This window comes from Dendropsophus ebraccatus, chromosome 1, assembly GCF_027789765.1.
Source record: "Dendropsophus ebraccatus isolate aDenEbr1 chromosome 1, aDenEbr1.pat, whole genome shotgun sequence".
Classification (NCBI taxonomy): domain Eukaryota; kingdom Metazoa; phylum Chordata; class Amphibia; order Anura; family Hylidae; genus Dendropsophus; species Dendropsophus ebraccatus.
Window position 1 is genome coordinate 222,968,590 of NC_091454.1, and position 130,404 is coordinate 223,098,993.

The following is a 130,404-nucleotide window of genomic DNA, read 5'->3' on the forward strand; positions in this document are numbered from 1 at the left end:
AATGAGGAATCTAAGGACTGAGGACCCCCCCCCCCCCCTCTATAATAAGGGTAGGTTCACACTAAGGAATTCCGTCGCCTGTACGCGTGCACGTGAATTCTTTCAGCGGAATCAGCCGGCCCATAGAATGGTGTCTATGGAGCAGGCGGAAAGGCGCGCAGCCGTGCGTACAGGCAGGCGACGGAATTCTGCGAGACTTCCTCAGTGTGAACCCACCCTTACTCAGAATTCACTAACAGAATGTAAGGAAATTAATTTTCTGGACAGTCCCTTTAAGCAGGAGAAGCGGTTATGACAGCAGAACCAAATCTGCCACAGAGGGGTAAACTGGGACCATAGATACCCCCAGAGCTAAATCTCCCTTCTTAACGGGAGACGAGGCCTACTTATACAACTGCCTATACGATAAACCCTTTGTTGCCCATAGCAACCAATCACAGCCCAGCTTTCATTTTGCCAGCGTAGTTTAAGAAACAAGAGATGAGCTCTCATTGGTTGCCAAGGGCAAAGGGTTAAAATTATTTTTGTTGCCATAGCAACCAATCACAGCTCCGCTTTCATTTCTCATATTGTTCTGGTAAAGTGAAAGCCGGGCTGTGATTGGTTCCCATAGACAACAAAAAGGTTTTAGCCAACACCTATGCGATTTTAGCATGAAGTTAAAATGGAGGAGTGTGTTGATCCAGAAGAAGACAACTAAACAAACCTCTGTGAGGTAGCAATGACCACCACCACCAAGTTAGTGGACCCCCCCATTGTTGGCGTATTGGTAACATCCACTCCAAGTTTTGTTTTTGTCTATTTAAAGGGGTACTCTGGCGAAAATATTTTTTTTTAAATCAACTGGTGTAAAAAAAAAAAAATCTTCAGTCTTCCAGTATTTATCAGCTGCTGTATGTCCTGCAGGAAGTGTTGTATTCTTTCCAGTCTGACATAGTGTTCTCTGCTGCCACCTCTGTCCATGTCAGGAACTGTCTAGAGCAGAAGCAAATCCCTATAGAAAACCTCTCCTGCGTAATAAATATATTGAAACAGAAAACCTCTCCTGCTCTGAACAGTTCCTGACATGGCCAGAGGTGGCAGCAGAGAGTACTGTCACACTGGAGAGAATACATCACATATCTGTATAACTTTCTGACACCAGTTGATTTAAAAGAAAAAATAGATTCACAGGAGGACTCTTCCTCAACATAGGAAGTAGACAAACGGATCCATGTGGAAAAGTTTTTGTCCATCGGGTTACAACGTTCCGGCTTGGTCCAAAGGACTAGAGTTCCAAAGCGTGACAGCTCTAACAACGAAAGCCTCCGACTACCAAAGTGAGCATGAAGCCCTAGAAGAAACCTGTCAGCTGAGGTTGGTTCCAGTCAGAGCCCCTCTTTAATCTCTTCTATATCCCCCTACACAAACGTACTAGTGCTGTCTTTAGTACCTGAATATACTATGAAAGAGATTGTAAGGGAATCTTCATAAAGGGTGTACCTCTTTTCCCCCAGCTTATATTTGTAACCCCCCCCGACACACACACACCTCTCATTGTCTTGGCTATCATCAAAGCAAAAAAATTGTAAATCTGATGTCCTACTGAATTTATTTACCCCTTAAACAGTCTGTCATTTCAGCAAACTTTGCATAGATCAATAGTAGGAGGGAATATATCTTATCAGACAAAAATGCAGTGCAATGTAATATATCTTATCAGACAAAAATGCTTTCTTCACTCATCTCTATGTCAGCCTCTATGAAAAATCAGCTAAGTAATGACTTTTGTTTACTGATTACCACTTGTGGCGGCTCAGGGATCAGATTACAAGCAGGAAAATGGGAGGGAGAGCGTCTGGGAAGACACACATTGCAGAGAGACGGCGAAAATAACAAACTTCAGAGCTGAAATCTGCTCAAATCCACTATATAAATAACGTCCAGGTATACTGCTGCTCCTCATTCTCACACGCAGAGTCACTTGAAATGACAGCTCCACTGTTAAGGTATCTGCTTATACTGATACATGGTGTCGCCCCTCCTCAGCAGATCATCACCCAGTCTCTTTTAGCACATACAGTACCATCAGTGACCAGCAGAGGGTGCTACACTACAACGTTCCTAAGTGCCCCCTTCTTGAACCCTTCAGATGCCAGGGTCCAGGTGTGACTACCACCTCCACACCCTCCTTACTTTTTGTTGTTGTTTGTAAGCAGTAAAGCAGAATTATAACTGCTGTAAAAATGTGATTGTCAACATTTTTAATTCCATATAAAGTGTCGGCAGAGACCTTGATTACCGCTGTTGCCGGTGCGGAGTGCAGGTGCTTGTAGAATAGAGAGCGCTTCTTTTGTGATATAACTACCGGCAATCTGCTGTGCACTCGGGGAGCTTAGTTGTCAGGACTCGTCCGGCGCTCGCTCTCACTGGGGTTGCTGCAAGAAGAGGCTGGGGAATAAGTGGAAGTAAAGACCCTCTAAGTACTCCACTTTTCTCTCAATTCTTCGTGTACTTGGTAACTGGGATAATGGATGGAAAGAGTGGAGGTTTTCTTCGGTGCACAGTGTGTCCTATGTGTGATGGAGGAGGAGAACCGCTGCGGCAGGTGTGGGGAGGAGCGTAACTGTCATTTCAGGGTCATTTTTCTGAAAACATTAAATATCAACAGTACAAGCGATTTTAAGAAACTTTGTAATAGGTTTTATAAACCAAAAGAGTTTCCTTCTGTACTGGAAAAGCAATCTCCCAGCCTCCCCCCTCACTGCAGAAGAAGCAGGATTTCTGTCTCCATTATGTGGCTATGGAGAGGGGAGGGGCTGTTAGGAGTGACTGAGCACGGAGCAGTCCTGCACAGCACAACACCCTGCAATCTTCTCTCAGTAAGTTCATAGATAAGCACTGACCTTTCTGACCCCAGAATCCTGCGTTTTAGGTGCTCAGAGAGTCTACAAACAGCTGACCTTCATGTCACCTCTTCCTGCTCCCTCATCTCCCTCGGCCCCTCCCCCCTCCATAAGGATAGAATGGGAGAGCAGAACATGTCTTCACTGGCTTCTCTGTAATGAAGACGTGTTTGCCTGATAATGCACAGATAAGAAGTCGGGGGGGAGGCTGGGAGATTGCTTCTTGAGTACAGAAGGAGGCTTTTTTGGCTGATAAAACCTATTACAGAGTTTCTTAAAATCGCTTATACTACTGATTTCTGCAATAAAAAAAAAAAATGACAGTTACGCTTTAAGTGTAAGGGTACTATTACACGGAATGATAATCGGCCCTATCCGGCCAATTATAGTTCCGTGTAATAAAGACCGATAAGCCGATGATCGATGTCAACGGCTGATCGTTGATATAGATTCTGACCTATAATCGTTGGGCGCCGATCGCACATCGCTACGTGTGATAGTGGTGCGCGGCCGACGCTGACGATATGCAAAGAGGAATACATACCTATCCAGGGTGCTGCAGCTTCAGGGCGGCCTGTCTCAGCTGACAGGCCACTCAGCCAATCACAGGCTGGGACCGCTGCGGCCAGTGATTGGCTGAGCAGCCTGTCAGTTGAAACAGGCCGCTCTAAAGCTGGAGCGAGCAGACCTGGGGAGAAACACAGAGGAAGAGGAGCCCTGCAACCTGGATAGGTATGTATTCCTCTTTGCATATCGTCAGCGATGAACGATTATCGGGCCGTGTAATAGGCCTAGTAAACGAGCACAATCTAACCGATCGACTCTCGTTTACAGTTATTATCGGGCCCCCATCGGCCGTGTAATACCACCCTAAGTCCGGGTTCAGTAACTTCTCAGAAACCAAACACTCATTTAACTCCCAGTTGGTTGCCGCCCTAGAGAGCCGTAGGTTATATCCATGTTTTCCTGGAAGCCCTAGGACAGCAACCAACTTTAAATGTCAAATGTTCAGGTTCTGAGAAGTTGCCGAACCTGGTCTTAGGGTCCTATTCCACAGAGCGATAATCGTCCGAATCGGCCCAATTTGGCCGATTATCGCTCCGTGGCATAGAGACAACGTGTCATCGGTGATCATGTCATCGACTGATCGTTTATTTAGGTTCAAACTTAAAATCATCGGGCACCGACTGTGCATCACTGCGTGGAATAGCGATGCGCGCTGGGCGACCAACGATTTCACAAGCACCATGCTTTACCTTAGCATGTTGCAGGTCTTCTCCTGCGCTACTTCTTCCTCCCGGTCCCATGCGCAGCAGCAGCTTTGGTGTGGCCTGTCTTAGCTGATAGGCCACTCAGCCAATCACTGGCCAGGACTGCCGCGACCCGTGATTGGCTGAGCGGTCTGTCAGCTCACACAGGCCGCACTGAAGCTGCTGCTGCGTGCGGGATTAGGAGGAAGACTGAGCACAGGAGAAGACCTGCAACATGTTTAGGTAAAGTACGGTGTTTAAACAAGGGCTGCAAGGACATCGGTAACAATGTCCCAGCAGACCTCGCTAAACGATTATCGGGCTGTGTAATAGGCCCAGTAAACGAGCACCAATCTGGCAGATCGGCGCTCATTTACATTATTGATCGGGCCCGTAGAATAGGACCCTTAGACTTGAAGTTCGCTTATCTCTAATGACTACAAATCCAGGAAACTGTGGATTGTTCAGACCATGACTGATCGCAAGAACAAGTGAGGAGAGAGATCCCCACCGATCGTTGGATATATTCGGATCGCTTCCTGGCTCGCCACTTGATCTGCCTGAGACGAACTTCATAGACTTTGATTATGAGCCAAGAAGGTGAACATGGTCCTGTGTAATAGGATCAGCGACCGGCTTGATCCTCGGATTATTGGACCTATGTAATCGGGGACGTGGAAATGGAAGCAAAGAGCTATGTCAACTAAATACTGCCCCCCCAACATCAGGGGCATAGGCTGCATAGACACACAGGTCTTGGATTGGGATCCTTGTTCTGCTTCGATGGTGAGGAGCAAACATTACTCCTTCTTTTAGGATCCACCAACATGTTGTTCTGCTGGGCCTGGTCATTTATATGAATGGAGAGCTTGCACGTAACCCCGTGAGCAACGCCTTTACACACTTTCTATATATGGGATTTTTCGGAGCTAATTTCGGCCATATCGACCACGCTGCAAGGTGTTGGGGAGCCTCCCTTATTTAAGAGGTGCGGGAATTTGTAGACGCTCTTCTAGAATAGCGAGATGGTAGGGTAAACAGAGAACTAACATTGAACACATTTTTATGAACTATGATTAAAAAAAAAATCAAACAGTAGAACATCTGTCACTAATAGTCCAAGATTGTCATCTGGGGATCCCAGTAATTGGTGGTTGATCCGTGTCACGTCAATATTACAGAATAGCAGATGTGTAAATAATCTCCTGTTTTCGGGTACTAGACTCTAGAACCAACATCTTGGTGACGCCTGATGAAGATTGGTCTCTGAAGTGAGATTCGATAGCTCCATTATTTACGAGTAGGATCTCTTCATCACTCATGGGTTCCCTCATACTGTATCGGATGAGACGTATTCCAGGAAGCCATCGTAGAAGGTCCTGATTACAGCAATAGATCCACAGCAAGCACCCTGTCGTGATGACCATCCAAACCAGAAGGAGGAAGATACACAAACCATAGATGATCAGGTGTAGAAGACAACAGTTCTCCAGGATAACCTTCTCCAGCCACTTCATACCAAATGCTTTTGCCCAGGATCTTCTGGCTATCAAAACCGTGTTGGGTTTATCTGTGGGACTGGTGGGCACCTTGCTTGTGATTGGCTCCACGGTGTTGGTCATCATCCATGTTGTTGGATAAGGTGTTGTGCTAGGCCATACTGTGGCTTTAATGGTTTCTTGTGCAGATGATGTTGAGGTTGGTAACATAGTGGTTGCATGTGTAGTTGGCGTTGAGGTTGGTAACATGGTGGTTGCTTGTGTAGTTGGCGTTGAGGTTGGTAACATGGTGGTTGCTTGTGTTGTTCGCATTGAGGCTCCTAACATGGTGGTTGCTTTTGTAGTTGGCATTGAGGTTGGTAATATGGTGGTTGCCGGTGTAGTTGGCGTTGAAGTTGGTAACATGGTGGTTGCTTGTTTAGTTGGCGTTGAGCTTTGTAACATTGTGGTTGCCTGTGTAGTTGGCGTTGAAGTTGGTAACATGGTGGTTGCTTGTGTAGTTTGTGTTGAGGTTCGTAACATGGTGATTGCCTGTGTAGTTGGCATTGAGGTTGGTAACATGGTGGTTGCCCGTGTAGTTGGCAGTAAGGTTGGTAACATGGTGGTTGCCTGTGTAGCTGGAATTAAGGTTCCAATTATCGAGACAGTGGTCGGAGGCCACTGTGTCAATACTGTGGTGGTGATCATCTCAGTATGTGCAGGCACCTTAGTATATACAGGAATGGCGTCTCCATCCCCTTTCCTCCGATCACAATAGTCCATGCTAAAATCGATCAGTGGGGTCCTATCACGGCAGATCACACTTCTCTGATTTTTGGTTGGACCTTCTTTAGAGATTTCATAGACTCTGTCCTCATCCTCCTCCAACCAATTCTTAAAGTACTTAAGAGCGCAGTTACAGTTCCAGGAATTGTTCTCCAGATAGACGTAAGTCAATTCCAGCTCACCAAAGAAGTTATCCGGAATCTCTGTGAGCCAATTTCCCGATAGGTAAAGTATTTCTAGGTCACCAGTTTGACTAAGAAGATGATCAGGAAGAGACCGCAACTCATTATACGACAAATCCAGATGTTTCAGCGAATGTAAATCCTCAAATACCTGAGAAAAAGAAGAAACGTAAAAAACATGGTTATAGTCTTGCATATAGAAGGCAGTTATATTCCTGTATATAGGAGCAGTATTATAGTAGTTGTATTCTTGTATATAGGAGCAGTATTATAGTAGTTATATTCCTGTATATAGGGGGCAGTATTATAGTAGTTATGTTCTTGTATATAGGAGCAGTATTATAGTAGTTATATTCCTGTATATAGGAGCAGTATTATAGTAGTTATATTCCTGTATATAGGAGCAGTATTATCTTAGTTATATTCTTGTATATAGGAGCAGTATTATAGTAGTTATATTCTTGTATATAGGAGCAGTATTATAGTAGTTATATTTCTGTATATAGGGGGCAGTATTATAGTAGTTATATTCTTGTATATAGGAGCAGTATTATAGTAGTTATATTCTTGTATATAGGAGCAGTATTATAGTAGTTATATTCTTGTATATAGGAGCAGTATTATAGTAGTTATATTCTTGTATATAGGAGCAGTATTATAGTATATTTCTGTATATAGGAGCAGTATTATAGTAGTTATATTTCTGTATATAGGGGGCAGTATTATAGTAGTTATATTCCTGTATATAGGGGGCAGTATTATAGTAGTTATATTCTTGTATATAGGAGCAGTATTATAGTAGTTATATTCTTGTATATAGGAGCAGTATTATAGTATATTTCTGTATATAGGAACAGTATTATAGTAGCTATATTCTTGCACATAGTGGACAGTGGAGAAATATGTGTGATGTTACCTCGTCATCCAGTATGGCAATAGAGTTGTGTTGGAGCTCCAGCCTGGTCAGTTTCTTCAGTCCCTTGAAGGCGTCTTGTGGTATGGTGGTGATTTGGTTATGGGAGAGTTGCAGTATAATGAGTCCCGATAGCTGTGAGACCTGTGGTAGTTTCTGCAGCGTATTATTGGCCAGGTTGAGTTCTTCTATCATTAGGGGTATGTCAATGTCAAAACTGCTCATCCCATTGTTTGTGGCTTCCAGCTCTGTCAACTGTTTGAACGCCTTGAAGGAGGAGGCAGAGAGCGACTTGAAGTTGTTGAAGGAGAGGATGAGGATGGCAGTGCTGACAGGAATGTCTGCTAGCGGGAGGGTGGACAGGCCAAGATTTATACAGGACGTTTCTTCCTTCCCTTTTATAAGATTCTTCTCTGTGGAACAAGAAGATTGAGAGAAGACCCTGCTGACCACCATGAGACTGATGAGGCCGCAGTGAAGGAGGAAGCTCCTCATCATGAACCTTGGGGAAGAGGAAGATAAACGGAGAAGAACACGTCGTCAATCAGACCTGATTGTGTTATATTATACAGCAGTTACATCACAGGTCTCCAGATATATCGTATAATACAGACGACAATGACATCACCGCTCTCCAGATATACAGATGACACGTGTGACATCATCAGTTTCCAGATATGTTATATCCAGAGATGAGCGAGTACTAAAATACTTAAATGTTCATTACACGAGTCAAGTATTTTCTGATGCTCAAATGCTCAATTCCATTCAAGTCAATGGGAGTCTCGAGCATTTCAGGGGCCTCCTATTCGGCAGAGGGGATGGTGTCTGGTGCACCTGAGGACCTCAGAAAGTGATGGAAACAGCATGGAAATGGAACTAGCACAGCAGGGGGAGCAGCATGGATGCATTAACCCCTTCCCCTCCGGGCTAATTTCATTTTTGTATTTTCTTTATATTCCTCCACGTGTTTAAAAGGCCATAGCAGTTGCATTTTTTCACCTACAGACCCACGAGTCCTTATTTTTTGCATCACTAATTGTACTTTGCAATGGCAGACTTAATTTTTACATAGAGTACACTGCGTAACTAGAAAAATATTATATGCGCAGTAAAAGTTAAAAATAAAACGCAATATTTTTTATTTGGGGGGGGGGTGTAGTGTTTACGCCATTCGCCCTATGGTAAAACTAACTTGTTATCTATGTTTGTCAAGTCGGTATGATTACAATGATAGGCAATTTGTATGACTTTTATTTTATTTGACGGTTTTTAAAAAATTAAAACCTTTTAAAAATAAATAAATGTTTCTTAAAATCGCTCTATTCCCATTCTTATAATACTTTTATTTTTTGGTCTATGGGGCTGTGTGAGGTGTCAATTATTGCGAGATCTATACTTTCTATACTTTATTTTACTTGCGTATATGCGACTTTTATATGCAATCACTTTTTTTTTTACAATTTTTCTGGATTTGATGCAACGATTTTTTATGCCGTTTTTCTGTGCGAGATCAGAAATGGTATCATTTAATAGTTCGGGCGATTACTCACGCTGTGATACCAATATGTTTATTGTTTTTATTTATTTTTATTTATGAAATGGGATTCAAACTTTTATTAGGGAAGGGGATTGTTTATTAATAAAAACCTTAGTTTTTTTTTGTTTTTTTACATACACATTAATTAGAAGCCCCCCTGGGGGACTTCTAATACAAGTAAACTGATATCTCATATAGATCATTGAGTATATTTAGTAGAGCACTGATCTATTAGATCAGTGCGCTATTATTCTGGTCTGCAGCTGCCCAGATCTACAGGTTGCCGAGTCGATATCAGCGTCATTTGGCCAGTGCAATGTCTCCCCTCTCCTCGATCGCATCACAGGGGCGGTAAGGGGGGGGGGTATGGCTATAAAGGACATTTAAATGTAGCTGTCATGTTTGACTGGTGCATTTAACTGTTGTAATTAGCGGGTGTGGCGATCGGGTGTACCCGCTAATAGACGCAGTCCCGGGCTGCAACCCCTCTATGAACCTCCCCACCCGCCATAGCACGTACCGGTACTTCCTTCTGCAGGAAGGGGTTAAAGGACAACTCCGCTGTTTTTTTTTTCTCCAGGCAATTAAAACACATTACAAAGTTATATAACTTTATAATGTGCTTTAATTACCCTTCCGCCCCCGTTCCCTATCAACTTCCTTACAAGGACTGTTGGGTGTTTGGAAGCTAATCGCCTACCTAACTATATAATTTACCCTCCGCCTGCTGTGTCCCTGCTCCAGCAGCTCTACCTGTTACCTACCTAACTATATAATGTACCCTCCATCTGCTCTGTCCCTGCTCCAGCAGCTCTCTCTGTCACCTACCTAACTATATAATGTACCCTCCACCTGCTCTGTCCCTGCTCCAGCATCTCTCCCTGTCACCCACCTAACTATATAATGTATCCTCCACCTGCTGTGTCCCTGCTCCAGCAGCTCTCTCTGTCACCTAACTATATAATGTACCCTCCACCTGCTCTGTCCCTGCTCCAGCAGCTCCCCCTGCCATCTATCTAACTATATAATGTACCCTCCACCTGCTCTGTCCCTGCTCCAGCAGCTCCCCCTGCCATCTAACTATATAATGTACCCTCCACCTGCTCTGTCCCTGCTCCAGCAGCTCTCCCTGTCACCTAACTATATAATGTACCCTCCACCTGCTCTGTCCCTGCTCCAGCAGCTCTCTCTGTCACCTACCTAACTATATAATGTACCCTCCACCTTCTCTGTCCCTGCTCCAGCATCTCTCCCTGTCACCCACCTAACGATATAATGTATCCTCCACCTGCTGTGTCCCTGCTCCAGCAGCTCTCCCTGTCACCTACCTAACTATATTATGTACCCTCCACCTGCTGTGTCCCTGCTCCAGAAGCTCTCTGTCGCCTACCTAACTATATAATGTACCCTCCACCTGCTCTGTCCCTGCTCCAGCATCTCTCCCTGTCACCCACCTAACTATATAATGTATCCTCCGCCTGCTGTGTCCCTGCTCCAGCAGCTCTCCCTGTCACCTACCTAACTATATTATGTACCCTCTACCTGCTGTATCCCTGCTCCAGCAGCTCTCTGTCACCTACCTAACGATATAATGTACCCTTCACCTGCTCTGTCCCTGCTCCAGCAGCTCTCCCTGTCACCTACCTAACTATATAATGTAACCCTCTACCTGCTCTGGCCCTGCTCCAGCAGCTTTCGTTGTCACCTACCTAACTATATAATGTAACCCTCCACCTGGTCTGTACCTGCTTCAGTATCTCTCCCTGTCACCTACCTAACTATATAATGTAACCCTCCACCTGCTCTGTCCCTGCTCCAGCATCTCTCCCTGTCACCTACCTAACTATATAATGTACCCTCCACCTGCAGCTCTCCCTGTCACCTACCTAACTATATAATGTACCCTCCACCTGCTCTGTCCCTGCTCCTGCATCTCTCCCTGTCACCTACCTAACTATATAATGTACCCTCCACCTGCTCTGTCCCTGATCCTGCAGCTCTCCCTGTCACCTACCTAACTATATAATGTACCCTCCACCTGCTCTGTCCCTGCTCCTGCAGCTCTCCCTGTCCGCTAACAGACTGCAAGGGAGCCGAGCATCAGGTGACCTGGCTCTGTATACACCCAGGTCACCTGATGCAGCCGTCCAATCACTGCTCAGCCAGCAACCAACACAGCTCCTACATAACAGGACCTCCCAGCACCTTCCTGTATGTTTATTCGCTGATTTAAAGCCGCCAGACATGCAGGGAGGAGACAATCAATTTCATTCAAGCTCCATGTGGTACTCGCTCGAGTATCAAGTATTTTTAAGTACCATGATACTTGAGTGAATAGTGAGCTGAAACGAGTATACTGGCTCATCTCTAGTTATATTATACAACGCTCTGTATATACATTCTATATCTACAACAATGAAGTCAGCACTCTCTGGATATATTACAGGAGCAACGTCACTGCCTTCTAGATATAATCCCTGGTATACCATAGTGACATCACTGCTAGATAGAACCCCTGGTATACCATAGTGACATCGCCACTCTAGATATATTACACCAGCAGTGACATCACCACTCTAGATATATTACACCAGCAGTGACATCACCACTCTATAGATGTTATATTACACCAGCTGTGACATCACCACCCTCTAGATATGTTATATTACGACAGCAGTGACATCACCACTCTCTAGATATGTTATCTTTCACCAGCAGTGACATCACCACTCTCTAGATGTTATATTACACCAGAAGCCGCTATATGACCACTGATACACACGCTCTCTATATAATAATAAGTTACGGTATCTGGTGGGTCCTCACCTCGCTCAGGCACCGCTCTCCTCTTCGTCCACCGTCCTCCTCCTCTTCTCCTTCTGTCGTCTTCTCACGTCTCTTGGGCTTATCATAAGGAGCTGGTGTTTCCTGGAGTTATATTAGTGTCTGCAGGAAACTCATGTAATGTTCTTGTGGTTTCTCCCTGTGTTACACACTACTCACAATATGTTAGGGATATTTGGCTTTCGGTGAAAATTATGGAAAACGTAAGACGTTCCAGCTCCAGTGATATTATATCATGGGGTGTATCTCAAACAATTTATTGAAATAAAATCTGTCCCCAGTGGTGTGTGTACCCCTACAACAGGTCAGTCTCTATAAATTGTCATGTGTCCTTGAGCATCAATTACAGTTGATAACGACGCCCCCTGCTGGTCACAAGTCTCCTTATTGTCTGCTAAGGAATGGCAGCTCACTCTTCTTGAAGGGCGGTCCCTTAGGTCATTAAGGTTCTGGGGTACAGCGTTACGAGACTGAGCTCATCCTACAGATTTTCTATAGGATTCAGGTCTGAAGAAAGTGCAGGACCCTTTATGTGAGGTCCCCAGTCTCCAGCAGCCGCTCCATGTGAGGTCCCCCAGTCTCCAGCAGCCCCTCCATGTGAGGTCCCTCAGTCTCCAGCAGCCCCATGTGAGGTCCCCCAGTCTCCAGCAGCAGCCGCTCCATGTGAGGTCCCCCAGTCTCCAGCAGCAGCTCCATGTGAGGTCCCCCAGTCTCCAGCAGTGGCCGCTCCATGTGAGGTCCCCCAGTACCAGCAGTGGCCGCTCCATGTGAGGTCCCCCAGTCTCCAGCAGCCGCTCCATGTGAGGTCCCCCAGTCTCCAGCAGCCGCTCCATGTGAGGTCCCCCAGTCTCCAGCAGCCGCTCCATGTGAGGTCCCCCAGTCTCCAGCAGCCGCTCCATGTGAGGTCCCCCAGTCTCCAGCAGTCGCTCCATGTGAGGACCCCCAGTCTCCAGCAGCCGCTCCATGTGGGGTCCCGCAGTCTCCAGCAGCCGTTCCATGTGAGGTCCCCCAGTCTCCAGCAGCCGTTCCATGTGATGTCCCCCCAGTCTCCAGCAGCTGCTCCATGTGATGTCTCCCCAGTCTCCAACAGCCGCTCCATGTGAGGTCCCCCATTCTTCAGCAGCCGCTCCATGTGAGGTCCCCCAGTCTCCAGCAGCCGCTCCGTGTGAGGTCTCCCAGTCTCCAGCAGCCGCTCCATGTGATGTCCCCCCAGTCTCCAGCAGCCGCTCCATGTGAGGTCTCCCATTCTCCAGCAGCCGCTCCATGTGAGGTCCCCCGGTCTCCAGCAGCCGCTCCAGGTGAGGTCCCCCAGTCTCCAGCAGCCGCTCCATGTGAGGTCCCCCAGTCTCCAGCAGCCGCTCCATGTAAGGTCCCCCAGTCTCCAGCAGCCGCTCCATGTGAGGTCCCCCCAGTCTCCAGCAGTTGCTACATTTGAGGTTCCCCCAGTCTCCAGCAGCTGCTCCATGTGAGGTCCCCGAGTCCCCAGCAGCCACTCCATGTGAGGTCCCCCAGTCTCCAGCAGCCACTCCATGTGAGGTCCCCCAGTCTCCAGCAGCCGCTCCATGTAAAGTCCCCCAGTCTCCAGCAGCCACTCCATGTAAGGTCCCCCAGTCTTCAGCAGCCGCTCCATGTGAGGTCCCCCATTCTTCAGCAGCCACTCCATGTGAGGTCCCCCAGTCTCCAGCAGCCGCTCCATGTGAGGTCCCCCAGTCTCCAGCAGCCGCTCCATGTGAGGTCCCCCCAGTCTCCAGCAGCCGCTCCATGTGAGGTCTCCCATTCTCCAGCAGCCGCTCCATGTGAGGTCCCCCGGTCTCCAGCAGCCGCTCCATGTGAGGTCCCCCCGTCTCCAGCAGCCGCTCCATGTGAGGTCCCCCAGTCTCCAGCAGCCGCTCCATGTGAGGTCCCCCAGTCTCCAGCAGCCGCTCCATGTAAGGTCCCCCAGTCTCCAGCAGCCGCTCCATCTGAGGTCCCCCGAGTCTCCAGCAGTTGCTACATGTGAGGTCCCCCAGTCTCCAGCAGCCGCTCCATGTAAAGTCCCCCAGTCTCCAGCAGCCACTCCATGTAAGGTCCCCCATTCTCCAGCAGCCGCTCCATGTGAGGTCCCCCGGTCTCCAGCAGCCGCTCCATGTGAGGTCCCCCGGTCTCCAGCAGCCGCTCCATGTGAGGTCCCTGAGTCCCCAGCAGCCGCTCCATGTGAGGTCCCCCAGTCTCCAGCAGCCGCTCCATGTAAAGTCCCCCAGTCTCCAGCAGCCACTCCATGTAAGGTCCCCCAGTCTCCAGCAGCCGCTCCATGTGAGGTCCCCCAGTCTCCAGAAGCCGCTCCATGTGAGGTCCCCCAGTCTACAGCAGCCGCTCCATGTGAGGTCCCCCAGTCTCCAGCAGCCGCTCCATGTGAGGTCCCCCAGTCTCCATCAGCCCCTCCATGTGAGGTCCCTCAGTCTCCAGCAGCCGCTCCATGTGAGGTCCCCCAGTCTCCAGCAGCCGCTCCATGTAAGGTCCCCCAGTCTCCAGCAGCTGCTCCATGTGAGGTCCCCCCAGTCTCCAGCAGTTGCTCCATGTGAGGTTCCCCCAGTCTCCAGCAGCTGCTCCATGTGAGGTCCCCGAGTCCCCAGCAGCCGCTCCATGTGAGGTCCCCCAGTCTCCAGCAGCCACTCCATGTGAGGTCCCCCAATCTCCAGCAGCCGCTCCATGTGAGGTCCCCAGTCTCCAGCAGCCGCTCCATGTGAGGTCCTCCATTCTTCAGCAGCCACTCCATGTGAGGTCCCCCAGTCTCCAGCAGCCGCTCCATGTGAGGTCCCCCAGTCTCCAGCAGCCGCTCCATGTGAGGTCCCCCCAGTCTCCAGCAGCCGCTCCATGTGAGGTCTCCCATTCTCCAGCAGCCGCTCCATGTGAGGTCCCCCGGTCTCCAGCAGCCGCTCCATGTGAGGTCCCCCGTCTCCAGCAGCCGCTCCATGTGAGGTCCCCCAGTCTCCAGCAGCCGCTCCATGTAAGGTCCCCCAGTCTCCAGCAGCCGCTCCATCTGAGGTCCCCCGAGTCTCCAGCAGTTGCTACATGTGAGGTCCCCCAGTCTCCAGCAGCCGCTCCATGTAAAGTCCCCCAGTCTCCAGCAGCCACTCCATGTAAGGTCCCCCAGTCTCCAGCAGCCGCTCCATGTGAGGTCCCCCGGTCTCCAGCAGCCGCTCCATGTAAAGTCCCCCAGTCTCCAGCAGCCACTCCATGTAAGGTCCCCCAGTCTCCAGCAGCCGCTCCATGTGAGGTCCCCCGGTCTCCAGCAGCCGCTCCATGTGAGGTCCCCCGGTCTCCAGCAGCCGCTCCATGTGAGGTCCCCGAGTCCCCAGCAGCCGCTCCATGTGAGGTCCCCCAGTCTCCAGCAGCCGCTCCATGTAAAGTCCCCCAGTCTCCAGCAGCCACTCCATGTAAGGTCCCCCAGTCTCCAGCAGCCGCTCCATGTGAGGTCCCCCAGTCTCCAGAAGCCGCTCCATGTGAGGTCCCCCAGTCTACAGCAGCCGCTCCATGTGAGGTCCCCCAGTCTCCAGCAGCCGCTCCATGTGAGGTCCCCCAGTCTACATCAGCCCCTCCATGTGAGGTCCCTCAGTCTCCAGCAGCCGCTCCATGTGAGGTCCCCCAGTCTCCATCAGCCGCTCCATGTAAGGTCCCCCAGTCTCCAGCAGCCGCTCCATGTGAGGTCCCCCCAGTCTCCAGCAGTTGCTCCATGTGAGGTTCCCCCAGTCTCCAGCAGCTGCTCCATGTGAGGTCCCCGAGTCCCCAGCAGCCGCTCCATGTGAGGTCCCCCAGTCTCCAGCAGCCACTCCATGTGAGGTCCCCCAATCTCCAGCAGCCGCTCCATGTGAGGTCCCCAGTCTCCAGCAGCCGCTCCATGTGAGGTCCTCCAGTCTCCAGCAGCCGCTCCATGTAAAGTCCCCCAGTCTCCAGCAGCCGCTCCATGTAAGGTCCCCCAGTCTCCAGCAGCCGCTCCATATAAGGTCCCCCAGTCTCCAGCAGCTGCTCCATGTGAGGTCCCCCAGTCTCCAGCAGCCATTCCATGGGAGGTCTCCCAGTCTCAAGCAGCCGCTCCATGTGAGGTGCCCCAGTCTCCAGCAGCCGCTTCATGTGAGGTCTCCCAGTCTCCAGCAGCAGCCGCTCCATGTGAGGTCTCCCAGTCTCCAGCAGCCGCTCCATGTGAGGTCCCCCAGTCTCCAGCAGCCACTCCATGTGAGGTCCCCCAGTCTCCAGCAGCCGCTCCATGTGAGGTCCCCTAGTCTCCAGCAGCCGCTCCATGTGAGGTCCCCCAGTCTCCAGCAGCGGCTCCATATGAGGTCCCCCAGTCTCCAGCAGCCGCTCCATGTGAGGTCCCCCAGTCTCCAGCAGCCGCTCCATGTGAGGTCCCCCAGTCTCCAGCAGCAGCAGCTCCATATGAGGTCCCCCCAGTCTCCAGCAGCCGCTCTATGTGAGGTCCCCTGGTCTCCAGCAGCCGCTCCATGTGAGGTCCCCCAGTCTCCAGCAGCTGCAACATGTGAGGTCCCCCAGTCTCCAGCAGCTGCTCCATGTGAGGTTCCCCCAGTCTCCAGCAGCCGCTGCATGTGAGGTCCCCCAGTCTCCAGCAGCCGCTCCATGTGAGGTCCCCCAGTCTCCAGCAGCCGCTCCATGTGAGGTCCCCCCAGTCTCCAGCAGTTGCTCCATGTGAGGTTCCCCCAGTCTCCAGCAGCCGCTCCATGTGATGTCCCCGAGTCCCCAGCAGCCGCTCCATTTGAGGTCCCCCCAGTCTCCAGCAGTTGCTCCATGTGAGGTCCCCCAGTCTCCAGCAGCAGCTGCTCCATGTGAGGTCCCCCAGTCTCCAGCAGTCGCTCCATGTGAGGCCCCCCAGTCTCCAGCAGCTGCTCCATGTGAGGTCCCCCAGTCTCCAGCAGCATCTCCATGTGAGGTCCCCCAGTCTCCAGCAGCCGCTCCATGTGAGGTCCCCGAGTCCCTAGCAGCCGCTCCATGTGAGGTCCCCCAGTCTCCAGCAGCCGCTTCATGTGAGGTCCCCCAGTCTTTCGTAGCCGTTTTGTAAGCATGCTGTGACCTCAATGAGCTGGAGCATTGTCCTCCAAGAAGATGAAATTACATTGAATCAGGGACCAGTGGGCCTCAGTGATGTTCACTGTTTAAAGTCGATTCACACTGAGCCGAAATGATGGCCGCCAATGATTGTGGAGACATGAAGGATAGTGCTATGGATCAGCCACTCTCAGCATTTGGTGACACATTATTTGGTGGCAGTGGCGGTCTTTGGCACCAAGCAACTCAAGCAATCGCTTGGGGCCCCAACATCCAGGGTGGCCCCCACGCCCCGCTCTTATGCTCAAGACCGCTGGACAGGGCCGCTGCCCCGCTCGCTGCTGCCATCTGAACTGTAACTATGAGCACTCGTAATGAGCGGGAGACATTGGCTCCCTTCTGTCAGTCACTCTTGTGGCCACAGGAAGGGTTTTCCCTGCGGTCACAAGTGGCAGCTTTGTCCTTGTGGTGCCGGCGCTCCAGTGACATCACTGGAGCATCGGCGCCAGGACAAGGGGAGTGCGGCCTCTTGTGATCGCAGGGAAAACCCTTCCTGCGGCCACAAGAGTGAAGAGAAGAGGAGACGCCCGGACCCAGGTGAGTATAATTGTTTGTTTTATTGTCTTATATACTATATGAAAGGGGGAGCACACAGGTGTCTGTTTAACTGGGGGAGCGCACATCGGGGTCTATATAAATGGGGGGAGCACACAGGGGGCTATATAACAGGGGGAACACACAGGGGGGCTATAGACTACTGGGGCTTCACAGAGGGGTCTATATACTACTGGGGGCAGCACACAGGGGGGTCTATATACTACTTGGGGCAGCAGAATGGGGTCTATATACAACTTGGAGAGCATACAGGAGGTATATATCCAAGTGGGAGAGCACACAGGGGGGCTATATAGTACTGGGGGAGCACACAGGGGTCTATATACTACTGGCGGGGCACACAGGGGGTCTATATACTACTGTGGGAACATACAGGGGGTCTATATACTACTTGTGAGGCACACAGGTGGTCTATATATAACTGGGGGAGCACACAGGGGTCTGTATACAACTGGGGCAGCACACAAGGGGTCTATATAATACTGGTGGGGCACACAGGGGGTCTATATACTACTGGGGGAACCACACAGGGGGCTTATATACTACTGGAGGAGCACACAGGGGTCTATATCCAAGTGGGGGAGCACACAGGTGGTCTATATCCAAGTGGGGGAGCACACAGGGGGGCTAAATACCCCTGAGGGAGCACACAGGGGGTATATATACTAGTGGGGGAGCACACAGGGGGTATATACAACTGGGGGCAGCACACAGGGGGTCTATATATAACTGGGGCAGCACACAGGAGGTCTATATATTTCTGGGGAAGCACAAGGGGGGCTATATATAACTGGGGGAACACACAGGGGTCTATATACTACTGGGGGAAGCAAAAAAGGGGTATATACTACTGGGGGCAGGACACAAGGGGTATATACTATTGGGGGCAGCACACAAGGAGTATATATTACTGGCGGTAGCGCACAAGGGGTATATATTACTGGGGGCAACACACAGCGGTCTATTGTTGTGGATTGCGTGTCGAGGGGGGGCCCCAGACATAACTTCACTTGGGGCCCCAGGAATGCCAAGACCGCCCCTGTTTGGTGGTAGTTAAATAAATTGTTTATGATGAGGAAATCAACATTGCTATATCTGCTTAAATGCCACATAATATAATATCACTGGAGGGGGGACTTTTTACCAGCCGTATAGCCATAGGCTGTAGTCATATTTTCAAGAATGCAGGAATCAATCTCCAAGAGTTCGGGTTCATGTGGACCTGAACTTACTGTATCTTTCTAGGGCTGCATTCATCCTTCTTTTTTCAAATACAGCACGTAGAGTTAATACCAAAAAGTTCTGTTTTGGTGTCTTCTGACCACATGACCTTCTCCTTCATCTAGATGGTTATTGGTGAACTTCGAATGAATCCGCACATGTGCCGGTGTGAGCAGGGGGACCTTGTGTGCCCTGCAGGGTTATAATCCATGATGGTGTAGTGTGTTACTAAAGGTAATCTATGAGACTGTGGTCCCAGCTACCTTCAGGTCATTGACCAGGTCCTCCCGTGTAGTTCTGGCCTGTTTCCTGAACTTTTTCACAATCATCTTTACCCCACCAGGTGAGATCTTGCATGGAGCCCCAGACCGAGGGGGATTGACAGTCATCTTGTGTTTCTTCCATTTTCTAATAATTTTGCCAACAGTTGTTGCCTTCTCGCCAAGCTGCTTGCCTATTGTCCTATAGCCCCTCTCAGCCTTGTGCAGGTCTATAACTTTGTCTCCTAGACAGCTCTTTGTTCTTGGCCATGGTGGAGAGATCGGAGTATCATTTATTGAGTGTGTGTACAGGTGATTATTATACAGGCAACAAGTTCAGGTTCAGGTAATGAGAGCAGAGTAGAAGGAGCTTCTTATAAAGAGACTAACAGCTCTGTGAGAGCCAGAATTCTTGCTGATTGGTTTGTCCCTATTGATCCAGTTGTATATGTAGTGTTTCTTGTAGTGTATATGACAAATGGTCCCTGATGATCCAGAGGTGTCCATGGTTAGTGGTGATCTAGTGGCATATATGATGAGTGGTCCTTGGTGATCCAGTGGTGTACCATGTCCTGATGGGGACATGCCCATCTACCATAAACAACATCATAGTGAATAAGGAAGGCCGTCCAGTGGGCAAGTGTGGACCCAAAATCTTAGCCCACTATTACCAGTGTTTGGTGTCCCGGTCTAATATTTATCACTGATTACAAGGAATTCTGAGAACAGTTTTTATGACAGTTGTTTTATTAAAAATTTTTCAAAAAACTCTTTATGTCCCTGTGTGTTTAATATAGCTTGATTCTCAGTGAAGAAGATCTTCTGTCCAGTGCTATTTTAAGGCTTCCATAACCTTGAAGTAGTCATGGCAGAAGCTCGATAAGACTCTTATTTCCTCTCTCCCATTCATTCCTTCTGCCCCGATGGCATTCCGCAGTTCATCTGCTTCAAAGTGAAACATATGCCATGTGTGCCGGCGGCTGCACACATCCCTGTCAATCATCACCTGGAAAGCCAAGGCTGTGCAACACTCTCTGTTGTTGTAGTGAAGGAGGTGGAAGAGGAAGTGTGAATGGAGATGAGTCTATACCTAAAAAAGGAACGTGACTAATAACTGTTGTAATACTGCCCCCTATGATGTAGAATATAACTACTATAGTACTGCCCCCTATATACAAGAATATAACTACTATAATACTGCCCCCTATATACAGGAATATAACTACTATAATACTGCTCCCTATATACAGGAATATAACTACTATAATACTGCTCCTATATACAGGAATATAACTATTATAATACTGCCCCCTATATACAAGAATATAACTACTATAATACTGCTCCTATATACAGTATACAGGAATATAACTACTATAATACTGCCCCTATATACAGGAATATAACTACTATAATACTGCCCCCTATATACAAGAATATAACTACTATAATACTGCTCCTATATACAAGAATATAACTACTATAATACTGCCCCTATATACAAAAATATAACTACTATAATACTGCTCCTATATACAGGAATATAACTACTATCATACTGCTCCTATATACAGGAATATAACTACTATAATACTGCCCCCTATATACAAGAATATAACTAATATAATACTGCTCCTATATACAGGAATATTACTACTATAATACTGCTCCTATATACAGGAATATAACTACTATAATACACGAACTGGAGAGAGTGGAATGGCTGCACATCCCATCTATGGCTGATACTAATGCCGCTAGGCCTATATTAAAAATCAACACCAGAGTGTCTGTATATGAATTCATCAAGCCATATTGCCCCGTGTACCACCGCGCAGGTCCTCTGGTCCACACGGGTCCCTACGCTAACTCCACACCGTGTCGGTCAGCCACCGCCAACCAAGCTATGGAACGGCCCTGCAACCCCAATGTCACAGGACCAGACCCAAAAAGCCCCACCAAAACCCAGCCACCACCACCTCCTGTTTTTTCCCATTCTGTTTGCTGCAGCTATGGTGAGTGTAATTCCTTATTCAGACTTGTGCTGCTTGGGGGCGACCTTCTCCGCCGGCGGTGCTGGCCGGGTTCTGGTGTGGTGTTTTTGGGTCTGGTCCTGTGGCATGGGGGTCGCAGGGCTGTCCCATGGCCCCCGTTCCCTGACTGTGCACGCCTGCGGGGTTGGTGGCCACTGACTGGCACGGTGTGGACTTAGTGTAGGGACCCATGTGTATCAGATACCGGCACGAGGTACATGGGGCAGTATGGCTTGATCAATTCATACACAAAATTCTGATGTGTTTTTTATTCAGCCTAGCGGCACTAGTATCAGCCATAGGTGTGAGGTGCAACACTCAGTTTCTTCCCTGAACCGCATAACTACTATAATACTGCCCCGATATCCAAGAATATAACTACTATAATATAGAAGCTAATAGATACAGGTGCCGGCACTGCCTGATCGCCAACCAATGTGTACGAGGCTATCACAGTCCCGGGAGTGGATCTCCGTGACCACACGGATCTATGCAAGGGGTGCTCGGACGGAGCGGAGACAATATAGTGTATCAAAAAAGAATAAATCCAAGCACTCACCCCGATAGTAGATCTTCGGTGGGTTTATTTGCACATAACAGGGAGGGAGATAGTAGCGGTGCGGGAGCGCAGCAGACAACGGTTTTGCGCCTCGGCGCTTTGTCAAGTCTAGACTTGACAAAGCGCAGAGGCGCGAAACCGTTGTCTGCTGCGTTCCCGCACCGCTACTATCTCCCTCCCTGTTATGTGCAAATAAACCCACCGAAGATCTACTATCGGGGTGAGTGCTTGGATTTATTCTTTTTTGATAACTACTATAATACTGCCCCTATATACAAGAATTTAACTACTATGATACTGCCCCCTAGGACAAAAATAGAGGCACTCGAATACTACTGCTACATATACACCCATGCATGCAGTATATATGATGAGTAGTGGGTGTGGCCTGTCAGGATCAGTGACACTGGTGACAGCTGTGCATTACACGGATGGTCAGGAGGCGTCACATAGAGATGTTTTCGGGGAGAGGAGACTGTTTCCTTTCTGTTGTGGGAGACATATTATCCTGTCATTGATTCTGAATATTTTGGCCCCTCATATTGCTGGCTGTGAAGCTTACAATCTAATCATGGGTTGGGGGCCGAGAACTTTCTTCCTGCTTCCACTTCTGATCTGTGAGTCAATCTCTCTCTCTGTCTATCTATGTATAGAGCTGGCAGTGTGTTGGGCGTCTCTCGTGTCTGCTGTGTGCACTGTCTATGTGCTTGGAGATAGGGGAGGGTTTCTCCCACCATACACCAGGTTCCACCACTTTGAGAGATTACCATATACCTGAATCCATTTAATCTACCATCATCTGCCATCATTCATGATATTCTAAACATGTATTATCGGGGCAAGCTAGCTACACATTGTCTACTAAGTACAGACCGGACCTTGGTTTTTGTAAATTTGGGTCAACCTCATGACTAGGCCATCCAAGAGACACCCCAGGCAAGCTGTTATCAATGCTCCTCAGTGACTGTGGTCACAGGAACCTCAATGTCTATGTCTAAGAGACTGTGGTTTTAGGAACCTCAATGTCTATGATCAAGCGACTGTGGTTGTAGGAACCTCAATGTCTATGTCCAAGTGACTGTGGTCATAGGAACCTCAATGTCTATGTCCAAGTGACTGTGGTTATAAAAACCTTGATGTCTATGTCCAAGTATCTGTGGTTGTAGGAACCTCAATCTCCATGTCCTAGCGACTGTGGTTGTAGGAACCTCAATGTTCATGTCCTAGCGACTGTGGTTGTAGGAACCTCAATGTCCATGTCCTGGGGTAGGATGAGGAAAAAGGCCAATCTACTAAATGCTTTATGTATTGAAAATAGTATGACAGATAGCATGTAGGGATAATGAAAATTCTACATTAAAATTTACCTGATTAACCCAACCCGATGCGCGGCACCGCCCTAAAAACAATAAAATCCACAAATCACCAGGCCCAGATGGCAGACCTGAACCTTCATGACTACAAACTTCAGTAGCACGTAATAACACCAATCATATTGTCTTGTCCCAGGTACATTGGCCAGTGAGGAGGCCCGACTGATGGAAGATCTCTTCTCCAACTACGATAAGCAATCCCGTCCGGTAAAGTCCATCAACGACATCATTGAAGTAAAGCTGAAGCTCACACTGACCAACCTCATCTCCCTGGTAGGTCTTTTCCATGAGCTACTTCACATCTTGTCCCATCACACAAGGTCCTTAAATAGTTTTAATTTATTTTGTTGGCAGAAAGAACGAGAAGAGACTCTGACGACAAACGTGTGGATATTAATCGTGAGTAATATTTCTGGTTAAAGCCTATTCATCGGGTTGAGCTTTGGTCACATACCAAGTTCCATGGATGCCAGATTATAGGAATTTTACTATATAATCCCTATTCCACTATTTTCCTCCATAGACTTTTTTTTGGATAGAAATGATCAAGAAGGGCCTTCAACTGGGATTCCCACCAACCCCTAGAATGTGGTGACCCGTACCCTGTTACTGTCTTGCTCATAAGTATGAAGGAGCCATGTATAGCACTATCTTTCCTGGGAAGGGGTAAAGTAACTATAAGGGGTTTAACAATAGCACTAGTACTTAAGTCCTGTTTCCTGAGGAGGTCTAAAGGTCCCCCTGCCATATACAACAAGTCATATTTAGGGTACACCATAGGTGTTGGCCCCCTTGCAGATTTTGTAGGAGATCCAGGAGTGGTATCCACAAGGATTCCTTTAGTTATTCCCCGGCAGGTTATACTTTAAGTCCAGTTTACTTGCTTTGAGGGCATATAGAGGGTCAACCACCCAAAAGTGCATTTTCAGCCAGCTTCTGTAAAGTCCAGCCAGCTGAGATCAGGGCTTCTCAATGCAGACTCTTTGAATTCACAACCCTTGTAATTTTCAAATTAATCTTTTAAAGACGTGGGATGATTACCGACTGACGTGGAATGAAGCTGACTATGGTGGCATAGATGTTGTACGTGTTCCATATTACATGGTATGGCTTCCAGATATAGTCCTAGAGAACAAGTAAGTGCAGAGAGATCAAAGTGTCTTCCATCTTCATCAGTTTGTTTCCTTATCTACTGCTCAACCCATTACCATCTTTAAATTTTCTTCCAGTATTGATGGTCAGTTTGATGTGGCATACTATGCCAATGTGCTGGTGTACAGCTCCGGATTCATGTATTGGCTCCCACCAGCCATCTTCAGGAGTACATGCAGTGTTGATGTGACTTATTTCCCATTTGATTGGCAGAACTGCTCGCTGGTGTTCAGGTGAGGACCTGTGCAGATAGGAATAAACAGGTGTAGTACTGAGGACCTGCTAGGACTTTTAAACATAAAAGCAAGCTTAGGTCATGGTTTGAGGTGGGTGACTATTTAGAAGGTTAGCATACTCACAGATGATGAACAGTAGTGTCCTACAGCAGAATGCAGATCTAGCCAAAAAGCTCCAGTCCTGGCCAGAGGCCTATCCTAGGTGCCAAACCAGCAAAAAGCTCTTGTGCTAGCTTCTCCTCTCTGGTTACAATCAATCCTTCTTAGATACAGAAAGCATAGATCACTCATTCTTGGATGCAGACAAGTAGATCACTCCTTTTTGGAGGCAGACAAGAAGATCAATCCTTCTCTAAGGAAAACAAGAAGATCACTACTTCTCAGAGGCAGACAAAAAGATCACTCCTTCTCGGAGGCAGACAAGAAGGTCACTCCTTCTCGAAGATGGACAAGAAGATCACTCCTTCTCGGAGGCAGACAAGAAGATCACTCCTTCTCAAAGCAGACAAGAAGATCACTCCTTCTCGGAGGCAGACATGAAGATCACTCCTTCTCGGAGGCAGACAAGAAGATCACTCCTTCTCAGAGGCAGACAAGAAGATCACTCCTTCTCGGAGGCAGACAAGAGGATCACTCCTTCTCGGAGGCAGACAGGAAGATCACTCCTTCTCGGAGGCAGACAAGAAGATCACTCCTTCTCGGAGGCAGACAGGAAGATCACTCCTTTTCGGTGGCAGACAAGAAGATCACTCCTTCTCGGAGGCAGACAGGAAGATCACTCCTTCTCGGAGGCAGACAAGAAGATCACTCTCAGAGGCAGACAAGATGATCACTCGATTCTTGGAGGTGGCAGGATATTTAAACTTCCCTCAGCAAGAACAGCAATAGTTTCTGAGATAGTTAAAGGAATTATTCAGCATTAGAAAAACATGGCCACTTTCTTCTAGAGACAGCGCCCCTCTTGTCTCCAGTTTAGGTGTAGGTTTTGCAACTGTGTTCCATTGACATGAATGGACTTAATTGCAAACCACACCTGAACTGGAGACAAGAGTTGGGCTGTCTCTGGAAGAAAGTGGCCATGTTTGTCTAATGCTGGCTAACCCCTTTAATCTCAGGAGTCTGTGATATCTCCATCCCCTTCCAGGCAGGGTGACATAAAAGGCTTACCTGTGCCTGGGCCTACCTGTGTAGACAGCTGAGCTAGGCGCATCTCTGTAGCTAAAGAACTTGCGTGTGCTTAGGAGGAGCACACTTTTCTAACTGGTTAAAACCAGAGTAGCCTGGCCCTCCACTAAGAGGGAGACTGGGCTAGGGAGACTGGAAAATTCTGCCATTGAAGTGATTAGGCTAATTAGGATGAGTTTTGATGGAAAATACCTTTAAAACAGTGGACAATAGAGGACCTGCTTTCAGAGTTCTGGGTCATTTCTTTTTTTTTAGGTCTAAAACCTACAATGCTAAAGAAGTTGACCTGCAGTTGGCTCTTGATGATGTTACGCAGGAGAAGATAGAATGGGTGGACATTGACCCTGAGGCATTTACAGGTAAGGAATTAAACCTTTTGACGTTTTTTCTCCCCCACGTGACCCTTTAGATACGTCCTCATGGAGCAAAAGCATAAAGAAGACCCCTAGACCTTAGTTCTCCCGCAACTAGACATTGATGCTGCATCTCCCATCGTTTCCCCCTTTGTAAATGTTTCATGCACATAGTATCTCAAATACAGAAGCTTTCAGAACCCTAAAATTTGTCCCCTACCAACAGTAGACATCATAGGCCAGGGCTGGTTTCTCTGCAGTTAAGTCTCTTGAGCACATCTGTAGCATCTAATGTCCTTTGGATGATCTCTACCAAGTTCTTCCCCAATGGGTTGACCCTACAAAAACACTATGGATACCAAAGCCTTGAGACCCTATGGTTTACCTTTGAGAGACCCTGTGCAGAGGAGACGTGGTGAGCTGACATATGAACTTGTTAATTGACCCTTCAGCTCTTACATCCAGTGACCTCACCAAACCATACACTGTCATCCTGACTGGTATGTTGTGTATGCTTTACCCTAACCATGCACTGGTTTCAGAGAATGGAGAATGGGCAATAAAGCACCGTCCTGCGAAGAAGGTTATAAACAAGGCGTATACCCCAGAAGACCTAGAGTACCAGGAAATTCTTTTCTGCTTGATTATCCAGCGAAAACCCTTGTTCTACATTATCAACGTTATTGTTCCGTGTGTCCTAATATCATCCCTGGCTGTACTGGTGTACTTTCTTCCAGCTAAAGGTGAGGTTTTCCTAATAATCAGTAACCTGCAATTCCACCTTGGTAGAAGGTCTACCAGACTTTTTGTAGATACTTTTGGCCTAAGGCCCTGGTTACACTACGAAATCGGCGCCGACATTTCAGGCAGAACTCCTCCGCACGGACTCGGTGCCGACTCCTGCCTTCTATCGGTTACAATGGGAGAGCGCGCAAGCCTCAGCTCTCCGCGCAAAGAATTGACATGTCAATTCTTTGAATGGAGAGGCGCAGAGAGCTGACGCACGCTCTCCCATTGTAACTGATAGAAGGCAGGAGTCGGCACTGAGTCCGCACGGAATCTCGGCATTGATTCCGTAGTGTGGACGGGGCCTTATAGTGTATGTGGACAACCTCCAAATAGGTGAATGTGTTTCAGTGGTGTGAAAACATCCCATGTATCATAAAAAGGATGTTCTATTAGACAGAGATGATGGAATCGATCCTCACACCCTTGCCCTGCATATTGTTGTCTTTATCCCTTTCATGTCCATCTTCTCTAGCTGGTGGTCAGAAGTGTACCGTGTCTATCTCAGTCCTCCTAGCTCAGACTGTGTTTCTGTTCCTTATTGCTCAAAGTGTCCCAGAGACATCACTCAGCGTTCCGCTGATTGGCAAGTAGGTGGCACCATTTTCTACCAATATGGCTGGTTGGAAAATCTAAAGTTGTTCTTATAAATACAAAATTTATCTTACAGATACCTGATATTTGTAATGCTTGTGTCAACACTCATCGTTCTCAGCTGCGTGATTGTACTTAACGTATCACTACGGACTCCAAGCACCCACAAACTCACTGCCAGCGTCAGACACGTAAGCTCTTCGAAAAGTATTGGTACTTTTCACTCACACATGTAACATATAAAGGATGTCTCTCAAGACAGCAAATATGAATTAGCTGCTGTATTCACTGCCTGCCCCTCTGCCTGTGGCATTGTTAAGCACAAGACAGTACGCTGTAACCACATTTCAGTTGATGTATTGTTATAGGTTGATTTTTCTTCCCACGTAACAGATGCTTTTGGAGTTGGTACCACGTTACCTACATATGGAGATAGCACCTTGTGAAGAGGTGGAGACACCACGAGAGAGAAGGAGAAGCTCGCTAGGAATCATGTTAAAGGCTGAAGAGTATATTCTGAAGAAACCCCGGAGCGAGTTGATGTTTGAAAGGCAGAGTGACAGACATGGCATAAGCAGGGGCCACAAAGGTGAGAAGATGATAGGTGAAAAGACTCTATAGATGAGGAGGATAAAGTCACAATGATCAGGAGCACAGCGATGTAGAGGTGAAGATGAGGAAGGAGCACAGTGATGTGGAGGTGAAGATGAGGAAGGAGCACAGTGATGAGGTGAGGATAAAGAAGGAGCACAGTGATGTGGAGGTAAGGAAGAGGATGGAGCGCAGTGATGAGAAGAAGAGGAAGGAGCACAATGATGAGGAAGTGAGGATGAGGAAGGAGAGCAGGGAAGAGAAAGTGAAGATGAGGAAGGAGCAAAGTGATGAGGTGAGGATGAGGAAGGAGCACAGTGATGAGGTGAGGATGAGGAAGGAACACAGTGATGTGTAGGTGAAGATGAGGAAGGAGCACAGTGATGTGGAGGTAAGGATGGGGAAGGACAGCAGGGAAGAGAAAGTGAAGATGAGGAAGGAGCACAGTGATGAGGAGTAGAGGATGAGGTAGGAGAAAAGTAATGAGGAGGTGAGGATGAGGAAGAAGCATTGCCCTAAACGTTCGTAAAGCGTTCGCAAAGATTTTTCATTCGCAGCTGCGGAGAGTGGCATTATACTGCGATTTTGGGGTGTTGGGTGCACCCAGGCATGCTCCCCCTAATGTCCCAGTGTCATTCCAGAGGTGTTGGCATCTTTTAGGGAGGTTTCATGGGGGACTTGGTGACCTCCAAGTGGTCGAATTTGGATTTCCAAGTGCCTTGAATCTTTTTCCCATAGACTATAATGGGATTGAATATTCTTTTAAATAGTTGAATCTCGGTGCCTATTCGATTTGAATTCTCGAAAGTCTAGCTCATCTCTAATAAGGAGGTGAGGATGAGGAAGGAGCACAGTGATGAGGAGGTGAGGATGAGGAAGGAACACAGTCTGCACACTGTCTGCTATGTGTGGACATACCTTTATAATAATATTGCAGATAAAATAACACCCATGCATGGTATAGACATCGGGACGTTTACATCCACAATAAGGGAAATATCTTTCTTACAGGTAATTTAATCGATGCCGATGTGACAACCAATTTATATCGAAACTTGGCTCATTGTGCCCCCGAAATCAAGAACTGTGTGGATGCCTGTAATTTCATCACAGCGAGTACAAAGGAGCAGAACGCCACTGGAGCCGTGAGTGTCCTCCTCTTTACTGAGGAGCAACTTCTGAGTCTTCCTCCTCCACTGCAATTCACTTATAAGAGTTCTTCCCTTGGTGAATTGTTGAGTGACACAATGTTTTCTATCCCTGGTGTTCTTGTGATGTGGTGGACCCTCTCCAGTAGGATAGTTACTTATAGTCCATGATAGTCAAGTTTTCTATATCTCAAAACCTGGAGAGGGTTTTTTTTTCACCAGCCGAAAGCAAAAAAGCCAGGTCCCTGCAGCCCAGAATAGACCACTAAGGTCACCATTAAGACCAAATATCTCTTATCACTTACCATTCTTGGGATTCATTGTCTCTCATATAGGGTTATACATGCTGTCCTGAACTGTGGTGACCCTAGGGCCTCTGTGCCATACAGATGTGTCCATAGCTTTGCAAGTTTCTACCATCAGTTTATTCCTAATTTCTCATTAGTCATCAATCCTACAGAAGCTCTAGCTTAACCAAGAAGGAAGTGAATGCAAAAGCCTGGACTCTGGAAGCTGAGGTCTCCTACAATCGGTTAAAGGAGTCTTATGCTTCAGCTCCTGTGATAAGGTGCCCACACACCTTCAGATAAGCTCCTCCCATTCCTCTGCCAGTTCCTGCATCTTCTGGGGCACCAGGAGTGGGTTCTTCTTTCAGGGACTTGCGAATCTAACACAGAACTGAGGACTCTATGCTTTTTGTTGCTTTAGACTTCATGCAAGACACCACCGTAGATAAAGAGTCACTTCAGTTTAACCCAGGGACTAAGATTTGTCTTTCATCGAGGGATAGTCACATATTGGTCCCCAGTCCTAAGTACGCGGCTAGATTCCTATGACCTTTTGAGGTGCTGATACGAACTAATACTGTTGTGTACAGACTCTGTCTACCTATCCCCCCCCCCCCCCCCCCCGGGACCCCCCTGGCACCCTATAGAAGCAGATGGCCAGCCTTTACATCCTTGAATGAAATAAAGGGTAAAAAAAAATACCCAGAGGGTGCTTAGACTCCCAAGTCATACCTATTGGGTAGCACAGTGGGTCCACATTAGGTGCCTGCTACAATATTGCTAGGTTCATGGTCAGTTGAGGCCCACCTTTGGAATCCGCACCGATCCTTAGAATGATGGGGGTGCAGGCCTAATTGTAGTCCTCAAGTTCAAGTTATAAGACTGGTGGCTAAATAGCATGATCCCTGGTGGTCCAGTGGTTATGTCAGTATCTGTTCCTAATCCAGACAAGCAAAAGGGGCAAGTCAGATGAATACCCTCTTGCGACACTTAATCGTTGTTAGCATTACTATTCCCAGCTAGGCCACAGTACAACGTTCATCATCCCCCACTAGTACCAGGATATAACCATTTATAACCTATAATCACATCTTTTATGTTGCAGGAAATGGAGAACTGGGTGACGATTGGGAAGGTGTTGGACGTCCTGTGTTTTTGGGTTGCTCTCCCACTCTTCGTGGTGGGGACTCTCGCCATTTTCCTTATGGGACATTTTAATAGCGCGCCAGATCGACCTTTTGCTGGAGACAATCGTCTTTACGAACCATGATCTAAAATGTTGGGAATCCGGATCCTCTTCCCGTAGAACCATCTGGCCGCCAGGCCACCATATTGTATTCTAGTTTACAGTCTCAATTAAATGTCTATTTGTAAATTACATTTGGTTTTGTTATCATTAGCTTTGTAGGTAATGTATGTTTTATGTCTCCAGCTCCTCCTGACAGGAAGTTGTGTAGTCCTTTCATTTCCATTGTGGTGTTGTCTCCAGTTCCTCCTGACAGGAAGTTGTGCAGTCCTTTCATTTCCATTGTGGTGTTGTCTCCAGCTCCTCCTGACAGGAAGTTGTGTAGTCCTTTCATTTCCACTGTGGTGTTGTCTCCATCTCCTCCCTCTCTCTAGACGACACATCATCCTCTGGATGGATCCGCTTGATCTGGTCTTTGATCTGAAGCCCTGTCCCCCAAGTAATGTCATTTGGGACATTTAGGGAAGAATGAAGCATGTTAATAGCATGCTTCCTGGTTAGTTTCATTTTATAACATGACATCTGAGTACCCTTTAAGAGCCTAGAGCGATACATTGCAACAAAGTACAAGGATGAGGGACAAACTAGTGCTGGCAGAAGATCTGTCTGTAAACAAAACCTCAGCTGTGCCCAGGAATAGGTCTTAGTTTCCATTCAATGACAGTAAACATAGATCTTGAAACTTATGAGAAAATAATACATAAGTACCATATATTATAGGAATGTGTACCAGTGTGTTACTAAAAGAGTAGTATTTACATGGAACAAACTTCTAGCAGATGTGGTTGTTAAATCTACAGTAAGTGAATATAAACCTGCCTGGTATATACATATATTTATCCTAGGATAATAAGAAAGGGTACACTATAAGGGCAGACTAGATGGACCGGGGACTTTTTCTGCCGTCAATCTTCTATCCAGCCAGTCCTTTTCCCTAGGAGGTCTACTGTTCCCTAGAAGAAAGTGGTAAATCCACTGATAATAATAAATAATCCTACTAGAAATTGCGGTGAACATTATGTGTTACCTCCGTGCTGAGAAGGTCCTCGCACTCCATCCACACGAGACCTCTTGCCTTGGACTCTCTCATCTTGTTTCGGTCTTCGTAGCCGGATGGTAAAATAAGAAACTCTAACCTAGTCATTGAATATGTAGCTATGGCCGCTATGGAAAAAGTGACCACAGAGCGAGGGGCCCAGAAGGGTCTGACTGGTACGGGCCAAGAAACATAATCCAGAGCCAAGGAAGATGAGCCTGGCTGGCTTCCATAGCCGACAACCTGGCACCGAGCCTCCATCAGGAAGAACATTCCGGAGGATCACTATGGTGGCCAGGAGACGACTCGTTGGCACTTACTGGATACCGCTGACCGATGGGCAGGAGGAGGTTAAATACTGTAGAGGGTCTCACATTGGCACTAATTGATGACAGCTGTACATGATCCTACATATGGGCGGCGGGGGGGGGGGGGGCAGATGGCATTACACACAGAGACAGGGAGAGGGTTCGGAAGAGGATATTCTCCTTTCGGAAATAACACATCCTATCTTTATATAACTCCATTCTCCTCCAGAGAGTCCTACAGGAGAGAGCGTCCCAGGAGCTGACACTCTAAACATGGGCTGGAAGCCCCCTGTGCTGGTCCTGCTGGCCTTCCTGAGCTGTGAGTCACTATGTGTGAGGGTTATATATAGTCTGAGGGGCCTATAGGGAGACGGGGGTCAGGCGGGGGTAGAAGTCTCGTGTGACAATGGGTTATACTGCCCCATAGTACCCTCATCTAGGGTATATAGTCTGCTGTATAGGACCCTCAACTAGGGTATATAGTCTGCTGTATAGGACCCTCCTCTGGATATATATCCTGCCACATATTCCCCTCATCTAGGGTATATATTCTGCTGTATAGGACCCTCATCTGGGGTATATAGTCTGCTGTATAGGACCCTCATCTAGGGTATATAGTCTGCTGTATAGGACCCTCATCTAGGGTATATATTCTTCTGTATAGGACCCTCCTCTGGATATATATCCTGCCCCACAGTCCCCTCATCTGGGGTATATATTCTGCTGTATAGGACCCTCATCTGGGGTATATAGTCTGCTGTATAGGACCCTCCTCTAGGGTATATATCCTGCCCCATATTCCCCTCATCTGGGGTATATATTTTGCTGTATAGGACCCTCCTCTGGATATATATCCTGCCCCATAGTCCCCTCATCTGGGGTATATATCCTGCCCTATAGGACCCTCATCTGGGGTATATGTCCTGCCCTATAGGACCCTCATCTGGATATATATCCTGCCCTATAGGACCCTCATCTGGGGTATGTATCCTGCCCTATAGGACCCTCATCTGGTGTATATATCCTGCTCTATAGTACCCTCATCTGGGGTATATATCCTGCCCTATAGGACCCTCATCTGGGATATATATCCTGCCCTATAGTACCCTCATCTGGGGTATATATCCTGCCCTATAGGACCCTCATCTGGGGTATGTATCCTGCACTATAGGACCGTCATCTGAAATATATATCCTGCCCTATAGGACCCTCATCTGGGGTATATATCCTGCCCTATAGGACCCTCATCTGGGGTATATATCCTGCCCTATAGGACCCTCATCTGGGGTATGTATCCTGCCCTATAGGACCCTCATCTGGTGTATATATCCTGCTCTATAGTCCCCTCATCTTGGGTATATATCCTGCCCTATAGGACCCTCATCTGGGGTATATATTCTGCCCTATAGGACCCTCATCTAGGGTATATGTCCTGCCCTATAGGACCCTCATCTGGGGTATATATCCTGCCCTATAGGACCCTCATCTGGAGTATATATCCTGCCCTATAAAACCCTCATCTGGGGTATATATCCTGCCCTATAGGACCCTCATCTGGGGTACATATCCTGCCCTATAGGACCCTCATCTGGAATATATATCCTGCCGTATAGGACCCTCATCTGGGATATATAGCCTGCCCTATAGGAACCTCATCTGGACTATATAATAATAATAATAATAATGCTTTTATTTGTATAGCGCACACAGATTCCGCATCACTTTACATAGTTTTGCCAATTATTGCTCCCTGTTCCATTAGGGCTCACAATCTAAATCCACCTATCTGTATGTTTTGAGATAACTATATAACTTGCCGCTTAGGATCTGTAACTGGGGTAAATATCCTGCTTCATAGAACCCCCACCTGAGGTATATAACCTGCCCTATATGTCCCTATCTAGGGTAAATATATACCCTGAGCAGCTTTGTGGTATACACCGTGTCCCTCATGTACAGTATACACCAATCAGCCATAACATTACAACCAGTGAGCGATGAAGGACTAACAATGTGACAATGGCGCCCCTCAGTGGTGGGATACATTAGGAGCAGGTCACTGGTCATTTCTTGGTGTTGTGACACAGTGATGTGTAGACCTCGCGGTCACAGCATCTCTAGAACGTCCGCTCTTGTCTTGTGGGGTCCCTGGTATGTAGTGGTCAGAGTCTTTTAAGTTATCAGGTCTGGGCCTGAAGCCACAACACAGCAGATCCCAGAAAATACTACGGGTATCTCCATACCTGCCCCTCAGTGTATAATCACCTCGAAGAGACAGGAGCCCACCCTTCATCTTCTGTCACATCTGTCACACTATCTTGGGCCTACCTGAGCCGTCTCCTGGTGGTCTCCTCAGATCTAGGCCTACCTCACATCATGCGGTCCCCTCTGGTCATGTCCTCTCTACCACAGCTTCACTCCTACTCCTGAGAATTCCTGTCACTCCTGAGCTTTTATGTGGAGCTCATTAGCATAGCCCCACCCAATTTCTAGATGTTTCTCAGCTAACTGCTGTACTTCTCCAAGGAGGTAGTTGGTGGCGCTGTTGTGTAACCTCCCTGTATGTGGGTTTCTGAGTGCTGACCCATCTTTACCTTAGCTCATCTCTGTGGTTCATAATAAATCATATACATGCTAACAAACTCATATAGATAGACTACAGGAGACGGATCACACAGAACATACATGGGGCCCCACAGACCAATCAGATCACACAGGACATGTATGGGGCCCCGCAGAGCGGTTAGATCACACAGGACTTATATGGGGCCCCACAGACCAGTCACATCACGCAGGATATATATGGGGCCCCGCAGAGCGGTCAGATCACACAGGACATATATGGGGCCCTGCAGACCGCTCACATCACACAGGACATATATGGGGCCCCACAGACCAGTCACATCACACAGGACTTATATGGGGCCCCGCACACCGGTCACATCACACAGGATATATATGTGGCCCCGCAGACTAATCAGATCACACAGGACATATATGTGGCCCCGCAGACTAATCAGATCACACAGGATATATATGTGGCCCCGCACACCGGTCAGATCACACAGGCTATATATGGGGCCCCGCAGACTAATCAGATCACACAGGACATATATGGGGCTCCGCAGACTAATCAGATCACACAGGCTATATATGGGGCCCCGCAGACCTTTCAAATCACGCAGGATATATATATGGGGCCCCGCACACTGGTCAGATCACACAGGATATATATGGGGCCCCGCATACCGGTCAGATCACACAGGATATATATGGGGCCCCGCACACCGGTCAGATCACACAGGATATATATGGGGCCCCGCACACTGGTCAGATCACACAGGATATATATGGGGCCCCGCACACCGGTCAGATCACACAGGATATATATGGGGCCCCGCACACCGGTCAGATCACACAGGCTATATATGGGGCCCCGCACACCGGTCAGATCACACAGGACATATATGGGGCCCCGCAGACTAATCAGATCACACAGGATATATATGGGGCCCCGCAGACTAATCAGATCACACAGGATATATATGGGGCCCCGCAGACTAATCAGATCACACAGGATATATATGGGGCCCCGCACACCGGTCAGATCACACAGGACATATCTGTGGCCCCGCACACCGGTCAGATCACACAGGACATATATGTGGCCCCGCAGACTAATCAGATCACACAGGCTATATATGGGGCCCCGCAGACCGGTCAGATCACGCAGGATATATATATGGGGCCCCGCACACCGGTCAGATCACACAGGATATATATGGAGCCCTGCAGACCAGTCAGATCACGCAGGGGCCCCGCAGACCGATCAGAGACCATGTGACCCTTGTCCAGGCATAATGGGAATATTAGATTTGGCACAGCTGGTGGGCGGCGTGTTCCCCTGCTTACTGTGGCCATAATATCTGCCCAGCGGGTGACACATGTGACTGTCTGCTTCCTCTTCTTCATCAGGTGCTCTGGCCACTGAGGAAACACGTCTGATCAAAGATATATTTTCCAATTATGATAAAAAGTCTCGACCGGCCAGGTCCATCAAGGACATCGTAGAGGTCAAGCTTAAACTCACCCTGACCAACCTCATCTCCCTGGTGAGTCCTATTCTAACTGCAGCACAGAGTATTACAGGAGGGGAGGGGATCAGTATGCTGGTAGAAGATCACAGACTGAGAAGGAGAAGGGCCACAGCAGCACAGAGTATTACAGGAGGGGAGTGTATCAGTATACTGGTGTAAGATCACAGACTGAGGGGTATATAATGGAAGGAGGAGCGTCCACAGCAGCACAGAGTGGTACAGGAGGAAGGTCTTATACTGAGAGTTACATAGCACAGGAGGGTCCTCCTAGCAGCACAGAGTTTTTCTGTAGAAGATGCGTTAATGTTTTCACTCTTTTTTTATGCCAGAAAGAGAAGGAAGAGACGATGACCACCAACGTGTGGCTGCAGCTGGTAAGGAAACCAATGTGGTGTGAGATGTATGCATTCCCCCTCTACTCCTCTGCCTGAGGCACTGTTCAGCACCGAGCTCTATATATGTATATGAGAAGGAGATGGTGATGGTGTTGTAGGCTGTAAGAGATGGTCAGAGTTGATGACATCACTCAGGGGGAGGGGCTTGAGCTAAGAGATGAGATCCAGTCATGCCTACTGAGAGGATGGGAGAGGAGACAACCCCACACTGACTATGGACTACACCAACCAAACCCATGCTGGGACTATTATAGTTGGGGAGCCTTTTTATAGTAAAAATTGCTTTTATTTGTCTTGTAACAATATGGTGGCTGTGTTACTGGTGTCACCATGATGGCTTCTCTAACAGGAATGGAATGACTATCGCATGATGTGGAACAGTTCAGAATATGGCGGCATCACGGTGGTACGAATCCCCCATGACAAGGTGTGGTTACCGGAAATAGGACTGGAGAACAAGTAAGTGGCAGGCGGAACTTTCCCTTGACTTCACGAGCCCATGCCGGACCTTCTTCCCCTATCTCCTACCATATTTATTACTCCCTGGAGGAGGGTGTCCGTACGTAAAGGTCCCTGAGGATGGTCTGGCTGGTGGCTTTACTCCTCCTCCTCTACGTTAAGCTGTTGGTGTGGTGTTGGAAGAGGTGCGTGCCTTGCTTGGCACATAGATGGCACTTAGGTGTCAGGGAGGGTAAAGATGGGCAGTTACCATATTGCGAGGTCTATCTCCTATTCTCTTCCAGCATTGACGGACAGTTTGATGTTGCGTACTACGCCAACGTTCTGGTCTATGACAGCGGGTACATGTACTGGCTGCCGCCGGCCATCTTTAGGAGCGCGTGCCCCATTGAGGTCACCTACTTCCCTTTCGACTGGCAGAACTGCACCTTGGTGTTCAGGTAAGGAGATGGGACTTGATATGACATGAGGAACATCTTCTTGTACCTAGCAAATGTACCATCACCAAACTCTTCGCGTGGGGATCCAGGTGGCAGGGCCTTTTTTAAAATTGCTGCCTGGTTTACATGCTCAGCGCCATTTTCTCAGAGTACTGGGGCAGGCCTGGTGCCCCTCGGTGTAACGATAACCCCTGTTATACTCTCACCATGGGGCATCGGGCCTGTCTCCAGTGCATAGAGCCGGGCCAGTGCTTAAGGAACCAGTTTCTAAAAAAAAAAAAGGATCCCACCACCAGGATCCCCGCAGCGGCTCCAAGCAGGTTCTGCCAAAAACATTTTTCAAGATTGGGGATGGTACATTCGCTTTAAGCTTTTTAGCATCTATGGTTGCCCCCACCCATCTTGGTCATCCCTACATACGTTATGCTTGAAAAAGACCGCGGGAGGCGGTTGAAACGTCGCACCTTCTTTTGAATGGAATAAATTCACGTTTGAACTTCAATTGAACGGAGTGCTGCTGGTTCATCCACTTGTACATACGTTATGGCCACAAATACAGAACGCAGTCATGTAAGTCATCTCTTTGTTATTTTGGATCTCCTAGGCCTGCCCTAGTCACCTGCTAGGCCTGTGTGGTCACCTTTTAGGCCTGCCCTGGTCACGTGCTAGGCCTGCCCTGGTCACCTGCTAGGCCTGCCCTAGTCACCTGCTAGGCCTGCCCTGGCCACGTGCTAGGCCTGCCCTGGTCACGTGCTATTCCTGCCCTAGTCACCTGCTAGGCCTGCCTTGGTCACCTTTTAGGCCTGCCCTGGTCACGTGCTAGGCCTGCCCTGGTCACCTGCTAGGCCTGCCTTGGTCACCTTTTAGGCCTGCCCTGGTCACGTGCTAGGCCTGCCCTAGTTACCTGCTAGGCCTGCCTTGGTCACCTTTTAGGCCTGCCCTGGTCACATGCTAGGCCTGCCCTGGTCACATGCTAGGCCTGCCTTGGTCACTTTTTAGGCCTGCCCTGGTCACGTGCTAGGCCTGCCCTATTCACCGGCTAGGCCTGCCTTGGTCACCTTTTAGGCCTGCCCTGGTCACGTGCTAGGCCTGCCCTGGTCACCTGCTAAGCCTGCCTTGGTCACCTTTTAGGCCTGCCCTGGTCACCTGCTAGGCCTGCCCTGGTCACCTTTTAGGCCTGCCCTGGTCACGTGCTAGGCCTGTCTGGTCACCTTTTAGGCCTGCCCTGGTCACGTGCTAGGCTTGCCCTGGTCATTTGATAGGCCTGCCCTGGTCACCTGCTAGGTCTGCCTTGGTCACCTGGCAGGTTCATTATTGTGAAATGAAGGCATCTAGGAGTACAAACACTTAAGATGGTTGTGCACAATGCCAAGCGTCAGCTGGGATTGGGTAATGTCACCGGACTGTTTTCTGGAACGATCACTCTCCTCACTGGTGGTTGTGGAATGGGGGGTTGAACAGGCCCTTCTAGCTCTCCCGGTTAGGGTCTGCATACTACTGTATATTGTCTTCTGAATACTTTGTCTCATTTTAGGTCTCAAACCTACAACGCCAAAGAAGTGGACCTGCAGCTGGCGCTTGGCGAAACTGGGGAACCATTGGAGAGGGTGGATATTGATCCTGAGGCTTTCACAGGTAGCGTCTGACCTGCCCGTCCTGGACCATAGTTACCTCTCATGGTGTGTATGTCCATCCTGGTCCACCATGGTCCCACATTGACCCATGTTCTCTTCTCTTCCAGAGAATGGAGAGTGGGCGATAAAGCATTGTCCAGCCTGGAAGTATGTGAACCCCAACTACACGCCGGATGACCTCGAGTACCAGCAGATCATCTTCGGCCTGATCATCCAGAGGAAGCCTCTCTTTTACGTTGTGAACATCATTGTGCCGTGCGTCCTCATCTCCTCGCTCGTGGTGCTCGTCTACTTTCTGCCGGCTAAAGGTGACGATCCCTAAGGGTCAAAAGGGGCCAAAAAAACACAACCTGGGGGAAGGGGGCGTCCCACAGCATTTACTGATCCCAGAACAGACTGGTTCAGGCCATGGGACTGGGACCAGTATATTCTACAGATGACCAATGAGTGGGTAGTAGACCCATGACATCATAGACAATCCCTTTCATTCCTCTCGTTCTTCAGCTGGTGGTCAGAAGTGTACAACGTCCATCTCAGTCCTCCTGGCCCAGGTTGTGTTCCTGTTCCTTATCGCTCAGAAGGTCCCGGAAACATCCTTGAGCGTCCCTCTCATCGGAAAGTAAGTGACCCTGCAGTGGATTACCAAGACCTCTGCTGTTACATTATGTTATTATACCAGTAACCTCGAGAGCTGCATTCACCATTCTGCTGTTACATCATATCTTATTATACCAGTAACCTCCAGAGCTGCATTCACCATTCTGCAGCTTCATTATGTCTTATTGGTTCAGTCACCTTCAGAGCTGTATTCACTACTCTGCTGCACCATTATGCCTCATTTCTGTTACCTCCAGAGCTGCAGTGTCATGTCTTATTATACCACTTACCCCCAGAGCTGCATTCACCATTCTGCTGTTATATCATCTCTTATTATACCACTAACCCCCAGAACTAAATTCCCCATTCTGCTGCTGCATCATGTTATTATACCACTTACCCCCAGAGCTGCATTCAGCATTCTGCTGTTATATCATCTAATACCACTAACCCCCAGAGCTGCATTCCCCATTCTGCTGCTGCATCATGTTATTATACCACTTACCCCCAGAGCTGCATTCACTATTCTGCTGCTGCATCATGTTATCATACCACTTACCCCCAGAGCTGCATTCACCATTCTGCTGTTATATCATCTTATACCACTAACCCCCAGAGCTGCATTCCCCATTCTTCTGCTGCATCATGTTATTATACCACTTACCCCCAGAGCTGCATTCACTATTCTGCTGCTGCATCATGTTATCATACCACTTACCCCCAGAGCTGCATTCACCATTCTGCTGTTATATCATCTTATACCACTAACCCCCAGAGCTGCATTCAGCATTCTGCTGTTATATCATCTTATACCACTAACCCCCAGAGCTGCATTCCCCATTCTGCTGCTGCATCATGTTATTATACCACTTACCCCCAGAGCTGCATTCACTATTCTGCTGCTGCATCATGTTATCATACCACTTACCCCCAGAGCTGCATTCACCATTCTGCTGTTATATCATCTTATACCACTAACCCCCAGAGCTGCATTCCCCATTCTGCTGCTGCATCATGTTATCATACCACTTACCCCCAGAGCTGCATTCACTATTCTGCTGCTGCATCATGTTATCATACCACTTACCCCCAGAGCTGCATTCACCATTCTGCTGTTACATCATGTTATTATATCACTTACCCCAGAGCTGCATTCACCATTCTGCTGCTGCATCATGTTAATATACCACTTACTCCAGAGCTGCATTAACTATTCTGCTGTTATTTCATCTTTTATTATATCACTTACCCCCAGAGCTGCATTCACTATTCTGCTGCATCATGTCTTATTAGTTCCGTATCCTTCAGAGCTGCACTCACTATTCTGCCATTATAGTATATCTAGTCACATTCACAATCTTTTTGGTTTCTCCTTGGATGGGTCATGCCCCCAGCTCTGATAGCACTTCGCCCCCTGCTGTAGATCAGAGGAATGACATCTAGCTGTATTTCTTGCAGATACTTGATCTTTGTGATGATTGTGTCTACGATCATTGTCCTCAGCTGCGTCATTGTCCTCAACGTATCCCTGCGGACTCCCATCACCCACAACCTGACGGCCGCCATGAAACACGTAAGAGATATGTCTGAGCTGCAGTACCAGACCTGGCCACACCTGTCCTGAGCAGCACTGAGCACTCATGGATGCGGGTGATGCTGTTTCTGGAAGAAGGCAGCCATGTTTTTCTAATTCTCATGGCAGTCAGGACATGCTGGGAGTTGTAGTTCTGCAGCCTGTGATGCTGTTTCCCTTGCAGAGGCTTCTGGAGGTGTTACCCCGCTACCTGCAGATGAAGATCGAGCCCTGCGAGGAAGAGGAGGCCACCCCGCGGGAGAGGAGGAAGAGCTCCCTGGGGATAATGCTGAAGGCGGAGGAGTACGTGCTGCGGAAGCCCCGGAGCGAGCTCATGTTCGAGCGCCAGAGAGAGCGGCACGGGATGAGCCGGGACGAGCGGGGCCACAGAGGTGAAGAGAAGGGAGCCAAAGGCAGCAAGGGGCAATGGAGGTGGCAGATAGGTAAGGAGAGGGGGCAGATAGGTGAGGAGAGGGGGCAGATAGGTGAGGAGAGGGGGGACAGACAGGCGAGGAGAGGGGAGACAGACAGGCGAGGAGAGGGGAGACAGACAGGCGAGGAGAGGGGAGACAGACAGGCGAGGAGAGGGGAGACAGACAGGCGAGGAGAGGGGGGACAGACAGGCGAGGAGAGACAGACAGGTAAGGAGAGGGGGGACAGACGGGTAAGGAGAGGGGGGACAGACGGGCGAGGAGAGGGGGGACAGACAGGCAAGGAGAGGGGAGACAGACAGGTAAGGAGAGGGGGGACAGACGGGCGAGGAGAGGGGGGACAGACAGGCGAGGAGAGGGGAGACAGACAGGTAAGGAGAGGGGGGACAGACGGGCGAGGAGAGGGGGGACAGACAGGCGAGGAGAGGGGAGACAGACAGGTAAGGAGAGGGGGGACAGACAGGCGAGGAGAGGGGGGACAGACAGGCGAGGAGAGGGGGGACAGACAGGCGAGGAGAGGGGGGACAGACAGGCGAGGAGAGGGGGGACAGACAGGCGAGGAGAGGGGGGACAGACAGGCGAGGAGAGGGGAGACAGACAGGTGAGGAGAGGGGGGACAGATAGGTGAGGAGAGGGGGGACAGATAGGTGAGGAGAGGGGGGACAGACAGGCGAGGAGAGGGGAGACAGACAGGTGAGGAGAGGGGGGACAGATAGGTGAGGAGAGGGGGGACAGATAGGTGAGGAGAGGGGGGACAGACAGGCGAGGAGAGGGGAAACAGACAGGCAAGGAGAGGGGGGACAGACAGGTGAGGAGAGGGGGCAACATGGCGTGTAACAACATGGCGGTATATAACCCCTCCTCTCCCTGTGTTACAGTGGACGGCTTTGATGTTGCGGTAACCACCCCGCTGTTCAAGAACCTGGCTCACTGCGCCCCGGAGATCAAGGAGTGTGTGGAGGCCTGCAACTTCATCACCAGCAGCACCAGGGAGCAGAACAAGAGCGGAGCGGTGAGTGACAGCCCAGCTGAATAGAGAGCGCAGCTCTGGGGTATAACACAGCATCAGTAATGTAAAATGTATGTACACAGAGACCCCACCAGCAGGATAGTGAGTGCAGCTCTGGGGTATAATACAGGATGTAACTCAGGATCAGTAATGTAATGTATGTACACAGTGACCTCACCAGCAGAATAGTGAGTGCAGCTCTGGAGTATAACAGAAACCTCATAGGTTGTTTCTCTCTTCCTCCCCCAGGAGATGGAGAACTGGGTGATGATCGGGAAGGTTTTGGACGTCCTGTGCTTTTGGGGGGCACTCCCCCTCTTTATGGTGGGGACCCTGGCCATCTTTTTTATGGGCCACTTTAACCAAGCTCCGGAGCGGCCGTTCCCGAGCGGTGACCACGTCTTCCCCCCTTGCTCCACCACCACATGACCACACGGCTTCATCTCCAGAAATAAATCGGGAAACTGACCGAAAATAATTTTATTGTCCTCATTTTTTTTCTAATTTGTTACAAAAATCCCAATGACGATGAAGAAGAGACGAAGCAGGAACGTCCAGCAAGGAATGAGCGTCCAGCGGTCAGGAGATCTGCTGGGACCTGTGGTGCCTCTCTATGGAGGTGATTGGTGGGGGAGGAGCCATCACTAGAGAGTCAGCTTTGTGTTCCGGAAACTGGAGTTATCTCTGGGGGAAACACAGGATTATAGTGAGTAAGGATGGAAGCTGAGGTGGGGGCTGCTGTATGCAGGATAGCGCCCAGACTTACTTCAGGCTGTCGTTGTGAGTCTTGTACTCCATGATGGTGTTTGGAGGGAGGTTGAGGACTCGCCGCAGTGTGTCCCGGATACGAATGGTGCTGATCTGGTCGTTGGCCGTCTTGTTCCAGATGGAGAGGATATCCTCCTGCAGGGGGCGGTACAGACAAATATAACTAGGACAATGTCACTTTAATTTAAAAAAAAAAAAAAAGTTTTGATTATCTCAATATTCCAAAAGTGTTCCCCCCCCCTTAAAGTCACAGTTACACTTTTAAAGGGACAGTTCAGCAAAAAATAAAATAAAATAATTCTTTCAAATCAACTGGTGTCAGAAAGTTATATAGATTTGTCATTTACTTCTATTAAAAATCCACCCCCCTTCCAGTACTTATCAGCTGCTGTATGTCCTGCAGAAGTGGTGTATTCTCTATTGAGATTTGCTACTACTCTGGACAGTTCCTGACATGGACAGAGATGGCAGCAGAGAGCACTGTGTCAGACTGGAGAGAATAAACCACTTCCTGCGGGACATACAGCAGCTGATAAGTACCGGATAACTGGAGATTTTTTTTTTAGAAGTAAATTACAGGACAGGAGGAGGAGCCTGACACCCTTTAGTACAGAAAGTAAGATGGGGGGGGGGGGGGGGTCCTACCCCACTGGTTAGTGGTCTCCCACAGTTCTCCCTATTAGACAATGGCCTCTGAGACCAGGGATATGTCGCCTCTTACCTGAAAGCGTATGGACACCACCACCCCACAGATCTCTTCTCCCACCATGAACTGCTCCCCCAGCATGGCCAGTATGATGTTCTCCCAGAAGCGGGACGCCAGACCCTTCCGCAGGCGGATGATCCACTTGCCGCCATTTCTATTGGCGTCATCCTGTGTGCGGTTACAGAGATGAGGTCAGATAGATGATAGATTCCTCTGGCTGTGGGGGCTGAGGAGAGATGGAGGGATTGCTATAGATCACTCACCTCCCACATGGGTTTGATGCCTTCCTTGAAGAGATGGAAGTCGCTGTATCCTGAGAGGTCTCCGGGCCGCACCAGGTGGCTGTACACCCGCCAGAACTGCTCCACCTGTAACACAGAGAGGTGAGGCCGGAGGTGGGGGCTGCGGGGGTATACTGCTGGAGCTGATCCTCACAGGACACCGTAACTTACCGATGCCACCGTGCCAAACTGTCTGATGTTCTGCTCATAGTTCTGAGTGCTGGCGGGCCGGGAGGGGGTCCTCCGAGAGTACCAGAAGGTGTAGCGGTACTGCAGCGGGTGCTCCCCGGGGGCCACTACCATCTCCTGCACAAACAAGGGGAAAACTCAGCAATATATCTATGTGTCGTCCCCTCAGGGGGAAGTCCCCCCATAACATCCCTGCAAGCACCCTCCATATATGTGCGGGGAATACAGCAAATAGACGGTGGTGGTGGTGGGGGGGGATCAGCTGATCATTTCTGTGAGGGAGGAGGGGGGGAACGTCGGCGAGGGAGGGGGGGGAACGTCGGCGAGGGAGGAGAGAGGGGGGGGGGGGGGAACGTCGGCGAGGGAGGAGAGAGAGGGGGGGGAACGTCGGCGAGGGAGGAGAGAGAGGGGGGGGGGGAACGTCGGCGAGGGAGGAGAGAGAGGGGGGGGGGAACGTCGGCGAGGGAGGAGAGAGAGGGGGGGGAACGTCGACGAGGGAGGAGAGAGGGGGGGGACGTCGGAGAGAGAGGGGGGGGACTTCGGCGAGAGAGGGGGGGGGAACGTCGGCGAGGGAGGAGAGAGAGGGGGGGGAATGTCGGCGAGGGAGGAGAAAGGGGGGGGGAACGTCGGCGAGGGAGGAGAGAGAGGGGGGGGGAACGTCGGCGAGGGGGGGGGAACGTCGGCGAGGGGGGGAATGTCGACGAGGGAGGAGAGAGGGGGGGGGAACGTCGACGAGGGAGGAGAGGGGGGGGGGGAACGTCGGAGAGAGAGGGGGGGGACGTCGGCGAGGGAGGGGGGGGGACGTCGGCGAGGGAGGGAACGTCGGCGAGGGAGGAGAGAGGGGGGGGGGAACGTCGGCGAGGGAGGAGAGAGGGGGGGGAACGTCGGCGAGGGAGGAGAGAGGGGGGGGGAACGTCGGAGAGGGGGGGACGTCGGAGAGGGAGGAGAGAGGAGGGGGGACGTCGGCGAGGGAGGAGAGAGGGGGGGGAACGTCGGAGAGGGGGGGGACGTCGGAGAGGGAGGAGAGAGGAGGGGGGACGTCGGCGAGGGAGGAGAGGGGGGGGGACGTCGGCTAGGGAGGAGAGGGGGGAACAGCTGCATTGTCTGAGGGAGCAGGGGGATCAGTTGATCATATTTGTCTGTGAGGGACGGGGGTCAGCTGATCACATCTGTGAGGGAGGAAGGGGGAATCAGCGTGTAATGTGTGTCTGTAAGGGAGGAGGGGGATGCAGCTGCAATGTCTGTGAGGGAGGGGGGGGGGACAGCTGCAATGTCTGTCTGAGAGGGGGGGGTCAGCTGATCATGTCTGTGAGGGAGGAGAGGGATGTGGCTGCAATGTCTGTCTGTTAGGGTGCATGCACACTACGGAATTCTCACGAATAATCCGTGGCGTATTCCGTCGCTCGTACCCGCACGCATCTCCACCCGTGCCTTAGACACCATTCTATGCACGGGCAGATTCTGCTGAAAGAAGTTACATGTCAATTCTTTCGTCGGAATGCGGAAATGGTGTCTAAGGCACGGGCGAAGATGCGTGCCACCGCGTGCGGGTACGAGCGACGGAATACGCTACGGATTATACGTGGGAATTCCGTAGTGTGCATGCGCCCTAATGGAGGAGGGGGATGCGGCTACAGTGTCTGTTTGTGAGGGAGGAGGGGGATGCGGCTGTAATGTCTGTCTGTGAGGGAGGAGGGGGATGCGGCTGTAATGTCTGTGAGGGAGGAGGGGGATGCGGCTGTAATGTCTGTGAGGGAGGAGGGGGATGCGGCTGTAATGTCTGTCTGTGAGGGAGGAGGGGGATGCGGCTGTAATGTCTGTCTGTGAGGGAGGAGGGGGATGCGGCTGTAATGTCTGTCTGTGAGGGAGGAGGGGGATGCGGCTGCAATGTCTGAGGGAGGAGGGGGATGCGGCTGTAATATCTGTAGGGGAGGAGGGGGATGCGGCTGTAATATCTGTAGGGGAGGAGGGGGATGCGGCTGTAATGTCTGTGAGGGAGGAGGGGGATGCGGCTGCAATGTCTGTGAGGGAGGAGGGGGATGCGGCTGTAATGTCTGTGAGGGAGGAGGGGGATGCGGCTGTAATGTCTGTAGGGGAGGAGGGGGATGCGGCTGCAATGTCTGTGAGGGAGGAGGGGGATGCGGCTGTAATATCTGTAGGGGAGGAGGGGGATGCGGCTGTAATGTCTGTTTGTGAGGGAGGAGGGGGATGCGGCTGCAATTTCTGTGAGGGAGGAGGGGGATGCGGCTGTAATATCTGTGAGGGAGGAGGGGGATGCGGCTGTAATATCTGTAGGGGAGGAGGGGGATGCGGCTGCAATGTCTGTGAGGGAGGAGGGGGATGCGGCTGTAATATCTGTAGGGGAGGAGGGGGATGCGGCTGCAATGTCTGTGAGGGAGGAGGGGGATGCGGCTGTAATATCTGTAGGGGAGGAGGGGGATGCGGCTGATATATCTGTAGGGGAGGAGGGGGATGCGGCTGATATATCTGTAGGGGAGGAGGGGGATGCGGCTGATATATCTGTAGGGGAGGAGGGGGATGCGGCTGATATATCTGTAGGGGAGGAGGGGGATGCGGCTGATATATCTGTGGGGGATGCGGCTGTAATGTCTATGAGGGAGGAGGGGGGTGCGGCTGTAATGTCTGTAGGGGAGGAGGGAGATGCGGCTGTAATGTCTGTGAGGGAGGAGGGGGATGCGGCTGTAATGTCTGTAGGGGAGGAGGGGGATGCGGCTCCTCTTAGCATGTCTGTGGGCCCCGCCCAGCTGTATTTGCAGTGTACTCCTCCATCAGATCAGTACACCGTGTGAGGAGTGGATAGGGCGCTGTGCACACTGTACCGCAGATATACAGCCCTGACACCACATTCTACTGGAAAAACCCCACACACTGTCCGACCAATCACAGGAGGTGCCAGTCACGTGCTCGCTCCGTCAGTATTCACACATGGCACTGACTTCCGGCGCACATCATGACGTCACCCAGACACCGGAAGTAGTGAGTACGGTTGCTGGGCGCCCTCCCCAGCTCGTACCTTGGATCTGGCGGCGGATTGGAGCTCATCCTCCGGGACGGTGACATCATCGTTTCCTGAGATCCCCATGTGAGGCGTGAGGCTCCCCGTACCTCCCGCACTGGCTGTCCGCCCTCAGCTCCGTATCCCGGATGTGCTGTCCGCCTCAGCGCTGCGTACTCTGGGCCGGGGAGACGCGATGTCGTCATTACGTCACGGCGTACGGGCAGAGCGTGCTTGGTGGGGGCGTGGCTTTGTGATATCTGGAGTCGGTGGAGCCCGCCCCCTGGTGCTTGTGCAGCGTTATAGACACGTGGGACAATAAGGATCATCGTTATGGGACTACAACACCCAGCATGCCTCTCTGCCCCTATACAGAGGCTGAATACCTGCCTAGACGTAATGGCTGGACAGTCCCCTGTGAACCAGACTGACACATTGTAACAAACCCCAGATCTATGCGGTACTGACCCCCCAACCCCAGATCTGTGCGGTACTGACCCCCCAATCCCAGATCTATGCGGTACGGACCCCCCAACCCCAGATCTGTGCAGTACGGACCCCCCAACCCCAGATCTATGCGGTACGGACCCCCCAACCCCAGATATCTGCAGTACGGACCCCCCAACCCCAGATATCTGCAGTACTGACCCCCCAACCCCAGATCTGTGCAGTACGGACCCCCCAACCCCAGATCTGTGCGGTACTGACCCCCCAACCCCAGATCTGTGCGGTACGGACCCCCCTACCCCAGATGTATGCGGTATGGACCCCCCAAACCCAGATCTGTGCGGTACGGACCCCCCAACCCCAGATTTGTACGGTACGGACCCCCCAACCCCAGATCTCTTCAGTACGGACCCCCCCAACCCCAGATCTGTGCGGTACTGACCCCCCAACCCCAGATCTGTGCGGTACGGACCCCCCAACCCCAGATCTGTGCGGTACAGACCCCCCCCCCAACCCCAGATCTGTGCGGTACAGACCCCCCCCCCCAACCCCAGATCTATGCAGTACGGACCCCCCAACCCCAGATCTGTGCGGTACGGACCCCCTAACCCCAGATCTGTGCGGTACGGACCCCCGAACCCCAGATCTCTGCAGTACGGACCCCCCAACCCCAGATCTGTGCAGTACGGACCCCCCAACCCCAGATCTGTGCGGTACGGACCCCCCAACCCCAGATCTGTGCAGTACTGACCCCCCCAACCCCAGATCTGTGCGGTACGGACCCCCCAACCCCAGATCTGTGCGGTACGGACCCCCCAACCCCAGATCTGTGCTGTACGGACCCCCCAACCCCAGATCTGTGCAGTACGGACCACCCAACCACAGATCTGTGCGGTACAGACCCCCAAACCCCTGATCTGTGCGGTACGGACCCCCCAACCCCAGATCTGTGCGGTACTGACCCCCCAACCCCAGATCTGTGCGGTACTGACCCCCCAACCCCAGATCTGTGCGGTACTGACCCCCCAACCCCAGATCTGTGCGGTACGGACCCCCCAACCCCAGATCTGTGCGGTACAGACCCCCCCCCAACCCCAGATCTATGCAGTACGGACCCCCCAACCCCAGATCTGTGCGGTACGGACCCCCCAACCCCAGATCTGTGCGGTACTGACCCCCCAACCCCAGATCTGTGCGGTACTGACCCCCCAACCCCAGATCTGTGCGGTACTGACCCCCCAACCCCAGATCTGTGCGGTACGGACCCCCCAACCCCAGATCTGTGCGGTACAGACCCCCCCCCAACCCCAGATCTATGCAGTACGGACCCCCCAACCCCAGATCTGTGCGGTACGGACCCCCCAACCCCAGATCTGTGCGGTACAGACCCCCGAACCCCTGATCTGTGCTGTACGGACCCCCCAACCCCAGATCTGTGCGGTACTGACCCCCCAACCCCAGATCTGTGCGGTACGGACCCCCCAACCCCAGATCTGTGCGGTACAGACCCCCCCCCCAACCCCAGATCTATGCAGTACGGACCCCCCAACCCCAGATCTGTGCGGTACGGACCCCCCAACCCCAGATCTGTGCGGTACAGACCCCCCCCCAACCCCAGATCTATGCAGTACGGACCCACCAACCCCAGATCTGTGCGGTACAGACCCCCCCCCCCCCAACCCCAGATCTATGCAGTACGGACCCCCAACCCCAGATCTATGCGGTACAGACCCCCCCCAACCCCAGATCTGTGCGGTACGGACCCCCGAACCCCAGATCTCTGCAGTACGGACCCCCCCGACCCCAGATCTCTGCAGTACGGACCCCCCCAACCCCAGATCTGTGCAGTAAGACCCCCCCAAACCCAGATCTGTGCGGTACGGACCCCCAACCCCAGATCTGTGCGGTACAGACCCCCCCCCCCCAACCCCAGATCTGTGCGGTACAGACCCCCCCCAACCCCAGATGTATGCAGTACGGACCCCCCAACCCCAGATCTGTGCGGTATGGACCTCCCCAACCCCAGATCTATGCGGTACGGACCCCCCCCCAACCCCAGATCTGTGCGATACGGACCCCCCCCTAACCCCAGATCTGTGCGATACGGACCCCCCAACCCCAGATCTGTGCGGTACGGACCCCCCAACCCCAGATCTATGCAGTACGGACCCCCCAACCCCAGATCTATGCGGTACAGACCCCCCCAACCCCAGATCTGTGCGGTACGGACCCCCGAACCCCAGATCTCTGCAGTACGGACCCCCAACCCCAGATCTGTGCAGTACGGACCCCCCCAACCCCAGATCTGTGCAGTAAGACCCCCCCCAAACCCAGATCTGTGCGGTACGGACCCCCCAACCCCAGATCTGTGCGGTACAGACCCCCCCCAACCCCTGATCTGTGCTGTACGGACCCCCCCAACCCCAGATCTATGCAGTACGGACCCCCCAACCCCAGATCTGTGCGGTACGGACCCCCCCAACCCCAGATCTGTGCGGTACGGACCCCCCAACCCCAGATCTGTGCTGCACAGGCCCCCCAACTCCAGACTGTGCGGCACGGACCCCCCAACCACAGATCTGTGCGGTACAGACCCCCCAACCCCAGATCTGAGCGTTACGGACCCACAGTCCCAGATGTCTATATTACATGTTACCATTAGAATAGATAATACACAGGGGAAGCTGTCTGTGTCACTAGTGCTGCAGCCTCCCCTGATGTATATATAATACATGTTACCATTAGAATAGACATTACCCTGGGGGGAGCTGTCTGTCACTAATGCTGCAGCCTCCCCTGATGTATATATAATACATGTTACCATTAGAATAGACATTACCCTGGGGGGAGCTGTCTGTGTCACTAGTGCTGCAGCCTCCCCTGATGTATATATATTACACGTTACCATTAGAATAGACATTACACTGGGGGGAGCTGTCAGTGTCACTAGTGCTGCAGCCTCTCCTGATGTCTATAATATATGGTACTATTAGACATTACACTGGGGGAAGCTGTCCGTGTCACTAGTGCTGCAGCCTCCCCTGATGTCTATAATATATGGTACTATTAGACATTACACTGGGGGGAGCTGTCAGTGTCACTAGTGCTGCAGCCTCTCCTGATGTCTATAATATATGGTACTATTAGACATTACACTGGGGGGAGCTGTCTGTGTCAGTAGTGCTGCAGCCTCCCCTGATGTATATATATTACACGTTACCATTAGAATAGACATTACACTGGGGGGAGCTGTCTGTATCACTAGTGCTGCAGCCTCCCCTGATGTATATATATTACATGTCACCATTAGAATAGACATTACACTGGGGGGAGCTGTCTGTGTCACTAGTGCTGCAGCCTCCCCTGATGTATATATATTACATGTCACCATTAGAATAGACATTACACTGGGGGGAGCTGTCTGTGTCACTAGTGCTGCAGCTGCCCCTGATGTCTATATATCTGAGATTCAGGATGACGTATGGTGTTACACAGAGGATACAGGATATGATATGGTGGTACACGGAGCATACTGATTCTGTGTGGCATCCTGCGGCATTCGGCCTGTGCACACTATAGGTTGTGGTGTCGGCCGCCATAATTGTTGGCTTGGTGATAAATCTGGGAAGGTTTTACGGTTTTACAATATGGAGGAGACATTGCTGTGTGTGTGTGTGTGTGTGTGTGTGTGTGTGTGTGTGCATTATCCTGCAGCTGGAAGCCATGAGAGGCAACACGTGTGGCCACAGGATGTCCTGTACATATCACTGAGATGTTAGTGTCCTCGATGACTTCTACATCATTACACCATGAGGGGGCAGTGTGTCCCCCACATCATCATCACACCATCAGGAGGCAGTGTGTCCCCCACATCATCCTCACACCATCAGGGGGCAGTGTGTTCCCCACATCATCATCACACCATCAGGGGGCAGTGTGTCATCCACACATCATCACACCATCAGGAGGCAGTGTGTCCCCCACATCATCATCACACCATCAGGAGGCAGTGTGTCCCCCACATCATCATCACACCATCAGGAGGCAGTGTGTCCCCCACATCATCATCACACCATCAGGAGGCAGTGTGTCCCCCACATAATCATCACACCATCAGGGGGCAGTGTGTCCCCCACATCATCATCACACCATCAGGAGGAAGTGTCCCCCCCACATCATCATCACATCACACAGGCAGTGTGTTCTCGTATCATCACACCAGTAGGGGGCAGTGTGTTCTCCACATCATTATCATCACACCATCATCTGGAGGGGTTACAGGAGAGGGAAGCACTGCTGCAATAGTGAGAGGAGAGGGGAGCTTAGCTGGAGGTTACAGAAGAAAAGGGCACAGCTGGAGGGGTGAGAGGAGGGCACAGCTTGAGGTTACAGGAGAGGGGAGCACAGCTGGAGGGGTGATAGGAGATGGGAGTACGGCTGGAAGTGTGAGAGGAGAGGGGAACACAGCTGGAGGGGTGACAGGAGAGGAGGACACAGCCGGAGGTGACAGGAGAGGGGTGCACAGCCGGAGGTGACAGGAGAGGGGAGCACAGCGGGGGTGTAACAGGAGACCGGAGCACAGCTGTAGGGGTGAGAGGAGAGGGGTGCACAGCCGGAGGTGACAGGAGAGGGGAGCACAGCCGGAGGTGACAGGAGAGGAGGACACAGCTGTAGGGGTGAGAGGAGAGGGGTGCACAGCCGGAGGTGACAGGAGAGGGGAGCACAGCCGGAGGTGACAGGAGAGGAGGACACAGCTGGAGGTGTGACAGGATACCGGAGCACAGCTGGAGGGGTGACAGGAGAGGAGGGCATAGCTGGAGGGGTGACAGGAGAGGGTGACACAGCTGGAGGGGTGAGAGGAGAGGGGAGCACAGCTGGAGGTGTGACAGGAGAGGAGGGCACAGCTGGAGGGGTGAGAGGAGAGGAGGGCACAGCTGGAGGGGTGAGAGGAGGGGAGCACAGCTGGAGGGGTGAGAGGAGGGGAGCACAGCTGGAGGTGACAGGAGAGAAGGGCACAGCTAGAGGGGTGAGGTGGGCACAGCTGGAGGTGACAGGAGAGGAGGGCACAGATAGAGGGGTGAGGTGGGCACAGCTGGAGGTGACAGGAGAGGGGGGCACAGCCGGAGGGGTAAGAGGAGAGGGGAGCACAGCTGGAGGGGTGAGAGGAGAGGGGAGCACAGCTGGAGGGGTGACAGGAGAGGAGGGCACAGCTGGAGGGGTGACAGGAGAGGGGAGCACAGCTGGAGGGGTGACAGGAGAGGGGAGCACAGCTGGAGGGGAGACGGGAGCACAGCTGGAGGTGACAGGAGAGGGGAGCACAACTGGAGGGTGACAGAAGAGGGGAGCACAGCTGGAGGTGACAGGAGAGGGGAGCACAGCTGGAGGTGAAAGAAGAGGGAAGCACAGCTGGGGGTGTGACGGGAGAGGGTGGTACAGCTGGAGGTGTGACAGGGGAGGGTGGTACAGCTGGAGGTGTGACAGGAGAGGGTGGCACAGCTGGAGGTGTGAAAGGAGAGGGTGGCACAGCTGGAGGTAAGACAGGAGAGGGTGGCACAGCTGGAGGTGTGACAGGAGAGGGTGGCACAGCTGGAGGTGTGACAGGAGAGGGTGGCACAGCTGTAGGTGTGACAGGAGAGGGTGGCACAGCTGTAGGTGTGACAGGAGAGGATGGTACAGCTGGAGGTGTGACAGGAGAGGGGAGCACAGCTGGGGGTGTGACGGGAGAGGGTGGTACAGCTGGAGGTGTGACAGGAGAGGGTGGTACAGCTGGAGGTGTGACAGGAGAGGGTGGCACAGCTGGAGGTGTGACAGGAGAGGATGGTACAGCTGGAGGTGTGACAGGAGAGGGTGGCACAGCTGTAGGTGTGACAGGAGAGGATGGTACAGCTGGAGGTGTGACAGGAGAGGGTGGCACAGCTGGAGGGCTGAGAGGAGAGGGGAGCACAGCTGGAGGGGTGACAGGAGAGGGGAGGACAGCTGGAGGGGTGACAGGAGAGGGTGACACAGCTGGAGGTGACAGGAGAGGGCGGCACAGCTGGAGGTGTGACAGGAGAGGGGGGCACAGCTGGAGGGGTGACAGGAGAGGAGGGCACAGCTGGAGGTGACATGAGAGGGGGGCACAGCTGGAGGTGTGACAAGTGAGGGGAGCACAGCTGGAGGGTGACAGGAGGACACAGCTGGAGGTGTGACAAGTGAGGGGAGCACAGCTGGAGGTGTGACAGGAGAGGGGGGCACAGCTGGAGGGGTGACAGGAGAGGGGAGCACAGCTGGAGGTGACAGGAGAGGGGGCACAGCTGGAGGGGTGACAGGAGAGGGGGGCACAGCTGGAGGGGTGACAGGAGAGGAGGGCACAGCTGGAGGTGACAGGAGAGGAGAGCACAGCTGGAGGTGTGACAGGAGACGAGGGCACAGCTGGAGGTGACAGGAGAGGAGAGCACAGCTGGAGGTGTGACAGGAGAGGGGGGCACAGCTGGAGGTGTGACAGGAGAGGGGCACAGCTGGAGGGGTGACAGGAGAGGAGGGCCCAGCTGGAGGGGTGACAGAAGAGGGGGGCACAGCTGGAGGGGTGACAGGAGAGGGGAGCACAGCTGGAGGTGACAGGAGAGGGGAGCACAGCTGGAGGTGACAGGAGAGGGGAGCACAGCTGGAGGTGACAGGAGAGGGGGGCACAGCTGGAGGGGTGACAGGAGAGAAGGGCACAGCTGGAGGGGTGACAAGTGAGGGGAGCACAGCTGGAGGAGTGACAGGAGAGAAGAGCACAGCTGGAGGGGTGACAGGAGGACACAGCTGGAGGAGTGACAAGTGAGGGGAGCACAGCTGGAGGGTGACAGGAGGACAAAGCTGGAGGTGACAGGAGAGGGGGGCACGGCTGGAGGGGTGACAGGAGAGGGGGCCACAGCTGGAGGGGTGACAGGAGAGGAGGTCACAGCTGGAGGGCTGACAGGAGGACACAGCTGGAGGGTGACAGGAGGGCACAGCTGGAGGGGTGACAGGAGAGGAGGGCACAGCTGGAGGTAACAGGAGAGGGGGGCACAGCTGGAGGGGTGACAGGAGAGGAGGGCACAGCTGGAGGGGTGACAGGAGAGGGGGCCACCGCTGGAGGGGTGACAGGAGAGGAGGGCACAGCTGGAGGTGTGACAAGAGAGGGGAGCACAGCTGGAGAGTGACAGGAGGGCACAGCTGGAGGGGTGACAGGAGAGGGAGCACAGCTGGAGGTGACAGGAGAGGGGAGCACAGCTGGAGGTGACAGGAGAGGGGGGCACAGCTGGAGGGGTGACAGGAGAGGGGGGCACAGCTGGAGGGGTGACAGGAGAGGAGGGCACAGCTGGAGGAGTGACAGGAGAGGGGGGCACAGCTGGAGGGGTGACAGGAGAGGGGAGCACAGCTGGAGGTGACAGGAGAGGGGAGCACAGCTGGAGGTGACAGGAGAGGGGAGCACAGCTGGAGGTGACAGGAGAGGGGGCACAGCTGGAGGGGTGACAGGAGAGGAGGGCACAGCTGGAGGTGACAGGAGAGGAGGGCACAGCTGGAGGTGACAGGAGAGGGGGGCACAGCTGGAGGTGTGACAGGAGAGGGGCACAGCTGGAGGGGTGACAGGAGAGGAGGGCACAGCTGGAGGGGTGACAGAAGAGGGGGGCACAGCTGGAGGGGTGACAGGAGAGGGGGGCACAGCTGGAGGGGTGACAGGAGAGGGGGGCACAGCTGGAGGTGTGACAAGTGAGGGGAGCACAGCTGGAGGGTGACAGGAGGACACAGCTGGAGGTGTGACAAGTGAGGGGAGCACAGCTGGAGGTGTGACAGGAGAGGGGGGCACAGCGGGAGGGGTGACAGGAGAGGAGGGCACAGCTGGAGGAGTGACAGGAGAGGGGGGCACAGCTGGAGGGGTGACAGGAGAGGGGAGCACAGCTGGAGGTGACAGGAGAGGGGAGCACAGCTGGAGGTGACAGGAGAGGGGGGCACAGCTGGAGGGGTGACAGGAGAGGAGGGCACAGCTGGAGGGGTGACAAGTGAGGGGAGCACAGCTGGAGGGTGACAGGAGGACACAGCTGGAGGAGTGACAGGAGAGGAGAGCACAGCTGGAGGGGTGACAAGTGAGGGGAGCACAGCTGGAGGGTGACAGGAGGACAAAGCTGGAGGTGACAGGAGAGCACAGCTGGAGGTGACAGGAGAGGGGGGCACAGCTGGAGGGCTGACAGGAGAGAGGGCCACAGCTGGAGGGGTGACAGGAGAGGAGGGCACAGTTGGAGGGCTGACAGGAGGACACAGCTGGAGGGTGACAGGAGAGGGGGGCACAGCTGGAGGGGTGACAGGAGAGGAGGGCACAGCTGGAGGGGTGACAGGAGAGGGGGCCACAGCTGGAGGGGTGACAGGAGAGGAGGGCACAGCTGGAGGTGTGACAGGAGAGGGGAGCACAGCTGGAGAGTGACAGGAGGGCACAGCTGGAGGGGTGACAGGAGAGGGAGCACAGCTGGAGAGTGACAGGAGGACACAGCTGGAGGGTGACAGGAGGGCACAGCTGGAGGGTGACAGGAGAGGAGGGCACAGCTGGAGGTGACAGGAGAGGAGAGCACAGCTGGAGGGGTGACAGGAAAGGGGGGCACAGCTGGAGGTGTGACAAGTGAGGGGAGCACAGCTGGAGGGGTGACAGGAGAGGGGGGCACAGCTGGAGGGGTGACAGGAGAGGGGAGCACAGCTGGAGGTGACAGGAGAAGGGGGCACAGCTGGAGGGGTGACAGGAGAGGAGGGCACAGCTGGAGGAGTGACAGGAGAGGGGGGCACAGCTGGAGGGGTGACAGAAGAGGGGAGCACAGCTGGAGGTGACAGGAGAGGGGAGCACAGCTGGAGGGTGACAGGAGAGGGGGGCACAGCTGGAGGGGTGACAAGTGAGGGGAGCACAGCTGGAGGGTGACAGGAGGACACAGGTGGAGGAGTGACAGGAGAGGAGAGCACAGCTGGAGGGGTGACAAGTGAGGGGAGCACAGCTGGAGGGTGACAGGAGGACAAAGCTGGAGGTGACAGGAGAGCACAGCTAGAGGTGACAGGAGAGGGGGGCACAGCTGGATGGGGGGACAGGAGAGAGGGCCACAGCTGGAGGGGTGACAGGAGAGGAGGGCACAGCCGGAGGGCTGACAGGAGGACACAGCTGGAGGGTGACAGAAGAGGGGGGCACAGCTGGAGGGGTGACAGGAGAGGAGGGCACAGCTGGAGGGGTGACAGGAGAGGGGGCCACAGCTGGAGAGGAGGGCACAGCTGGAGGTGTGACAGGAGAGGGGGGCACAGCTGGAGGGGTGACAGGAGAGGAGGGCACAGCTGGAGGGGTGACAGGAGAGGGGGCCACAGCTGGAGGGGTGACAGGAGAGGAGGGCACAGCTGGAGGTGTGACAGGAGAGGGGAGCACAGCTGGAGAGTGACAGGAGGGCACAGCTGGAGGGGTGACAGGAGAGGGAGCACAGCTGGAGGGTGACAGGAGGGCACAGCTGGAGGGTGACAGGAGAGGAGGGCACAGCTGGAGGGGTGACAGGAGAGGAGGGCATAGCCGGAGGTGACAGGAGAGGAGAGCACAGCTGGAGGGGTGACAGGAGAGGGGGGCACAGCTGGTGGTGTAACAGGAGAGGGGAGCACAGCTGGAGGTGTGACAGGAGAGGAGGACACAGCTGGAGGTGTGACAGGAGAGGGGAGCACAGCTGGAGGTGTGACAGGAGAGGGGAGCACAGCTGGAGGTGACAGGAGAGGGGGGCACAGCTGGAGGGGTGACAGGAGAGGAGGGCACAGCTGGAGGGGGTGACAGGAGGACACAGCTGGAGGGGTGACAGGAGAGGGGAGCACAGCTGGAGGTGTGACAAGTGAGGGGCACAGCTGGAGGTGTGACAAGTGAGGAGGGCACAGCTGGAGGGGTGACAGGAGAGGAGGGCACAGCTGGAGGGGTGACGGGAGAGGAGGGCACAGCTGGAGGGGTGACGGGAGAGGAGGGCACAGCTGGAGGGGTGACAGGAGAGGGGGCCACAGCTGGAGGGGTGACAGGAGACGGGAGCACAGCTGGAGGGTGACAGGAGGGCACAGCTGGAGGTGACGAGAGGTCAGTCATAGGAGTTCAGTCAGTCAGTACAGATAGGGAGTCACTGACACTGTGGAAGGAAAGGACTGGATGGAGAAAAACAGCTTGAGCAGCGGTGCCAGACTCGTGCTCCCCCCCCCCCTCCTCCAGCTGGTGTGAAACTACAATTCCCATCATGCCTGGTCAGCTATAACCGGAGCTTTACTGGTCCAGCCATGATGGGAATTGTAGTTGTGAAGCAGCTGGGGGGCCGCAGGGTGACACCTGTGAGGTAGAGCATGAAGGACTTGAGTCCATCTTTTGTGGTCCCAGAGATAACATAGACTCTGAGGACCATCGCTGTATGGACCCTTGGATATTCTGGGAAACATATGTAGTGGCTTTTGGCCCGGCATAGATACCTTAGTCAGAGAAGCTCCCATGGACGTTTCCCCTGTGGAAGCCATCAGGACCACCAGTGACTGTGTGGTCAGTGGGAGTGAAGGGGCCGTGTTACCTGGTACATACAGACAGCGCACAGTACCACTTCTCTGACTGTTTATTGACAGATCATTTACAGTATCCTTCTCCACACCCAACCAGCGATAGAGCGACAGATCTGGGAATTCATGAAGGCGTCGGTCAGCAGCAGGTCCATGATATAACCCTGCAAGGACAGGACAGTAAGTATGTGCCCCCTTACAAGCTGGCACCAGGGGCAGGAGGGTAGAGGGGGTACCTGGATAGCGTGGGAGATGCAGCCGTGGGTGCGGTGGGTGTACCCCACAGTGTTCAGAGCCTCCCAGGCAAACTCCTCGCTGGACTTCACCAGGATGGTGGGTTCCGGATTATGTGCCATGTTGGTGGACACCAGGTGCGCCAGGACTGACTTGGGACACAGCACAACCGTATGTAAATGAGAGAGATCAAGCCGTCTTCTGATTGGCTGATAGTGCTCAGGATAAAATTACATACACCAGATGTATGAGGTTTATTGGATCAGTCACTACTCTGATATATCATATATTATGCTGCAGTCACCTCCAGAGCTGCACTCACTATTCTGCTGTGACATCATTGTTTATACTGCAGTGAACCAGCAGGGGGCAGTACAGATATGTAAGAAGCTATTATAGTATAATATTATAGCCTGTAGTGTTAGACACTTGATCACTTTGCAGCAATTTTGACTTACTGCCTTTTTGTACCTGTGAATTGTTACAGGTTGTCCGCCTTAAATCAACTACCGCAGGATAGGGGACAAATAAAGAGATTGTGGGGGGGTCCGACCTCTGTACCCCCCGGTGATCTCCAGAATGTCCCTGGCTCCTTTATTTTGAGTAGAGTGGCGGGTACGGCATGTGACCTGCGGCCCTATTCATTCCTATGGAGCTGTACTCTGCTCTTTCCGGCGGCCCCATAGGAATGAATAGGGCCGCAGGTCACATGCCGTACCCGCAGCTCTATTCAAGATAAAGGAGCCGGGGGCCATTCTGGAGATCACCGGGGGGTACGGAGGTCGGACCCCCCACAATCTTTTATTTGTCCCCTATCCTGTGGTAGTTAGTTTAAGGTGGGCAACCTGTTTATGAGATGACAATAGTGTGTGGCAGGATCTCCTGCCGCCCCTCCAACCCCCATGTGTACCTGGACTATTATCCCGTCACGTCTGTACTCAAAGTTCAACGAGCGAGAGAAGAAATCCATAAAGACCTGAAAAAGAGAGAGGAGAGTGATGTCATAGTGATAATAGCAGGTGACTATGAGGAGGAGAGTGATGTCATAGTGATAATAGCAGGTGACTATGATGAGGAGAGTGATGTCATAGTGATAATAGGTGACTATGATGAGGAGAGTGATGTCATAGTGATAATAGCAGGTGACTATGATGATGAGGAGAGTGATGTCATAGTGATAATAGCAGGTGACTATGATTAGGAGAGTGATGTCATAGTGATAATAGCAGGTGACTGATGAGGAGGAGAGTGATGTCATAGTGATAATAGCAGGTGACTATGATGATGAGGAGAGTGATGTCATAGTGATAATAGCAGGTGACTATGATGAGGAGAGTGATGTCATAGTGATAATAGCAGGTGACTATGATGAGGAGAGTGATGTCATAGTGATAATAGCAGGTGACTATGATGAGGAGAGTGATGTCATAGTGATAATAGCAGGTGACTATGATGATGAGGAGAGTGATGTCATAGTGATAATAGCAGGTGACTATGATGATGAGGGGAGTGATGTCATAGTGATAATAGCAGGTGACTATGAGGAGGAGAGTGATGTCATAGTGATAATAGCAGGTGACCAGGATGTGTTATGAGAGTGATGTCATAGTGATAATAGTAGGTAACCAGGTTGTGGTATAAGAGTGATAAGAGTGTTCCCTTTAATTTCTTGAGCAGTGTATATATATCTGTGCTGTGACTTTTCCTTTATGGCCATCATACACAATGAAAATGCAACATGAATGCATCAGTACATCACAGCAATTAATCATGTAATTGCCATCCATTGTGTTAGCGCATTTATTCTCCAGTGTGTGTGAACACATGTCTACGGAGCTCCTCCTAATCTGCTCTTATTACCTGTATTAATTGCACCTATTTGAACTTTTTACATGTGTAAAAAAACACCTGTACAAGCACAAAATCAACCTCTCCACCATGGCCAAGACCAAAGAGCTGTCTAAGGACACCAGGAACAAATTTGTAGACCTGCACAAGGTTGGGATGGGCTATAGGACAATAGGCAAGCAGCTTGGTGAGGGGGCAACAAGTGTCAGCACAATCATTAGAAAGTGGAAGAAACACAAGCTGACTGTCAATCTTCCTCCGTTTGGGGCTCCATGCAAGATCTCACCTCATGCGTTAAAGATGATTCTAAAAAAGGTCTGAAATCAGCCCAGAACTACACGGGAGGACCTGGTCAAAGAGCTACCATTATATTACCGTCAGTAACACACTATACCGTCATATATTATCCTCTGGGGGATGCAAGGTCCCCTGCTCACATCAGCACATCTCCAGGATGATCCAGAGGAGGCATGGGAGAAGGTCATGTGGTCAGATGAGACCAAAATAGAATTTTTGGGTATCAATTCCTTTCACCGTGTTTGGAGGAAGAAGAAGGATGAGTACAACCCCAAGAACACAGTCCCAACCATGAAACTTGGGGGGAACATCATACTTTGGGGGAGCTTTTTGGCTCCGTATTTAAGGGAGGATGAATGAGGCCATGTATTGTGAGATTTTGGACAACAACCTCCTTCCCTCAGCAGGTATTGAAGATGGGTGGTGGCTGGGTCTGGGTCTTCACAGCCAGGGCAAGTAAGGAGCGGCTCCGTAAGAAGGGTTCCTAGGTCCTGGAGTGGCCGCCAGTCTCCACACCTAAAACTAATAGAAGAGCTTTTTGTCCCCAAACAATAGAACTGTTGTGATGTCACACAGTAGAGATAGGGCCCTATTCCACCGGACGATTATCGTTCGCATAATCGTTAACGATCTCAAACGACCGCTATTGCGAAAGACCTGAAAACGTTCACTCATTTCCATGGAACAATAATCGTTACGTCATCGAACGTCATCTTATTCAATGCGAACGATTTGCGAACATTTTGCGAACGAGCAACGATAAAAATAGGTCCAGGTCTTATAAAGCGATCAACGATTTCTTGTTCGGTTGTTAATCGTTAACTGCTATTTAAACGAATGATTATCGTTTAGATTCTAACAATTTAACGATAATCTGAACGATAATCGTCCGGTGGAATAGGGCCCATACCTAGTGGGGCCAGCGAGTACCCTCCACCACCTGGGGCGCGCTCCTTGCCAGAAGGTGAAACACATCCATTCATCCACTATCAGCCGGACTTGAGAAGAAACTACGAAAACCGCACCATCCCGGTACATCTAAGCAGGTCGGTTACGTGGAAACGCATTGTATAACTAGCGCATGTGCGAGTAATCCCTGGAATCACTATTACGATTGTTCCTATACTGTATACTCCTGATCGCAACGAACGATGTGTACATACACCTAAAGGATTAACAACGATTTTATGGTCGGTTCAAAAGATGCGACCAAGACACGGATGAATTTTTGGTAGCCGCTTCCTGCATACACACCGGAAGATTAGCGATCAAATTCGAATGATATAACGATTTTCCATCGCACGTTCATCAGACAGGTGGCGTATGTGTATGTTGTTGTTTTTTTTTTTTACTTCCTTTCCGCCCCTGTATATTGGTGACTATAGTGATAATACAGCTGCTGGTGATAATGATCAAAATCTGTTATTTATACCGATAATACTAGAGCTGTGGGCGATTACAACAACGATGGTGATAGCGATGCTGGTGGTTATAGGGATTAGATTGATGGCGGTGATGATAGTGGTGATTGTAGTAATCTGTTCGGGTTCGGCAATATTCTCCGAAACCGATTCCTTAGCGTTTGACTCCCGGTGTCTGGAGAAGTTGGAGTCTGCTCTAAAGAGTTTTGGAAAACATAGATACAACCATAGGTTACAATGGTGATAGCGATAATAATGAGGATTATCACCAGGGGCTTCTGCCTACAGCTGTGTATTATTCTCTGATAGAAATCTGTGGGACATCCTCAACCTCTCATTGTTGGTCAGCCATAAGTTGTGTATGGGATTCCTCCGGTACCTTAGTGCTGCCGTACATGGCCACCATAGGGAACGGCCGGGCCCCGGTAGCGGAGGACACGTTTATGATGACTCCTCTCTTCCTATAAAGAGAGAAGACAATGCCAGTCAGCATCACAGTTATATATGTGTCATCATGTACAGGGAGGGAGGGGGGAACTGCTGGTGTGTAAAGCTGATTGTAACAAAGTAGCAAAAATAATAAGTTAAAATGTCTCCCCACACCATCATACCACTACACCACCACCACCACCATACTACTACACCACCATACTACTACACCAACAAACTACTACACCAACACCACCACCATACTACTACACCACCACCACCATACTACTACACCACCATACTACTACACCAACATACTACTACACCAACACCACCACCATACTACTACACCACCACCACCATACTACTACACCACCATACTACTACACCAACAAACTACTACACCAACACCACCACCATACTACTACACCACCACCACCATACTACTACACCACCATACTACTACACCAACAAACTACTACACCAACACCACCACCATACTACTACACCACCACCACCATACTACTACACCACCATACTACTACACCAACATACTACTACACCAACACCACCATACTACTACACCAACATACTACTACACCAACAAACTACTACACCAACACCACCATACTACTACACCAACATACTACTACACCACCATACTACTACACCAACAAACTACTACACCAACACCACCATACTACTACACCAACATACTACTACACCACCACCACCATACTACTACACCACCATACTACTACACCAACATACTACTACACCAACACCACCATACTACTACACCAACATACTACTACACCAACAAACTACTACACCAACACCACCATACTACTACACCAACATACTACTACACCACCATACTACTACACCAACAAACTACTACACCAACACCACCATACTACTACACCAACATACTACTACACCACCATACTACTACACCAACATACTACTACACCAACAAACTACTACACCAACACCACCAAACTACACCAACATCATACCACTACACCACCACCATACTACTACACCAACATACTTCTACACCACCACAACCATACTACTACACCAACATACTACTACACCAACAACATACCACCACCATACTACTACACCACCATCACCACCATACTACTACACCACCACCATACTACTACACCACCACCACACTACTACACCAACATACTACACCAACATCATACCACTACACCAACATACTACTACACCACAACAACCATACTACTACACCAACATCATACCACTACACCAACACCATACCTCCGCACCATTCCTGGTAGAACAATCCTGGTCATCTGCAAAACAAGTGTATTGTATTAGAGCAAAAGAATATCACCCTGCAGGAGGAGGAGGAGACACATAGCTCCTTCTATCTGTATCACCCTGCAGGAGGAGGAGACTCATAGCTCCATCTATCTGTATCACCCTGCAGGAGGAGGAGGAGGAGGAGACACATAGCTCCATCTATCTGTATCACCCTGCAGGAGGAGGAGGAGACACATAGCTCCTTCTATCTGTATCACCCTGCAGGAGGAGGAGGAGACACATAGCTCCTTCTATCTGTATCACCCTGCAGGAGGAGGAGACTCATAGCTCCATCTATCTGTATCACCCTGCAGGAGGAGGAGGAGACACATAGCTCCTTCTATCTGTATCACCCTGCAGGAGGAGGAGGAGACACATAGCTCCTTCTATCTGTATCACCCTGCAGGAGGAGGAGGAGACTCATAGCTCCTTTTATCTGTATCACCCGGCAGGAGGAGGAGACTCGTAGCTCCTTCTATCTGTATCACCCTGCAGGAGGAGGAGACTCATAGCTCCTTCTATCTGTATCACCCTGCAGGAGGAGGAGGAGACTCATAGCTCCTTCTATCTGTATCACCCTGCAGGAGGAGGAGGAGGAGACTCATAGCTCCTTCTATCTGTATCACCCTGCAGGAGGAGGAGGAGACTCATAGCTCCTTCTATCTGTATCACCCTGCAGGGGGAGGAGACTCATAGCTCCTATCTGTATCACCCTGCAGGAGGAGGAGGAGACGCATAGCTCCTTCTATCTGTATCACCCTGCAGGAGGAGGAGGAGGAGACTCATAGCTCCTTCTATCTGTATCACCCTGCAGAAGGAGGAGGAGGAGACTCATAGCTCCTTCTATCTGTATCACCCTGCAGGGGGAGGAGACTCATAGCTCCTATCTGTATCACCCTGCAGGTGGAGGAGACTCATAGCTCCTTCTATCTGTATCACCCTGCAGGAGGAGGAGACTCATAGCTCCTTCTATCTGTATCACCCTGCAGAAGGAGGAGGAGGAGACTCATAGCTCCTTCTATCTGTATCACCCTGCAGGAGGAGGAGGAGGAGGAGACTCATAGCTCCTTCTATCTGTATCACCCTGCAGGAGGAGGAGGAGGAGACGCATAGCTCCTTCTATCTGTATCACCCTGCAGGAGGAGGAGACGCATAGCTCCTATCTGTATAACCCTGCAGGAGGAGGAGGAGACTCATAGTATCATCCTGCAGGAGGAGGAGAAGGAGACTCATAGCTCCTTCTATCTGTATCACCCTGCAGGAGGAGGAGGAGGAGACTCATAGCTCCTTCTATCTGTATCACCCTGCAGGAGGAGGAGGAGACACATAGCTCCTTCTATCTGTATCACCCTGCAGGAGGAGGAGGAGGAGACTCATAGCTCCTTCTATCTGTATCACCCTGCAGGAGGAGGAGGAGACTCATAGCTCCTTCTATCTGTATCACCCTGCAGGAGGAGGAGGAGGAGACGCATAGCTCCTATCTGTATCACCCTGCAGGAGGAGGAGGAGACGCATAGCTCCTTCTATCTGTATCACCCTGCAGGAGGAGGAGGAGGAGACTCATAGCTCCTTCTATCTGTATCACCCTGCAGGAGGAGGAGGAGGAGACGCATAGCTCCTATCTGTATCACCCTGCAGGAGGAGGAGGAGACGCATAGCTCCTTCTATCTGTATCACCCTGCAGGAGGAGGAGGAGACTCATAGCTCCTTCTATCTGTATCACCCTGTAGGAGGAGGAGGAGACTCATAGCTCCTTCTATCTGTATCACCCTGCAGGAGGAGGAGGAGACGCATAGCTCCTTCTATCTGTATCACCCTGCAGGAGGAGGAGGAGACTCATAGCTCCTTCTATCTGTATCACCCTGCAGGAGGAGGAGGAGGAGACGCATAGCTCCTTCTATCTGTATCACCCTGCAGGAGGAGGAGACTCATAGCTCCTTCTATCTGTATCACCCTGCAGGAGGAGGAGGAGGAGACTCATAGCTCCATCTATCTGTATCACCCTGCAGGAGGAGGAGGAGACGCATAGCTCCTTCTATCTGTATCACACTGCAGGAGGAGGAGGAGACGCATAGCTCCTTCTATCTGTATCACCTTGCAGGAGGAGGAGGAGACTCATAGCTCCTTCTATCTGTATCACCCTGCAGGAGGAGGAGGAGGAGACTCATAGCTCCTTCTATCTGTATCACCCTGCAGGAGGAGGAGACTCATAGCTCCTTCTATCTGTATCACCCTGCAGGAGGAGGAGGAGACGCATAGCTCCTTCTATCTGTATCAGCCTGCAGGAGGAGGAGGAGACGCATAGCTCCTTCTATCTGTATCACCCTGCAGGAGGAGGAGGAGACTCATAGCTCCTTCTATCTGTATCACCCTGCAGGAGGAGGAGGAGACGCATAGCTCCTTCTATCTGTATCACCCTGCAGGAGGAGGAGGAGACTCATAGCTCCTTCTATCTGTATCACCCTGCAGGAGGAGGAGGAGGAGACTCATAGCTCCTTCTATCTGTATCACCCTGCAGGAGGAGGAGGAGACGCATAGCTCCTTCTATCTGTATCACCCTGCAGGAGGAGGAGGAGACTCATAGCTCCTTCTATCTGTATCACCCTGCAGGAGGAGGAGGAGGAGACTCATAGCTCCTTCTATCTGTATCACCCTGCAGGAGGAGGAGGAGACGCATAGCTCCTTCTATCTGTATCATCTGTATTGGGTATATGGAGGTTACTTACATGAACCATGGAGAATACATTGCAGTTCATAATGTCTTCTATTCTCTGGAAATTGAACGTAAAGGAAAAATATGATTATTTCTGAAAAATATTGTATTGGAACAATATCAATACTGATCCACTGTAATCATCTATATCTATTATTGCTCTCGGGATTTATTTTGTGTGTTAATTCGGGATGTTTCTACTTCTGTCTATAAGTAGGGGGCAATGCGGCATGGCGTGAAGTATGCATGGCCACATATTGTAGAGCATCGTTAATAGGTGGTAAGTCTTCTCACATGCGCCATCACTGACTCCCCCACCTCGGAGGTGACTTCTTCTTATACCATCAGGGTATGTTCCCACTATGCGCCACGTGCCGGAATGTTTAGCAGAGGCCGTGCGGTTGACTCCGCATGAAGTCCGACCTGTCCATAGATTCTTTCGGCTAATGGCAGATTGAGCTTCAGAATATCATTAAGTCTATGGGACAGACGGAACTTTAAGTCAAGTTGGCCATGCGGCCTCTGCTTGAAATATTGGCGCATGTTCCGTAGTAGGAACATACCCTCATGCTCTATCTGTATCCTTCATATGTGTCGGTCTTCTCCTTACAGTTATGGGTTTATATGCAGACGGTTTTCTCTATAAGCAGTAATCATGGAACTCACCTGGTTTAGATCCGGGGTGTCAAGAAATCTTCCTGGTATACCTAAACTCATGCCAACGTTATTCACTGTAAGAAGAGAAAAGAGCGGGTAATCTGCTATCACTGGTGTCCGGCTCTACTGGTACACGGCCCGTCAGCTAATGGGGAATATCGTTATTGGTGACAAAAATACCGTGAGCCTAATTCCAGGAGACAAATAGATTGATGAAGAAATAGATTGATATGAGCTAGATAAATATGGGATTGATATGAGACACACAATATGGACAATAGTATTGGGCTGTAGATCTTAATTGGGTATGCCGCCTTCATTTAATTTACCCCCTATGCTCAGTATTATTTGGAAGTAGATAGGAACCACAGCAATTGTGCCATACAGTAAAAACAATGCAGAGTTACAGAACAGGTCACTGACTCCATAACTGGAGAGACCAAAGTTCATGGTATCAGCACAAAGACTGTGCCGCTGGGAGCTTCATGATGAAGGTTTCTATGCCTGAGCAGCTGCATGCAAACCTTCCATCACCAAGCACAATGGTGAGCATCAGATGAAGCACAGAAATGCCTGACCTAACTGTGATCCCTGCCCTCTCCCCCAACATCAGTGTATGACCTTACGATTCCTCTTCTGGATGAAAAGAATATTTGGTAAATTGGTGGCAACCCTCCTTGATCCACGTTACAAGTGAGCAATTTCCTTCCACCCACAGAAATTGATAGTAGAATGCAGGATTTTGACACAGTGCTCATTGACCAACTCGAGACCAAACAAATCTTTTGGGTTTTTCACATTCTAATGTCACAGTGGAACGGCGTCAGCAGCGCGGCAACAGTAAAATCACAAGTAGCCGCCACAGCGGTCAGTGTGGCAGGACCTTACTGGGTGACATTTGGCAATCAATTTTTACCACCTCACCAATGTCGGCAAGGCAAGGCAGCATTATGACACACAGAGACCGCCTTAAGACCATGGTGCATGACTATCTGCGCCTCAACATCGATGTTTTTGGACTAACCTATTCTGGATGAAAGGCCTGAGCTTGCTCGACACGCCATAGAAGTGTTATCTTGCCCAGCAGCCAGTGTTATCTCGGAACGCACATTCAGCACAGCTGGCGGGGTGATAACTGAGAAATGTATCCGTCTATCCTCTGACAATGTGGATTGTTTGACATTTATAAAAATGAATCAAGCGTGGATCTCTGACCATTTTGTTGCCCCGGTTGCCGATGTCACTGACTAGTAAACTGTAGCATGTCTTCTTGACAATGTGAAATACACATTTCCACTACACTACATATCACGTCTGTAGTTCCTATGCCTGCTGCTTCTAAAATTTGGATTCTACTGCTGCCCACAGCTAGCGTTCCAAGTGTTACAGCTGAATATATTTAGGAAAAATACACCTGTATGAGCCTGATGCGCACTGCATACACCTCTTTCTCCTCATCCTCTTTGTAGCCTCCAAATGGTTATTTTTTAAATGCCTCCATCTCTGCTGCCATGTTTTGCTACCTAATTTAGTTGAACCACAACCTTCATGTTCCCCGCTGGGATCTTCTCGCTGCCACCAATGGTACCAATTTATCCTAAGTGGACAAAAGCTAATTTTTGTCAGTTTTCATTGCTAAATAATTTTAATTTATTTTTTTAAAAAGATCTCCACAGGTTTTTCAAGAATCAATCCTTCGTACATTGGAGTTCGTTGTTGAATTGATCCTGAGTGGGCAAAAGCTAATTTTGGTCTGTTTGTATTGATGAATAATTGTTTAAAAAAATAATCTCAACATCTGTAATATGAAGCTATCCTTAGTACATAGGAGTTGGTTGTTAAATGAATTCTGAACTAGAGCTGGTAAGCGAGCAGCAACAGGTGTAGGGAGATAGAAGAAGTGGAGATTAGAGATGAGCGAACCGGGTTCAGGTTTGAGTCGATCCGAACCCGAACTTTCGGCATTTGAGTATCGGGGGCTGCTTAACTTGGATAAAGCTCTAAGGTTGTCTGGTAAACATGGATACAGCCAATGACTATATCCATGATTTCCACATAGCCTTAGGGCTTTATCTAAGTTCAGCAGCCACCGCTAATCAAATGCCGAAAGTTCGGGTTCGGATCGACTCAAGCATGCTCCAGGTTCGCTCATCTCTAGTGGAGATAGATTTGTCTACCAATGGTACTGCCATTTAATCTACTCCAGCCTGCAGAGGACACTGCACGCCCTACAGCTATGCCACTGCTTGCAAGCTGTGCTCATCTTTTCAGTTATCCATTGAAACAAATGCAGTATTTTACACTCTTAATTTTTTTTTCCGGTCATCGTTAGAACGAAATGTTCTTTTTAAAGTTGTTCCATGTTTCCACTTTACTCTTCTGGATAGTAATTCCAGCTTCTCCTATCATGTATAGGTGCAAAAATTAACCTGAACATCTTCCTTTGACTTTAATGGGGTTCGAAACCCGAACCGAACACACCTACTGTTTGAGGTTTAACTCGAACATTTTACTGTTGGCTCATCACTAGCCTGGTGTAGAACATTGGATATTTGGCCCTAATTTATTTGTAACATTGGATCTGAAGCCTACCTAGAAGGCCGATATCCAGATCCTTCAAGGCCTTCTCCACCTTTGGATAAATGTCAGATCCTCCCGTGAAATCCACCTGGATGATTTTGGTTTTTTGTTGGGTCTGTTTTTCTATAGAGATAAGAGACATAGGAGAATTAGGGCTTCATCCTTCATATTAGATGTCCTTGACTTCTTGATTTGATATCATGGTTGGGATCTCCTCGTCACTTACCTATCTCCTTTGCCACTTTTTCTAGTTTCTCCTCTTTTCGACTGATGAGGACGACATCGAAGCCCCTCCTGGCCAACTACAGAGATGATATGGAGGAATGAGGAAGGGATAACTGATAGATATACAGACGGCTAGACCAGAGTCTACTAACCTCCATGGCGTACGCCTTCCCGATTCCATCAGTTGCCCCAGTAACCACTGTGGGAGAAGTTAACAGAATATACTCAATGTAATCTTATCATTCACATAAAAATATGAATACCCTAAACCATGGGTCCCCAAACTGCGGCCCTTTAGCTGTTGCAAAACCATAATTACCATCATGCCCGGACAGCTAAATCTTTGGATTTGGCTGTCCAGGCATGATGGGAAATGTGGTATTGCAACAGCTGGAGGGCCACAGTTTGGAGACCCTTACCCTAAACCATCAGTAGAATTTTTAGACACTGTTACTGGGAACATAATGGGGATCACTATGACTGGCACTGTTACTGGGGACATAATGGGGGATCACTATGATTGGCACTGTTACTGGGGACATAATGGGGATCGCTATGACTGGCACTGTTACTGGGGACATAATGGGGGATCACTATGATTGGCACTGTTACTGGGGACATAATGGGGATCACTATGACTGGCACTGTTACTGGGGACATAATGGGGGATCACTATGATTGGCACTGTTACTGGGGACATAATGGGGATCGCTATGACTGGCACTGTTACTGGGGACATAATGGGGGATCACTATGATTGGCACTGTTACTGGGGACATAATGGGGATCACTATGACTGGCACTGTTACTGGGGACATAATGGGGGATCACTATGATTGGCACTGTTACTGGGGACATAATGGGGATCGCTATGACTGTTACTGTTACTGGGGACATAATGGGAATCACTATGACTGGCACTGTTACTGGGGACATAATGGGGGTCACTATGATTGGCACTGTTACTGGGGACAGAATGGGGGTCACTATGATTGGCACTGTTACTGGGGACATAATGGGGATCACTATGACTGGCAGTGTTACTGGGGACATAATGGGGATCACTATGATTGGCAGTGTTACTGGGGACATAATGGGGATCACTATGACTGGCACTGTTACTGGGGACATAATGGGGATCACTATGATTGGCAGTGTTACTGGGGACATAATTGGGATCACTATGACTGGCACTGTTACTGGGGACATAATGGGGGATCACTATGATTGGCACTGTTAATGGGGACATAATGGGGATCACTATGATTGGCACTGTTACTGGGGACATAATGGGGGATCACTATGACTGGCACTGTTACTGGGGACATAATGGTGGATCACTATGATTGGCACTGTTACTGGGGACATAATGGGGATCACTATGATTGGCACTGTTACTGGGGACGTAATGGGGATCACTATGACTGGCACTGTTACTGAGGACATAATGGGGGATCACTATGACTGGCAGTGTTACTGGGGACATAATGGGGGATCACTATGATTGGCACTGTTAATGGGGACATAATGGGGATCACTATGATTGGCACTGTTACTGGGGACATAATGGGGGATCACTATGACTGGCAGTGTTACTGAGGACATAATGGGGATCACTATGACTGGCACTGTTACTGGGGACATAATGGGGATCAATATGACTGGCACTGTTACTGGGGACATAATGGGGATCACTATGATTGGCACTGTTACTGGGGACATAATGGGGATCACTATGACTGGCACTGTTACTGGGGACATAATGGGGATCACTATGACTGGCACTGTTACTGAGGACATAATGGGGGATCACTATGATTAGTACTGTTACTGGGGACATAATGGGGGATCACTATGATTGGCACTGTTACTGGGGACATAATGGGGATCACTATGATTGGCACTGTTACTGGGGACATAATGGGGATCACTATGACTGGCAGTGTTACTGGTGGCATAATGGGGATCACTATGACTGGCACTGTTACTGGGGACATAATGGGGATCACTATGACTGGCACTGTTACTGGGGACATAATGGGGATCACTATGACTGGCACTGTTACTGAGGACATAATGGGGATCACTATGACTGGCAGTGTTACTGGTGACATAATGGGGATCACTATGACTGGCAGTGTTACTGGTGACATAATGGGGATCACTATGACTGGCACTGTTACTGGGGATATAATGGGGATCACTATGACTGGCACTGTTACTGAGGACATAATGGGGATCACTATGACTGGCACTGTTACTGGGGACATAATGGGGGATCACTATGATTGGCACTGTTACTGGGGACATAATGGGGATCGCTATGACTGGCACTGTTACTGGGGACATAATGGGGGATCACTGTTAAGCTTCATTTACATGTTCCATGTTCTGTACGTTTTTTTTTTTAAATATTTATTTTATTTTGAAACAGATATAATTAGTGTGAAGGGAGACCAACTCCCAACAAGGAGAACAGAAAAGGATACAATAAAATAACATAACTTCGCCATCTACAGATTATTCAAGTATACAATGTCAACTAGAATATTGTGAAGACACACAGACCAAAGAACAGTCAATGGCCAAAAACCCCTTCCCTCCCCCCTCCCCTATGCTCACAGTCCTTCACTCCTTGACCAACCGCTCCCAAATCAACACCTCAGCCAACATTCTACTATTGTCGCGACTGCACAGGTATTTTTAGTTTTCCCAAGGTACCCGCCAAGTCTTTTTTCATATACCACAGTGTATCTTTAAATGGTAGCATAAGTTTAGTAATGTGATAGTGGGGCTCTTTATGACTGGATCTGGGCTGTGTGTGTGTGTGTGTGTGTGTGTGTATATATATATATATATATATATATGTATATATATATATATATATATATATATATATATATAAATAAATATACACACTACCGTTCAAAAGTTTGGGGTCACCCAAACAATTTAGTGTTTTCCATGAAAAGTCCCACTTCTTCACCACCATACGTTGTGAAATGAATAGAAAATAGAGACAAGACATTGACAAGGTTAGAAATAATGATTTGTATGTGAAATAACATTGTTCTTCCATCACACTTTGCTTCCGTCCCAGAATCCTCCTTTTGCAGCAATTCCAGCATTGCACACCTTTGGCATTCTAACTATTAATCTGTTGGGGTAAGATGGAGAAATTGTACTCCACGCTTCTAGAAGCAGCTCCCACAAGTGTGATTGGTTGGATGGGCACTTCTGGCGTACCATACGGTCCAGCTGCTCCCACAACAGCTCAATGGGGTGGTGATCTGGTGACTGCGCTGGCCACTCCATTACCTATGATAGAATACCAGCTGCTGCTTCTGCTGGAAATAGTTCTTGCACAATTTGGAGGTGTTTAGGGTCATTGTCCTGTTGTAGGATGAAATTGGCTCCAACCAAGCGCTGTCCACTGGGTATGGCATGGCGGTGCAGAGTGATAGCCTTCCTTATTCACAATCCCTTTTACCCTGTACAAATCTCCCACCTTACCAGCACCAACCCCAGACCATCACATGACCTCCACCATGCTAACAGATGGCGTCAGGCATTCTTCCAGCATCTTTTCATTTCTTCTGCGTCTCAAAACGTTCTTCTTTGTGATCCAAACACCTCAAACTTGGATTCATCCGTCCACAACACTTTTTTCCAGTCTTCCTCTGTCCAATGTCTGTGTTCTTTTGCCGATCTTAATCTTTTTCTTTTATTGGCCAGTCTCAGATATGGCTTTTTCTTTGCCATTCTGCCCAAAATCCCGCAGCCGCCTCTTCCCTGTAGATGTTGACACTGGTGTTTTGCGGGTACTATTTAATGAAGATGCCAGTTGGGGACCTGTGAGGCGTCTGTTTCTCAAACTAGAGACTCTAATGTGCTTATCTTCTTGCTTAGTTGTGCAACGCGGCCTCCCACTTCTTTTTCTACTCTGGTTAGAGCCTGTTTGTGCTGTCCTCTGAAGGGAGTAGTACACACCGTTGTAGGAAATCTTCAATTTCTTAGCAATTTCTGGCATGGAATAGCCTTCATTTCTAAGAACAAGAATAGACTGTCGAGTTTCAGATGAAAGTTCTCTTTTTCTGGCCATTTTGAGCATTTAATTGACCCCACAAATGTGATGCTCCAGAAACACAATCTGCTCAAAGGAAGGTCAGTTTTGTAGCTTCTGTAACGAGCTAGACTGTTTTCAGATGTGTGAACATGATTGCACAAGGGTTTTCTAATCATCAATTAGCCTTCTGAGCCAATGAGCAAACACATTGTACCATTAGAAGACTGGAGTGATAGTTGCTGGAAATGGGCCTCTATACACCTATGTAGATATTGCACCAAAAACCAGACATTTGCAGCTAGAATAGTCATTTACCACATTAGCAATGTATAGAGTGGATTTCTGTAAAGTTAGGACTAGTTTAAAGTTATCTTCATTGAAAAGTACAGTGCTTTTCCTTCAAAAATAAGGACATTTCAATGTGACCCCAAACTTTTGAACGGTAGTGTGTATAATAATGGTGTAGTAGTGTATGTAGAGGTGTAACCGGATGGGTTTCTTCACAATAGTGTAAACATTGGAGGATACAGTTGTTGCTATTGTTCTATGGCTGAAAGAACCTTGTAGCTGTAGTTGTAAAACTTGGTCCCCATTGTGCTTGGTAAATATGTACAAGGCCGGGGAAACATCAGATAACTTCCATTCATGGTCATCAGTGGTCTACATAGACATAGAAGCACATCACCCCCCACCCAAACTTACTATAAAGGTCGGGGGTATGTAGCTTCTAGTCAGCCTCAGCTGGGACCATGGATGGAAGGTGCCCAGCACCCTGGAGGTCATCGAGGGAGATGGGCGTATATTAGACCATAATATACAATGGGCATCTGTACCATCTGTAACTACAGCTAAGTATTGTTTTCTGTATTAAATCTCTTATTTTTGGTGTAGTAGTGTATCTACAAAATTTGGGCTAAGTGTATATATAGGTCAGGGTGTATTAGTGTATATACAGGACATTGTGTAGTAGTGTATATACAGGTCATGGTGTAGTAGGGTATATCCAGGTCATAGTGTAGTAGTATATATACAGGTCATGGTTTAGCGGTGTATAAACAGGTCATGGTGTAGTAGTGTATATACAGGGTCTGGGCTATGTGTATATACAGGTCATGGTGTACTAGTATATATACAGGTCATGGTATAGCAGTGTATATACAGGTCTCGGTGTAGTAGTGTATATACAGGGTCTGGGCTATGTGTATATACAGGTCATGGTGTACTAGTATATATACAGGTCATGGTATAGCAGTGTATATACAGGTCTCGGTGTAGTAGTGTATATACAGGATCTGGGCTGTGTGTATATACAGGTCATTGTGTAGTAGTATATATATACAGGATCTGGACTGTATATACAGTATTAGGAGAAGTATATGGTTCCCTGGTAGTCCCGGTGTACCCCGTCCCTCTTACCTGCCCATCCTCCATACTGCTTGAGGTTAGTCCTCCACCACCGGGACAGTAGATGGTTCCTCACCCCGCTCAGCAGAGTCCAGACCTGTTTTAGCACTAGATATGATAGAGCCAGGAGCCCCAGCAGGTGGAGCCACTGAGAGAACCTGGACTCCTCCATGTGATGTTCCTGTGGATCCTGCGAGTTCTCACTTGCGTTGATCCTGCGATCTCTCGTCTGCGCTGACCCTGCGATCTCTCGTCTGCGCTGACCCTGCGATCTCTTGCCTGTGCTGACCCTGCAATGTGACTGCAGCGCTGCCCCTCCCTTGTCTGGTAATACACGATTACAGACAAAGAACCCTCCATTTAACCCCTTCTTTTCCATGTGGGACGGTGTGCGCTGTAATGTAATCTGCCTAGAATCACATGGAGATCATACGTACAACTTCCCTAAAGGGGAATTCTATATATAGGAATGTAATCATGTGATCCCTCTTTTCTTATCCACAGAAGTTCCTACACTCATCCTGGGCGACTTCCACATCCCTGTAGATATTCCATTCTCCTCCCGCCTCTCAGCTTCTCTCTCTAACCTCCTCATTCGGCCTCTCACAGCTAACAAAGGGCCCTATTCCACCGGACGATTATCGTTCAGATTATCGTTAAATCGTTCAAATCTAAACAATAATCGTTCGGTTGAAATGCAGTTAACAATTAACGACCGAACGAGAAATTGTTGATCGCTTTATAAGACATGGACCTATTTTTATCGTTGCTCGTTCGCAAAACGTTCTCAAATCGTTCGCATTGAATAAGACGTCGTACGCAATAGCGAATAAATAGTGAAGAAAAACGTTCGCAATTACGATCATAAGTAACAATTATCATTCCATGGAAATGAGTGAACGTTTTCACGTCTTTCGCAATAGCGGTCGTTTGAGATTGTTAATCGTTAATGATTATGCAAACGATAATCGTCCGGTGGAATAGGGCCTAAACTCTCCCACACACAATGGTGGGAACTCCCTGGACCTGATCTTCTTACGCCACTGTTCAGTTTCAAACTTCACAAATGGTCCATCAGAGTTATCCGACCACAACCTCCTCTCTTTCACAGTTACTAACATCTGCCCCCGTCCTGACACCCCTACCCCATACATATACAGAAATCTGTACAGTATGAACACTCACCAAATCATAGACTCCCTAAATCCTCACTGTCCCCAATCTCATCCCTCACCTGCCCAAGCATGGCCACACAACACTACCACAACACCCTGAAAATGACCCTAGACTCTGTAGCCTCCCCTACTCTCCGCACACCCCGCCACAGATGCCGGTAGCCCTGGCACACGCCGAGAACTCGCTTTCTTCTGCGGTGCTCTAGGACGGCTGAACATCTGTGGAGGAAATCTAGAACCTCAGCAGATTCCCTTCTTTACAAATTCACTCTCAAATCTTATTACTCTGCCCTTCACCTCGCCAAACAATCTTATTTCACCTCTCATCTCCTCACTGTCAAACAATCCAAAACGCCTCTTCGATACCTTTAACTCTCTTCTTAAGCCCAAGTCACCCATCACTGACCTCTGTGCTGAAGATCTGGCCTCCTACTTCAAATCCAAAATTGGCACCATCTGTTCTGACCTCATGTCCCAGCCCCAAAGCCCCATAGGTCCCATCCCCTCTCCCACCTTCTCTTCTCTCTTAGCTTTTGACCCAGTGACAGAGGAAGAAGTCGCCAAGCTCCTCTTGTCCTACTACCTGCCCTAGTGACCCTATTCCCTCACACCTCCTCCAGTCCCTCTCTCTCGCTGTCACTACTCACCTCACCAAAATATTCACCCTCTCCCTCTCCATACTACATATCTGTAGTATGTGACACTGTAGACCATCAGCTCCTCCTCTCCATGCTCTGCTCTCTTGGTCTTAATGACTCTGTTCTCTCCTGGTTTTCTTCCTCTCTGACCGCTCCTTCAGTGTATCCTTCTCTGGCTCTACTTCTTCTCCCCTACCTCTCTCTGTTAGGGTCAGTCCTGGGTCCCCTCCTCTTCTCCCTCTATACAGCCCCCATCGGACAGACCATCAGCAGGTTTGGTTTCCAATACCATCTCTCTGCTGATGACACCCAGTTATACACCTCCTCTCGTGACATCACCCCTGCCTTCCTACAAAATACTAGTGACTGTCTATCTGCTCTCTCTAACACTATGACCTCTCTCTTTCTCAACTGAACTTATTGTATTCCTTCCCTCCAACCAACCTAATCCCAACATCTTACACTCAGTCTGTGGTACTAGCATAACTCCTGTGCATCAGGCTCGATGTCTGGGGGTCATGCTAGACTCTGATCTATCCTTCACTCCCTATATCCAAGCTCTTGCACGCTCCTGTCATCTACATCTCAAAACATCTCCACAATCCGCCCATTTCTCACCACTGACACCGCTCAGACTCTGTCGCCCTCATCCATTCCCGTCTTGACTACTGTAACTCCCTACTAATTGGTCTTCCTTTCTCTAAGCTCTCCCCTCTCCAGTCTATCCTGAACGCAGCAGCCAGGCTCATCTTCCTCTCCAGACGCTTTACCGACGTCTCCCCCCCGTGCCAGTCACTGCAATGGTTAGCCATTAAATCTAGAATCCACTTCAATCTCCTCACCCTCACCCATAAAGCTCTCCACAACTCTGCCCTCCATACTTCTCCTCCCTCATCTCCACAACTCTGCCCTCCATACATCTCCACAACTCTGCCCTCCATACTTCTCCTCCCTCATCTCTACAACTCTGCCCTCCATACTTCTCCTCCCTCATCTCCACAACTCTGCCCTCCATACATCTCCCTTATCTCCACAACTCTGCCCCCCATACATCTCCTCCCTCATCTCCACAACTCTGCCCTCCATACATCTCCTCCCTCATCTCCACAACTCTGCCCTCCATACATCTCCTCCCTCATCTCCACAACTCTGCCCTCCATACATCTCCTCCCTCATCTCCACAACTCTGCCCTCTATACATCTCCACAACTCTGCCCTCCATACATCTCCCTTATCTCCACAACTCTGCCCTCCATACATCTCCCTCATCTCCACAGCTCTGCCCTCCATACATCTCCCTTATCTCCATCCTTCCCGTGCTTTACATTCCGCTAATGATCTTACACTAACATCTTCAATAATCAGAACCTCTCACTCCAGCCTCTTGAACTTCTCTCGTGCTGCACCAGTTCTCTGGACGCTTAACCTAAAGACATCAGACTTATACCCAACACCCACAGTTTCAAGTGCGCCCTGACACTCATCTCTTTAGGCTTATAACATTCCCTAATCTCATCTCCCTCTCTGCTACCCCTTCTCCATCTACTCTATAACCATGTGCCATGTACTTATTACCTGAACTCAGACAATGGCGTGGGGCTGGCTCGCCCAATCACCTATAGGCACTTTGCAATTCTATGTACAATGGCTGGACCATCGGCAAATAAAGCCCTTGTTGCCCAGTCATCCTAGTCTGTACGCTCCCGCGAGCAGGTCTCTAACTCTGTTTCATTTTTATTTCATTTATTGTATAATGTAATAGAAATATAACCTGTATTGTGAACATATATTTTTTAACCCCTTCCCGTCAGCAATCTGTATATATACGTTCCCGCAGCTGACTCTCATTAACTCCTTAAACGCTGTGATCTACAACGATTGTGGCGTTTAAGGTGCTCAGTGACAGATCAAGCATCTGTCACTGAGTGATCTGGACCCCCGAAGCCATGCTGCAGGGGTCCCGATTGCATATGCCAACAGGTGGGGGTAAGCTCCTTACCTCCGTCCTGTCGGTTCGGCGATCTATGTATAGAGTCTGCTCTCAGGCAGGCTCTATACATAGATCGCCGATAACACTGATCTATGCTATGTTATGGCATAGATCAGTATATGCAATCTAATGGTTGCATATTTTACAGTAAATGAAAGTTAAAAAAAAAAAGTGTATTAAAAACCCTTATAACCCCCCCCCAATAAAAGTGTAAAAGACCCACTTGTCCATTATAAAAATAAAAATATTAATCAATCAATAAATAAATAAACATATTACATATCATAGCGTGCAGAATTTTACAATCTATTAAAATATAACATTATTGATCCCGCACGGTGAGCGGCGTAAACGGAAACAAACAAAAAAAAAAAAGCACCAGGATTGCTGATTTTATTAAACTATATATCACAAAAAAATAAAAAGCAATCAATCAATTTTTCTGTTACACCAATATGATATTAATAAAAACTAGAGATCATAGCGCAAAAGATCCCTGTAAGTTCTTTGACGGTTTGCTGACGTCTGTAGGGAGTGCGAGTGATCTAAAGGCCCTATTCCACGGAACGATTAACGTTCATAAACTCGCTCGTTAACGATCACTAAACAATTTTTTTAGGGAATGATAAGACATAACGATATATGTAGTGTAACGATTATTTTGCGGTCGTTACATGGTCGTTTAAAACGTACGCCGGGGTGATCATGACCATACGACTCACCTCCTTTTTTTAAACCTTTTTACGAACGGCTGAAAAAGATTTCTAATTTTACAAACCGATTTGCGAATTAACTTTCAAAGAACAACAATTTTTTTTCGACATGCTGAAAAACAATTTTGAACGACGATATAATGATTTCGCCTTTGTCGTTCGCTCGTTTACACCAATTCCACAAAGCGATTATCGTTAACAAGCGGTCGCTTGAGCGAGTTTATGAACGCTAATCATTTCGTGGAATAGGCCCTTTAGGATCATCCAGGCAGCCCCTTCCGCTGCTCCTCGCTCGGTGTCTCGGTGCCGTGTGATACGGCCTTTCAAGTTCAGAGTTTCAGAGTGAGAAGTTGAAGGACCAAAAACTTGCTCGGGCCAGAGAAATATAACATATATGATCCTGGAAAACTATTTACTGTATCATGATGACAAAAAAAGAAGAAGTAATAATGCAGTTAGTTGTACAAAATCCCTATCTTCTTCTTCTTCTTCTCCTTCCCCGAACTGCTTTGCGCACAGGCTCCGTTCAAACTGCATTTCGAAGCCCTCGGCGGTGTGAGGTGTGCTATCTATTTTTTGTTTCGATTGGATTTGTCGTTTTTAAGAAATTTACGTTGAAACACCCCTAATTTCCCATAGAAAATAATGGCCCATTGGAAATAATGGCCACACTCTAACCACTAACAGCCAATCACAGCACATATGCAAATAGCTGAAATATAGCAGCCAATAGGAACTCTAAGGTCCTGTCAGTCAATGTATTACAACATTCACACAGTCACATGTCCACTATTGGCCAATAGAAGATGTAATATGTAGTAGGTTAACGATTTTGTCTCACTGACATGAGTAAGATTGTCATGGTAACCGAGCAATGATCTTTACCATTATAAGTAGCAGAGTTCAGTTAGTAAAATAGCAGAGCTGAGGCAGGCATGTAGCAGGGACGGTACACAAGCCGCTCTTAAAGAGACAGTACCCAAGCCGCTCTTAAAGGGACGGTACCCAAGCCGTCCTTAAAGGGACGGCACCCAAGCCGCTCTTAAAAAGACGGTACCCAAGCCGCTCTTAAAGGGACAGTACCCAAGCCGCTCATAAAGGGATGGTACCCAAGCTGCTCTTAAAGGGACGGTACCCAAGCCGCTCTTAAAGGGGCGGTACCCTAGCAGCTCTTAAAGGGACGGCACCCAAGCCGCTGTGTAAGAGGAATTAGATAAGTCGCTCTTACAAGGACGGTAACCAAGTCTCTCTTACAGGGACGGTACCCAAGTCGCTCTTGAAGGGACGGTAACCAAGTCGCTCATAAAGGGATGGTACCCAAGTCGCTCTTAAAGGGACCCAAGTCGCTCTAAATGGGTCACATTAAGAGAGACCCGGGTCCCTTTAACCCCTTAAGGACGGGGCCAGTTTTCGTTTTTGCGTTTTCGTTTTTTCCTCCTTGTGTTTAAAAGGCCATAGCACTTGCATTTTTCCACCTAGAAACCCACATGAGCCTTTATTGTTTGCGTCACTAATTGTACTTTGCAATGACAGGCTAAATTTTTGCGTAAAGTACACTGCAAAAGCAGGAAAAAAATTCAAAGTGTGGTGAAATTGAACAAAAAAACGCTTTTTTTAAAAAAATTAGGGTTTTTTTGTTTTTACGCCATTCGCCCTGGGGTAAAACTGACTTGTCATGCATGTTCCTCAAGTCGTTACGATTAAAACGATATGTAACATGTATAACTTTTCTTTTATCTGATGGCCTGTAAAAAATTCAAACCATTGTTAACAAATATATGTTCCTTAAAATCGCTTTCTTCCCAGGCTTATAGCGCTTTTATTCTTTGGTCTATGGGGCTGTGGGAGGTGTCATTTTTTGCGCCATGATGTTTTCTTTGTATCGGTACCTTGATTGCGCATATACGACTTCTTGATCGCTTTTTATTACATTTTTTCTGGATTTGATGCGACCAAAAATGCGCAATTTTGCACTTTGGGATTTTTTGGCGCTTACGCTGTTTACCATGCGAGATCAGGAATGTAATTAATTAATAGTTCGGGCGATTACGCACGCGGCAATACCAAACATATTTATTTATTTACTTTTATTTATAACATGGGGAAAGGGGGGTGATTCAAACTTTTTTTTAGGGGAGGGGGCTTATTACTAATAAAAATACTTTTTTTTTTTTTTTTACACTTATACTAGAAGCCCCCCTGGGGTTAAGGTTATTCCCACTGGGGTTAGGGTTATTCTCCCCCTGGGGTTAGGGTTATTCCCCCCTGGGGTTAGGGTTATTCCCCCCTGGGGTTAGGGTTATTCCCCCTGGGGTTAGGGTTATTCCCCCCTGGAGTTAGGGTTATTCCCCCTGGGGTTAGGGTTATTCCCCCTGAGGTTAGGGTTATTCCCCCCTGAGGTTAGGGTTATTCCCCCCTGGGGCTAGGGTTATTCCCCCTGGGGTTAGGATTATTCCCCCTGGGGTTAGGGTTATTCCCCCCGAGGTTAGGGTTATTCCCCCCTGGGGCTAGCGTTATTCCCCCTGGGGTTAGGGTTATTCCCCATGGGGGACCTTTAGTATAAGTGCATTGATCTCTCATTGAGATCTTTGCTGTATAGTAATACAGCAAAGATCAATGAGATCTGCACTCGATTGCTTTTGGCTGCTGCAGCCGAAGGCATCCAAGTGCTAAGCCGGGATCAGCGCCATTTTGGCGAAGACACCCGGCCGGTAAACATGTGTAGATCGCTCCTCCGGGACAACGTTAAGAGCGACCTGTGTCCCTTTAAGAGCAACCTGGGTCTCTATAAGAGGGATTTGGGTCCCTTTAAGAGCGAACTGGGTCCTTTTAAGAGGGACTTGGGTCTCTTTAAGAGCGAAATGGGTCCCTTTAAGAGTGACCTGGGTCCCTTTAAGAGCGAAAAGGGTCCCTTTAAGAGCGAAAAGGGTCCTTTAAGAGCAAAATGGGTCTCTTTAAGAGCAACCTGGGTCCCTTTAAGAGCGACCTGGGTCCCTTTAAGAGCGACCTGGGTTCCTTTAAGAGCGACCTGGGTCCCTTTAAGAGTGAAGGGACCCAGGTGGCTCTTAAAGCGACCCAGGTCGCTCCTAAAGGGACTCATGTTGCTCTTAAAGGGACGGGAGCCAAGTTGCTCTTAAAGGGATGGGACCCAAGTCGCTCTTAAAGGGATGGCACCCAGGATTAAAGTTTCTCTTAAAAGGAAGTCACTGGTAAAGGGGCGCTCTTTTCAAGCACTATGTATTTCCCTGGAAATGCAAATCTAGTTGGGAGTTGTTTTCCGAGTGTCAGGTTCCGGCAGCTATGCCCTGTTTTTGTAGCACCTTGGTACACCAGAGAGCGATAATCTGCCCGATCAGGCCGATTCAGCAGATTCTGAATCAGTGTAATGACGATAACAGTCAGCTGAAGAGCCGCTCATCGACTGCCAACCATGCACTTGTGGTGCGTGCTCAACTGGTCACTTGCTAGATGGTACTGTGGGACGCCACTACTGTGGTGGTTAATCGGCTAAATATAGCTCAGCCAGATGGTTATTTGTCGTGATGCCAGTGCAGAATCAGCACACAGGTATGGTGGCACATCTGCTTTTATTTTTTTTGAGACTGGCTAACCCTTTCCCCAATGGTCCGTGACCTGCCGGGTTGTGATGGGTCCCTTGGGCGCTTATCACGGTGGTCCGGTGTGAAGTTGGCATACAAGTAGACAATACTTTAGACTTGACTGGACTAGCTCTGAACCGAGAAATGAAGAGATAGTGAACGTAAAGTAGCAGTGCTGACTTGGTTGCGTGCTGAGAATGATAGAGTGAGCTGAGAGCAGTGGAGAAGACTAGGTTGTGAAAGCTCAGAGTAGTGGAGAGGAGTTTGTCTTGAGCGTCCCTACCCAATTTAATACTGTGCTCTGCTGGAACTTTAGAAGAAAAAGAACAGAATACTTGGAATGAGACCTTTTGTTGCTGTACCACCTGTTTCCCTACAGTGTCGGGTGACACAAACACCAGTACTAGTTACCTGAGTTGAGTGAAGTGACCGAGAGTGTCCTGTTGTCACCTGCGTTGTGAGCCATGATGGGAATTGTAGTTGTGAAGCAGCTGGGGGGCCGCAGGGCGACACCTGTGAGGTAGAGCATGAAGGACTTGAGTCCATCTTTTGTGGTCCCAGAGATAACATAGACTCTGAGGACCATCGCTGTCTGACAGATACAGGGAGCACTCTCTCGATGGACCCTTGGATATTCTGGGAAACATATGTAGTGGCTTTTGGCCCGGCATAGATACCTTAGTCAGAGAAGCTCCCATGGACGTTTCCCCTGTGGAAGCCATCAGGACCACCAGTGACTGTGTGGTCAGTGGGAGTGAAGGGGCCGTGTTACCCGGTACATACAGACAGCGCACAGTACCACTTCTCTGACTGTTTATTGACAGATCATTTACAGTATCCTTCTCCACACCCAACCAGCGATAGAGCGACAGATCTGGGAATTCGTGACGGTCTCTGTCAGCAGCAGGTCCATGATATAACCCTGCAAGGACAGGACAGTAAGTATGTGCCCCCTTACAAGCTGGCACCAGGGGCAGGAGGGTAGAGGGGGTACCTGGATAGCGTGGGAGATGCAGCCGTGGGTGCGGTGGGTGTACCCCACAGTGTTCAGAGCCTCCCAGGCAAACTCCTCGCTGGACTTCACCAGGATGTTGTTGGCTGGAATGGGCATCATGTTGGTGGACACCAGGTGCGGCAGGACTGACTGTGGACACACAGCACAACCGTATGTAAATGAAAAAGATCAAGCCGTCTTCTGATTGGCTGACCTCTGTACCCCCCAGCGATTTCCAGATCGCCCCCCGGCTTCTTTGTTTTGAAAAGAGCTGCAGGTACAGCATATGACCTGCAGCCCTATTTATTCCTATGGAGCCGTCAGAAAGAGCTGAGTACAGCAACTGGCTCTTTCCGGCAACTTCATAAGAATGAATATGGCCGCAGGTCACATGCCGTATATCTGCAGCGCTATTTAAAACAAAGGAGACGGGGGCCGATCTGGAGATTGCCGGAGGGTACGGAAGTCAGACCCCCCCCCCCCCCGCAATATCTTATTTATCCCCATTATGAGATGAAAATAGTGTGTGCGACTTCGGCCTGAGGCCGCTGCCAGGATCTCCTGCCACCCCACCATCCCCCATGTGTACCTGGACTATTATCCCGTCACTTCTGTACTCAAAGTTCAACGAGCGAGAGAAGAAATCCACAAAGACCTGAAAAGAGACAGTGTGATGGCGAGATGAGGAGAGTGATGTCATAGTGATAATTAGTGGTGCCAATTATAAGGAGAGTAATAGTCATAGTCAGGGCCGGTCTTAGGGGTGTGCGACCATGTAGTTAGATAGGGCGCCCTGATTGACAGCGTAAGAAGTCAATGAAAATGCAACACGAGTGCCTTCATTGCAGCAATTAATCATTTAATTGCCATCCATTATGTTAACACATTCCCCAACCTGAACACACCCTTAAAGGGGTAGTGCGGTGTTTAACTTTTAGTCACTAAACACACATTACAAAGTTATACAACTTTGTAATGTGTGTTATTTAAGTGAATGGCCCTCTTCCCCGTGTTCCCCCCACCCCGGAAGTGTTGGTGCATTATACTTACGTGTTAGCTGTCGACCCCAGCCGTCATCTTGTGTCGACGACGTCATCTTCGGAAGGCTGGACAAACCGCTCTAGCCGTCCCTCATGCCGGCCCCATGTTCGCCCGCTCTTCAGCTGCTCAGCCGCGATTGGCTGAGCATAACTGTGAGGGACGGCTGGAGCAGTTTGGCCAGCCTCCCGAAGATGACGTCGTTGACACAAGATGGCGGCCAACACGTAAATATAATGCACCAACACTTCAGGGGTGGGGGGAGCACGGGGAAGGGGGCCATTCACTTAAATAACACACATTACAAAGTTGTATAACTTTGTAATGTGTGTTATTTAGTGAATAAAAGTTAAACGCCACACTACCCCTTTAAGAAGCTCCTCCTAATCTGCTCTTTATACCTGTATTAATTGCACCTATTTGAACTTTTTACCTGTATATAAAAAAAACACCTATACATGACCAAAATCAACCTCTCCACCATGGCCAAGACCAAAGAGCTGTCTAAAGACATCAGGAACAAATCTGTAGACCTGCACAAGGCTGGGATGGGCTACAGGACAATAGGCAAGCAGCTTGGTGAGAAGACAAGTCATGGCAGGACCTGGTCAAAGAGATTCTGTCATAGTTCTGTCAGTAACACACTATGCTATCATGGATTAAGATCCTGCAGAGATGCAAGGTCCCCCTTCTCACACCAGCACAAGTACAGACCCATGTGAAGTTCAGTGACCACGAGAAGGCCATGTGATCAGATGAGACCAAAGTTTTGGATATCAATTCCTTTCACTGTGTTTGGAGGGAGAAGAAGGATGAGTACAACCCCAAGAACACAGACCCAACTGTGAAGCATTGGGGGGGGGGGGGACTCAAACTTTGGGGGGTACTTTTCTGCAAAAGGGACAAGACGTCTGCTCCGTATCGTAGAGAGGATGGATGGGGCCATGGATCGTGAGATTTTGGCCAACAATGGGTGGTGGCTGGGTTTTCCAACATGACGATGATCTGAAACACACAGCCAGGGCAACTAAGGAGCGGCTCTGTGAGAAGCGTTCCTAGGTCCTGGAGTGGCCGCCAGTCTCCACACCCAATAGGAGAACTTTTTGCCCCAAACAATGCTCTGTAGAACTGTTGATGTCACACATTATTAAGCATTAGAGATACCTAGTGGGGCCAGTGAGTACCCTCCACCAGCCAGAAGGCGAAACACATCCATTCCTCCACTATTAGCTGGACTTAAAAGAAACCACGAAAGCCGCACGGTACATCTAAGTAGGTCAGTTGCGGAAACGCATTGTATAACTAGCGCATGTGCGGCAAGTGCAGTTCTCGAATCTCTGGAATCACTCCCTCGGTTATATACTGTATACATTTTATTTTTAGTTTGGAACAGGCACATATGACATTTTAGTTTTTTTTTTTTTTTTATAAGCAAATAATCAACACCCTATGGGTCCTATCGGATGAAGCGATTTTTCATTTTCTCCTACTACCGATAAACGATTGTTTTTGCAAATGACCTGAAATCGTTCACCATAATAGATGGAACCATAGTCCCGTCTATTAAGATCATTGTTACGATTGTTTGTATACGCTATACTCCTGATCGCAGAACGATGTGTACATACACTGAAAGATTTACGAACGATTAACAATGACTATGGTCGGCTTAAAAGATGCGATTAATGGGACATGAAGGAATTCTCATTAGTACTTTAATGGTTGCCTCATACACAAAGAAAGATTATCACTAGAGGTAAGCGAACCTAGAGCATACTGGAGTCTATCTGAACCCGAACGTTCGGTATTTGATTATCTGGGGCTGCTGAACTTGGATAAAGCTCTAAGGTTGTCTGGAAAACATGGATACAGCCAATGACTATATCCATGTTTTCCACATAGCCTTAGGGCTTTATCCAACTTCAGCAGCCACCGCTAATCAAATGGCGAAAGTTCGGGTTCGGATGGACTCCAGCATGCTCGCTCATCTCTAATTATCACTTAAATTTAGATGATGTGACGAGTTTTCCCACGGTAATATTTCCCTAAGTATACAGCTATCCTGCACAGGTTCTCAGACAGGTGGCGCATGTGTATATATTTTTTTAACTTCTTTTCCGCCCCTGTATATTGGTGACTATAGTGATAATACAGCTGCTGGTGATAATTATCAAAATCTAGTATTTATACAGATAATAATAGAGCTGTGGGCGATTACAACAACGATGGTGATAGCGATGCTGGTGGTTATAGGGATTAGATTGATGGCAGTGATGATAGTGGTGATTATAGTTCGGCAATGTTCTCTGAAACCGACTGCCGAAAACATAGATACAGCCATAACCCATAGGCTGTATCCATGTTTTCCTGGCATCTATCTTCTTGAGGTGCCGCAAGTCAAATGCCGAGTATTCGGGTTCAGAGAATGTTGTCGAAACAGAACCGTTCGGCAACTCCACTCGGCACTAGTTATAATGATGATGCTGGTGGTTACAATGGTGATAGTGACTATAATGAGGATTATCTCCAGGGTCTCCTGCCTACAGCCGTGCTATGGATCAGTATGCTAGGAATACATATTGTGGTCCCTATAGAATTCTGTGGGACGCCCTCATCCTATCATTGTTGGTCAGCCATATGTCATGCATGAGACTCCTTCAGTACCTTAGTACAACCATACATGGTCACCAGCGGGTACGGCCGGGCCCCGGCACAGGAGGACAGGTTTATGATGACTCCTCTCTTCCTATAAAGAGATAAGACAATGCCAGTCAGCATCACAATTCTATGTGTGCCATCATGTACAGGGAGGGAGGGGGGAATCTGCGGATATGTTTAGCTGATTGTAACAAATGGAAAAAACTTTAAAAAAATGTCTCCCCCACACCAGTACACCACCATACTACTACACCAACACGCCTATACCACCATCATCATGCCGCTACACCACCACCATACTACTACACCAACACGCCCATACCACCATCATCATACCACTACAACACCACCATACCTCCGCACCATTCCTGGTAGAACAATCCTGGTCATCTGCAAAACAAGTGTATATGATTGGAGCAAAAGAATATCACCCTGCAGGAGGAGGAGGAGACTCATAGCTCCATCTATCTGTATCACCCTGCAGGAGGAGGAGGAGACTCATAGCTCCATCTATCTGTATCACCCTGCAGGAGGAGGAGGAGGAGACTCATAGCTCCATCTATCTGTATCACCCTGCAGGAGGAGGAGGAGGAGACTCGTAGCTCCTTCTATCTGTATCACCCTGCAGGAGGAGGAGGAGACTCATAGCTCCATCTATCTGTATCACCCTGCAGGGGGAGGAGGAGGAGACTCACAGCTCCATCTATCTGTATCACCCTGCAGGGGGAGGAGGAGACTCATAGCTCCTTCTATCTGTATCACCCTGCAGGAGGAGGAGGAGGAGACTCGTAGCTCCTTCTATCTGTATCACCCTGCAGGAGGAGGAGGAGGAGACTCATAGCACCCTCTATCTGTATCACCCTGCAGGAGGAGGAGGAGGAGACTCATAGCTCCATCTATCTGTATCACCCTGCAGGGGGAGGAGGAGGAGACTCACAGCTCCATCTATCTGTATCACCCTGCAGGAGGAGGAGGAGACTCATAGCTTCTTCTGTATCACCCTGCAGGAGGAGGAGGAGGAGACGCATAGCTCCTTCTATCTGTATCACCCTGCAGGAGGAGGAGGAGGAGACTCAGCTCCTTCTATCTGTACCACCCTGCAGGAGGAGGAGGAGACTCATAGCTTCTTCTATCTGTATCACCCTGCAGGAGGAGGAGACTCATAGCTCCTTCTATCTGTACCACCCTGCAGGAGGAGGAGGAGACTCATAGCTCCTTCTATCTGTATCACCCTGCAGGAGGAGGAGGCGACTCATAGCTCCATCTATCTGTATCACCCTGCAGGAGGAGGAGGAGGAGGAGGAGACGCATAGCTCCATCTATCTGTATCACCCTGCAGGAGGAGGAGGAGACGCATAGCTCCTTCTATCTGTATCACCCTGCAGGAGGAGGAGGAGGAGACGCATAGCTCCTTCTATCTGTATCACCCTGCAGGAGGAGGAGGCGACTCATAGCTCCATCTATCTGTATCACCCTGCAGGAGGAGGAGGAGACGCATAGCTCCTTCTATCTGTATCACCCTGCAGGAGGAGGAGGAGACTCATAGCTCCTTCTATCTGTATCACCCTGCAGGAGGAGGAGGAGGAGACTCATAGCTCCTTCTATCTGTATCACCCTGCAGGAGGAGGAGGAGACTCATAGCTCCTTCTATCTGTATCACCCTGCAGGAGGAGAAGACTCATAGCTCCTTCTATCTGTATCACCCTGCAGGAGGAGGAGGAGACTCATAGCTCCTTCTATCTGTATCACCTGTATTGGGTATATGGAGGTTACTTACATGGAGCACGAAGAATACATTGCAGTTCATGATGTTTTCTATTCTCTGGAAATTGAGCGCAAAGGGAAAATATAATTAGTTTTCTATTGGAACAATATCAATACCGATCCACTGCAATAATCTTCTATATTAATCATTACTCTCAGGATTTTATTTTGTGTGTAAATTTGGGATGAAAATGTTTCTCCTTCTGTGTGTGAGTAGGGGGCAATGCGGCATGGTGTGAACAGTTCATTGGCATACTGCAGAACAATGTGAATGGAGAGGTGGTATCACTGGCTCCCACCACCTCGGGGGTTTCCTCTCATGCTGCAGCTGACCTCTTCTTACGCCATCAGGGTATGTTCCCACTAAGGACCACATGCCTGAATTTCAAGTCGAGGCCGCTCAGCCAACTCCGCTTGAACTTTCACCTGTCCTATAGACTTAATGATATTCTCGTCCACCATGTCAATTCTATGGACGAACGGCGGCTTGAGCTTCAGAATATTATTGAGTCGATGGGACAGGTGGAACCTTAAGGGAGTTGGCTGCGTGGCCTTTGCTTGAAAATACCCCCATGCTCTATCTGCGTTCTTCATATGTGTCGGTCTTCTCCTCACCGTTGTTATAGGTTTTCTCTATACGCAGTAGTCATGGAGCTCACCTTGTTTAGATCCGGGGTGTCAAGAAATCTTCTTGTTACACCCAAACTCATTCCGACGTTATTCACTATAAGAAGAGAAAAGAGCGGGTAACCTCCTATCACTTGTGTCCGGCTCTACTGGTACACGGCCCGTCAGGGGAATATTGTTATTGGGGACAACAATACTGTGAGCCTAATTCCTGGAGACAAATAGATTGATAGCTTCATGATGTAGGTTTCTATGCCTGAGCCGCTGCATGCAAACCTTCCATCGCCAAGCACAATGGTGAGCATCAGTGCCACCCCTGTGCTTAGGTTATTTGTGGTATTACAATCCAGCTCCATTGACTTCTGCAGAACTAAGCAAAGTTCCACAGCCAACCTGAGTGGTGCTGTTTCTGGGGGGGAAAAGCTGCCATGTTTTCCTAAGCCCTGATAATCCTCTTTAAGACAACATCACTGGACTCAGCAGCTTTGGCACCATAACATTGTGGACAATTGTAGCTTCCAGCTTTGTAGGAACAGTTTGGGTTCAACCCACATGGCTGTCCCAGTGCACACAGCAAGGTCCTGTGATCCCTGCCCTTCCCCTAACATCAGTGTCTGACCTCACCATTCCTCTTCTGGATGAAAAGATTATTTGGTAAATTCGATTTCATCAGATTCTTTGTCTCATTGTTGAATTTTCCCTGGATGCAAAAGAACACTGCAGAGACACCATCACATGTCTTGACGTCAGTGAACTAGCCAGACCTTCCTCCGGAAAGAAACAACCAAGCCAAGGAATGCCTCCAATCAAGGAAACCACCTAAGCAAGGTATCCATCCACAGACAGCTGTTTCGGGGTGTTTGCCCCTCATCAGTGTGGAGTAGGTTTCTGGCTAGTGGGAGCTGAGGGGGGGGGGACCTGGGGAAAGTCTTTTTGAATGCAGATAATGGCATATTTGCCTAATAAACCCAACTAAAAAGTTTCTTAAAATCACCCGGACTATTGATTTTTGCAAAAAAAACAAAAACAAAACAAGACAGTGACTCTTTATTGTCAAAAAAAATCTGACAACATCCAAAGACCTGCAACTTGCCCACCCTGAGCTATGATCAACCTTGATGACCTCATAATTAGACAAAAATTTAACAAAAACAACTTGTCCCAAACTATAGAAGACTCTTCTAGACTTCTTGGACCATGCTCTTCTGGCTGGTGTAGAACATTGGATATTTGGCCCTGATTTATTCGTAAGGTTTGATCTGAAGCCTACCTAGAAGGCCGATATCCAGATCCTTCAAGCCCTTCTCCATCTTTAGATAAATCTCAGATCTTCCCGTGAAGTCCACCTGGATGATCTTGGTTTTTCGTTGGGTCTGTTTTTCTATGGTGATAAGAGACCTAGGAAGATTAGGTCTTCATCCTTGATGCCCTGAGGAACCATCCATCTTCTTGACTTGATATCATGGTTGGGATCTCCTCGTCCCTTACCCATCTCCTTTGCCACTTTTTCTAGTTTCTCCTCTTTCCGACTGAGGAGGACGACATCGAAGCCCCTCCTGGCAACTACAGAGATGATAGAGAGGAATGAGGAAGGAATAACTGATAGATATACAGACGGCTAGACCAGAATCCACTAACCTCCATGGCGTACTCCTTCCCGAGTCCCGATTGCCACTGTGGGAGAAGGTCATAGAATATACTCAATGTAATCTTATCATACACGGAATAATGTGTAGCAGAATTTTTAGACACCAACATTGGTAGTTCTTCTCAGTGTGTGACATGACTGGTGTTTTGTAGGTATACACAGGAGAATATAATATTACAGAGAAGCATAATAAAATGCTGGGTAACACTGCTTCCGAGAAGGACCTGGGGATATTGGTGGCCAGTAGCCTCATCTATAGTGATCAGTGCCAGGCAGCAGCTGCCAAGGCTAATAACATCACAGGATGCATCAAAAGAGGCCGAGATGCTAAAGATGAGAACATAGTCACCTCTATACAGATCACTAGTCAGACCACACAGGGTATACACTGTGTACAGCACCGCACACCTGTACGGAGGACATGGCTGACCTGGAGAGGAAGCTGTTTTCCAGATGTCCCAAACAATTGGAAAGGGGATTCATCAGAGAAAATGACTTTCCCCCAGTCCTCAGCAGTCCGCTCCCTGGACCTTTTGCAGAATATCAGTCTGTCCCTGATGTTTTTTCTGGAGAGAAGTGGCTTCTTTGCTGCCCTCCATGAGACCAGGCCTTGCTCCAAGAGTCTCCGCAGTCTCACAGTGCATGCAGATGCCCTCACACCTGCCTGCTGCCATTCCTGAGCAAGCTCTGCACTGCTGGTAGCCAGATCCCGCAGCTGAAACACTTCTAAGAGACGGTCCTGGCACTTGCTGGTCTTTCTTGGGCGCCCTGGGGCCTTTTTGGCAACAATGGAACCTCTCTCCTTGAAGTTCTTGATGATGCGATAGATTGTTGACTGAGGTGCAATCTTTCTAGCTGCGATACTCTTCCCTGTTAGGCCATTTTTGTGCAGTGCAATGATGACTGCACGTGTTTCTTTAGAGATAACCATAGTTAACAGAAGAGAAACAATGATGCCAAGCACCAGCCTCCTTTTAAAGTGTCCAGTGGTGTCATTCTTACTTAATCATTACAGATTGATCTCCAGCCCTGTCCTCATCAACATCCACACCTGTGTTAATGGAGCAATCACTGAAACTATGTTAGCTGGGCCTTTTAAGGCAGGGCTGCGATGATGTTGAAATGTGTTTTGGGGATAAGGTTCATTTTCTAGGCAAAAATTGACTTTGCAAGTAATTGCTGTTAAGCTGATCACTCTTTATAACATTCTGGAGTATATGCAAATTACCATTTTAAAAACTGAAGCAGTAGACTTTGTAAAAATTAATATCTGTATAATTCTCCAAACTTATGGCCATTACTGTAAACGGGAGGCCTGGACGCTTCTCTGGATCAATATAATATTTCAGGTTATGGGCACCATGTGATAGGACGCTGATCCAGGGATTATTCTGGCTGCCATATTGGAGGTGGGAAAGAATCTTCCTCCCCGTGATGGGACGATTGGTGTCTGTCTCATAAGGGTTTTTGCCTTCTTCTAGATCGGTAAGATTATATATTGGGAGTAGTAGTGTATATAGTAGTGTTGTAGTGTATATACACGTCATGGTGTAGTAGTGTATATACAGGGTCTGGGCTATGTGTATATACAGGTCATGGTGTACTAGTATATATACAGGTCATGGTATAGTAGTGTATATACAGGTCTCGGTGTAGTAGTGTATATACAGGATCTGGGCTGTGTGTATATACAGGACATGGTGTAGTAGTGTATATACAGGATCTGGGCTGTATATACAGTATTAGGAGAAGTATATGGTTCCCTGGTAGTCCCGGTGTACCCCGTCCCTCTTACCTGCCCATCCTCCATACTGCTTGAGGTTAGTCCTCCACCACCGGGACAGTAGATGGTTCCTCACCCCGCTCAGCAGAGTCCAGACCTGTTTTAGCACTAGATATGATAGAGCCAGGAGCCCCAGCAGGTGGAGCCACTGAGAGAACCTGGACTCCTCCATGTGATGTTCCCTGCACTGATCCTGTGAGCTCTTACCTGTGCTGATCCTCCGAGCTCTCACCTGCGCTGATCCTGCGAGCTCTCACCTGCGCTGATCCTGCGAGCTCTCACCTGCGCTGATCCTGCGAGCTCTCACCTGCGCTGATCCTGCGAGCTCTCACCTGCGCTTATCCTGCGAGCTCTCACCTGCGCTGATCCTGCGAGCTCTCACCTGCGCTTATCCTGCGAGCTCTCACCTGCGCTGATCCTGCGAGCTCTCACCTGCGCTGATCCTGCGAGCTCTCACCTGCGCTGATCCTGCGAGTTCTCTCCTGCGCTGATCCTGCGAGCTCTCACCTGCGCTGATCCTCCGAGCTCTCACCTGCACTTATCCTGCGAGCTCTCACCTGCGCTGATCCTGCGAGCTCTCACCTGCGCTGATCCTGCGAGCTCTCACCTGTGCTTATCCTGCGAGCTCTCACCTGCGCTGATCCTGCGAGCTCTCACCTGCGCTGATCCTGCACACTCTCCACTGCACTGATCCTGCGAGCTCTCACCTGCGCTGATCCTGCGAGCTGTCACCTGCGCTGATCCTGTGAGCTCTCACCTGCGCTGATCCTGCACACTCTCCACTGCACTGATCCTGCGAGCTCTCACCTGCGCTGATCCTGCGAGCTCTCACCTGCACTGATTCTGCGAGCTCTCTCCTGCACTGATCCTGCGAGCTCTCATCTGCACTGATCCTGCGAGCTCTCACCTGCGCTGATCCTCCGAGCTCTCACCTGCGCTGATCCTGCGAGCTCTCACCTGCGCTGATCCTCCGAGCTCTCACCTGCGCTGATCCTGCGAGCTCTCACCTGCGCTGATCCTGCCAGCTCTCACCTGCGCTGATTCTGCTAGCTCTTATCTGCACTTATCCTGCGAGCTCTCTCCTGCGCTGATCCTGCGAGCTCTCACCTGTGCTTATCCTGCGAGCTCTCACCTGCGCTGATCCTGCGAGCTCTCACCTGCGCTGATCCTGCGAGCTCTCACCTGCGCTTATCCTGCGAGCTCTCACCTGCGCTTATCCTGCGAGCTCTCACCTGCGCTGATCCTCCGAGCTCTCATCTGCGCTGATCCTGCGAGCTCTCACCTGCGCTGATCCTCCGAGCTCTCACCTCTCCGTGCTTATCCTGCGCTGATCCTCCGAGCTCTCACCTGCGCTGATCCTGCGAGCTCTCACCTGCGCTGATCCTGCGAGCTCTCACCTGCGCTGATCCTGTGAGCTCTCACCTGCGCTGATCCTGCGAGCTCTCACCTGCGCTGATCCTGCGAGCTCTTACCTGCATTTATCCTGCGAGCTCTCACCTGCGCTGATCCTGCGAGCTCTCACCTGCGCTTATCCTGCGAGCTCTCACCTGCGCTGATCCTGCGAGCTCTCACCTGCGCTGATCCTGCCAGCTCTCACCTGCGCTGATCCTGCGAGCTCTCACCTGCGCTGATCCTGCCAGCTCTTATCTGCGCTGATCCTGCGAGCTCTCACCTGCGCTTATCCTGCGAGCTCTCACCTGCGCTGATCCTGCGAGCTCTCACCTGCGCTGATCCTGCGAGCTCTCACCTGCGCTGATCCTGCGAGCTCTCACCTGCGCTGATCCTGCGAGCTCTCACCTGCGCTGATCCTGCGAGCTCTCACCTGCGCTTATCCTGCGAGCTCTCACCTGCGCTGATCCTGCAATGTGACTGCAGTGCTGCCTGTCCCTTCTCTCGTTATAAGTGACAACTCCCCCTCCATTTTAACCCCTTCATGTCCATGTAGGACGGTGTGAGCTGTAAGGTAATCTGCCTAGAATCACATTAAGATCATAGAAGCAACTTCGTCAAAGGGGAATTCTATATATAGGAAAGTAATCATGTGTCATGTGACCCCCGTAAGGATGTGATATCACATGATGGTTACATTAGAACCCTGTGCACTGTGTGTATCATAACCAGAGCCTCCCTCCTCTTCTTCTCTTTCCAATTTTGCTCTCTCCTGTACACAGTACCTTGGCAGCTATAATATATACCGCCTTCTTTCTTTGTATTGGAAAGCACTTTGTATTGTTCTAGAACTATGATTTTTTTTGTTGACTGAAACGCGTTATTTTTATGTGAAACCTAAGACTCTATATAGGAGCTGGGGAATTGTTTGTACTTTATGCAGCAACTACAAGTGGACCCAAGAATCCCGGAATCCAAAAACATAACAGAACCATGGTCTGAAAAAAAAAATACTGCACCTACCAAATAATTTCTACCTATATGTAGTTATAGTGCCGTGTGATACGGCTTTTAGAGTTCAGAAAAGACGAGTTTCAGAGCGAGCAGTTGACGGACCCGAAACTTGCTCAGGCCAGAGAAATATAGCATTCCTATATATGATTCTGGAAAACCATTTACTGTATTATGATGACAAAAAAAAGAAAGAATATGATTACTGTAGTTGTACCAAAGACCTACAGAACAGATCTGGATCCGGACCATGGACACAGTGGCCAGTTGAGGATCCAGAAAACTACAGAAAAATATTGCTGAGATTTTTCTGGCCTGGTATGCTGGGTGATGAATGTCAGGTTCCTGCACCTATGCCGTTTTCTTAGCCCCTTGGCCCTATTACACCGGCCAATTCAGCAGATTATGACTCTTTGAGGTTGATTGTCCCTAACAAGAAAGATAGACAGGCAGGTGCATAGCTGAGAGCCTCGTACAAGCTCCTCCCTGATGTCTTATAAAAGTGGCAGCCAGGGTCGGTGTCAGAACTGGGCTTACCCAGGGAAGTGCTAGGGCCCGCTGTTCTAATGCTCACTGTACTGAACATTAGAACACACAGTAGACAGAGTAGGACCTGCACAGAGAGAGAAAAGGGTGAAGGACCTGATCACATGACCCGCAGGTCCTCAACCTTACAGTGTGGAGAGCAGCCGGACAGAGAGGAAGAGGGAGAAGACTGAGCTGCAAGTGCTGTTATAGTCAGTAATATGTGTTTGTGTATGTTAGTTGTGTCTCAAGTGATTGTGTATAGTGTATGGATGATGGGTGCATGGTGTGTGGATGATGGGTGTATAGTGTATGGATGATGGGTGCATAGTGTGTGGATGAGGGGCCCACTGAGGCCCTGTCGCCCGATGACCTGCAAAAACCTGGAGTCGGCCCTGGTGGGAGCTGCAACTTAAAGTGGATCTGGCAGCGAAATGTCTTTCCAAGAAAACCTTCTTTCCTTCTGAGGACACAACCCTTTATTACCTGGCACTATGGACAGAAAAGCTGATTCTCCGTGTAAAAAAGCATATGTGTCTGCTGCATCATCTCACAAGCTGGCTACCACATCCACCTCGGTGGCTAGGGCTCTGCGAATGTGGCCCATGATATTGAGGGTGGAGTGACGGTCGCATCAAAGTGTTCTGGTTTTTCCTCCTGTTCTAAAACCTTGTCAAACGCTGCTCATCCGGCCTTATGGCTCCAACAATGAGGAGAAGATGGAGGAGATGATGTTCCATCTAAGACTTATTTTGTGCCACTTCCTTTCTCTTTTGTCCTCAGTTGAAGGAAATTCTAAAGTCTTTTGACTTTGGATATGGAATGGACCCTCTCTTTCCCTTGAAGCCATTCCAGCAACAATAAATACAGACTATAAAATGGAGGCTCAAAACACACTTTTTGGTGTTAAGATGGCCGCAGTTTTATTCAAATCACAGGACTGAAACAATCACAGGAGTCAGGTGAACTGCTCGGTCACTGGGATTCATGGATACTGGGAGATCCCCAGCTGTGTAACATACAGCACCCAGCTAGACAGCAATAAAGGGAGGAGGCATGTTCTGGCTGCCATTCTAGCAGAGCCAGTCTACTTTAAGGGCCCCAATGACCCTACTGAAGATCCATACTCCATGCCCGCCCCTGGATGACGTTATCATTCTGACATCCTTAAGCCACCATTCTGACACCACCATTTAACATCCTCTACGAGGTAAAATGAGTCCTCCATAACTTGCCGGCAACTTCCACCTGACTCCTGAGCCGCCACAGAGAGGCCGTATAACACCTTAAATGGACTCGACCGCAACCAAAGCAACTGACCCCAATACTGAAAGATGCAGTCACCCCAAACAATGTGTACATGCAAAGGAAACTGCCTATGCTAAAGTCTACCTTCTAGACGATGTACGTATATAGGATATGGCTGATGATATAGTAACCAACATGACAAAGTGGTAGCTTTTTATACTATAATGGTGCGTTCACACCTACAGGATCTGCAGCTGATTTTCTGCAGCAGATTTCATTTAAATAACTGAACACAGCATCAAATCTGCTGCAGATCCTGTAGGTGTGAACGCACCCTAAAGGTAGAAACAGATAAACAGACCATAGTAATGGGCTGACCATAACCTGCAATACATGTATAGGGAATTCCATCAATTTTACAATCCTGTAGTTTCAATTTTCCCAAACAACATATCTATATCTTTCTGAACTGTGGCAATAACTGTAATCTGTAATAAGTTATATATTCCCCCATCCCCCATATAGTCCTACCAGGTAATGTATGCTGCTGCAATGGCTGCAAGGACATCGGTAACGATGACCCTGCAGCCCTCTCTCAATGATCATCAGGCCGTGGAATAAGCCCAGTAAACGAGCGTCAATCTAGCAGATCGGCGCTCGTTTACATCGTTGATCGGGCCCCCAACGGCCCGTGAAATAGGACCCTTAGCTGCATACGCCTGACCCAAGGGCACCCAGAATATATTGAATATATTGTGCTGTTTTACATACAGCTCATCACTCCAACTCAGATCTCTTCCTTGCTCTCAGCCGTACTCACCAGACCCAAGGACGCCATCAGCAGAGACCAGCACCATCTTGTCCCTGGAGTCCCAAACATTCTGGCTGGGTATTTTCCAGGGTCATCCCTCTGATGGACCCATGTCACCTGCTGTTACTCCAAGTCCGTTGTAATTTGAAATTGGTAAACACGGGCCAGCACTATCTCAATGCTACCCGCCACTTTACTGTGATGAAGGCCCCTTTAACTGGAACGTGCTGATGGTGAGGCGATCATAGTGTACAGTCCTGGGCTCCATGTGTTAGCTGCTTAGTATTATCTGAACCCCTTAAGGACAGAGCCTGAAATGGCCTTAATGACAGAGACAAATTTTATGAAAATGACCTGTGTCATTTTATTCATTATAAACTAATAATTGGCCTAATACCCCCAAATAAATTAGAATTGTCCTTTTTCCCCAGCTAAATAGGTATGGCCGCCATTCCCATTAGAGGATGCCATGATGCAATTACAAAGCCTCTGTGCGGCCAGGACACCAACCAGTCAGGAGCCCATATTACAGAACCACTCCCAGGACACCAGCCAGTCAGGAGCCCATATTACAGAATCACTCCCAGGACACCAGCCAGTCAGAAGCCTGTAATAGAGAACCACTCCCCGGGACACCAGCCAGTCCGGAGCCCATATTACAGAACCACTCCCCGGGACACCAGCCAGTCAGGAGCCTGTAATACAGAACCACTTCCCGGGACACCAGCCAGACAGGAGCCTGTAATACAGAACCACTCCCCGGGACACCAGCCAGTCAGGAGCATGTAATACAGAACCCCCCCCCCCCCCCCCGGGACACCAGCCAGTCAGGAGCCCATATTACAGAACCACTCCCCGGGACACCAGCCAGTCAGGAGCCCATATTACAGAACCACTCCCCGGGACACCAGCCAGTCAGGAGCCCATATTACAGAACCACTCCCCGGGACACCAGCCAGTCAGGAGCCTGTAATACAGAACCACTCCCGGGACACCAGCCAGTCAGGAGCCTGTAATACAGAACCACTCCCCGGGACATCAGCCAGTCGGGAGCCCATATTACAGAACCACTCCCAGGACACCAGCCAGTCAGAACCACTCCCAGGAAACCAGCCAGTCAGGAGGCCATATTACAGAATCACTCCCGGGTAACCAGCCAGTCAGGAGCCCATATTACAGAATCACTCCCGGGACACCAGCCAGTCAGGAGACCATATTACAAAACCACTCCCCGGGACACCAGCCAGTCCGGAGCCCATATTACAGAACCACTCCCCGGGACACCAGCCAGTCAGGAGCCTGTAATACAGAACCACACCCCGGGACACCAGCCAGACAGGAGCCTGTAATACAGAACCACTCCCCGGACACCAACCAGTCAGGAGCATGTAATACAGAACCACTCCCCGGACACCAGCCAGTCAGGAGCCCATATTACAGAACCACTCCCCGGAACACCAGCCAGTCAGGGGCATGTAATAAAGAACCACTCTCCGGGACACCATCCAATTGGGAGCCCATATTACAGAACCCCTCCCCAGGACACCACCCAGTAAGGAGCCCATATTACAGAACCAGTCCCCGGGACACCAACCAGTCGGAAGCCTGTAATACAGAACCACTCCCCGGGACACCAGCCAGTCGGGAGCCCATATTACGGAACCACTCCCAGGACACCAGCCAGTCAGAAACCTGTAATACAGAACCACTCCCCAGGACACCACCCAGTCAGAAAACTGTAATACAGAACCACTCCCAGGACACCAGACAGTCAGGAGCCCATATTACAGAACCACTCCCCGAAACACCAGCCAGTCAGGAGCCTGTAATAAAGAACCACTCTCCGGGACACCATCCAATTGGGAGCCCATATTACAGAACCCCTCCCCAGGACACCACCCAGTTAGGAGCCCATATTACAGAACCACTCCCTGGGACACCAGCCAGTCAGGAGTCTGTAATACAGAATCACTCCCCGGGACACCAGCCAGTCAGGAACCTGTAATACAGAACCATTCCCAGGACACAGCCAGTCAGGAGCCTGTAGTACAGAATCCCTTCCCAGGACACCAGCCAGTAAGGAGCCCATAATACAGAACCACTCCCCGGGACACCAACCAGTCGGAAGCCCGCAATACAGAACCACTCACGGGACACCAGCCAGTCAGGGGCCTGTAATACAGAACCATTCCCCGGGACACCACCCCGTCAGGAGCCCATATTACAGAACTACTCCCCGGGACACCAGCCAGTCAGGAGCCCATATTACAGAACTACTCCCCGGGTCACCAGCCAGTCAGGAGCCCATATTACAGAACTACTCCCCGGGTCACCAGCCAGTCAGGAGCCCATATTACAGAACTACTCCCCGGGACACCAGCCAGTCAGCAGCCTGTAATACAGAACCACTCCCGGTACACCAGCCAGTCAGGAGCCTGTAATACAGAACCACTCCCCGGGACACCAACCAGTCGGGAGCCCATATTACAGAACCACTTCCCGGGACACCACCCAGTCAGCAGCCTGTAATACAGAACCACTCTCCGGGACACCAGCCAGTCAGGAGCCTGTAATACAGAACCACTCCCCAAGACACCAGCCAGTCAGGAGCCTGTAATACAGAACCACTCCTCGGGACACCAGTCAGTGAGGAGCCTGTAATACAGAACCACTCCCCGGGAAACCAGCCAGTTGGGAGCCCATATTACAGAACCACTCTCCAGGACACCAGACAGAATACTTAGAAGAAGAAAACTTGTGCCCATGTATTGACCTTTTGTTAGTCTTCACACCACCTTTTTTCCCACTAGATTTGTCTGAACCGTCCTAGGGGGTCACACAAGCCCCAGTCCTGGTTACCTGGGTAAATAGAGATTATCAGTATATATACAGATCCATGTAATGTCTATTTAGCAGTCAGTATATCCAGATCAAGGGGCCCTATGTACAACATATGTGAGGTAAATTAATAATGTGTATACAGACCAAGGGGCCCCAAGTACAGTGCATGTGAGGTAAATTAATGTGTATATGCAGTGTCCCAGCACATAGGTTCTTTTCTTTATAAAGGTATTCTGCTTAGTTTAGTGCTGGAAAGTGTAATAAACACTGCAAAAGCTTGTCTTATGTTGCCCCCAGTGGTTAAATATGTTATTGCATCTTACTCTGTTATAATCCTGCTATGTATATTGGTTCACTTAGTGGTGATGGTGTGGTGATGCAAGAGGCCTAGTATCACGTGGTTCCTTGCTACCATAGTAACTCCAATAGCCACCGAGCTTTTGGCTTGGGTTTAGGTCAGTTCCTCTCTAGTCTTGAGGAGAGAAGGTCCGGTGCCACCAGTCTCATGGTGTGAACGTTTCCGCCACCACTTCTCTGCTCGATATATGTATACCCGTTACGGTCCAGTCAAGACCTGCTGTATTCTCCAAAACTCCTATCCACTTCAAGATCTGGGTTCATCATTCAATTCTCCATATTCTCCTCATCATCGCTAACTGCAAGTATTTTCTTCACCACTACTATACCCAGCATCAGTATCTCAAGGGAACTACTACTCCCATCCTCAGGAAAGATTCTTCCTAACCAAAGAGACACTTATAGATCACGGCCTATTGCAACACCACCCAACTCTTCAGTTATAACTAATTCTGCCTATTGCCAAGTTGATTATTCCTGGTTGCATCCAGAGACTGTTGCTAATAGAGTTGCTGCAAAAATAAACATACAACTACCCTTGTTTCCGAACCCTGGCATTGGTCTCATCATTGGTGCCTTGACTAGGGACAACGAAGAATTGGGCTGCATGACCAGGCTCCCGTGGACTAGCCACGTACCCTCGTGCCATAACCGTGACCATACCACCTTGCAAGTGGCAACCCGGGGCCTGCTCACCGCATATACAGACCACGGAATGCCCCTATTTCACAGGTCGTTAGAGGAGCTCCTCGTTCCCCGCTCGCTACCGCCGCTATCCAACGGGTGAGTGCGGGAGGGGTGGCAGGGAGCTGCGGGGGGGCTGCCCAGGTGATCACTGATCGTCCAGGCAGCCCATAGGATACAGCAGCGTCTGCTGCCGATGCTCCTATTCAACGGAGCGACGGCACCAGATCGTTGCTGTATCAGTCGCTTGTTTTTCAACATGTTGAAAAACAAGCGACTGCAACGATCAGCCGACATGAACAATGGCTGATCGTTGCACTCTATTCCACGGGATGATTGTCGTCCGTAGCGGCCGAATACGGACGATAACCGTTCCGTGGAATAGGGCCTTAAGCTGCAGGTTATAAACAGGTCACTGGAACATAACATGTGTCCTCCTCCCCCTTATCAGTCCAGGCTGCTCTTCTCTCTACCTGTGAACCCCCCCCCCCCCCACTCCCTCATAGAGCACAGTAATGGCAGCATCTTTGGGGCCGGCCTTTGGGGTGTGCGACCTGTGCGCTGGCCAGTGTAATCTCTGGGGTTACATTACAGGTCAGCGGCAGCCCTGAGAGGAGTCATGCAGAGAGCAGGACTGCCGGCATCCCATTGCACCTTGGCTATCTTGCCTCTGAAATGGAGTAATCCCAACTTAAGCTATTTAATTACACACTGACAACTGTTTGTTCTTTATAAATGCGTGGGGGTAGGCCACAGCTTTTTTAATTTTCTTAAAACTAACTTTGCAGCCTTTTTACCTGTGCTGCGTCTCCCACCAGCCGGGGGAGACGGACTCAGTCGGGCGGGAGCGCGGGCCGTCCGTTGCGGCCGTGTAGATTGGGGAACCGTCGGGTCAGCAGGCAGGGAGACTGAGCTGACCAGGGGAGCAAGCCATGCAACCCCTTCCAGCCGAATCCGTTCCTGGAGATGGCTAGGAATTTTGTCATCAGCCATGACAGGAGGTAAGCCAGACACTAAAGCTGTTTAACCTCTGCCTGTCACGCCGGTGTGGTGTTCTGCCACTTTCTGCCAGTTACTTTTGTTAGCCTATTTCCCCGCCCCCCAGACCGCCCCCAACATGGACCGCCTTCTAGGTGCTACGCCCCTGTCCCCGTCAGTCACAGTCACCGGCTGCTTAGCCAGCACCAGTGACCCAGGAGGTCGGGCTGCTCTTACTTGTGATACAGCTGCCCTGCACTCCTGTCCTTCATTGTTTCAGGGCCCGCAGGGGTTAACCTCCCCCTCCTCTCCTCACCACCCTCACAGTCCATGTGTCCCAACTCTTATTACAGGTCAGGTGCAGCAGTTGAGTCAGAAGAGGAGGAGGAGGCAGCGCTTTATCCATCTCCATAGCTCCAATATGCTCAATTCTGACAGGGCAGGCATAAAACTCAGGGTTAGGACAATACTAATCTGTAAGTTCCTGTGGCTATCCTCTCAGGAGAGCCCAATTCTTCATTTACTGCCCTCCTCATGTATAGGATGTACAGTATATGGGGGCAGTAACACAGGCTGCTATTGCTGCATATGTGGCACTTCATGGTTTCCACAGGGTCTTTTCTGGTGTAAATTCTCACCAATGTATCTTCATGTGTAAAAGAAAGCTGGATGTACAGAAGGGTCTATGTGATCTCTACAACTCCCCCCATCCGCTCTCTCCTCTCTGTACAGCTCCCCCCATCCGCTCTCTCCTCTCTGTACAGCTCCCCCCATCCGCTCTCTCCACTCTGTACAGCTCCCCCCATCCGCTCTCTCCTCTCTGTACAGCTCCCCCCATCCGCTCTCTCCTCTCTGTACAGCTCCCCCCATCCGCTCTCTCCTCTCTGTACAGCTCCCCCCATCCGCTCTCTCCTCTCTGTACAGCTCCCCCCATCCGCTCTCTCCTCTCTGTACAGCTCCCCCCATCCGTTCTCTCCTCTGTACAGCTCCCCCCATCCGCTCTCTCCTCTCTGTACAGCTCCCCCCATCCGCTCTCTCCTCTGTACAGCTCCCCCCATCCGCTCTCCTCTCTGTACAGCTCTCTGCCACCCATTGCCCCTTATATTCCCCTCCTCTTATCTCTCTCCTATGGTTTTTAATGTCTAATTTGAAGGCATACTGCTTATATGGGGGTACGGAGCTGCCTGACTATTATTTGGAGGCATACTGCTTATATGGGGGTGCGGAGCTGCCTGACTATTATTTGGAGGCATACTGCTTATATGGGGGTGCGGAGCTGCCTGACTATTATTTGGAGGCATACTGCTTATATGGGGGTACGGAGCTGCCTGACTATTACTTGGAGGCATACTGGTGGATCCAGCAGCATCTCTCTGTTCCCCTCTGGTCGCTGCTTCTCTCTGTTCTGGGACAGGGCTTGTAAGAGACAGGCAGCGTGATGCACTCGGCCACGGAGGCTCACTGCTCCACTCGGGCGGCGCCAGCACTTCTCTCCTCTACTGCTCGGGGGCAGACAGGTAACAGCTGACGTCACACGGCTGCAGCCGAACAAGAGAGGAGAGAAGTGCTGGCGCCGCCCGAGTGGAGCAGTGAGCCTCCGTGGCCGAGTGCATCACGCTGCCTGTCTCTTAATAGCCATGCTTCTAAAGAGGCAGAGCAGCCGCAGAAAGCGCCGGAGACCGCGGGGAGGAGGGGGGCGGAGTCGGTGAGGCCGTGGTCGCTGAACGGCCTCAGGAGGCCACAGCGACTGGGGGGAGGTTTCGGGGGGCACTGACACACACACACACTGACCTGCAGACTGCCTGAAGTAGAGCTCCTGCCTCTGCGGCCCGCTCCACTCTGTCCGCTCGGCCCGCTCCTGCCGTGCTCCTACAATCCAATCAACATGGAGGAGGAGCGTGGGGCTGCTGCGGCCGGCCAAAAGTGGCGCACGCGTTGTATGTGCACTACAGCCGGCCGCAGCGGCCCCACACTCCTCCTCCACGTTGATTGGGCCAAGCGCGACGGGCGGGCTGCGGTGGCAGGAGCGGGCCGAGCGGACAGAGTGGAGCGGGCCGCAGAAGCAGGAGCCCTGATTTTATTTTATGGTTTTTTTTTTTTTTATAGCCCGGGCGGCCCGCGGACTGGTAATCCGGCCAGCCCAGCGGGCATTTGCCCGGCTTGCCAGATTACCAGTTCGGGCCTGTCAAGGCGTCACCAGAATGTTTAAACCAGAAGGAAAAAAAAAAAAGTGCCGTCAAAAACATCACCTGCCATTCATGCAGAGAAGACACCCCCTGTGAGTCTTGTGTTGTGAGTGTTGTTGTATGTTAATATATTATTATTTTTTAGTTGTGTGAGGTGTTACAGTTTGGCTCTATTCACATCAATGGAACTGGGTTGTAATACCACACACAACCTAAGGACTGGGATGGAGCTGTTTATGAAAGATAGTAACCATGTTTTAAAATCCTGGATTACCCCTTTAATAGGGTTGTCTAAAATTGGAAAAGAACAGCAACTTTGTTGCAGAAACAGCACAACCGCAGGGACAGCAGCAGCTCTGCCCTGTATGTGAACATATATAGTTAGTGTTGGTATTGGGGGGGGGGGGCACCAAAAGATGGTTTCGCACAGGGCGCCATCTGCCCTAAGGCCGGCCCAAGTATGTACACAGCCCCAGCTACAGTGTGTGAGGTAAGACTGCAGAAAGTGTACACAGCCCCAGCTACAGTGTGTGAGGTAAGACTGCAGAAAGTGTACACAGCCCCAGCTACAGTGTGTGAGGTAAGAAGAGCAGAGTCATGAGGAGACATGGGACTGCAGAAAGTGTACACAGCTCCAACCACAATGTGTGAGGTAAGAAGAGCAGAGTCATGAGGAGACATGGGACTGCAGAAAGTGTACACAGCTCCAACTACAATGTGTGAGGTAAGAAGAGCAGAGTCATGAGGAGACATGTTGACCGCAGGGATCTCTGAGGCAATAATGATCCTATACATGATAGATTAGCTAATATTACACTATTATATGATAGCTGAGGTGAATGTGATCACATAAGTGTCATGTGACATGATAACTGAGGCTGCAGACATGTTTTCCTCCAAATCTTCTTGTGAAAGAGAGGAAGTGGGAGCTTTAGCTTTGGCTGTCCAGGCATGATGGGAATTCTAGTTTTGCAATGGCTAGGGAGCCTGAGTTTGACACCTGTGGCACAGACGATCCTACTGTTGTGGCCTGAAATGGGCAGTCAGTAAACCTTTTAAGGACTTTCTATCCCGGCCTCAGTCAGCAACCTGTCCCTGGTCTGCACAGAGCTCTTCATCTGCTGGCGGTTTTCCCCCCCTCCTCCTGTCTCATTGATATTCTGACATTTACTAATTCCAGCACAGCGACTCCACCATTAGTAAACTGTTTCGGGCCTGCCTGTCTCTTCCTACCTGTAGCACCAACCTTTCCCTACACTAACCAGCAGCAGAATGGCGGCAGAACATGTGACTTCCGCCTATTATACAGCTCGGTCATTGCCTAACCAATGCCTACGTTGCTAGGGCAACTCTGACTATGTAGAGCTTGCTGATTTGCCAGTTAGCTGTCAGCTGGGCAGCCTTTCAAAAAACTTTATTGTCTGAATTACAAACCCGTTCATGGACAGTCCTATCACTCTCTGTGATCAGGTTTGTGCATAAACTTGAACTTTATGCAGTGTCCCAGAACAGCCCTTCTCATGCTCACACTTTTATTATAACCAGTTCTGTTCTGGAAAGCTATGGTCCACTGCAAATTGCGTGTATTGTGTTACCCTTCTCAGTATTCAGGTCTGCTATTTTATTCATTTATTGCATGTATATTCAGGTATCAGTGTCTAATGGTATTATGTCGCCTCCTAGTGTTCAAGTATGGTATTTCTCATGTATATTTCTCTGTATATGCCTAATGGTGTGATGATGCAATGGCTGGATGTCACGTGACTGTGCCCTGCTTCCATGGTAACTCCAATGGTTATCGAGCTTTTGGCTGGGGTTACCATGTGACTTCCTGTTCTACCTCAGTCTATCTCCTGTCCCAGAGGGGATAGGGTGTGTTGCTCTGCTGTTCCTGTGCAGTCTAGTCTTGTTCTCCACCTTCAGGAGACAAGTTCAGAGTCTATCTCCTGTCCCATAGGGAATAGGTTGTGTGTTTGTCCTCTCTCCCTGCTAAGAGAGAGGCCTGCGTGTGCTCTGCTGCTCCAGTCCACTGGCTGTGTTCCTGTCTCAAGTCATAAGATTCTCATCTGGGTGTCGATTCTTCAGTCATTCTTCAGTTCCTCTCATCATCATCTTCTCTAATCATCAACAGCAAGTATTTCATTCAAGTGTCATTCCACCCAGCATCTTATCTTCAGTTTCACTACTACTCCCATCATTCAGCACGCTACTCTCACAGCCTATTGCAGCATCACCCATTACTCTGCTTTATGCAAGTTTGCCTTATTCCTGGTTGCATCCGGAGAGACTGTTGCTATTAGTTACCACCGTTACAATAAATATACAACTACCGTTGTTTCTGAACCTTGGCATTGGTGTGATCATTGGTGCCCTGACTAAGGACAACGAAGAATCACATGCCCAGTATTCCCGCATGGTCAGGAGCCCGGTTTCCAGCTGTATCACCCTCGTGCCTACACCGTGACCACATTATCCTACAGCTGCCCGGTTCCTGCCTGTTAGAAACATCTATACTGCGGAGTGGCCCCTAGGGGCCAGGGCATAGCATTTACACTTTATGTCCGCATAACACTTTGGGGGAGATTTATCAAAGGGTGTAAATATACACCTGGTGTAAACTGCCCACTGCAACCAATCACAGCTCCACTTTTGTTCTACCAGAGCTGGAAGCTGAGCTGTGATTGGTTGCTGTGTGCAGTTTACACCAGGTGTATATTAGGTATAAGGCTCAGTACATATAGACAGCGCACAGTACCACTTGCCTGGTTATATATTAGGTATAAGGCTTAGTACATACAGACAGTGCTCAGTACCACTACCCTGGTTGTATATTTGGTATAAGGCTTAGTACATACAGACAGTGCACAGTACCACTTCCCTGGTTGTATATTAGGTATAAGGCTCAGTACATACAGACAGTGCACAGTACCACTTCCCTGATTGTATATTAGGTATAAGGCTCAGTACATATAGACAGTGCACAGTACCACTTCCCTGGTTGTATATTAGGTATAAGGCTCAGTACATACAGACAGTGCACAGTACCACTTCCCTGATTGTATATTAGGTATAAGGCTCAGTACATACAGACAGTGCACAGTACCACTTCCCTGGTTATATATTAGGTATAAGGCTCAGTACATACAGACAGTGCTCAGTACCACTTCCCTGGTTGTATATTAGGTATAAGGCTCAGTACATACAGACAGTGCTCAGTACCACTTCCCTGGTTGTATATTAGGTATAAGGCTCAGTACATATAGACAGTGCACAGTACCACTTCCCTGGTTGTATATTAGGTATAAGGCTCAGTACATACAGACAGTGCTCAGTACCACTTTTCTGACAATTTATTGGCAGCTCTAGTCGGCTTTCATTATCTTGATCAGAACGCCCATAACCCAACCAGCGATAGAGCGACAGATCTGGGAATTCATGACGGTCTCGGTCAGCAGCAGGTCCATGATATAACCCTGCAAGGACAGGACAGTAAGTATGTGCCCGCTTCGGAGCTGGCACCAGGGGCAGAAGGGTAGTGGGGTACCTGGATGCTGTGGGAGATGCAGCCGTGGGTGCGGTGAGTGTACCCCACAGTGTTCAGAGCCTCCCTGACATACTCCTCGCTGGACTTCACCAGGATGTTGGTTCCCGGTTTTTCCGTCATGTTGGTGGACACCAGGTGCGGCAGGACTGACTGGGGACACACAGAACAACAGTATGTAAATGAGAGATCAAGCCGTCTTCTGATTGGCTCATAGTGCTCAGGATAAAATTACAGTCACCTCCAGAGCTGCACTCACTATTCTGCTGTTACATCATGTCTTATCCTCCAGAGCTGCACTCACTTTTCTGCCATCACATCATGTCTTATCCCCCAGAGCTGCACTCAGTATTCTGCTGTCTTATCATGTGTTATCCTCCAGAGCTGCACTCACTATTCTGCTGTTACATTCTGTCTTATCCTCCAGAGCTGCACTCACTATTCTACTGAATGCCATGGGATCTGTTAGCATTGCCTAGATACAGCAGACAGTCCTCTCATAGTAAAGATGCTGATGGAGGCAGGGAATGTTGTGTAGTGAATTAACCAGCAGGGGGCAGCAGAGATATGTAAGAAGCTATTATAGTATAATAATCATGGTGCTCAGGGTGTGACTGACACTTTGTACTTGTGCTCTACCTGCCACTCGCAGCGGGTTTAAATGTTACTAGAAGATGTATGGGGCTGTCTAAAACGACCACTGATATTGGCTGTCTAGAACGACAGATGATACTGGAGGTAATAGGTGTCAGGCATGATGGAAAATCAAGTCTGACCCCTTTGTTCTGGGAGAGATAAGACGCAGCGAGAGTCAGTTATGTATGGGAGCCTTAAAGTGTTTGTGTCACAGAGAAAAATAGGTCTATACTGACATTATTCAAAATGTATTTTTTAAAATACACTACCAATTGAAATGTCCTTATTTTTGAAGGAAAAGCACTGTACTTTTCAATGAAGATAACTTTAAACTAGTCCTAACTTTAAACAAATAGACTCTATACATTGCTAATGTGGTAAATGACTATTCTAGCTGCAAATGTCTGGTTTTTGGTGCAATATCTACATAGGTGTATAGAGGCCCATTTCCAGCAACTATCACTCCAGTCTTCTAATGGTACAATGTGTTTTCTCATTGGCTCAGAAGGCTAATTGATGATTAGAAAACCCTTGTGCAATCACGTTCACACATCTGGAAACAGTCTAGCTCGCTACAGAAGCTACAAAACTGACCTTCCTTTGAGCAGATTGTGTTTCTGGAGCATCACATTTGTGGGGTCAATTAAACGCTCAAAATGGCCAGAAAATGAGAACTTTCATCTGAAACTCAACAGTCTATTTTTGTTCTTAGAAATGAAGGCTATTCCATGCGAGAAATTGCTAAGAAATTGAAGATTTCCTACAACGGTGTGTACTACTCCCTTCAGAGGACAGCACAAGCAGGCTCTAACCAGAGTAGAAAAAGAAGTGGGAGGCCACGTTGCATAACTAAGCAAGAAGATAAGCACATTAGAGTCTCTAGTTTGAGAAACAGACGCCTCACAGGTCCCCAACCAGCATCTTCATTAAATAGTACCCGCAAAACACCAGTGTCAACATCTACAGTGAAGAGGCGGCTGCCGGATTTTGGGCTTCAGGGCAGAGTGGCAAAGAAAAAGCCATATCTGAGACTGGCCAATAAAAGAAAAAGATTAAGATGGGCAAAAGAACACAGACATTGGACAGAGGAAGACTGGAAAAAAGTGTTGTGGACGGATGAATCCAAGTTTGAGGTGTTTGGATGACAAAGAAGAACGTTTGTGAGACGCAGAACTAATGAAAAGATGCTGGAAGAATGCCTGACGCCATCTGTTAGCATGGTGGAGGTCATGTGATGGTCTGGGGTTGGTGCTGGTAAGGTGGGAGATTTGTACAGGGTAAAAGGGATTCTGAATAAGGAAGGCTATCACTCTGCACCGCCATGCCATACCCAGTGGGCAGCGCTTGGTTGGAGCCAATTTCATCCTACAACAGGACAATGACCCTAAACACACCTCCAAATTGTGCAAGAACTATTTCCAGCAGAAGCAGCAGCTTCTAAATTATCTGTTGCCCTTGGCTACAGCCCACCAGGCTCAGTTCAATGGCAATCACATGATCTGCCTGATTAGTGCTGGCAGTTGGTTTTCACTTCACATGCAAGCAGGGAGGATTGTGGGAAAGTGTCTGCACTGTTACCTGGTAACCGCAGGGTCACAGTTCAGAGGGGAAACCAGGAAGTGATTAGATACATGAGGAAGAAAAATGGTACAGGGGTGTTAGTTATTTTTTTAAAAAAATATATATATATCTATCTATCTATATATCTATCTATCTATCTATATATATATATATATATTTATGTATGGTATTGTAGTGTCCCAGAGTGCAATTCCTGCAGCTGGGCCTAGGGTGGCACCTGTTCACAAGGAGGTACTTTTTATGTTTCATATGATAGGATTTGTTACTGCAAACTATATTGTGTAGTCTCTGTGTTGTGTAGTCGCTGTGTTGTGCGATCTCTGAAGCAGTGTAACCGGCAGACAGAAGGTGGGTTACACTGTCTCACATAGACACTACACTGACTGTGAGGCAACAGTGACCCCCACAGTCTTTAGTGGGTACTGCTTTTGTTGTAGACGTTTCTTTCTAGAACCTGCTAGGAGGTGGGTGGAGCATGCTAATGTGCTCCACATAAAGGGCCTGCAGATACAGAGTATGGGTGGGTTCATACTGAGGAATTCTCAGTATACTGAGAATACTGAGGATAATGTCTGCGGAATTCCTCAGTCCTCAGTATGAACCCACCCTATAGCTGAGACAAGTAAGTTATTGAAGTGACAAGTAAGCTAAGAACAAGTAGAGAAGCTGCCAAGAACACCAGAGGAGAAAATCTGCTGATAGAGGGCAATAAGGAGTTAACAGTTGGATTACAAGCTGAGCAGCAAGGTGGATGACAGCTGGAGGTGAGACTAATGCTACGTTTACATGGAGGGATAATTCGCCCAATCGATCGTTTAACGATTTTGAAGCAACGATTTGGTTTTTATAACGATCAGCGTTTAGACGAATAAATCGTTAGAAAAATCGTTATTGCGATCGTTTTTAAGATCACTTAAGCCCATCTTTTACATAGGGTGAATCTTTGAAAGACTGTTTACACGAAGCGATCTGCAAATTTTTAGCGAACTATGAACGACGATTTGTGAACATGTTGAAAGATCAAAATGAACGATTTTTCGCTCGTCGCTTGATCGTATGCTGTGTTTACACGGAACGATTATCGCTCAAATGCGATCATTAGAGCGAAAATTCGAACAATAATTGTTCCGTGTAAATGCAGCATTAGAGAGACTGACAGAGTTTGTGGGGTGTGTTTTCCACAGGAAAAGGGCCTGCTTTTCCACAGATAGTGGGATAGTGATAGTGGCGGCAGAGTTAACTTAGGCCTTTTTCTGAGTTTGGAGGTAAGATGTACAAGGACCCCTGAGCACTAAGCAGAAAGCTAGTAAGCACTCAAGGACCATTGGGGAAGCGGGGATCACAGGATCAGTGTGTCCACCAGAGTCCCATTTGTAATGACAGACTGAGGTCTGAGGCATATCATCTCTCCACATACTGCCACTCTCTACACCAAGTACAACAACCCATTCAAGGCCACCTATGCAACTGGACTGTACAAGTTCCTTTGAAGGGAATCTGTCAGCACCCAGGACCTACCCAAGATGCCGACAGTGTTCTCTAGTTTGCAGTCCCATCGTGACCATGGTACCTTTTGGCAATTTGTCGGTGGAGTGTATTATGCACAATCTAGGGTCTCCTACTGTAACGAAGAGTCAAACAGGAGTTGTGTGTGCCGCACTCTGGCCGCCTCACCACTCCTTCCCCTCCCTCTTCTTTATGAATAGTCTCTGCATCCAAGCCTCCTGCTCGCTCAGTTTACAGCCAGTCTCTCCGATTGTTTATTTCAGACATAAACTGCCTACAGAGACCAACAACCTTTTTTTTTTTTTTATTGGGTTCAATTACCCTGATGGAAATAAAATGCAGTTTTTTTTTTTTTTATTATTATTTTGTATTAAAAAAAAAAACCTGGATTTTAAAATTAATTTGGACCTGATTGGGAATTCTTGGCACTTTTATGGTGTGTTCACACCTACAGGATCTGCAGCTGATTTTCTGCAGCAGATTTCATTTAAATAACTGAACACAGCATCAAATCTGCTGCAGATCCTGTAGGTGTGAACGCACCCTTAAAAATTATACAATGATGAGAAAAAAAACCAAAACTACATTTAATTTCCATCAGCGGTATCAATCCTAGTAAAAAAGCTATTATTGGTTTAAAGAGGAGTGAGTTACCCCTAGACCACAGCTCCAACACAACTATACCTGATTGCAGATCAGTCCTCTGTAGGCAGTTTATGTCTGATGTAAACACTCAGAGACTGGCTGACAGCTGAGTGAGCACAAGGCCAGGCAGTATTGATTATTCATGAAGGAGAGGGAGGAGGAAGGAGTGGTAAGGCGGCCAGAGTGCGGCACAAACACTGAGCCACAACTCCTCATTGACTCTTCAGTACAGTAGGAGACCTGAGATTGTGCATAATCCACTGAACGGAAAAATTACCAAAAGGCAACATTCTCACTAGGGGACTGCCGGCCACAGCACACTGTCAGCACCTCAGGCAGTGTCGGACTGGGGTACCTTGGGCCCACCAGGGAAACTGACTCTAGGGGCCCACCCTACATTTAACTAGCGTCAAACCTTTCATGTTAGTACAGCAACTTTGCATAGAGCTCTCTGTGTAATCAGCAATGCTAGCTCACCGCCAGTCACTTGTACAGTCGTTTCTGTGGCACCATATGCAGACAGCACAGTGCCACATACGGTTTTTTAAAGGGTTTTTTTCACATGCAGAAATTCAGCTCAGCACTGCCATCACTTCCTGATTCATTTAGAGAAACACTATCATATGAGAATACCCTTTTAAGTGAATCAGGGACACCTATCAAGGGATATATACACTGCTGGGGAGGGGATATATATACACTGCTGGGGAGGGGATATATACACTGCTGGGGAGGGGGATATATACACTGCTGGGGAGGGGACATACATACACTGCTGGGGAGGGGATATATATACACTGCTGGGGAGGGGATATATATACACTGCTGGGGAGGGGATATATATACACTGCTGGGGAGGGGATATATATACACTGCTGGGGAGGGGATATATATACACTGCTGGGGAGAGGGGGATATATACACTGCTGGGGAGAGGGGGATATATACACTGCTGGGGAGAGGATATATACACTGCTGGGGAGAGGGGGATATATACACTGCTGGGGAGGGGATATATACACTGCTGGGGAGAGGATATATACACTGCTGGGGAGGGGATATATATACACTGCTGGGGAGGGGATATATATACACTGCTGGGGAGGGGATATATATACACTGCTGTGGGGGGGATATATACACTGCTGGGGAGGGGATATATATACACTGCTGTGGGGGGGATATATATACACTGCTGGGGAGGGGGATATATATACACTGCTGTGGGGGGGATATATACACTGCTGTGGGGGGGATATACATACACTGCTGGGGAGGGGATATATATACACTGCTGGGAAGGGGATATATACACTGCTGGGGAGGGGATATATACACTGCTGTGGGGGGGGGATATATACACTGCTGTGGGGGGGGGATATATACACTGCTGGGGAGGGGGATATATACACTGCTGGGGAGAGGATATATACACTGCTGGGGAGGGGGATATATACACTGCTGGGGAGAGGATATATACACTGCTGGGGAGGGGGATATATACACTGCTGGGGAGAGGATATATACACTGCTGGGGCGGGGGATATATACACTGCTGGGGAGGGGATATATACACTGCTGTGGGGGGGGGATATATATACACTGCTGTGGGGGGGGGGATATATATACACTGCTGTGGGGGGGATATATACACTGCTGGGGAGGGGATATATATACACTGCTGGGGAGGGGATATATATACACTGCTGGGGAGAGGATATATACACTGCTGGGGAGGGGATATATATACACTGCTGGGGAGGTGATATATATACACTGCTGGGGAGGGGATATATATACACTGCTGGGGAGGATGTACATACTGTGCTGAGGGAGGTGGCATCTGGAATGGTACTGGGGGTCCTATACAGAGTTTAGAGCAATATTGGGTGGGGAAGGGGCTACTCATATACAGTGTAGTGGGGAAGGTGTCGCTAATGTGCTGTGGGGAGAGCACCTGCACAGTGTTGGGGTGTCACTGGCTCCTAGCAGGGCAACTGGAGGCCATTAGATGACAGCAGACACTGCACATCCTCTCACCTCTGTCTGTGTTGCTGTCATCTCTCCTGACTCCAGCCATCCTGTGTCTGCACTTCCTTCTCCCTGCACTGTAGCCCCGTCCATACAGCCGAGCCTTCCTGCTGCCCTAAGACACGCCCCCTGCACTGATGATCACTCAGGTGACGCTCTGTGTACAGTGCGGCCTCTCAAAGGCCCATAGACACACTGCAGGAAGTCCCCGCTCTCTGAGGCCCAGCAGTGGGGACACATGGGGGCCCTGACAGGAAGGTCTGAGGTGACTGGACTGTGCTACGTCCTGTACTGTGCAGCAGCAGCTGGGCCTGGAGCTGCTAAATAGAGAGCCTCCTCTTCAGGGGGGAGGAAGAGGGAGGGGCCCACCGGGGGTTTCCCCGGCTCCCCGGTGGCCCAGTCCGAGCCTGACCTCAGGTATGGCCCAGGAGCTGACAGATTCCCTTTAAGTAATCAGTAAAAAAATTATTGTTACACAGCCTCCATCCTTGTCTCCCTTTTATCTGCTCCACCTCACTATCCTCAAGGAGCCATCTTGCCGGACAGCCGTATCAGGGTTTGGCTCCAGGGGATCTACAAGTCCACACGATTGACCACTATACACACTGGTGCAGCCCCCCCCAAATTCCTCCAGTGGCCCCCATAACATGCAGAGATCACAGGGAAGAGCCAGAGAGTAGTCTGAGACCATGACAAGTCTGAGTAAGGCTGCGGTGTACCACAAGACCCAGCCATCCTGCAGCTTACAGCACTACAATCACTCTGCAGCTCTCAGTGTATCCCCTCATTCTCTGTATTTAGGAGAAGGAGGCCTAGCTGTCTACAGCCTATACTACTACTACCACCACCATCATCCTCTCCTCACACCCTCTCGCTCTGCAGTTCTCAGTGTATCCCCTCATTCTCTGTACTCAGGAGAGTGAGGCCTAGCTGTCTACAGCCTATACTACTACTACCACCACCATCATCCTCTCCTCACACCCTCTCGCTCTGCAGCTCTCAGTGTATCCCCTCATTCTCTGTACTCAGGAGAGTGAGGCCTAGCCGTCTACAGCCTATACTACTACTACAACCACCATCATCCTCTCCTCACACCCTCTCGCTCTGCAGCTCTCAGTGTATCACCTCATTCTCTGTACTCAGGAGAGTGAGGCCTGGTGGCCTACAGCCTATACCACTACTACAACCACCATCATCCTCTCCTCACACCCTCTCGCTCTTTTCCATGCACCCCCTGGCACAATGCAGTACACATCTGATTTTACCCTCTTTGCTTTGTGACACCACCCCTTTAAGGCACTTTATGACTTTGCAGCATTTTTGGTTTACTGCCCTTTGTACCTGTGGAAGGTTACATTATAAGCCATCCCTGTAGATTATAGAGCGGCCAGGGTCACCCCAGGGAAGGGGGAATGTTGTTTTTGGCCCTGGAGGACATCAGAGACGTCAGATAACAGGAGATGGAGGCCGGGACAGGGGTCACACTGATCACTATTTTTAGCTGCAACCAGAAGTAACACTGACACAGAGAAAATTTTGTGTAAGGATTTGCAACTTCTCTATGTGTTGGACCCCGGCCTGGTGATAATAGTGTGTGTGACCCCGACCTGGTGATAATAGTGTGTGTGACCCCGACCTGGTGATAATAGTGTGTGTGACCCCGACCTGGTGATAATAGTGTGTGTGACCCCGACCTGGTGATAATAGTGTGTGTGACCCCGACCTGGTGATAATAGTGTGTGTGACCCCGACCTGGTGATAATAGTGTGTGTGACCCCGACCTGGTGATAATAGTGTGTGTGACCCCGACCTGGTGATAATAGTGTGTGTGACCCCGACCTGGTGATAATAGTGTGTGTGACCCCGACCTGGTGATAATAGTGTGTGTGACCCCGGCCTGGTGATAATAACGTGTGTGACCCCGGCCTGGTGATAATAGTGTGTGTGACCCTGACCTGGTGATAATAGTGTGTGTGACCCCGGCCTGGTGATAATAGTGTGTGTGACCCCGACCTGGTGATAATAGTGTGTGTGACCCCGGCCTGGTGATAATAGTGTGTGTGTGACCCCGGCCTGGTGATAATAGTGTGTGTGACCCCGGCCTGGTGATAATAGTGTGTGTGACCCCGGCCTGGTGATAATAGTGTGTGTGACCCTGACCTGGTGATAATAGTGTGTGTGACCCCGACCTGGTGATAATAGTGTGTGTGACCCCGACCTGGTGATAATAGTGTGTGTGACCCCGACCTGGTGATAATAGTGTGTGTGACCCCGGCCTGGTGATAATAGTGTGTGTGACCCCGGCCTGGTGATAATAGTGTGTGTGACCCCGGCCTGGTGATAATAACGTGTGTTACCTCGACCTGGTGATAATAGTGTGTGTGACCCCGGCCTGGTGATAATAGTGTGTGTGACCCCGGCCTGGTGATAATAGTGTGTGTGACCCCGGCCTGGTCATAATAGTGTGTGTGACCCCAGCCTGGTGATAATAGTGTGTGTGACCCCGGCCTGGTCATAATAGTGTGTGTGACCCCAGCCTGGTGATAATAGTGTGTGTGACCCCGGCCTGGTGATAATAGTGTGTGTGACCCCGGCCTGGTGACGCCAGGATCTCCTGCCGCCCCTTCATCCTCCATATGCACCTGGACTATTATCCCGTCATGTCTGTACTCAAAGTTCAGCGAACGAGAGAAGAAATCCACGAAGACCTGAAAAAGAGAGAGGAGAGTGATGTCATAGTGATAATAGCAGGTGACTATGATGATGATGAGAGTGATGTCATAGTGATAATAGCAGGTGACTATGATGAGGGAAGTGATGTCATAGTGATAATAGGTGACTATGAGGAGGAGAGTGATGTCATAGTGATAATAGCAGGTGACTATGAGGAGGAGAGTGATGTCATAGTGATAATAGCAGGTGACTGATGATGATGAGAGTGATGTCATAGTGATAATAGCAGGTGACTATGATGATGAGGAGAGTGATGTCATAGTGATAATAGCAGGTGACTATGATGAGGAGAGTGATGTCATAGTGATAATAGCAGGTGACTATGATGAGGAGAGTGATGTCATAGTGATAATAGCAGGTGACTGATGATGATGAGAGTGATGTCATAGTGCTAATAGCAGGTGACTATGATGAGGAGAGTGATGTCATAGTGATAATAGCAGGTGACTGATGATGATGAGAGTGATGTCATAGTGCTAATAGCAGGTGACTATGAGGAGAGTGATGTCATAGTGATAATAGCAGGTGACTATGAGGAGGAGGAGAGTGATGTCATAGTGATAATAGCAGGTGACTATGATGAGGAGAGTGATGTCATAGTGATAATAGCAGGTGACTATGAGGAGGAGAGTGATGTCATAGTGATAATAGCAGGTGATTATGAGGAGAGTGATGTCATAGTGATAATAGCAGGTGACTATGAGGAGGAGAGTGATGTCATAGTGATAATAGCAGGTGACTATGAGGAGAGTGATGTCATAGTGATAATAGCAGGTGACTATGAGGAGGAGAGTGATGTCATAGTGATAATAGCAGGTGACTATGAGGAGGAGAGTGATATTAGTAAATATGGTGATGCTATATATTATAGTGATGCGGGTGATTATAGTGATGATATGGGTGATTATAGTGATGATATGAGTGATTATAGTAATGATATGGGTGATTATAGTGATGCTAGTGATTATAGTGATGATATAGGTGATTACAGTGATGATATGGGTGATTATAGTGATGCTGGTGATTATAGTGATGATATGGGTGATTATAGTGATGCTGGTGATTATAGTGATGATATGGGTGATTATAGTGATGCTGGTGATTTTAGTGATGATATGGGTGATTATAGTGATGCTGGTTATTATAGTGAGGATATGGGTGATTATAGTGATGCTGTTGATTATATGGATGATATGGGTGATTATAGTGATGCTGTTGATTATATGGATGATATGGGTGATTATAGTGATGCTGGTGATTATAGTGATGATATGGGTAATTATAGTGATGATATGGGTGATTATAGTGATGATATGGGTGATTATAGTGATGCTGGTGATTATAGTGATGATATGGGTGATTATAGTGATGCTGGCGATTATAGTGATGATATGGGTGATTATAGTGATGATATGGGTGATTATAGTGATGCTGGTGATTATAGTGATGATATGGGTGATTATAGTGATGCTGGTGATTATATGGATGATATGGGTGATTATAGTGATGCCGGTGATTATAGTGATGATATTGGTTAAATATAGTGATGCTGGTGATTATAGTGATGATATGGGTGATTATAGTGATGATATGGGTGATTATAGTGATGCTGGTGATTATAGTGATGATATGGTTGATTATAGTGATGATATGGGTGATTATAGTGATGCTGGTGATTATAGTGATGATATGGGTGATGATAGTGATGCTGGCGATTATAGTGATGATATGGGTGATTATAGTGATGATATGGTTGATTATAGTGATGCTGGTGATTATAGTGATGATATGGGTGATTATAGTGATGCTGGGCGTTACTATAGTGATAGTGACAACAATGAGGATTATCACTAGGGCCTTCCGTCTACAGCCGTGCTATGGATCAGTATGCTAGGAATATTGTGGCCCCTATAGAAATCAGTGGGACGTCCTCATCCTCTCTATGTCTCCGTTGTCATACAGAAACATCACAGAGCTGTTGTCATGAAGGCCAGGGGCGTAACTACCACTGTAGCAGCCATAGCGGCTGCTATGGGGCCCACCGCATCAGGGGGCCCCGAGGTCTGCTCCTGCGATACACTGGGCCCCCAGAGCTGTCATTATTTACAACATAAGCAGGCCTCCCAGGATTTGAAAATGTCACTTTAACTGAAAGAACACCAGTTATGACTACACTTAACAGCTTAGTGGTCAGTCGGGAGGGGGCCCAATCAAAAGTTTGCTATGGGGCCCAGCCATTCCTAGTTACGCCACTGATGAAGGCGCTATATGGCGGCACATGCAGTGATATGGGCCATAGCTCACACTGGCGGGCATTGGTATGCGGGCACAGACATGGCATCCTCTGTGATGTCATTGTCAGCTACATGTCATGTATGGGATTCCTCCAGTACCTTAGTGCAGCTGTATATATTCACCAGCGGGTACGGCCGGGCCCCGGCAGCCGAGGACAGGTTTATGATGACTCCTCTCTTCCTATAAAGAGAGAAGACAATGCCAGTCAGCATCACAATTCTGTGTGTGTCATCAAGTACAGGGAGGTAGAGGTTCATGTGCACTATAGGGCGGGTTATATTATCCTGACAGGTCTCCTCTGATAATATGATTTGTGGTCTCTGCTCCTTTAGTTACTTGTTAATTCACCAGGAAACTGTAATGACTCTACACAGTGCAGCAGAGCTGAGCGTACAGTTTAATGCAGCAGAGCCGAGCAGTTTAGTGCAGCAGAGCTGAGCGTGCAGTCACACTAATACATATTCACAGGCAGTAATCCTGTACACACACAGTCATGGCCTCAGCTTCAGGCACCTTGGGTGGTAAACTGTTAGAACTCAAGACTGATTCTCTGTAACAAAGAGAAGTGTCTGCTGGGGATGCAACAAAACGTAAAAACATCTCCCCATACCACCACCACACCTCTGCACCACCGACACCATTACCATACCTCTGCACCACCGCCACCATCATACCTCCGCACCATCATCGCCATACCTCCCCACCCCCACCAAACCTTTGCACCACAACCATACCTCTTCACCACCACCACACCACCACCACACCACCACCATACCTCTGCACCATTCCTGGGAGCACAATCCTGGTCATCTGCAAAACAGGTTTATAATGTAAGAGCAACACATATATATGGGGGAGGGGTTGCACAGAGGGGCCTTTACTATATGGAGGGCTGCACAGTGTACTATATTACATGAGGACTGAACAGAAGGAGCCTATACTATATGGGGACAGCACAGAGGGGTCTATACTATATGGGGGCTGTACAGTATTCTATATTACATGAGGGCTTAAAAAATGGGCCTATACTATATGGGGGCTGCACAGAGGGGTCTATACTATATGGGGGGCTGTACAGTGTACTATATTACATGAGGGCTGAAAAAAATGAGCCTATACTATATGGGGGCTGCACAGAGAGGCCTATAGTATATGAGGGGCTCCACAGACAGGGGCCTTATACTATATAGGGGCCTTATACCATATTGGGACTGCAAAAAGACATGATACTAAATAGAGGTCACACAGAGGAGTTTATACTGTATGGCTACTGCACAGAGGGGCTTGCCACCATATGGGGACCGCAATGAGGGGCCTAACTACTATATAAGGGCTCAGAACCTACCTATCATTATATGAGGGCACGGGAGGGGATGGGCCTAAAACTATATAGGGGCAACGAGGGGCTTAACTACTATGAGTGCTGGAGCAATGAACATAAAATGTTTCTCTGTCAGATTCTGGAGAGAGGATTTATAGGCTTGAGAAGTCTTCAAGATGGCCCGGCCTGGTTAAAAAGGGAAAAGTTAATGACTCTGATCAGAGAAGATGCCCCATGTGAGTCACTGAATGTAACTGCACTGTAATCACCTAAAGATGCTGATCTGATGCTTTGTAAACCAGTATAACTAAATTTCTGAATATTGCATCAAATCTGCAACAGATGTATATGAGAACGTAACGCGAGAACATCCACTGTTCCACTAGTTTTAATTTTCTAAGCTACATTACACTAAGGTACCGACGCTTCTATGTTAGGTTTTTGGTTAGCCCAACTCTTCTTGAACATTGTTCAACTCTCTTGCCATCCTTCTCAGCAGTGGCTGAAGCTTAGAGGGAACATTGCTCTGGTATCAGCCTGCAGGAGGAGGAGGAGGAAGAGGAGGAGACTCATAGCTCCCTCTATCTGTATCACCCTGCAGGAGGAGGAGGAGGAAGAGGAGGAGACTCATAGCTCCCTCTATCTGTATCACCCTGCAGGAGGAGGAGACTCATAGCTCCTTCTATCTGTATCACCCTGCAGGAGGAGGAGACTCATAGCTCCTTCTATCTGTATCACCCTGCAGGAGGAGGAGGAGACTCATAGCTCCCTCTATCTGTATCACCCTGCAGGAGGAGGAGGAGACTCATAGCTCCTTCTATCTGTATCACCCTGCAGGAGGAGGAGACTCATAGATCCTTCTATCTGTATCACCCTGCAGGAGGAGGAGGAGACGCATAGCTCCTTTTATCTGTATCACCCTGCAGGAGGAGGAGAAGACTTATAGCTCCTTCTATCTGTATCACCCTGCAGGAGGAGGAGGGGACTCATAGCTCCTTCTATCTGTATCACCCTGCAGGAGGAGGAGACTCATAGCTCCTTCTATCTGTATCACCCTGCAGGAGGAGGAGGAGACGCATAGCTCCTTCTATCTGTATCACCCTGCAGGAGGAGGAGACGCATAGCTCCTTCTATCTGTATCACCCTGCAGGAGGAGGAGACTTATAGCTCCTTCTATCTGTATCACCCTGCAGGAGGAGGAGGAGGAGACTCATAGCTCCTTCTATCTGTATCACCCTGCAGGAGGAGGAGGAGACTCATAGCTCCATCTATCTGTATCACCCTGCAGGAGGAGGAGGAGGAGACTCATAGCTCCATCTATCTGTATCACCCTGCAGGAGGAGGAGGAGACTAATAGCTCCTTCTATCTGTATCACCCTGCAGGAGGAGGAGGAGACTTATAGCTCCTTCTATCTGTATCACCCTGCAGGAGGAGGAGGAGGAGACTCATAGCTCCTTCTATCTGTATCACCCTGCAGGAGGAGGAGGAGACTCATAGCTCCTTCTAGCTGTATCACCCTGCAGGAGGAGGAGGAGACTCATAGCTCCATCTATCTGTATCACCCTGCAGGAGGAGGAGGAGACTCATAGCTCCTTCTATCTGTATCACCCTGTAGGAGGAGGAGGAGACTCATAGCTCCATCTATCTGTATCACCCTGCAGGAGGAGGAGGAGGAGGAGACTTATAGCTCCTCCTATCTGTATCACCCTGCAGGAGGAGGAGGAGACTCATAGCTCCTCCTATCTGTATAACCTGTATTGGGTATACGCTGGTTACTTACATGGAGCACGGAGAATACATTGCAGTTTATGATGTCTTCTAGTCTCTGGAAATCAAACACAAATGGAAGATATAATTATTTCTGATCAGTAATATTAGTGATGTATTGGAGGGTTGTGATTTCTGATCTGCTGATTATCTTTTCCCCTGATGTCCATGTCTACTATTGTTCTGGGTTTATATGCAGACGGCTTTCTCTATTAGCAGTGATCATGGAGCTCACCTGGTTTAGATCCGGGGTGTCAAGAAATCTTCCTGTTCCACCTAAACTCATCCCAACGTTATTCACTATAAGAAGAGAAAAGAGCGGGTAATGTATCACTGGCGTCCGGCTCTACTGGTACACGGCCCGTCAGATAATGGGGCATATTGTGATCAACCTCAATGCCCTCATAAATAGACGGAACACTTTGAGGCATCTTGGACGTCCATGCTCTTCTGTCTGGTGTAGGAACATTGGAGATCTGAAGCCCATTAGATCTGAAGCCTACCTAGAACGCCGATATCCAGATCCTTCAAGGCCTTCTCCACCTTTGGATAAATCTCAGATCCTCCTGTGAAGTCCACCTGGAAGATCTTGGTTTTTCGTTGGGTCTGTTTTTCTAAGGAGATAAGATACATATCAGGATTAGGTCTTCATCATTGATGTTGGATGTCCTGAGTATCTTGACTGTTGACTTGATGTCATGGTTGGGATCTCCCCGTCCCTTACCTATCTCCTTTGCCACTTTTTCTAGTTTCTCCACCGTCCGACTGATGAGGACGACATTGAAGCCCCTCCTGGCCAACTACAGAGATGATAGAGAGGAATGAGGCAGATATAACCAATAGATGAATAGACCTCTAGACCAGGGTCCACTAACCTCCATGGCGTACTCCTTCCCGATTCCATCGGTTGCCCCAGTTACCACTGTGGGAGAAGGTCACAGAATATACTTCATGTAATCTTATCGCATACGTAACAATATACACACCCTATTCTAGCAGGAGAATTGTTGTTAGACACCATATTTGGTAGTTCTTACCAGACTGAATGTGGGTGTGACATGACTGCCGCAGTTGTGGGTATACAGGGCGTCACTTGCCCTCAGTTAACCTCTAATACACAGTGTTATAAAGCACCAGCACCCTGTACAGATATTAGATTACCTCCCGTTCTATTGTGATACTGGTGAAAGTTCAATAGCTGCACCTGTTCAGCCACTGTTACTGGGGACATAATGGGGGATCACTATGACTGGCACTGTTACTGGGGATATAATGGGTATCACTATGATTGGTACTGTTACTGGGGACATAATGGGGATCACTATGACTGGCACTGTTACTGGGGATATAATGGGTATCACTATGACTGGTACTGTTACTGGGGACATAATGGGGATCACTATGACTGGCACTGTTACTGGGGACATAATGGGGGATCACTATGACTGGCACTGTTACTGGGGATATAATGGGTATCACTATGACTGGTACTGTTACTGGGGACATAATGGGGATCACTATGACTGGCACTGTTACTGGGGATATAATGGGTATCACTATGACTGGTACTGTTACTGGGGACATAATGGGGATCACTATGACTGGCACTGTTACTGAGGACATAATGGGGATCACTATGACTGGCACTGTTACTGGGGACATAATGGGGATCACTATGACTGGCACTGTTACTGAGGACATAATGGGGATCACTATGACTGGCAGTGTTACTGAGGACATAACGGGGATCACTATGACTGGTACTGTTACTGGGGACATAATGGGAATCACTATGACTGGTACTGTTACTGGGGACATAACGGGGATCACTATGACTGGCACTGTTACTGGGGACATAATGGGGATCTCTATGCCTGGCACTGTTACTGGGGACATAACGGGGATCACTATGACTGGCACTGTTACTGGGGACAATATGTCCAAGATAACAGTGTCGGTTATTGCCATTATGTCCCTAGTAACAGTGCCAGGGACAGTAATTACAGGTCATGGTGTACTAGTGTATATACAGGTCATGGTGTGCTAGTGTATATACATGACATGGTGTAGTAGTGTATATACAGGTCATGGTGTACTAGTGTATATACATGACATGGTGTAGTAGTGTATATACAGGTCATGGTGTACTAGTGTATATACATGACATGGTGTAGTAGTGTATATACAGGTCATGGTGTAGTAGTGTATATACAGGTTATGGTGTAGTAGTGTATATACAGGATCTGGGCTGTGTGTATATACAGGTCATGGTGTAGTAGTGTATATACAGGATCTGGGCTGTGTGTATATACAGGTCATGGTGTAGTAGTGTATATACAGGATCTGGGCTGTGTGTATATACAGGTTATGGTGTAGTAGTGTATATACAGGATCTGGACTGTATATACAGTATTAGGAGAAGTATATGGTTCCCTGGTAGTCCCGGTGTACCCCGTCCCTCTTACCTGCCCATCCTCCATACTGCTTGAGGTTAGTCCTCCACCACCGGGACAGTAGATGGTTCCTCACCCCGCTCAGCAGAGTCCAGACCTGTTTTAGCACTAGATATGATAGAGCCAGGAGCCCCAGCAGGTGGAGCCACTGAGAGAACCTGGACCCCTCCATGTGATGTTCCCTGCGCTGATCCTGCGAGCTCTCACCTGCGCTGATCCTGTGAGCTCTCCCCTGCACTGATCCTGTGAGCTCTCACCTGCGCTGATCCTGCGAGCTCTCACCTGCGCTGATCCTGTGAGCTCTCACCTGCACTGATCCTGTGAGCTCTCCCCTGCACTGATCCTGCGAGCTCTCACCTGCGCTGATCCTGTGAGCTCTCACCTGCGCTGATCCTGCGAGCTCTCACCTGCGCTGCGAGCTCTCACCTGCACTGACTGATCCTGTGAGCTCTCCCCTGCACTGATCCTGCGAGCTCTCACCTGCGCTGATCCTGCGAGCTCTCACCTACGCTGATCCTGCGAGCTCTCACCTGCGCTGATCCTGCGAGCTCTCACCTGCGCTGATCCTGCGAGCTCTCACCTGCGCTGATCCTGCGAGCTCTCACCTGCGCTGATCCTGCGAGCTCTCACCTGCGCTGATCCTGCGAGCTCTCACCTGCGCTGATCCTGCGAGCTCTCACCTGCGCTGATCCTGCGAGCTCTCACCTGCGCTGATCCTGCGAGCTCTCACCTGCGCTGATCCTGCGAGCTCTCACCTGCGCTGATCCTGCGAGCTCTCCCCTGCGCTGATCCTGCGAGCTCTCACCTGCGCTGATCCTGCGAGCTCTCACCTGCGCTGATCCTGCGAGCTCTCACCTGCGCTGATCCTGCGAGCTCTCACCTGCGCTGATCCTGCGAGCTCTCACCTGCGCTGATCCTGCGAGCTCTCACCTGTGCTGACTGATCCTGTGAGCTCTCACCTGTGCTGACTGATCCTGTGAGCTCTCACCTGTGCTGACTGATCCTGTGAGCTCTCACCTGTGCTGACTGATCCTGTGAGCTCTCACCTGCGCTGATTCTGCGAGCTCTCACCTGCGCTGATCCTGTGAGCTCTCACCTGTGCTGACTGATCCTGTGAGCTCTCACCTGCGCTGATTCTGCGAGCTCTCACCTGCGCTGATCCTGCGAGCTCTCACCTGCGCTGATCCTGCGAGCTCTCACCTGCGCTGATCCTGCGAGCTCTCACCTGCGCTGATCCTGCAAGCTCTCACCTGCGCTGATCCTGCGAGCTCTCACCTGCGCTGATCCTGCGAGCTCTCACCTGCACTGATCCTGCACACTCTGCCCTGCACTGATCCTTTGAGCTCTCACCTGCGCTGATCCTGCGAGCTGTCACCTGCGCTTATCCTGCGAGCTCTCACCTGCGCTGATCCTGCGAGCTCTCACCTGCGCTGATCCTGCGAGCTCTCACCTGCGCTTATCCTGCGAGCTCTCACCTGCGCTGATCCTGCGAGCTGTCACCTGCACCAACCCTGTGATGTAACTGCAGCGCTGCCCTTCCTTCTCTGGATGTAAGTGATTACAGACAACTCCCTCTTTATTTAACCCCGTCATGTCCATGTGGACGGTGTGAGCCGTAACATAATATTTGCCATACATCCAGGTAAGGGAGCAGGCGGAGGAGGGTGTCATGTGATCAGGGTTATCTCTCTCCTCACCCGCCTTTCTTGGCTTACATAGCATTTTTTTCCAGTCATGTTTTTTTGAATATTAAGTTTTTTTGAGTTCCTTTACTGCTCTCCAGACGACCTCTCTCAGGGAACTATGGGTCAAGCCCGGCCGTCCCGTGACTAGGGGGAAGACAAACCTAACCACAACAGGCGGAAAGGACCCAAACCAAGACCAAAGGGGGAGAAGACAAGACAAGGGGATGAGAGGTATTTGGGGGCTCTGGCTCCCCTGGGTTGCACTAGCCCGACAGGACGATTCACCTCACGTACATACACTTTACGCCCTGCTCCCGGGCCGTAACTCAAGTGTAAATCGCCACCTGCCGCACACCCCGACACCAGACATCCACTTGGCCACAAACACTACCTGATCGCTGGCCAACACAAACACGACACGTCGCTGTATCTGGACCCACAAGTCGCTGTCACACAGGTGACCCACCGACCGCTGCCAGACACACACCCACGAAGAACGCACACAGAACTTTGCTATGTTCGGACCCACCAGCTGTTGTCATAGACGTGACCCGCAAGCCGCTGTCAGACACCCAAACACAACATACATACACAAATTTGCTGCCACCGCCACTCACAAGCAGACACACCACACGGTAAAGTAAGCTGCCCGGTCATACACTACGGTCACACACCGCACATGCACTCTTCCTGGAGCTAACTAGGTTCGTTTAGGCTACAAGACAAACCATAAAACTATTAGGTTTAATGCATAAACAGAGTCAGTGATCCTGCCTCAGAGGTGCTGGCATGGAGTGAGTGAGCCCACCTCAGAGGTGCTGGCATGGAGTGAGTGAGCCCACCTCAGAGGTGCTGGCATGGAGTGAGTGAGCCCGCCTCAGAGGTGCTGGCATGGAGTCAGTGCACCCGCCTCAGAGGTGCTGGCAGAGAGTCAGTGCGCCCGCCTCAGAGGTGCTGGCATGGAGTCAGTGAGCCCGCCTCAGAGGTGCTGGCATGGAGTCAGTGAGCCCGCCTCAGAGGTGCTGGCATGGAGTCAGTGAGCCTGCCTCAGAGGTGCTGGCATGGAATCAGTGCGCCCGCCTCAGAGGTGCTGGCATGGAGTCAGTAAGCCCGCCTCAGAGGTGCTGGCATGGAGTCAGTGAGCCCGCCTCAGAGGTGCTGGCATGGAGTCAGTGCACCTGCGTCAGAGGTTGCTGGCATAGAGTGAGTGAGCCCGCCTCAGAGGTTGCTGGCATGGAGTAAGTGAGCCCGCCTCAGAGGTGCTGGCATGGAGTGAGTGGGCCCGCCTCATAGGTGCAGGCATGGAGTCAGTGAGCCCGCCTCAGAGGTGCTGGCATGGAGTCAGTGCACCCGCCTCAGAGGTGCTGGCAGAGAGTCAGTAAGCCCGCCTCAGATGTGCTGGCATGGAGTGAGTGGGCCCGCCTCATAGGTGCAGGCATGGAGTCAGTGAGCCCGCCTCAGAGGTGCTGGCATGGAGTCAGTGCACCCGCCTCAGAGGTGCTGGCAGAGAGTCAGTGCGCCCGCCTCAGAGGTGCTGGCATGGAGTCAGTGAGCCCGCCTCAGAGGTGCTGGAATGGAGTCAGTGAGCCCGCCTCAGAGGTGCTGGCATGGAGTTAGTGAGCCTGCCTCAGAGGTGCTGGCATGGAATCAGTGCACCCGCCTCAGAGGTGCTGGCATGGAGTCAGTAAGCCCGCCTCAGATGTGCTGGCATGGAGTCAGTGAGGCTGCCTCAGAGGTGCTGGCATGGAGTGAGTGAGCCCGCCTCAGAGGTGCTGGCATGGAGTGAGTGAGCCCGCCTCAGAGGTGCTGGCATGGAGTGAGTGAGCCCGCCTCAGAGGTGCTGGCATGGAGTGAGTGAGCCCAC

At 49.5% G+C, this 130,404-nt stretch overlaps 7 protein-coding genes across 15 annotated transcripts; 2 read left to right on the plus strand and 5 right to left on the minus strand.

The window, feature by feature from the left end:
• Positions 1–1,208: 1,208 nt before the first annotated feature.
• On the plus strand, positions 1,209–30,578 carry LOC138785133 (acetylcholine receptor subunit epsilon-like). The gene is made up of 12 exons (XM_069960722.1): positions 1,209–1,356; positions 23,113–23,249; positions 23,331–23,375; positions 24,003–24,112; positions 24,206–24,361; positions 25,805–25,908; positions 26,445–26,645; positions 27,164–27,278; positions 27,359–27,473; positions 27,676–27,871; positions 28,885–29,018; positions 30,414–30,578. Exons 2-12 carry the CDS (start codon positions 23,142–23,144, stop codon positions 30,576–30,578), a joined length of 1,449 nt encoding a protein of 482 aa, XP_069816823.1. The 5' UTR covers positions 1,209–1,356; positions 23,113–23,141.
• On the minus strand, positions 4,346–34,351 carry GP1BA (glycoprotein Ib platelet subunit alpha). Of its 3 annotated transcripts, none has more exons than XM_069949081.1 (3): positions 34,267–34,351; positions 7,498–7,996; positions 4,346–6,732 (listed from the first exon to the last, which is right to left on the minus strand). In XM_069949081.1, exons 2-3 carry the CDS (start codon positions 7,990–7,992, stop codon positions 5,311–5,313), a joined length of 1,917 nt encoding a protein of 638 aa, XP_069805182.1. In that variant the 5' UTR covers positions 7,993–7,996; positions 34,267–34,351; the 3' UTR covers positions 4,346–5,310. The 3 variants fall into 3 exon arrangements, with proteins under 3 accessions (XP_069805182.1, XP_069805200.1, XP_069805191.1); XM_069949099.1 differs by lacking the exon at positions 34,267–34,351 and adding an exon at positions 22,971–23,332; XM_069949090.1 differs by lacking the exon at positions 34,267–34,351 and adding an exon at positions 11,861–12,139.
• On the plus strand, positions 31,844–43,433 carry LOC138770153 (acetylcholine receptor subunit epsilon-like). Of its 5 annotated transcripts, none has more exons than XM_069949140.1 (13): positions 31,844–31,940; positions 32,128–32,217; positions 35,874–36,010; positions 36,325–36,369; positions 36,740–36,849; positions 37,134–37,289; positions 38,824–38,924; positions 39,031–39,231; positions 39,428–39,542; positions 40,979–41,093; positions 41,278–41,536; positions 42,403–42,536; positions 42,783–43,433. In XM_069949140.1, the coding sequence occupies exons 2-13, from the start codon at positions 32,172–32,174 to the stop codon at positions 42,960–42,962; spliced, it is 1,599 nt and encodes a 532-aa protein (XP_069805241.1). In that variant the 5' UTR covers positions 31,844–31,940; positions 32,128–32,171; the 3' UTR covers positions 42,963–43,433. The 5 variants fall into 5 exon arrangements, with proteins under 5 accessions (XP_069805241.1, XP_069805225.1, XP_069805232.1 ...); XM_069949124.1 differs by having other exon boundaries at positions 31,847–31,940; positions 41,278–41,485; XM_069949131.1 differs by lacking the exons at positions 31,844–31,940; positions 32,128–32,217 and adding an exon at positions 34,267–34,427.
• Positions 42,999–47,694, minus strand: LOC138770187 (eukaryotic translation initiation factor 4E type 2-like). Of its 2 annotated transcripts, none has more exons than XM_069949141.1 (6): positions 47,512–47,694; positions 44,460–44,594; positions 44,271–44,375; positions 44,023–44,175; positions 43,300–43,436; positions 42,999–43,217 (listed from the first exon to the last, which is right to left on the minus strand). In XM_069949141.1, the coding sequence occupies exons 1-6, from the start codon at positions 47,578–47,580 to the stop codon at positions 43,178–43,180; spliced, it is 639 nt and encodes a 212-aa protein (XP_069805242.1). In that variant the 5' UTR covers positions 47,581–47,694; the 3' UTR covers positions 42,999–43,177. The 2 variants fall into 2 exon arrangements, with proteins under 2 accessions (XP_069805242.1, XP_069805243.1); XM_069949142.1 differs by lacking the exon at positions 47,512–47,694 and adding an exon at positions 47,318–47,359.
• Positions 47,695–58,547: 10,853 nt separating this feature from the next.
• Positions 58,548–84,389, minus strand: LOC138785141 (very-long-chain 3-oxoacyl-CoA reductase-B-like). The gene is made up of 12 exons (XM_069960734.1): positions 84,215–84,389; positions 75,701–76,012; positions 70,371–70,453; positions 70,220–70,295; positions 70,006–70,116; positions 67,423–67,487; positions 66,770–66,814; positions 63,999–64,033; positions 62,656–62,737; positions 59,621–59,686; positions 58,713–58,862; positions 58,548–58,640 (listed from the first exon to the last, which is right to left on the minus strand). The coding sequence occupies exons 1-12, from the start codon at positions 84,387–84,389 to the stop codon at positions 58,548–58,550; spliced, it is 1,293 nt and encodes a 430-aa protein (XP_069816835.1).
• A 243-nt stretch (positions 84,390–84,632) lies between these two features.
• LOC138785150 (very-long-chain 3-oxoacyl-CoA reductase-B-like) lies at positions 84,633–94,505 on the minus strand. The gene is made up of 11 exons (XM_069960746.1): positions 94,314–94,505; positions 92,519–92,558; positions 92,373–92,447; positions 92,155–92,265; positions 90,917–90,981; positions 90,271–90,315; positions 88,849–88,883; positions 88,500–88,581; positions 85,387–85,452; positions 84,798–84,947; positions 84,633–84,725 (listed from the first exon to the last, which is right to left on the minus strand). Exons 1-11 carry the CDS (start codon positions 94,485–94,487, stop codon positions 84,633–84,635), a joined length of 936 nt encoding a protein of 311 aa, XP_069816847.1. The 5' UTR covers positions 94,488–94,505.
• A 15,175-nt stretch (positions 94,506–109,680) lies between these two features.
• On the minus strand, positions 109,681–128,353 carry LOC138770213 (very-long-chain 3-oxoacyl-CoA reductase-B-like). 2 transcript variants are annotated; one of them, XM_069949145.1, is made up of 12 exons: positions 127,952–128,353; positions 126,868–127,901; positions 125,278–125,324; positions 125,127–125,202; positions 124,906–125,016; positions 124,638–124,702; positions 124,416–124,460; positions 122,089–122,123; positions 121,412–121,493; positions 118,928–118,993; positions 109,890–110,039; positions 109,681–109,818 (listed from the first exon to the last, which is right to left on the minus strand). In XM_069949145.1, the coding sequence occupies exons 2-12, from the start codon at positions 127,025–127,027 to the stop codon at positions 109,708–109,710; spliced, it is 948 nt and encodes a 315-aa protein (XP_069805246.1). In that variant the 5' UTR covers positions 127,028–127,901; positions 127,952–128,353; the 3' UTR covers positions 109,681–109,707. The 2 variants fall into 2 exon arrangements, with proteins under 2 accessions (XP_069805246.1, XP_069805245.1); XM_069949144.1 differs by having other exon boundaries at positions 126,868–128,353.
• Positions 128,354–130,404: the final 2,051 nt, after the last annotated feature.

Excerpts from the sequence above, each read along its gene's own strand:
- GP1BA (XM_069949081.1), bottom strand. The coding sequence starts at position 7,992 with ATGATGAGGAGCTTCCTCCTTCACTGCGGCCTCATCAGTCTCATGGTG. Across the intron at positions 6,733-7,497 it reads TTGCCATACTGGATGACGAG|GTATTTGAGGATTTACATTC; the intron begins GTAACATCACAC and ends TCTTTTTCTCAG.
- LOC138785133 (XM_069960722.1), top strand. The coding sequence starts at position 23,142 with ATGGAAGATCTCTTCTCCAACTACGATAAGCAATCCCGTCCGGTAAAG. Across the intron at positions 26,646-27,163 it reads GTACTTTCTTCCAGCTAAAG|CTGGTGGTCAGAAGTGTACC; the intron begins GTGAGGTTTTCC and ends CATCTTCTCTAG. Across the intron at positions 27,474-27,675 it reads TCACTGCCAGCGTCAGACAC|ATGCTTTTGGAGTTGGTACC; the intron begins GTAAGCTCTTCG and ends CCCACGTAACAG.
- LOC138770153 (XM_069949140.1), top strand. The coding sequence starts at position 32,172 with ATGGGCTGGAAGCCCCCTGTGCTGGTCCTGCTGGCCTTCCTGAGCT. Across the intron at positions 36,370-36,739 it reads CCAACGTGTGGCTGCAGCTG|GAATGGAATGACTATCGCAT; the intron begins GTAAGGAAACCA and ends CTTCTCTAACAG. Across the intron at positions 41,094-41,277 it reads TGACGGCCGCCATGAAACAC|AGGCTTCTGGAGGTGTTACC; the intron begins GTAAGAGATATG and ends TTTCCCTTGCAG.
- LOC138770187 (XM_069949141.1), bottom strand. The coding sequence starts at position 47,580 with ATGGGGATCTCAGGAAACGATGATGTCACCGTCCCGGAGGATGAGCTC. Across the intron at positions 44,376-44,459 it reads AGTTTGGCACGGTGGCATCG|GTGGAGCAGTTCTGGCGGGT; the intron begins GTAAGTTACGGT and ends TCTGTGTTACAG. Across the intron at positions 43,218-43,299 it reads ACTCACAACGACAGCCTGAA|AGATAACTCCAGTTTCCGGA; the intron begins GTAAGTCTGGGC and ends TGTTTCCCCCAG.
- LOC138785141 (XM_069960734.1), bottom strand. The coding sequence starts at position 84,389 with ATGGTCCTCAGAGTCTATGTTATCTCTGGGACCACAAAAGATGGACTC. Across the intron at positions 67,488-70,005 it reads TCTGGATATCGGCCTTCTAG|TGAATAACGTTGGCATGAGT; the intron begins GTAGGCTTCAGA and ends CTCTTCTTACAG. Across the intron at positions 62,738-63,998 it reads CTACCAGGAATGGTGCGGAG|GAAGAGAGGAGTCATCATAA; the intron begins GTATGGTGTTGG and ends CTCTCTTTATAG.
- LOC138785150 (XM_069960746.1), bottom strand. The coding sequence starts at position 94,487 with ATGGAGGAGTCCAGGTTCTCTCAGTGGCTCCACCTGCTGGGGCTCCTG. Across the intron at positions 92,559-94,313 it reads GGGCAGGTAAGAGGGACGGG|TGGCAATCGGGACTCGGGAA; the intron begins GTACACCGGGAC and ends CTTCTCCCACAG. Across the intron at positions 88,582-88,848 it reads CTACCAGGAATGGTGCGGAG|GAAGAGAGGAGTCATCATAA; the intron begins GTATGGTGGTGT and ends ATCTCTTTATAG.
- LOC138770213 (XM_069949145.1), bottom strand. The coding sequence starts at position 127,027 with ATGGAGGGGTCCAGGTTCTCTCAGTGGCTCCACCTGCTGGGGCTCCTG. Across the intron at positions 121,494-122,088 it reads CTCCCAGGAATGGTGCAGAG|GAAGAGAGGAGTCATCATAA; the intron begins GTATGGTGGTGG and ends CTCTCTTTATAG. Across the intron at positions 118,994-121,411 it reads ATATATACAGCTGCACTAAG|GTCTTCGTGGATTTCTTCTC; the intron begins GTACTGGAGGAA and ends TCTCTTTTTCAG.